This window comes from Gordionus sp. m RMFG-2023, chromosome 1 (genome assembly GCF_954871325.1).
Source record: "Gordionus sp. m RMFG-2023 chromosome 1, tfGorSpeb1-WG-v2, whole genome shotgun sequence".
Taxonomy (NCBI): Eukaryota; Metazoa; Nematomorpha; class Gordioida; order Chordodea; family Parachordodidae; genus Gordionus; species Gordionus sp. m RMFG-2023.
This window is the reverse complement of record NC_088775.1, coordinates 26,868,889-27,013,067: the sequence shown is the minus strand read 5'-3', so window position 1 is coordinate 27,013,067 and position 144,179 is coordinate 26,868,889. Positions and strand designations below refer to the sequence as shown.

The 144,179-nt window shown below is 26.7% G+C and overlaps 4 protein-coding genes and 2 long non-coding RNA genes across 7 annotated transcripts; 3 read left to right on the top strand and 3 right to left on the bottom strand.

The window, feature by feature from the left end:
• The first annotated feature begins 3,568 nt into the window (after positions 1–3,568).
• On the top strand, positions 3,569–9,196 carry LOC135923674 (dopamine beta-hydroxylase-like). Its single transcript, XM_065458554.1, has 11 exons — positions 3,569–3,682; positions 3,754–3,807; positions 3,898–4,047; positions 4,293–4,511; positions 4,615–4,701; positions 4,936–5,115; positions 6,182–6,284; positions 6,966–7,132; positions 7,587–7,769; positions 7,832–7,891; positions 9,071–9,196. Exons 1-11 carry the CDS (start codon positions 3,569–3,571, stop codon positions 9,194–9,196), a joined length of 1,443 nt encoding a protein of 480 aa, XP_065314626.1.
• Positions 9,197–35,648: 26,452 nt separating this feature from the next.
• Positions 35,649–36,584, bottom strand: LOC135922022 (6-phosphogluconolactonase-like). The gene is made up of 5 exons (XM_065456428.1): positions 36,436–36,584; positions 36,193–36,396; positions 36,011–36,147; positions 35,829–35,969; positions 35,649–35,781 (listed from the first exon to the last, which is right to left on the bottom strand). Exons 1-5 carry the CDS (start codon positions 36,560–36,562, stop codon positions 35,665–35,667), a joined length of 726 nt encoding a protein of 241 aa, XP_065312500.1. The 5' UTR covers positions 36,563–36,584; the 3' UTR covers positions 35,649–35,664.
• Positions 36,585–66,054: 29,470 nt separating this feature from the next.
• Positions 66,055–66,818, bottom strand: LOC135931915 (uncharacterized). Its single transcript, XR_010573209.1, has 2 exons — positions 66,621–66,818; positions 66,055–66,270 (listed from the first exon to the last, which is right to left on the bottom strand). It is a non-coding gene; the product is annotated as an uncharacterized LOC135931915 (long non-coding RNA).
• Positions 66,819–66,848: 30 nt separating this feature from the next.
• Positions 66,849–70,464, top strand: LOC135923659 (52 kDa repressor of the inhibitor of the protein kinase-like). The gene is made up of 5 exons (XM_065458530.1): positions 66,849–66,881; positions 68,812–69,020; positions 69,223–69,593; positions 69,650–69,874; positions 69,977–70,464. The coding sequence occupies exons 1-5, from the start codon at positions 66,849–66,851 to the stop codon at positions 70,462–70,464; spliced, it is 1,326 nt and encodes a 441-aa protein (XP_065314602.1).
• Positions 70,465–71,883: 1,419 nt separating this feature from the next.
• On the top strand, positions 71,884–72,945 carry LOC135932078 (uncharacterized). The gene is made up of 3 exons (XR_010573277.1): positions 71,884–72,138; positions 72,177–72,236; positions 72,277–72,945. It is a non-coding gene; the product is annotated as an uncharacterized LOC135932078 (long non-coding RNA).
• Positions 72,946–88,083: 15,138 nt separating this feature from the next.
• LOC135931302 (uncharacterized) lies at positions 88,084–123,576 on the bottom strand. 2 transcript variants are annotated; one of them, XM_065468308.1, is made up of 20 exons: positions 123,494–123,576; positions 119,381–120,078; positions 118,416–118,562; positions 117,176–117,266; positions 115,829–115,924; positions 111,406–111,477; positions 109,694–109,812; positions 109,412–109,483; positions 108,358–108,409; positions 108,019–108,116; positions 106,737–107,756; positions 101,865–101,984; positions 100,049–100,262; positions 99,504–99,678; positions 98,892–98,973; positions 98,529–98,643; positions 98,169–98,252; positions 95,487–95,612; positions 95,230–95,306; positions 88,084–88,336 (listed from the first exon to the last, which is right to left on the bottom strand). In XM_065468308.1, exons 2-20 carry the CDS (start codon positions 120,043–120,045, stop codon positions 88,210–88,212), a joined length of 3,552 nt encoding a protein of 1,183 aa, XP_065324380.1. In that variant the 5' UTR covers positions 120,046–120,078; positions 123,494–123,576; the 3' UTR covers positions 88,084–88,209. The 2 variants fall into 2 exon arrangements, with proteins under 2 accessions (XP_065324380.1, XP_065324381.1); XM_065468309.1 differs by lacking the exon at positions 118,416–118,562.
• Positions 123,577–144,179: the final 20,603 nt, after the last annotated feature.

Here is a 144,179-nt window from a genome sequence, read left to right as displayed (position 1 = left end):
AGAAAAATAGATTTCATCGCGTTTATTCTAGAATGTCCCCGATGTAGTCTTTCCAACACTATATTCTTAAGTTTAATTGGAGTTTCAATCTACCATTCCGTTATACTCTGTCTACTGCTAGTTCTTCTCCCTGGGTAAAGAAAATTACTAGATTCTGTTCTTCCTTCCGATCAAAAACTGTGCAACCTTGTTCAATGTGACGTGCCACTCGTTTTAGTATCCTTATGCGGAATTCCTGCATAGGTTTCTCTCCAAAACCTGCATATCCTTTAAATTGATATTATGAATCGCCAATGCGTGTTTTTTTTATCTCAATTGGGTATAATATCGTGCAATGGAAACCTAGATAAAGAGTCGGCTATAAGATTCCCACGACTCTGTCTGTATTTCATGTTAAGATCGTATGAGTCCATCTTCCAGGCCCAGCGAGTAGGACGATTACTTGATATCTTGAGAAGATTCCTCTTTTCCCTGAACAATCGTTCCAATGTTGTATGGTCTGCCCGAAGTACAAATCTTCGACAGTGAATAAATTATGAAATTTTGCTATTCCGACAGCCGTGCCCTCGCTTCCTTATCAATTGGAGCCTACTGTTTTACAGACTGCAACAACGTCCAAGACGCAAATGCGATATTTTTTTCCTGGTTTAGGGAAACTCGATGAGGTGAGATTGCTCCAAGCCATGTATCTGAAGCATCACACTCCAAAATCAACGGCAATTGAGCATTGTACGGCTTTAACGTTTCTTTTGCTGGTAATAGTGTTTTAATTTTGTCAAAACTGCTGTTCCACTGTTGCCCGACACAATGGTGCTTTTACGCTAGTAATTCTTTGTAACACTGCTACCTCACTATGTAGATTGGGAAATTAACCCTTTATGATATATGACAAGACCAAAAATTAAAAGTAACTAAACATTCTTGAGATTAGGCGAGGATTGGATTGCTTTTACCTTTCCCTCGCTTGGATGTACTCCATTCTGGTCGATACTAACATCTAAAGATGAAACAGAATTCTGTAAAAATTGAACTTTTTCAAATTTGGCTTTGAAACCTGCTTCCTGCTAGATTAACAAGATGTTTGGCGTCATTTTTTCCAGAGATAATTACATTGTTCAGATACATTCCAATCATCGGGCACTATCTCAAAACATTAACGTTGGGAAATAGTTGGTCCGCACTAAAGCTCTAAAGGCATCCTTCGGTATCAAAAATATCCCATGCACCGAGATGACCAAATATTTTTGGGTCTCTGTTTCCATCGCCATTTATACATAAGCGTCCTTTAAATCTATCTGTAAATCAATTTCCCCCCTGAATCTTTACCACTAAGTCATCCAACATTGGAATAATGTGATGATCATATAATAGAATATTTTCCAGTCATCACAATTCTTACATTTATTATCGTAACCTGCCCTTAGGCTTCCTATAATTATTATTTTCTAACACACTCTTGTGAATTAGACATTTTATGTTTGCCATGTTACAACCTGATTACCTATTCATAAGGTCTTTCTTAATTGCCATTTTGTTCTGAGCTCTTTTCGTTGCCATGGCCATATTCAGCACAAACGTAAGGTTTTTTGTTCACATCCAATGCTAATGGATATTTAGCCCTAAAATCAATTTCGAGGCCTTGCAGGTCTATATCTGCAAACAATTGATCTCTTAAAACTTCTGTCGGCGTAAAACAACACGTTTTCGCAGTTACTTTGATTTTAATGGTAAACTCTATAAATGGTTCATTGTTGTTCCTAATTAACCTTCGACTACCAAAAATGGGTTTATTCTGTTTAAAAATTTGTAGTGAAATACTTCTTAGCTTATCAAATTTAGTCGTTAGAATGGTTTCAGGAGATAAATATTTTTCAAGAATGTCAATGCCCTCTGCGCCCAAACTCATCATAAACAGGTCCTTATTCTCCTGCTCGGTCGGCGTCTAGTTTTTCTAATCTCATTGTTGCATCTTATAACTGAAACCAACGCTCTATCGACCAATTTACCAGGAATTTTTTGATCTTATCTATATTTATGACAGTATTGGTTTTGGCTTGAGGCATAATTTTTAACAATTAATAAACTTTGTTTATTAAGAATAATAGAATCCTGTCGACTTCGCCAATAAACTAATCCGTTTATACTAAACTATAATGCACAGGTTTATTCAATCTTTAATATATACATCCACAAGGTTGTTAATCATATGGAATCAATTGAGAAAATTATAATTATAATTGATGCTATGGGTTTTTAGTAGTTAACCTCATCCAATATTATTTTAATCATAAATATTATATATATTCATTATAACCATATCTAATTGACGAATATAATAATACAATATATTCCCAAGTTATTACAATGAAATAAAACTTTTTATGGTTTATCTGTTTAAAAGGTATTAAAAAATTATAGCTGAGATTTTTACCTCCACCCCATTCAAAAAGCAACTTCAATTAAACAGGAGTAAATAATCAAAAAAACATATTGTTAAAATATTAATAAAAGATGTTTGTATTATATATAAATAGAACTATAAAATTTTCATAATTTTGAAGATTGGATTCGATGCAGAGTATGTAAAGGTTGGGCTTATCTGTGCCAAAAAAAGATTGTTATTTTATTTGTTATAATTGTAAATAATATTATATAAATAAAACATATATGAATAAAGAAATTTTTTTGTGTCTCATAGGAAGCCTGATAAACCACTAGATTCGAATAGCTCCATCGATGATCCATCTAATCACTTGTTTAGGGCTACTAGGTTTAAAAAATCACTTTTACTAAACCTTTCTTGGAAAAAATATTATTAAATATTTAAAAAATATAACAGTAAGTGTTTAATTGGTATTTTGCAAGATCTTATTCGATCTTTATTTAAAAATTGTGCCGACTAACCCTAGTCTTTCTTATATCTGGACCGTTTGTCCGGTCATCAATAACTTCGTCCTTATTAAAATTTTTAAGAGCCATAATATCTTATTATTGCGGATATAGCATTTGCAGTTAACATTTGGTGTCTAACTTAACATTTACATTGTAACCATATTTTCTCTGTCAACATGGCACTATATCGCCGATTTCTATAATAACCTCTTTGAAGATCTATTTTAGTTGCATATTATGACTCAGCTTATATGATCAAATTTTATTCCATTCGAGCGTACCTTTTCTTTCATTCCTCGTTCTAAACCTCTATCCATCTGTTTTACGGATATAAAATATTTGTAACCATCTATCGATTGTAGCGACCACTTTAATTTTTAACTATGTCTATATAGTCATTCATCAAATTTATTCCGTTATTTTTAGCGTGATATATCATGTATATAAACAAACTAAAAAAAATTTGTATTAAATTATTGCAGTTTTATATTAATGCGATTTTAACCATAGCACTAAATTTAATTAACAAAATATATATATATAAGCTAGCCAGATGGAATCGGAAAATTTAAAGTATCCCTATTCCCTCATGCTGGATTCAGAAAACAAATTCAAAATTTTTTGGAAGGTAAACTATACTAGCGAGACTATTTACATAATATATCGAGTCAGAAACATGACTGCGAGTGCATCTTGGGTAGCGTTCGGCTTCTCTGATTACGGAAATCTGATAGGATCTGATTTATGCATTTTCACGCCATTTAATCAAATCGAAGACGGCAGAATGAAAGTTTATAATATATAATTATAAAAGATGAAAAATGAATTTAAAGAAATAACGAATATTTAAATTATTTTTAGATTAATAATCAAATATATAGGACAACCGAAGACCAAAAAGGATTTATTGCCATAGTAATTTCGCTATTTTTTTTAATTAATTATATTTTATTATTGAATCGGTTTAAAATAATATATATATATACACACTATAATATATGTTAGGACTCTCATGTGGACTCAAACGGATATCTAAAAGAAGATTTTCATCAAAATTATATTCTAGAAAGAGTTCTCAGCCAAGGTAATGACAGATATTTTATCGTTAGCCGCAAATTCAACACTTGTGATAAGAACTACGATTATACTTTGGATGTATAGAAAATAAACTATATTTTTTTACAATATCAATTCCTTTAAAGTAAACTAATTTTATCGATGAGAATGGAATTCAGTAAAACTCCAATTATAATTCATATGGCGGTATTATAAAATAACATGAGTATAAATTAATATTTAATTAAGCCTGAAAGGGTTGTTGTTCAAAATATCGTAATATTTTGAAGCGCTTTTACTAATATTATTATATTTTTTTCTACAAATACTAAACTAATTTAAAGAGAGGTACAACCCATGTCTTATATATCTCAGAATCCATTCATCCAATTCTATTCGATGCCTCAATACATTCAAACAATTTATTCCCTATGGCAAAAGAGAGTAAAAGTGGTTTCCAATGGGGGTTTAACAGGGCCCAATTACTTAAATCCCAAATAGTTACGGGTAAAGTGACAAGTGAAACTAATGACACACATATTTTCCACATTACATTTGATAAAGTAATAATAAATATTTGTAATTTTTTGATTTTGATATATAAAAAAGAACATTGGCTAACCATATAATGTATATATTAATTATTCCCGTTTCATTTATGGACAGGCTCCAGTACCAGCTAATTCGACAACTTACTGGAAAAAATTGATCAAATTGCCCGAATATTTTTCAAAAAAGCATCATATCATAAAGGTATACATATAATATAAAATAAATTAATACATTTTTTTAACAAATCACTATGTTGAGGGTGACTCTTTAATTTTTTTTTCTACGAAAAATGTTTGTTAAATTTCAATTTGAGTTTTAGTTGGCTTTCCAAAGGCTCTTGAGTTTAGACAATTTGCAATGCAGTGTATATATTTGTACTTTGATTTGATTTGTTCGTTAAAAACAAAAATTTGGAAAAAATATAATACGATGAAGTACCAAAGCAAAATATCAAAAGAAACCGAAAATGTTGTTCACCATCTTATGCTTTTCCATTGTCAAATTCCGAAATTCATTATCCCCGATTTCTATGAGGGTCCAAGTGACACTCCAAATGAGCCAAAATTATATAAAAAATGCAAGAAGGTTATCGTTGCTTGGGCGATGGGGGCTCAAGTAATAATTTTTATTCCGAAATATATACCTATTTATTTTAATATCAACCTCAAACGAATTTCGTTGAGTTATAAAAATACTCATAAAAATATATTTCGTTACATGATATAATTTAAAATCGTTCGCAGAAATGCAATGTGTTAAGTTAGTGGCTAAAAGTTATAAAATACATTTAGCTAAAAAAAATATGACTGAGTTGTAAATAAGTATTAAACAAAATAATTTCTTGATCCAATATTCATACATAGTTAATTATAATGAAAAAAACAAAAAAATTTAAAAACTAAGTAGTCATAAGTTAATTGTAGGATGTAACAAGTCCGACCATACAATTAAATAGATTGTAACTCAATGGTCACCCCCTAATAGATCTCGTCTAAATTTTAATTTGCTTGCTTGTTTTAAATAGGCAACTATGAACTTTATAATAAAATATGTTTATATTCATGGGCTTAATCAAAAAAATTTGTTTTTATAACATCTCAAAAAGAAATTTATTGAAATAATTTAATCTGAAGGGTAGAAATGAGAGTTTTTCAAAATTTCTCATCAAATAAAAAATTAGCTATACTTATAAAATAGGATAATAATGAGAGACAAAATAACAAAACGAATAAAAACATGTTTCATGTTATTATAGATATATAGGTATATATATGATAGCGTCAATATATTTTTTCTGGCAATTTGTTTTTTTTCAACTTAAATCATTTTTTGAGCACGTTTTTTTAAATTTAAGAATTTGATTTTACCGGAAATGTATTATATCATGTTAGGAATACTCTATAGATTTTAGACAAATTCGCTATGAACTTTGAACTTAATATAATTTATATTAGTTTTTTCCATAGATTTTTTATATAAATGACTCAAAGGTTAACGATAAAATTTTCTACAATTCATAATATAGATATTTTAAAAATTCTGGAATACATTTCAAGTAATATCTGATTCTTAAATTTTAAAAAAACGGGCTCAAAAAATGATTTAAAGGAAAAAATAACACATTGCTGGAAAAAACACATTGACGCTATCATATATTTTTTAAAACTTATTTATCAATCAGCCCTTCATTTTTCCGCAAGAAGCCGGGTTAACCCTGGGCGGTTCCGATCAATCCCTGTATGTTGTATTGGAAGCACATTTCAATAATCCAAATAATTATGATGGTATGAATAACAAAGCTTATAATTTATTGGTGATAGATATATTTAACCCAGTAAAATGAGATTTTTAAAGTTAAATAACTCGATTTTTGATTGTTACTTTTAACTTTAAATCTTTTATTGAATTAGAGACCTGTGACAAGGGCGTCACTAGCCTTTACAATCTCAGGGGCTCCAAAAATTTTTAAAATTATTTTCAAAATTACCTCTATTTAGCTAACATTATCTAAAATTGCCTCTTTTTTTTTGGCTAACTTACCTTTTTTTTTTAGTGGTATAAAAAATTAAATTTTTCAGTGGGCTCAACCCCCTTGTACTTCCTCTAGAGACGCTGACAAATGACATTAAATTCATTTTAAAATATTTATTTCGCAATGTATTTCAACTTGTAATTAAGTATCCTTAATGTAAATTTCGAACAATTTAGCCGTTTACTTGGTAATACTCTAAATTCATATTTATTATTATATAAATTTTTGATGTAAACTTTAAAAAAATAGCATAAAAATTCACGGTATGTCTAGAATTCACATTAAGGGTATTCAATACATGCTGGAGTACCAGGTCAAATCAAATATTTTTTTAATTTAAAAATCGCCATGACTAAATTATTTAAGAATGAGAGATTTTTCAATCTATTAAGACATATATTCCAATTGAAAAAATTTAAATTATTCATTATAGGTATTTTAGATTCTTCTGGATTTTCCATCTATTTAACTTCAAAACTAAGAAAATATGACACTGGTTTTTTGGAAATTGGCTACGAATATAGTCCGAAACTAATGATACCACCAGGGCAAGAAAAATTTTTGGTACATGGATATTGCGTTCCAGAGTGTACGAACGGGGTAAAAAAAATAATTTATAACAGCGCTACCTCATCTGACTAATCATCTTTATTACATATTAAATTTATTCTAAATTAAGAACAATTATTTTTTTGCTTGAATATATATTTAAAAATATTTTAATTATATAACTCAGAATATAGGAACCTTTGAAATTAGTCGTTGTAATTATAAAGAGTCAACCACATATATTTATAACATATACTATATTAATACGCATAAATAAACAAAAATAGAATTTATATTAGTGTACATCCAGGATTTTATTTCTAGGGGAGAGAACGGGTTAATATATTCTATACTTTATAAATTAATAAAATTATTAACTTCGTTAAAGGGGGGGGGGATTCCCCATTGTCCTTCACCTCTCCGAAATTGTTTTTGAATAGGAAATTGAAAAAATCCTGCCATATAAATATTGTATGATAAATTTTATAAATGAAATATTTTTAAGGGAATCCCAACATCTGGCATAACAGTCTTTGCTAATCAATTCCACACTCATCTACTTGGCAAGAAGATTATAGCTCGCATAATTAGGAATGGCGTCGAGATAGGCGAATTGAATCGTGACAACCATTATAGCCCTCACGCTCAGGAAATACGACTCTTGCCCAAAATTGTCACCCTATATCCGGTATAAAAAAAATTTCAGTCATTTTATAGATTATTCCATTATTAATAATAATAACAAAAAAGGGAGATCAATTGATAGTTACTTGCTTCTACGATAGCTCAATGAAAAAAATCATAACAAACGTAAGTCAGAAGAAATTAACACATCGCACCTCCTCTTCTGGTTTTAAGCAGAGATGCCACCAATATCTACCCTATAATATTTATATATAAAAATTACTGAAAAGTAGACAATAACCTAATCATATTTTATTTATATTCACCAAATCTGTATATTTTTGAAGGCAAATTTTTTTAAAAAATAAGGATTAATTTTTCAAATTGAATCGAAAATATTCGTCCTTTAAAATTAAATATTGGTTTTTTAAATACCTTATGCTATTATTTTTACCTAAACGGTAAAAAATTATTCGTACAGAGTAAATACTATCCTATTGATTAATTAAAATTGCAAATTTTGGAATATTGGTAAAGTATATTAAATAAATTTATGAAATTTTTTAATTTAAAAAAAAATTTAAAAATTATGAAGTTGAGATAGTGTTGGTAAACGACCCACTTAGAGTCGATAGAACGGCCTGATTAAAATTTTGGCCAAAATAATATTATGTGAGTCGAGATTTGTCAAATAGAGATCCAAACCTTTCTGCCATCTATGAGCAAAAAATCCAAGCATACATAATATTATTTTGGAAATCATAATCGGCCGTTTTTAAAAAAATTGACCACAATAAAAGTTTTCTTTCTTTTTTTTCTTTTATGATTGTGATTATTTTTAGAAAGGAGCCAGCAAAATGGAAAAATATAAAAAATAACCTTAAAATTTTTTATTCTTAGTAGCAGAATAATAAAAGCCTTTAAGAAAGATCAAGATACAACTGAAAAAAAGAAAGCAAGAGAATGGCAACATTTTAAAAATTATTTAATATATAAATAATAAAAATGTTTTTAAAATTAACAATTATAACAGTTAAAATATTATAAAAATATGTTTAATATTTTGCAGGAAAAAGTTTTTTAAGTGCAAAATTGGATCGAAAAGCTATTCAACTAAATCTTTTAATATCAGCACCGTGATATCGGCAAAAATCAAAAATGGTGGGTATCCCTGTATCTTTGGAATCATCCTATAAATTATCAACTTTTATTTTAATCAATGCTTAAAGGCTTAGTAGTTAAATATTTTACATAATATGCCGGTGCTTATATGAACCCCCCCCCCCCATCCCACTCTTTCAAATTTAAGATTATTGAAATTTTTTAATCAGCTTTATTATCATATCATATTAATTAAACTTTTAGGGAGGACTAGCTACAACCGATGAAATGTGCATCACTTACTTGTTTTATTACCCGAGAGTGAATCTTGAAAGATGCAGAAGCTCTATTTCAATCGAAACTTTAAACAAATTCTTTGCATATAAGTAATGGGGAAAATATATTAATAATAATATGCTCTCATTAATATATAATTAACTAACGCATCTAAGAGGCTGCCTTAGATAACTTTTTTTCACGCTAAATTTATAACGCTAATTCTATTTTTTTTATCTTAGACTTAACAGCTGATTTGCTTTTCTAGATTTTGTATCAAAATAAAGAAATTATTAAAATATATATTCTGTTTATTACTTAAAAATATATTAGCATTCAACAACTGATATTAAAAAATTTGTTAACTTTTATCGAAGCTTTAAATAAAACATAAAACATTCCGGCAAATTGGAGAAAATTTCAGTTTTTAGAGGAACGTTGCCTAAAAGAAGTGATATGACGACCTCTAATAGGCATAGGCTATAAATTAATTTTTTATTTAGATCAATAAGTTATATATAATTTTGTACATAATGTTTGTTTATATTTGATAAAAATAAACTTCTTTTGAATTAAAAAAATTTAATTTTCGCTGACGAATTTAAAAATAATTTTATTTTTTGTTCAATTTTTGAATTTAAAAATATATATCTTTTAATTTAAAAATTCTAAACTAGTTTTGATGATCAAGGCCCGGGAATTTATTAATATATTTTTTTTTAAATATTGACTACATTTTGTTTCAAATATTAATATTTACATTTCCAATAAAGCAATAAATATGATTATGAGTATTTAAATGAAACTCTTACGATATATGACAGCCAAATACGGAATCAATATAATAAAAGTAGTTTATGGGAACCACAAAATGTCGAAAAATTGATTTTGCTTAACGATAACTCACCTGTTCATTCCGACTGCTCAAACTCAGATGATAAATCCGTATTGGTAAAATAAAATCCATTTTTTTTTATTTCTCTCCTCCTTCATTTGTTAAGTACGTCTTACAATTTGGAAAATTTAATTTTGCCGAAAATGTATTCTTGTATACATTTTTTTTATATATTTGAAACTATTTGATCATAACTTTTAAATCAATTTAATTTTACATTGGATATACAATGAATTGACTAAGATAATATTTAATGATGGATGCTAATATATTATATATAATGATATACAATATTATATGAATTTATGGTAAGATTATGGTTTATGAGTCATAAATAGCATTGGTTATCATTTATTTATTTATCTATCCTATGATTGGTTGAATTTTATTAATTTTAAGCATATATTTTGATCAACATTCTTTAAAACTAAATAAAAATGAGATGCCAAGGATAAAATTTAAATAAAGGGAAGGGTAAATAGGGTAAAAAATATTTAAGGATTTAAACTTGCAAATTGTAATTCAGAAACCTATTCCAATTGTTTTTCTTACTTAGATTTCATACTTTCATGAATTATAAATTTCATTAACAGAGGATTCTTTCTCAATGGTCACTTATATCATTACTTATAGGCTTCTTTCTAATTACATATTATCTGAGCATACAATTAAATACTCTTTAAACAAAATATAAAATAACAATATATATTCTTTATATTTATGTATAATAACTCACTATTAAAAAATTTTAAAAAAAATATAGCAAAAATTTAAAAAATAAATAATAAAATTACCAATCATAACAGATAAATAAATTAAGGATAACCATTTGTAATTATGGTTCACAAACTATAATCTTACCGATTACATTTATTTAATTTTAAAATTATTATAACACTACGTAATATTAATATGAAATTTAAAAAGGGTCTATGTGAAGGGCATTTTGAATATATTTAATAATATGAAATAATTATATATAGAATTTTGCATTAAATACTTCACTAAAGATAACTTTTGGCAGACCCCTTTTAAGTTCCAAGATTGAAAATTTACCAAAAATAATATTTAAAATTTAATTATGCCTTTAACTCAATTTGCTATTTTATAATCAAATGTATTTGTACCTTGAAATCTCAGACAGTTAATTAATTTATATTTAAAAGTTTCTTAATAATATAAAATGACTGAACCCACTTTAACGGGTACAGTTCAAGTTTTTAAATAAATGTTTAAGTTTAAGCTAGTTTTCATAAATTTTTTTTAAAAAACCCTGATTTAGGTTCGGTTTGCAAGCCTGCCTGAAGATTTTTAAATAATCATTAAAAGAAACTAATAATTTATTTCTTAGATTGACCTTTATGTTTAATGAATAAATAATGGATAATCCTCTACTAATTTATACCTCATCATAAAATGTGGTGTATGTATGTTTTTACATCAGTGGCGTAGCCAGGTTTGATCCATGGGGAAGGTGGGTGGGAGGGGTTTAAATTTTTTTTGGTGGGGGGGGGGGGGGCTTCGCCCTTAAACTGCATTTGAAAAATTTGCCAATATTTTGTGCTTTATTAGTGTCTAACTACTATAGTAGCCAGCATAAATGAAAAAAATATTAATAACAAAATTTTGGCCAAATTTATGATTAATACGTGACTGAAAGCATTATTCTGAAAATTTTATCAATGTTTAGTCGATTGTAAATTTACTAGATCCATTCTGTGTAGAAAGAAGAAAAAAAATCGCCCCCCAAACCTCCCATTTTTTATGATCACTCAATATATCTTATTCTGTTAAAAATAATTATTTTAAAATTTTTGCATATAACAAAATTTTGCAGAGAATTTCATTATAGATTTTATTTTTTATTAAAATACTTTAGTATAAATAACACCCCTTTATTTAACTATGTATTTATTTTAATGATAATACACAATAAAATAAATTTCAAAATGTATAAATTTTATACAGATTATATTAAAAATTTATTCTAAATAACCAGTGGCCCCTACACTTTCTGAGCGAATGAAGCAGAATACCCCCCTGAAAAGTACCCCCCCCCCTCGAAAAAATGATAATTATTTTATGACACCCATAAATTCCAAAAATAATTTTTATTGCATCAATTTTTAATATTTAACAAATAATATTGGTATTATCAAGTAAAAGCTTTAAATTTAATTTGACCAAACCATAGTATTTACACATAGTTTTAATGGATTGAACCTGGATTGAAGGGGGGGGGGGGGTTTAATAAAAATTCGATATTTTTTTCAAATAAGAGGTAACAACTATCATAAAAGTAATAAGAAAATTCTCATTCCCCGTCATTTTTGACGGGCTATCTATTAGTATAATATAAATATGCAAAAAAATATACTTTATAAATATTATTTTTAAATTAATAATTTAGATAAATTAGGGGAAGAGAAAGCGAATTTATAATTTCATCAATATTTAATTGTTTAAATAAATTTTTTATTGATAATAGGGCTTTATTGAGAAATGAATCTTTCATGGTACTACGAAGTCTTGTTTTAATTAATTTAATTTTACTCATGACTCTTTCGGCAGTATATGAGGTTGTAGGAAGTGCAACATATAACACACCTATTTTAAAGTTAAAAAAAATTTCTATATTTAATGATGAAAGTATATATACCTCTCCTTTTTGGAATGTAATGTTTGAAGTCTAGAACTTTCAAAATCAAAAGGTAGATTTCTCTCCTTCATAAAATCTTGTGCCTTTGAAAAAACATCCAAAAATTTATTGTTATTATCTATTAGATTAAAAAATAATTAAGACAATAATTTATATTATACTTCTCAAATTTATCAAGCAATCTTTTGTCAATTGAATTTGATTTATTGCAAACCCTATATCCTTCGAAATGGTTTGCAATTTTGTACAAGCCAAACTTGTTATCAACAATATTTTATCCAAAACACAAAGTGATAAGATAAAATCAAATTTTTCTATTCTAAAGACTATAGCACTAGTCATAGTGGAAGTGGCAGGATCTTCAGAATCCTTTAAATTTGTTAAAGCTGCCCTCAACTCATCTAGTATTCCTAGAACATTTCGAAGTTCTTTAATTGATTGGCATAATTGAACAATGATTAAATTCAATCGATGACAATAACACCAAATAAAAGCTGCCTTTGGCGCCTCTGCTCTAATCAAGGCCTGCACATCATTGATTCTTCCACTCATGTTTGAGGCGCCATCATAACTTTGCCCAACTAGAAATTCAAGGGGTAAATTCATCGAGCCGAGTTTGTATATTATATTATGCTTAATATCGAGACCTGTAGTATTTCCCATACAATATATGTCAATCAGTCTTTCAACAGGCTTCGGCGTCTAACTATTTTCAACATATCTTACTATCAAAGCTATTGCTTCTGATTTCGAATCAACTATGATTGAAAAGCACCTGTTAAATGTAATCTCATTTTGAATTTTTTTTATAACCATATTTTTCATGGTTTAAATGAGAATATTTATGTTATTATATGATAATAGATTTGAATATAATTTCGTTTTTAATCCCTTATTTTTTTATCCCTTTTTCTTTCTTCATTTTGTTGTATATACATTTTTAGTACAGGTTCAGAATCTGCAATAATTTTAATAAGGGCCATCATATTGTCTTCTTGTTGCCTGTTCCCCCAGAAGGCATGGTTACAAGATATTAAATAATCTAAACAACTTATTATAATTCTTATGATAGAACAGTTATTATCTACACATTCTTTCTGGGGTGTAATAAATTTTAATATTGAATTTTTATTGTGAGAAAGCCTTCCATAATCGGCCATCATATGTGCCTGTGATTCATGCAGAATAATATCACGATTAATATTCTGCCATTTATCTAGACCTTCACATGTCCATTTTGAATTTGTGTGTGGACCTCCAAATAAGAGACATGTTAAGCAAAAAACTTTATTCATTTTAATACCCAATTTCAAGCAATTTTGCTATTGTCAATATTAGTTTTTTCATAAAAGCTTTCATTAAAGGATATGTTTCTATTATTATTATCTTTGGGGAATAAATAATGTGTAGGTTGAAGAGCTTCTAATTCTAGATATTTATCAATTATAAAATTGTCAATTCTTTTTCCAACAATATTGATGGGATCATTTGATTCCTAAGAAAAGAGAGGGAGGGAAGATAAGATATTTTAATTAAAATATGAATGCTACTATCTATTCATATTATGCTTAGAAAAAATTAGAAAAATTTCCCTCAATATATATTAAATTAAATATTAAGTTGGGGGGGGGGGGGGTATCTTATTATTACATTTATAAACCAGAAATAACTTGATCATGATGGATGTAACAAAACAATAAAAGAATTAAATAATAAAAAAAATTTTTTTAAAAAAAGTACCTCCACTCAAATTTACTGAAGCAGTTTCTTCGGACCCCCCCCCGTTGTAGGGGCCCCTGTAAATAACTATATTTAAAAAAAATAAAATAACAATAAAATATGAGTAATTCTTGTACGGTATTTAAAAAAATCTAATTTCAAAAGAAGGAAAATCGGGTTCGTGCTGGGTCGGGCCTAATATTTTTATAAAAAATTCCGGCCGGGTTGGGTCGGTACTTGGAATTTTTTTAAATATATCTAAATATATCAATTTTATGTGAAATTTTTTATGTAAAATAAAAATATTTGATTTTATTTATAAAAACTAGACGCCATATAACATATATCTTTTATTTTGAGTAATTATAAAAATTAATTTCTAATTTAAATAAATTCGGGCCAGGGGAACAAAACTTTTTAAAAAAAATTCGGGTTCGCGCCGGCAAAACTTTATTGCAAATGCAATATTTTTATTAAAAATAGTATAATATATAAATATTATAACTAAGAATTCATTATAATTATTTTGAATATAAAAATTTTATGTTATAATAATATAGTAATTTTATGATTTGATTTTATAAAGAGAGGTCTACTTTTCTCTGAGATTTGACTAATTCATCTAGAATCAAATTTTTATCTAGAATAATCTCCTAATAAATATTTAATATTGCCCATTTAAACCGCTTTCACCGGTGCTATTTCTTAAATAGGTTTTTAACCTTTTCAAAGTTGAAAAAGACCTTTCATTAGTGTTGATCTCAAAGAATACTCTATTCTGTCAAAATTTTTATACCAAAATTCGACATCATAAAGTAACTTATCATACGATCCTGATAATTCATCAGAGTAAAACTCTGTTTCTTAATATCCTCTTGCGTTTCAAGTGTATTCAGACTCAACCGGCAAAAGAAAATTAAAGCTGTTTAGAATAAAATTGTGACTAATAAATCTTTCCTATAATTGAAATAAAAATGTATCAATAAGGGGAGTAAAAATTTTTATTTTATAAAAATCCTCAATCGTAGATGCATAAATATTTAAGCGATTGGACTATCTAGAAACTATTCTAGGTTTAAAATTTTTAATCCCAAACATATTAGTTAACACCTTTACTTTCTCATTATATTTATCAAATTAAATGATTATTCTTTTATTTAAAAATTATAAAAAATTAATTAAAATTTTTAAAACTATCTAATTAGTTTAACAATATAAATTTTATTATTAAATTTATAAATTCTATTTTAACTATGCCAGAAAAAAATTTACAATATATTTTTATTGTTATTTAATATTTATTTTACATATAATTTTTAATATTTTAAACCATGTTATCATTTAAAATTGAAAATTCTTATTTGTTTTTTTAAATATATTTCATTTTCATATCATACATAATATTATTTATAAATTGAAACCGTTTTTTAAATAAAATTATTCGCAATAAGAAAAAAAATTTTAAAAAATTTTCGGAGGTTAGGGGAAGGGTTTCAACCCACAACCCCCCCCCCTTGTCTACGCCACTGTTTCACATCAAATAAACAATATGAAATTTGACCAATACTTGTAGAAAAAAGATGAATGTAGTTGATATAAGATTTAAGCCTTAAAATTATAGTGAAATTTTAAAGAATTTATATATTTCTCTACGATGTAGTTGTGATAAAGAGAATGATTTTGATCATGAGATAATAATGTTAACATTAAGTTTATAAAATAAAATTTAATTAGCCCTCTTAAAGTTTTAAAATAAATTATTTAAAATTGAATATAAATTAAATTATCTTTATAAACATATATTATATTATAATTTTAGGTGAAGCAGAGCATGCATACAATTTTAAGAATTCTCTACATTAAAATATATATTAAACAATTTAATCAAATAAGTTTCCAGAGAGGGTCGAGCTACATCCATTGCCCCTTTCTGCGGCCACTCATTTAATACAATATTATATAGTATATTATCAAAATATTAGCTTTTTACTAACGTTGTAGACTGGATTTGAGCCGATTTCTAAAAACGGCTAACTCTATATTTTAGCCAGGTAAATATTGTCTAAGCCTCGAGACTTCGCTAATAGATTTCCAAACCTCTGTGCCATCTATGACCAAAATTTTCAGGCTTGCCTAATAATTTTCTGTATAAAATATTGAGTTAGCCGTTTTTAAAAATCGGCTCAAATCGAGCTATTTAACAGAGCCAATGCGTTATCTACCTAACTCAAACTCACGTTAACAGAAAATCTTCCTGATTTCCATAGGAATCTTACGAGTTATCAAAAACATTTTAGAAATAGAAATATTGTTAAACTTTTGAGATATCACATAAAAGTTGTGCAGCGATTTGTTTTTAAATTTTATTTGAATCCATTTATTGAAGGGCTCATATTTGAATATTTTTTTACTTCTTAGGCTCAGCCTGACAACATCCTTCCTCAAGCTATTCAAAACCCATTTTCTCCCGAATTCGATCATTGTGATAAAGCGTATAATCAAATTTAAATTGAATATTGTTAGAGTTAATCAAATTTTATTTACTATATATTCATATTATTTAAACTTCCATAAAAATAAAGATTAAATACAAAAAAAATTACTTTACACACGATACGCAATAATTAGGAATTATTTCAATACCTAAAAACTAGTTATTTATTTGTAACACATTATGTTTATTATTATGTTGTTATTTATTCAACACTAAAATCGTATCTTCATCTTAGCTATCTTATATACATTAATTACCTCGTCATTTTGTTATACGTTTCCGTTATTTATTTGTTTTTATTTTTTTTATTTTCATCCATATATATACTTGATTGTTAATAAAGTTAGAATAACTCAATATATTTTCTGTTTTATTTAATTATTATATGCGTTTTAAATTATCGAGGATTAGTTTAGGAAGGGAATTATATAATATTCAAAATATTTAATTCTAATTATAAATGGATTATATAATGACAAATTCATAGGTGTAGCCGGGCCAAGATTTTGCTATGGGGTGGGGGAGGGACACTTAGATGGGTTTTCCCTATAAATTTTATTGGAGGCATTTAGGTCCACTCAGGCTCGTATGCAGAGGGGAGGCAGGGGGCATAGTTGAAGGCATTATATTAGAATTTAAGGAATTAGGGCAAATATAGATGAAAAATTTCATAAATTATGTCACTGTTAAGTCAAAAGCAGAGCTCTATGAATTTAATATCTAGCTACCTTGACTCGTAACAAGGCAAGCCCATCGTTTCAATATTTACTTTGGATTTATATATATATATATACACGTATAAATTATTGTGAAAAGAATTATTATATACTTTTTCTTAAATTTAATAAAGCCTCATTTAATTCTGATCTTAATTCCCTACACAGATATTTAATTCTTTCCTGACCCTATTATGGAACATTTTTAAAGAAAATCAACCTCAATGTCCATCAACTCAAATTCAAAAAAAACCTATGAAGGTAAAATTTTCTGACATTCTGATAAAGATAATAAAAAAATTTGATAAAAATCTGAACGAAGATTCTTGTAAGGATGACTAAGATTTTTTGAAAATAAAGTTCTTTAAATATTTTTAATAAATTCCCTTAAATTTTTTATTTATTAAATATAATGCAACCCTTCTATGCTCTGTGCCAGCTGAACGTGTGTTTAATAAAGCAAAATTGAACACCTAGCGCTCTTGTTTACCTATTAAAATTTTGAAAATCAATTCTTGTAAAAAATAAATAAACAATTATTACTAAAAGAACTATCTTATAATATATCATTTTGCATAATTTTATTTTTATTAACTATGGAGGAAAAGTAATTAAAAAGATATATTTAGTATCTTTTAAGTAACGATTAGCGTTTTTGACTATCCAATAATGAGTATTTTTTTTACAAGGTAATGAGTAACAGAAACGCGTTTCTTTTTCCAAACGTAACGAGTTACGCGTTTCTTTTTCGAAGTAATGTTTAGAGCACTAATTATAGTCATTATTTTAAATAATTAACTTTTACTTATTTACTATTCATTTATTGTTAATATGATATATTGTATACATTTTTGAAGTAAGGTGTTTAATTAGGAAAACTTGGCTTCTTAAAATGATATTTACGAGAAGAGACAATCTTTCGATGATTACCCCTGCCCCCCCCCCTTGACTAATAAAACAGAGAAAATGAGAAATATTTTCGTTTGTAAAAATATTTTAGACCATTAGCAAAATCTGGGTAAATTTGTAGGCAGGATATTTTTATCAGTTTAATGATATTTACTATAACAGGCACATTTCCAGGAAAGAGGACGCCCCCCCCTCCTTCATGCGACTATAGACTTATTATATTAGGAATATGTAGTAGGGTTAGATAAGTTAAGACAAGATCAACACTACCAGAACAATTAAAGTGTATGATAGTGAGCCAATAACTTAAATGAGTTATAAAAAATATTTTCACAATAATTTGTAAATTCATAATTAAAATAATTTCTCGAATAATTTTAATTTATTTCGTAAAATACAATAACAAAAATATTACCTGCAAGCTATATTCAATCACCTATCTCTGCATTGAGTGAAAACTAAAATTTAGTTCTATAAGTTCATTTATGAATAAAATAGCTAATATTCAAAATAGAATTATAATCCAAGCTTTCAGTTATTTCTATATTTTCTTGGTACAAATATTATATACAGAAAAGGGTTTTTAGATTTTACCGAATTGTTTTATTTAAGGAAGAACTACCTCCATTAGTTTTTACTTTTAATGCATTTAAATTCATTCTATTTGATCGATAGTTTTGATAATTTATTAATAGAGAATAAAAATAAACGTGTAATTTAGTTTAGATGTGGCCTAATAATGTTGAAATATTATTATATCGATCATGATTTTATTTTGATAGGTTAGGAATATCGGGCTTGTTTAGATATAAATATCTTCAATAAAAACATCCGACTAAGTCATATTGTAATTTTAAAATGTTAATAAAGAAATAAAGGAATATATTACATTTTGAGTCAGATAATATTAATCTTTGATATATATATATGTAGAATAGAGTAAAAGATGTATAATTTGGGGTATTTGACTAAAATTTTGAGTCCCAATCAAATTCCTTTCTACTATTAGAAAGTAAAGAGTCTTGATAAATTGGATCCTAGTCCCCGAATTATATTGCATTCATAATAAATATAGAGTATAAGATATTATATATCGTCATTCATTTATGTTCAAATTTTTTTTTAGGGAACATAAAAAATTCAAATTTTGAAAATAAAAAAATTCAGCCTCCATTTCTATAAGACGTCGCCTCTGCTATGTAACCTGGTTATCATAATAACAATTAAGATAATATTTATATTTATTAAATTAAAAAACGAATTTTAATCAACAGAAATAGTAAATATCATTTTATAATTGAATTATGTTGCATTTTAGGCATCATGGGGGCGTGGGCGTCATAAATTAAGGGGTCTAGATAGCTCAAATATGCGTCAAATTGTTTATCCGTTTGTAGGCATAGATTTTCTGAGAAGTTGATTATTAGGTAAATCTCAAAATCATCTAAAGGCAAGATTTAGGGGGGGGGGGGGGCAAAGTAAAATTACAATTTGTTATTCTATAAAAAAATATTTTCAAGAAAAAATTAAATTTTTTTAAAATGTATTTTAAAATAGTTGGCTAATTCTATATTGACCAAATTCAAACTACTTTTTAATTTGGATATATTTAAAACTTAAGCAGCCTACAACCCTCTTAATTTAAAAATAAATATTTATGGAAAAACGGGAGATCTTTTTAATTTAATGCAAAAAAAAGCATATTAAACTATAATAATAAATATATTTTATCAATATAAATTGATTCATTCATATTGATATTGGCTACATGTATTCCAAATTATTAATTTTTATAATAATTTTTTTTAAAAATCTATAGATTTTGATTAAAAAATTATCGTCAGTGATGATAGGGGGGGGGGAAGCTGGGGGCGGGGCCAATGTGGAAACCCTCAACCAAATTTTAAAAATGAATTGCAACACCTACCTACCATAGAGATTCCGTTCATTTTTATTTAAACTAATAAATCTTTAATTAACTATTATAATATGTAATGACATAATATATATCGATTAAGATCCCGACAATCGTTGAAGAAATCGTTGAAGACCTTTCATCTTCAACCAAACTTTCATCAAATCTAGCTTACGTCAATTTATCTTCTGATACACACAACATATCTAAAACTAATTCACAAAAGTCATAGGCATATCCAGAATTTTCTAGGAAGGGCATTTTGGTGGTTTAACAAAATATATAAGATTTTAGGCCCACATTTTGTAGGCATTCGGTCGAATCACATTTTTTAGAGATGATTTTAGTTTTACACTAGTTTTCCCTTTAAAATACTTTCTTTTTGAAAATTTCAATTATAAGGCAGTGTTCGTTAGAATTTATTTCCGTATAGGCCAGGCCAACAGATTTTGAACTAGATCAACCTATTTTGGTTTGATTTAAGTGCGTACGTTAAATATTTATTATTTGTTATTTATATATTTTAAATAAAGCAAATATCCTCTTCTTTTTAGGCAATTTAGAGTTAGATAGACGACTAAACAGAATACTATTTTGAAATAAGATGAAGTCATTTTTTTATAGTGAAATATTATATTTGTATTTATTTTCTATAAAGAGGTGGGGGGGGGGGGGGCTTGTAAGGAGGATTATAAACTAACAATATTATGAAAACTTTTTCAATAGTCAATAGGGAGGGGGATTTAGCAAACCTTCTTAATTATTCCTATGACTCACTTATTTTTTAAATTTTGAAATTCATTTATGTATACTTAGCTATCTCCGTTTTTTAAATAAGCATATATCCTCATTTAAACAAACTAGATCGATTTTTGATCTCTCACAATTAAATTAATGCACTGCCTTTCTTTCTTTCTTTTCATATATTCATACATAGAAAATTATTTTATTAAAAAAATTTACACAAACTTACCCCTAAAGACTTAATTCGCAATTCTGAATACTTACGTTCACAAATTCATAGCGTTTTTCATTCTAAAGGAAATAATATAAATCTTTGATATAATAATAAAAATTTCTTCATTCAAATGTTGTATTTTTTTTGTAACTAAAACAAAATTTTATAAAAAACGTTAATAACAGATAATATATAATAATTATTATATATAATAATGCTTTATAATATAATATGATTGTAGTAAGTAAATGTAATTTAGAATCATATTATTCAAACTTTAATAGTTTAAGAAGATAAAATAATTGAAGAAAATGCTTTACAATGTGGTTATCCTGCTATCGCTATGAGGCAATGACGGTAAAGGAGGGAAGTCAATGTTATATAGGTGATGAAGCTTTTTGAGTGCCCCTCTCTCCCTGGATTCCCCCATACCGCATCCCAATTCTCCACCTTGAGATATTGAGGACAAAGGGGCTACCTTTCGACTCTCAACGGCGCAACTTAGTCTAATATTGCAAGTATTTTTTTCTTGTATACAAGGATAGTTATCATCATCATGTTTAATGACAATCGGGGACGCAAACGTGATTTTTTTGATAGGCTTATCTTTAATTTCTTTAGGGCCATTGGTATCTTTGGAAGAATCATTCCCATTTTTAAAAATCTTTATAATTTTTCTCGATTCGGAGGATGAGAAAGCCGAATCATGATCGGGGATTTTATGATAGTTATCGTCATTAGGGTCATCCACCGTTGTTTTCGGGAAAAGTTGACACCTAAAGTTAATGAATACATCATCAATTATTATATATTTTTAAAAATTTATTTAAATCTATTACACCATTTATTTGAATGAATAATCATTATAAGAAGGAAGGTTTTTTATACGATGATATATTTATCTTGTCATAAAATTTAAAAAACTATTCAATTCACTTCTCAAATGAGGAGCCTAGCAACGGGTTATAATAATGATTGTAAGCAAGTAGGAACCCCTCATTAAAAAATAAACATTTATCAAATACGACATAATCTATTTATAGTAAATTTCTAACTTTTCGTTTCGATCCTTGACACAGCTGTGACTTCCTTCATTTGCGACTGCGTGATAAAAGCAATCACTTGGAACAATATAAGAAGAGGATGAATGTGAGTTGTTGTGAATGTCGTATACATCGAGGTCCTCCCGGTGCTTATAGGCTGTCACTTTTGGTCTTGGAATTTTATAGGGTTTTAGAGTCCAATAGTATTCCATTGTGCAGAATAATTATAGTTGTCGGATAAATTTTCTTTAGATATAATTAATCACTCACGAAATAATTTTTTTAGCCATTGAGAAAATAAGATTTATATTTTAGTTAAAATCATGATTTTAAAAAAAGAATGCAAATAATATTTATGATATTACATTAGAATAAATTATCTTTTCATAAAAAGAAATTTGATACAAGAATTTTTATTTTTGTAAATAGTATAAATAATTTATATACCTGATAAAAATTATATGCCATCTCATAATCATTTCTTTATAATAATACTTATTTTATATTATATTATATTTGCAATTAAACTTTTAAATAATTTTCTAATAGCATTTTATTTTATTTGAGATAATTATATAAAATAGTTTTGTTCAACTCTACTTTGAAACCTAGATTAGGTTGCGAGAGATGGAAGGAGTAAACGCGTGCGGCAGCACGCTAAAAATAATTTTGGCGCTAATAAAATACATGAGCGAAGCTTTTTTTCATGGCCCCAGGTCATTTAAAGATTTTTATTATTTTTTTAAATCGAGCGCGATTTGAAAAATAATGAAATTAGAATATGAGTTTTATTATTCAATCAAGTCGAGGTGGAAGTCCTTTAGCTAGACTCGGCATGATAGTGGTCAACAAAATAAAATTTTGTATCTATTTTAGTAAAATATGATTTGTTGTAAAATATTTCTATATATTTGTAACAACTTTCACTGTAATTATTATTTTTCTTAAATTTTATTAAAGTGTTATTTTTACAATAAATTACAGCAAGTTAAACAATTTTATAGGAAAATTTTTCACAAAGAACCAAATTATTTAATCATTTTAAATTACATAATATCTCGAGATTAAACATTTTGAAGTGAATGGGTGAAAAAAAAATGGGTATTTAGTAAAATATATTTCTCCCTGAAAATTTATTTTTATGAGAATCAGGGGGTAAAAACTGAATAATAATTATAAGTCTCACCTTTAGATAATTCTTATGTCTGAAGTGGCGCGAAATTATCATCATAATATATCATGTATACAATTATTGCGCAATTTAAACTCTAAAATCCTTTGCTTATTTTAATATGTGTAATGTGTAATGAAATTTAAACTATATATCTATAAATCTACCATCAATCTACCAATAAATTTAACCTTTAGAATATATATTTTTTTAAATTATTTAAATAAAAAATAATATAATTAAAATTAAAAATATATGTAGTAGTATTTGATCCTATTAAACTGTTTCGAAAGGCATAAAATAGATTTTATTTAATATAAATATTATATTAATAATTTATTTTAATCATATTTAACCTTAATTAATAGACACATTTTGTTGTGTTTTTTTATTTGAAAAGCATTTGAATTGATAAATAAATAATTTTAACCTCCCTTTTTGATCGGAATGGAATCCATTATTAGTTACATATAGTATTAGTAATATAGCAAATATACATATTTTTTTTTAATATTTAATTAATTAAAAATTAATTTAAAAAATTAGGCTATTATGTTAATCTTTGAGGCATCAATCAGAAGTAATAACGATGAATATATTAGCTTAAAAAAAATACACTTATTTTTAACTAAATTTAATCGCTAAAGTTCATTCTTATATAGTTTTATAGCAAAATATTTTTTTAAAAAAGGATGTTAACAATTTCACGGTAAATATAATCTTCTTAGACTGGGGTCGATAATGGGCATGGTTATCTATTTTACCCGAATCATGTTTTTACGAGAGCGTATAGGGTAATTTATAATCTTTTAAATATCTAGAAAACTCCTGTTCAGAGTTGTCAAAATACGAATATGTTGTTTCTGTATCTAGATGTACTTTTATAAACTGTATCTGTACCTAGATGCTATTTTAGCGGTATCTATTTCTATTTTTTAACAATTATTACTTATAATTATATACTACAAGCATATTGTTAAAATGTAACAATTATTATTTATAATTTAATAATATATTTTCTATATGTATAAATTTTGTACATAAAATGATATAATTTTTTTTAGCTTACTTCAAAATTTAAATTTTAACAGTAGAATTTTAAATTTGGCATTTCCACACCTTACATAATTATGATAAAAATGTATCTTGCGATAAACTATATCTTAATGCAGATACATTCTAATACGATGTATCTGTATCTAGATCCATTTGAAAATTAACTTTAACACTCCGCTACTGTTATCTTCCAAATGACTAAAAAGTATACAAGAATAATTAAATATCTATAAAATGATATATTGTATTTTTATTACATTCGTTCTATTTATATTTAAAAAAAGATCAGAGAAAGTTTAATGAATTTGAATAGGCTAAGTTTCAATTTTTTTTAGAATTTTGTTATTTAAGAAAAAGATTTAAAAATATTCAACAAACATTTTTTGACTTGAATTAATTATATATTATTAATCTCCCAGGCTTTTAAAACTATTAGCAAACATTCCATTTTAATTTAAATATGGACCCCCATTATTTTCATGTAAAATTTAACGTTTTTATTTTAAATACCTCGTGTTGTTAAAGTAGCGAGTTACAAATATTTTTGCGAAATGTAACTGTAACTAGTTACTCTATAAAAGTTTTTTTAGATTGTAAGGGCAAAAGTGTACTCCTTTCTAAAATATATTTTTATATGATTTCTCAAAATTAAAACTGATGATCAGATCATTTCAAGAATTTCCGGTGACAAAAAATAATAAATAATAAGTGATATCTCAAAAAGTACTAATCAAAATGCCAAATTTCCATAAAAAACATCAAAATAATAAATTTGTATTGTTGTATTTTAAAGGGCATGGAGTCATATAAAATTCCACGAAGGCTTAAAAATGCTGTTATATAAAAGAAACTGCAAATTCAATTTAATTATGAAATTTATATCAGTTACAAGTTATTTTTATAAATGTAACTAGATACCTTTTCAAGGATGTAAAATGTAACGGTAACTACTTATCCTTCAAAATTAACATTTAACATCACCATTTAATACCTAGATAAAATGCGAATATTTAGTTGAAATCATCGATTTTGCACATAACTACACAAGATGTATATGCATTAGTGTAAAGAGATCCCAAAACATTTATATAATATTTATTTGGAGGGGGGGGGGGAGTAATGGTTTGCTGGCGATTGGATTATGTAGGGACTAATCATAAGGAAGTGGGCAAATAATAGTATATTTTTAAAAAATCGATTTTAAACATAATATTTACGAGTAGAAGGAATCTCAATTTTACTAGTTTACAAAAAAAACATACAATTTCATAGAATATCTAAAATTTATTTTTATTTTGAAGAATATTTTTATAAGTTATTTAATATTGAGAGAAGGAAAGAAAACCCCACTTATTCTCATATTACAAAATTTGTTAAAGATAGACAATATGAAATGCATTCAAAATTTATAAATATATTTTTTATCAGTTCTTATATTTGCGATTCAAATATACATACTAAAATAATTATTATAAAAATGTCACCTAATAATGTAAGTGTCCTCTTTTTATTTCTTTTCATTATATTTCATAATTACATATTATCAATTTAATGTTGTTTAAAAGGCCAATTAAAAAAATAATATTTGTATAACATTTTCTTTTTCTTTGCATTGTTAAATAATAATGAATAGGTATTCTTTGCAAGAAAAAAAAATTTCGGAATTCGTCTTTTTGTGTGTAATACAGTAGATATATCTGGGTCATCTAATTACTTTATTTATGTTAGAGGTGTAAAATAAAAATAATGACCAATTTTTTTAGGGGGGAAAATTAGACACATTTGAAATTGAATATAACCTTTTATAATATATTTATTTTTAAATTAAAAATATATATAGAAATAAAATTAATATTAAAATTAACATATCAAATATAAAATAAAATAAAACAATATTATATAAAAACGGAGGTGGGACTACAAGTTCCCAAAAAACACGAGTAATTATATTTTAAAATAGTGATTTGTAGGTTTTGTTTTAAAAAATAGAATTCTTTTGGTTTTGATGTAAGGGCTCGTGTCTTATCCCCTAAATTTTTAAGAACTTTAAAGTTCCGCTTGGCATATGTCCAAGGGAAGAGATAACGATCGGTGTAAAAATATAATTTGTGAATTTGGAATATTTCATTGTTTTTTTTCTCGGCTATATCAACCGGATTAGAAATTAAATTTTTGGGGAAAGAAGATACGCATGTGAAGTCCCAAATTAAGGATTTCCCTAAAGACTAAGGCACGGAAGTTAAGCCATCTGGTTTTAAGCCATCATCTAATGATAAATTTGTAGGCTCCAGGATGTTTGGTATTCGGGCCCATGGTAAGAGAACGGCTAATAGCTAAATTAATTGATGCATGCCTGCCTTGACTATATATACAATTTAGACCATGTCTCCCTTTGGAGTCTACTAATATTTTACATTTGATGCATGTATGTGGTTGAGCAATGTTACATCCAAGTCGATGGCCTATGGCAACACTTAATTGTTCATCTGATAAGAGGTTACCTAGGTTACGACTTGGTAATGCTTCCAACCATTCATAACCACTAGTACAGTCAGCATTCTGTTAGTTGAATATACTCCAAAGGGGGGTTTGATGAGATTATTTAAAAAAATTTTTTTAATTTTAATATTAATATTAATTTTATTTCTAAATATATTTTTAATTTAAAAATAAATGACATTCGTATTTTAAAAAAAAAAAAATTTTTTTTTATAATATAACGATTCGAAATGTTCTGTCTTGTAAAGAGCAAATATAAAAATATATATTGATATACATAGAAATGAAGGTGTATAATTGATGAAAGTTGCTAGAGCTAAATAACCAACCCTAGTTCGTATCAGGCCTTAAGAAATGTCATATTTTTATAAATCAAGAACCTCTTGGCTACCGGTATTTTGTTAGCGGCCAATCTAACCGATACTAACATTCTAACTCAGTTGAATCAATGTTGGCTATCAAAACCTAAAGATGAGTTTAAAGTTGTTAAATAAAAAAAATATATCACTGATCTTAAAAAGGTGAATTAGACATACTTACAACAATAAAGTTAAATATATTATGTGCGATTTCCAGTAGTTAGTGTTCGTGTGAGCCTTTGCTTCCAGAGTTTAATAGTATAAAACCGTAACTAATAACATTGGTTAGCGTCTTCCGTGTCCTAAGCAAGCATTAAAAGCTATGTAATCGATTAGATATGCATATGGTATCTATTCAATTGAAAATTTTATTGATTTTTTCATTATACTAATTTCCATTTAAAAATAGAGTGATGAATCACAAATAATTGGTAACCAGATCCCACTTGTCCATCATATTGTAAACATACCAAGGAAATAAGTTTGATTTATTTAAAACATTAAACCCATTGGCGTACGCAGCGGGGGGGGGGGGAGCAGGGGAACAAACCACCCCCCCCCCCCCCCCAAAGCCAAAATGCAAATGCCGGACATATTTTTCAAAAATATTATTTTTTATATTTTTATATTTTATTATAATTATTCATATCTATTCCTTTTTAAATTTTTATATTATTACCTTTTTCATTTACTAATTTACTTTATCAATTAATTTCATTTTCAAGTTTTCCTTGTGGCATAATATTTATCTATTATTTTTAAATTTCCCGATATTATAATTTTCAAATTTCTAGTCATGGATATTAGACTTTTTTTTAAAAAACGCTGAAGGTGTGAACTGATGATTTCCTCAAAAGAATCAATTCAAAAGGGGGATATGATTCCCATTTCATCAATAATTGATAAAAATAGGGTTAAATTGCAAAAGAAAATAGAGGCAATATAAAACTAACTATTGAGGCTATTTTATATTGTGGCTTGCAAGGCCTAACACTTCGTGGCCACAAGGATTCAGGAAGCTTAAATTTTAATAATAATGATAACGAAGGTAATTTCCGTGGACTTTTAAAATTTAAAGCATTAGGAGATCCTGTATTAATGGAGAGCCTCATTAGTACCAATAAAAATGCTACTTATCTCAGCCCTAGGATACAAAATGAGATATTTTAGAAAAATTGATTGTTGAAATCAATTCTGCCCATGCTTCTCAATTTTGGCAGATGAGACCACGGACATTGCTGGCATTGAGCAGATGTCGTTGTGTGCGCTATATATAGATACTCATAAAAACATTATCAAGGAAATGTTTCTCCAATTTATTCCTGTTTCAAGCATGACTGGGTCTTCTTTAGCTGATGTAATATTTGTGAATCTTAAAAAATTAAAAGTAATAATTAATCTTATTATATAATTATTTTCAAAAATATAGCTAAATATAAATATGATACGTGGGCAAGGGTATTATGGAGCATGTGCAATGAGTGGACAATTCAATGGGCTTCAGGCATTTTAAAAAAAATGCCCAACAGCTATATATGTCTACTGTGCTGCCCATTCACTCAACTTAGCAATATCGGATTCATGTTCTTTACCATTGATATCAAATTGCTTAGGTTTTTAATTATTAAAATTAAATTTTTTATATTTATATCAGGTAAAATATCTAGCATCTATGAGATGTTTAGATACCCCAAGCGTCAAAATATTTTGAACAGAATTATATCTGTAACTCCTTGCCCAACAAGGCCAACAAGATGGAGTCTTCGACATCAAGCAGTAACAGCTTTTATCGAGCTAGAAGAGCCGATTATTAATGCTCTTACAGAAATATCACAATGGTCTGAAAGAGATATTTCTTCAGAAGCAAGCAAGTTACTGGATTCAATACTTATACCAAATTTTTTTTTCGCATTAGAATGTATTAATAAATTATTTAATTATACAACTATTTTATGTAATACTTTTCAAAAACCTGATATTGATTTGATTGAGATGAGAATAGCAGAGACAATTTTATTAGAACTCAAAGAAATTAGAACTAATGCTGATGAGGAATTTCATATTTTATATGTTAATGTTGAATCAAAAGCAGAGCTATACGAGTTCAATATTTGTCTCCCTCGACTTGCAGTAAGGCAATCTTATCGTCCAAATATTAATATAGGGTCAATAGAAGAATATTATAAAATAAATGTCTTTATACCTCTTTTGGATACATTTATAACCCAAGTAAATGAAAGGTTTTTAATTCATCAAGAAGCACTTATCAATCTGCAGATATTACTTCCGGAAAAGCCCTCTGAACCTTTTTCAGATGATGATAGAAAAAAAAATATTTGGAAGATTTTTATCATGAAGACATTAATGTATCTCATGATGCTTTATTAGCTGAATGCCAACTATGGTATAAAATATTAACTATGGTTGATATAGTCCCAAAAAATTCTATGGATGCTTTGCATCATTTCAAACATCTTTTAGATTATTTTCCCAATATATTGAAATTATTATATATATTAGCAACTCTTCCCATTAGTACTGCAACTAATGAGAGAACATTCTCTTCTTTAAGAAGATTAAAAACGTACCTAAGAAGTATAACTTCTGAAAGTAGGTTGAATGGTCTGGCCCTTTTGAATATTCATAGGTATTTGAAGCCAAACACGGATGATATAATTGAAAAATTAGCTCACTCTCAACGAAGATGGGATTTTACATTATAAAAATATAATGTTTCTATAATATTTTTTGTGCTATCATTTTTTAATGTCTTATATATTTTTCTTTTACGTAAAAAATATAATTATTCATATTTCCAACATTTAGATTTTTTATACTTTATATATAAATTTTAAAAGCTCAAAAAAATTTAAATTTCTATCATGGATTATTTATTTTATAGTCATCATATCCTGGTTTTATCCACTTAATATTTTATAATTCAGATTTATTTAAAGTATTTATATGTCGCCGGTTATATCCGTTTAATATTTTTTAAATCAAATTTATTTTTATATATCGGTTTATATATTTAATTTTTTATAATTCATATTAATTTAAATTTGTATATTAGAAATAGTTATTAGTCCTAATAAATTTATGCTTGATATTTTTAAATGACAATAATTTTGTTTAAAAAATTTTAATTATCCCCCCCCCCCTCACACCAAATTCCTGCGTACGCTACTGATTAAACCTTATTTATATATATATAAATTAAATGAGGAATGTTGAAATTATATGTATACATAAGTTTAAAAGTTGGGTTTTCAAGCATTATATATAAAAATAGGATTCCTAAAAAAACGCTATATAGATGAATTTAAAAAACGGAGTAAATAAATTATTTTAAATAAACTAAATAAATGATCAGAAAAGCGACTAAATATATAAATTTAAAAATAAATAAGATCCCTTAAGGGAAGGACTTTGATGCTGAAGAAATTCTATCTGAGATTTCTAGAAGATCCCTTGGAAAAGGTAAAATAGGAATATGGGTTACGGATATAACTTAATATTCTAAGTTTCCAAAATGTATTTTTCAAAATTTAATATAACATTTTACTTCTTTTAAGTTTTGATAAATAATATTTTTTTTTCTTATATTTTTATAATATATTTCTAAATTTATTTATTAAAATTTTTTATCATAATTAAAACATTATAATTTCTATAAAATTAAAACACTCTAAAAATAGAATACAATTCTATAATTGTATTCCCAAAAAGGAACCATAACTATTTCTAAAAACTTTTATTTGAACTTTTTGACGAATATATAAATAAAATTTGGCTTGGTTGGTAAAATGCTGAATTTTATTTCCAATATTTTTTTAAAACTTGTAGATTAATAACGAAAAATGGCCGTTTGTGGAAATGATTATTCGACTAAAAAGGAAGTTGTTGAGATTTTTTAATTTATTTATCTTTTTTGTTTCTGTTTGGTAACGGCTTGATGTTGATGTTTGAGGGGAATGAAGTAATGCATTTGTAATCCCATATTAAAGATTTGTCGAGGCCCAAGGTAGAATTGTCATATCAGCAGTTTTGAACATCTATGTGAGATAAATTTCAAGATGGTGCGGAATGTGGGCGGCTGTTAACTGTTGATTTATTGCGTGATTAATTGCTGATTGGCGTTGGTGTCGCCCTTTGAATCTACTGGTGATCTGCATTTGATACAAGCATGTGGCTGAATGATGTCACTACCAAGACGTAAACCAATGGCAACTCTCAATTTTTCCTCTGATAAGAGATTACCGAAATTACAACTAGGGGGTGTCTAGCCATTTATGACCACCAAGTCTGTTGGCTGATTGAAAGAGTTAAATGCAATCTAGAGATTTTAATATTAAAAGATTAATTTTGAGTGATGATTGATGGTAAATGAGTGTTCAAAGGTATATTAACCTTCCATTTGTTAGTTGCCTCAACTAATAAACGATCGGTGGAGCATTATGAAGCCTGAGATCATTGAGTTTTTTATTAATTTGGATTATAAAAACAAATTTAGAATGTATCTAAGAGAGTGACCAATTGAATTGCATATATACTTTAATAATTTTTAAATCAGAATTCTTTCTTATATGTCAGTGAATGGCATGAAATTAATATTTAATCAAAGAAATATACTATAGTCAGGATTTTTCTATTGGGGGGGGGGCGCTATTATGTGGGGTTTTCCTCTATAAATTGTATTGGAGGTCTTTAGATCACTTTATTGTAAACCTTTGGATGTTATTATTCTTATATAAATGATTTTGGTTTTTCACTCTTTTTATAAAAATGTTTTTTTCCTAAAAATATTTGAATTATAGTCGTTATTTTAAAAGATTATTAAATTTTACTTATTTTTTTTTGATATGATTATCTATAGTAATGATATATTTTATAAATTAGTGGGGGAGGGGGGGGGGGGGTCTTATTAACTTAAAATGATATCGAGAACAGGCAAATTCCTATGAGGTGGGGAATTTACCACTTTTAAACCCTACGCGCCTGTAATGTACCCCAATGTTATTATACTCAGCCCCATTAAGTTTTTTTAAACTTAATTTCAATTTTTAAAAAATATATTTTTAATAAAACAAAAATTAAATTTTAATAATATTTATCAGACCTACAAACCCAGACCAAGGGCTAGCCCACGGGAAGGACGGTAATTTTTTAATTAACCCAGGCTGGGTCTAAAAATTATTTTGTTAAAATACCCGGGTCAATTTGATTTTTAAACGAATTACAAATTATTCATCATTAAAAATTTTTTTTAATGAAATCACATAAGATCAAATTAAAACCTTATATAATATTTTCAAAATATATTTTTTTTAATATGTCGAAACTTTCTAGTATTTTTAATATTATACTATATGGCAAAACTGTAAATGTTCATTGATAATAAATGATTTAATAACGATAAATTTATTTATTTTGCATTAAAATCAAATAATTTTTTATCTACATAAACGGCTCGATTTTTTAAAACGGCTCACCCAATATTTTAGCCAAAAAATATATTGAAAGCCTCAAGACTTCGTTAATTGATGTCCAAATCTTTCTGCCATCTGTGGGCAAATTTTCAGGCTTGCGTAAAATATTTTGGCTAAAATATTGGATTAACCGTTAATCAACAACACTACCGATACAAGACATCCAGTTATTTCACTACCTTTTTTGGTATTAAATGAAAAATAAGAATAATGAAGATAGTTTTAAAAGTTATTATAATAAAATGATTTCATTTTAACTAAACTGTAAAATGTCGAATTGGCATATTTAGTAAAATATAAACCGGAAATTTTTTGGTAAAAGTTTATTCTTTTAAGCCCGGGTCATGAAAAACATATTTTATACATCTGGGCCGGAATTTTTTTCAAAATACCCAGGCCAGGTCTGAAAATATAAAACGCGGGCTGGGCCATTTTTTTGTATAACTGGGCCGTGCAACTAGTACTTCTGCAGGTCTCAGATATTTTATTATAAAAATATTTAATAAATATGTTGATATAAATTGAAATTATTTTAAAACTAAAAAAATTATAATATGCTGTCACTTGTTTAAAAATTAAGATTTGCATCATTTGCTGATATTCATTGCGGCATAGAACTAATTAGTTTTGACATTAATATAGATATGAAATTCTAAGCATTTTTAATTGAGCATATTCCTTTTTTAATTATTTTATGCCCCATGTTTCCCAATAGGGTTCTAATTGCCGCTGTGCATTATCTAAAATAGTAATGTTGTTATCTAATAATCATTTTTGGTTAATTCAGATGTTGACATGAGGTTCTTGAATACAAGGGAAAAGTATTCCTGAACAAAGCTTTACCTAAGATAGATTGATATTCTATATTATTTAAGGCCCCAGGACCTTTACATTTTATACAGTCCTACAATATAACACTTTGTACAAAATTAGCTGTCCATTGAAGATAATGAGAACGAAAAACTTTCATTATTTTGGGAAGTAGGGTTTATTTTTCACGAGTTTATATATAATAAGCACTTAAAATCAAATCATTTTACTTTATAGAAAAAAATTCTCATTGAATGAATTATGTTCAAAAAAGCTAACCGAAATATTTGAACTTATAATTGAATTTCTTTTGAATTGGAATGCCGATGATTCCAAATAAATTTTTTTAAAAAATTCTATTTCTTTTTATTGATGCTGATTTGAACGTCCAAGATTTTTAAACTCTCTGTACTTGCTTTCTGAAGATAAAGTATTATAAGGAAACAGTTAATCTCATTACTCCTTACCATTCGATAATTTTTTTTAAAGGCCATAAAATTTAATCTAGCTATTTGTATTAAAAAACTAAAAGTTGAGAATTTGGTAATGGTTGCTTAAATTTTTGGTTCATAGACTAGGTTCTATAATTTGTTATATTTAAAAAATGATATAGATGATTGAAATCACATGACCCATTCCATCTAATCAAATTCCAATTTGAATTATAATATTTTGTAACTGATGGTAAGTTTAAATTTACAATTTAAAAAAAAAACTAATATAAAAATTTTCTGAAATATTTTCAAGAGTTAAACATGATTCTATATTTATTTTATTAAATTATATAGGGGATTCATAGTTAAGTAAAAAAATGAGTTTTATTTAAAGATATTTAATAATTTATAAATTATTTTTAAAACTAACAATAACATTTTCTGACATCTTAGAAAGCTAAACATGATTCTGTATTTTTTTTAATTAGTATATAATTAACAGGATTTATAGTTTAGTCCAAAAAAAATGTGATTTTTGGATAACAATTTACAAAATTTTTAAAAATGAATATTGACATTTTCGAATCATCTCGAAGAGCTAAACATGATTCTATATTTATTTTTTAAATTAGCACATAATTAGTGAGAATTCATAGTTTAATCAAAAAATGTCTATTTTTTAATATTTTTATAATTTCACAAACATTTTCTAAAACATCTTGACAGGTAAAACATAATTCTATATTTTTAAAATTTGGTCATTGTAATTTAATCAAAAAAGAGTGTTTATTTTTAAAAAAAATTAAAAATAACATTTTCTGAATCATCTCAAAGAGCTAAATATGATTTTTATATTAAGTTTAAATATAATTTCTTAGGAATTTGTAGTTTACATTTACAGAAATTCATATTTTCATCACACTCATGATAATATAACACTAAATTTTTTTAAAAAAGTCATATACTGTGATCTAATGTTATAAAACTTTTAAATCAACTTTAGAATTATTTTAACTCTTTCATTATATAAAATTAATATTATAATTAAAGTTTTAAATTTCAAAAACCATTACCAAGGAGTATTATTTGAAAAAAAATTAATATTATCACATAAATATTGATAATCTTTTATAAAATATATTAATACTTAGATGTAATAATTGATTTATATTACAAAGATTGAATAAAATTTGTATAAAAGAAATAAAATTATTTCAAGAAAACTTGAAATATAACATTTTTTTACTGAAAGAATAAATGGAATATAAAAATATAGTACAAATATAAATAGTCTTTATTATATTTTATTCAAAATTATATAAACAAATTTGTCTAAATAAAATAATCATGTTTTAACAAAATTTGACTAATTTTTTGTAATTAAAATTTAAATTAAATAAATCAAATGTTCTATAAAATTAACAACTACTCATAAGAATGTTAACAAATATTTATATTATTTAATGGAAGAGGCTGCAACTTTATCCAAAAACCAAATATTGCTGGTATTTTTCGATTCAACCATTTCTATTGGATATTTAATAATTTCAGTTTGATCATCACTAAATATCTTCTATAAAATCATTTTTTATATATATTATATGATTGATAAATATAAACTTTAATAATTTCTGCTTTTTTGTCTCCAGTTGTAATCACAAATATATTACATGAATTATTAATCAGTGGAAATGTCATTGTAATTCTTTTGGGTGGTGGCTTAGGTGAATTAATTATTGATGTTACAATTAATTGTTTTTCCTAATAAAGATAAATGTTCAATTAAATTAAAAATATAATACATTGAGTTGAGGATGATTTGGAAATAAAGAACAGGTATGGCCATCTGGACCTATTCCCAACAATAATAGATCAAATTGGAGAGTCTGGCCAGTAACATTTTTAATCTGGTTTGCATACTCTTGAGCACATTCATCAACTATAAAAATATACAAACGTTAAAAAAAGTCGTTTTAACTTATACTTGGAAGGTAAGTATTGATGGGAAATATGTTTAAGCCAATCTTCAATGGAACTTTATCTAATAAATGCAGCTTGTAAAAAGAATAATTATTATCAGGATCATTCTCCGACACATATCGTTCATCGCAAAAAAAAATCTTCCATTTACTCCAGTCAGTTTTAATTAGGGGCAAATAGTCACATAAGATTTTAGATAAACTCCCACCTATATCGAGATACTATAATTTGATTTAAAGCCATATACCAGAAAATCCAATCATGAATTGATCATTTTTAGCAATTGATTTATCACTTATGCATTTTATCTGCTCTGCTAAGCTTTTCCCTAACTCCTGATCATTTTCATATACGCGATATTTATTTTTTGACATTTATCTTATCTTATCTTGCACGTTGGTCATAGACCTGCCCAAAATGAGTGAACGTGAATTATATGAAGTAGAGGTGGGCGCGGGCCTAATTTTTCATTCTCGACCCGCCCGCTCACGGTGTTTATAAAAAAATTTACGCCCATTTACGCTTACCATTAAAAAATTTTCGACCCGACCCGCCCGCTCACGACAAGCAATATTTTGATTCACGTCTACACGCCCGAAAATTCACGGTGTTTTTAAATTTTTCAATACTATTGCTAAAATTTTACACTTTTTTGAATTCGTTCTATTTATTTCTTTAATTTAATATTCCATATCAATAACAAAAAAATTTATATAATCTATAAATCGAAATTTATTTAGAAAAAGAAGAATGTCCATCTTTTTATTTCAATTGTGTACGCCTTTCCTCTAATAAGAGATTGGCTACAGAAAATAACTTTTCACTAGAAGCCGAACTTGCAGCTGACAAAATTTTACTCGATAATTTTCTTAAAAAAGGAAATGAATTTCCAAAACTTCAAAATATTGTCGTTATTTATCCTATATGAATCTTTTAAGTTCATCCTCACAGCTTTCATCGGTGATGTTGATGCTTCATCAGAATCATCTAAAAATTCTCTAATTTTTTTTAGAATATACGGTCTTTTATGAGTGTAGGATGAATTAGGAAGGTGATAATTGGTATTGACCATTTAGAATATACGGTTTTTATGAGTTTAGGATAAGTTAGGAAAGTTATAAATGATAGTTGGCATCGACTTATGCATATCATCTAATTTTATATCTTTTAGCATTTTATGATTGTTTTATATAATTTTCTTCTTTTATTAAAAACCTAAGTCTTTTGAAATTCGGATCTAGAATTAAGCCTACCTTATGTAGTGTGGCTGCATAATAATCTTTTAAAAGAAATCTTGTTCTGCATTTTAAGGTTTTGATTATTATTGTATCACGTTTAGAAGGTTAACAAAATTTTATTAATTTTTGTTTCCATAGAAAAACTTTATTTATTGTGGGACGAGAATCTGCTCTAAGATTATCCGAACATTCTTTTAATATTGATAAAAATTTATCTAACTCACGTATGATACTGATATCAATTGTGGCTAATCTATTTAATTTTTTCTTGCTAAACAAGTACACCTGTATTTCAGAATATGATTTTAAGAAACTCTGTATCATGATATATACAGAGTTCCATCTCGTTATTCTTGCTATTACATCTTGTTTAAGGGTGTGTAGTTTGATATTAGCTGTAGATTGTTTGAAATATTGTACTATTTTTTTACACGATTTATATTTAAGGCTATTTCAGTTAAACAATTGTCAAAAATATAATGCATAATATTATTTAGTATATGGCATATACATGCTAGCGTTTCGTCATCTTTGAATGCACTTATAAGATTTGCTCCGTTATCACTCACAACTATACATTTATTTAAGTAATTTTCTACTTCTGTATATTCTCCTAAAATTGAATTGACTACACTTTTAATTTTGACGTTTTTTTCATCCATTACCCTTGTGGCCCAAACAAATGTTTTTAATTTAAAATCCTTAATGATAATATGTCCTGTAATTAAAAAACTTAGATTTTTATAGTCATCCGTCAAATATCAGTGATTATGGACAAGTAATTATTATTGATCATGCTTTTAATCTTAAATTTTATTTTATGGTATATTTTTGGACCTAAAGTATTCATGAGAGTTTTTTGGTTCACAACTTTTATATTTTGTTATCCATATGTAACACCAACATTTATCTCTTGGCCTAGCTTTAAAATCCTTCACTTTCTGTTGCATTTAAAGATTGGAGATCTTTACAAATAAAATATAACTAACTTTTCTGTAAAAAGTTTAAGCAAAATTTAGCATAAAGTCTCGCCATAAACACCTAAACATAAAAAGAAAATAGAATTAACAAAATGATACCGGATGTTGTTTATAAAATGCGGAATATTTTTAGTCATAAATTATTCTTTTTTAAAAAAGAACGAAATTAAATCAGAAAATATATAATATAAATATAATTAAAAAATTGCAAATTTATATTTATAAAAAAACAATAATAAAAATTAAAATTTCCGTGATTCACGGAAAATTTTGGGAAGGCCCGTCACGCCCAGTCCCGCCTTGGAATTTAAAATCTATTCACACTCACGCCTGCGTAATTTCACAGCCCGCGCCCACCTCTAATATGAAGGCCCAGGCGCGTACGCAGGAATTTGGTCTGGGGGGGGGGGGGATAATGTATTTTTTTAAGAAATATTATTGTTTTTTGAAAATATCAAGCATACATTTATTAGGACTAACAACTATTTCTAATAAACAATTTTAAATTAATGTGAATTTTAAAAAAATTATATGTAAAGAATCATTTAAATAACCCAAAATAGAAATTTGAATTTTTTGAGCCGTTAAAATTTATAAATAAAGTATAAAAAATAAAAATGTTAGAAATATAAATTAATACACAAAAAGTTTCTTAGGAATAATTATACATATTTTATATGTTATATATTTACAATGTAAAATCCAATATTTGTTGGGATTGAGCTAATTTTTCAATTATCTCATCCTTGCTTGTCAAATGCCTATGAATATTCAAAAGATCCAAACCTTTCAATCTACTTTCAGAAGTTGTACTTCTTGGTATGTTTTTCAGAAACCTGCAGGCCCGGCACCCAGGCCGCACCGTATTTTAATTTATTTAAATATATCCGGGCCGGGCCCGAAATTTTTTTAAAAAAACACCCGAGCTGAGCCTGAATTTTTTTTAAATAAACACCCGAGCTGAGCCTAAATTTTTTTAAAAAAACACCCCAGCTGAGCCTAATTTTTTTTTAATAAAAACACCCGATCTGAGCCTGAATTTTTTTAAATAAACACCCAGGCCGGGCTTGAAAATTTTTTTTAAAAAAATATCCGGGCCCGGCTGTATATTTTAAAACAGCCTATATTTGAAATCGTTATTATTAAGTATAAAAAAAATTAATATAATTTATTTTAAAAAAATCCGGGTCTGACCTGAAAATTTTATTTAAAAAAAAGCTGGGCCGGGCCTAAAATTTTTTTAAAAAAAGCCGGGCCGGGCCTGAAAATTTTTTTAAAATAAACCCGAGCTGGGCCGAAAAATTTTTAAAAAAATCCGGGCCGTGAACTGCAAATGGTACCTCTGCAGGGCTTTATTATTCTTCTTAAAAAGAGAATGTTCTCTCTTTAGTTTACTAACGTCTTTTAATACATTGGGAATATAATCTAGAAATAATGCAGAGCATCCATAGCTTTTTTTGGGACTATATCAACCATAGTTAATCTTATAAACATAGCTATTCAGCTAATAATCATAAGATACTTTAATATCTTCATGATAAAAATCCAACAAAGATTTTATTTTCTATCACCATCTGAAAAAGGTTGGGAAGGCTTTTATGGAAGTAATATTTTCAGATTGGTAAGTGCTGCATGATGAATTAAAAACCATTTATTTATTTGGGTTACTATATCTAAGATATTCTCTTCAACTGATCCTATATTAATGTTTTAACTCTGAGCTTGCCTTGCTGCAAATCGAGTGAGACAAATATTAAACACGTATGGCCCTGCTTTTGACTCAACAATAAAATATGAAATTCTTCATCAACATTAGCCCTATATCCTTGAGTTCAGATAAAATTATCTCCGCTATTCTCATCTTCTTAATCAAATCAATGTCATGTTTTTGAAAAGTAATACTTAAAATAGTTGTATATTTAAATAATACATTCTAATGAGAACTAAAATTTGGAATAAGCATTGAATCCAATAATTTTCTTGCTTCTGAGGAAATATTTCTTTCAGGCCATTGTGATATTTCAGTAATAGCAAATAATCGGCTCTTCTAACTCCATAAAAGCTGTTACTGCTTGATGGCGGAGACTTTATCTCGTTGGACAAGGTTGCAATTTCTTTCTCCCTGTTGGACAATTTCAGAATAATTATTATTTGACTAGAAATTTAATAATGGTAGATGCCACTAATAATTTAAAAATAATAAGATGATATTACCCCGAAAAACTTAAATAGAAATTAATTGATAAAATAACTTAGTTGATGAATATGATATTAAATGTAATTAAATATATATTTAATATGAGATAGGAATAAATATTAACAAATATAAATTAATATAAACAATAATATTTTTGAAAAATATATCCGGCATCTGCATTTTTTGGCTTTGGGGGAGGGGGGGATTTGTCTCCCTGCCCCCCCCCCACTGCGTACGCGCCTGTGAAAGCCTATCCTTCATATATTTTTGCCGATTTTTTTCTCAGGATACCTACAAACTTTGTAACTAGATGAAAATAAATATATGAGTGGAACTAAATAAAATTATGAAATATCCAAAAAAACAGATTGATGGTTTAATAACATATGTTTTAAATGAATCTTTACTCATTTCTGAATTCTGAACTAAAAATTGTCCTCTTAGATATTGTTAATTTTAAAAAAGGAATTGAATAAAGGTAACCGGTGTCCTAAATGGTCATTTTTAGGATTAAAAATTGTTTTCAATTGTATTTCCTTTTCTGGGTTAGATCTAAGAAAATTAATTAATATTGTCAATGCATTTCTCGAGGATTATCAATTAGATATATTATAAGGGGTTTTTTTTAGTTATCAAAAAAAAATTGGTTTTCATTTTAATGGAAGTAAAGTCTTGATTGATTTAAATACAATTTATAGAAATAGAATGGTTTTCAATGTATTTTTGTGAATGTAAATATGTTGGACAGAAAATATTTTTGTGTTAGGATAGTAGCGTAGCGACGGACTGTGGGGGGAGGGGATTAGACCTTTCTCCAAAGCTAAAAATGCAAATTATAATTTCAACTTCAATAATAAGCTTCAAAAATTATAAATAACTATATTATAATCCAATGTCCTCACTACGTCATTACGTCATGTCATCGCTACGTATTTATTTATTTATTTGTTAATTTATTTATTTATTATTATTTTTTTCAATATCTATACTAAAAAATGAGCCTATAACTTCAGTTAACCATGCAACTGTAGGATGCCAAAGTAAAACCTTAAATATTCTTTTAATTTATCTTTACAAAATATTACAAATCATTTTAATTTATCTTTACAAAATTTGCATTATATTTTTATTATATCAATATAAAGTTATACATGATGATAATACCACTCTCACTCACTATCAGTGAAAACAATTATTCACCAATTCAATGTAAAATACAATATGATACCAATATTTTTACTATATCAATTATAAAGCTATTCAAAATGATATTACTATTTTTCATTTTTGTCAATGTGTTGTTAGGCAGATTTAGCAACAAGGATGTGCCCTACCCCCATTTTTCAATCTACTAATTAGTAATATGATACATAATTTTCACTATATTAATTATATTACAATATTCAAAATTAATTTTCTTATTTATTTTATTTTTAAATAGATCAATCGTTATTTAAATTAAAAAAAAAATTTTTTAAAAAAGAGCATTTTATAAATTTATAAAATCAAAATATAATAATAACCTTTTATATTCTAATAAATATTTATATATTATTGATGAAGCTATATATCATAAATATCATTTACAACATTGTAAAGGGAGGGAAATTTTAAATACACATTTTATTAAGGGTGGCTATTTTTGTCAAAGTGTTGTTAGGTGGATTTAGCAACAGGGATTTGCCCTACCCCCCCATCTGGGTTTAAATTTCCAAACAGTGGATATTAATCCACCACACTGGATATGCTATCTAAAGGGTATCAATACTAGCTGCCTCCTCTACAGGTTTTATTTTAATAAAAATAATAATAAGTTGTATAATTCTTTCCCCTTTCCCTGTTCCTCTTCTACATTTTTTCTTTACCTTTCAATTTTTATAGGGTTATTAAAATGCTGATTTGAGTCAATTTACAAAAATGACCCTATTATTATTTTAGACAAAATTATATAAGCCTCCAGATTTGGCAAAATATAGGTGCAAACATTTTTACCATCTACGAGCAAAATCTTCAGTCTTTAATATTATTTTGGCTAAAATAATTGGGTTGTTTTTAAAAATCGACCTAAATCATATTTTTAACAATCCTATCTCCCCCCCCCCTTTTATTTTCATTAAAACTTTTTTCTTTCCCTTTTCCTTGCCTTTCCCTTTTTTCCAGATTTTATTTCCTTTCTACTTTCCCATTTTCATTTCCTTCTCATATCTTTTTCTTTCCCTTTACATTTTTTTCCTCCTTTCCCTTTTTCTTTTCCTTGTTCTTTCTTTTCCTTACCCTTTTTCTTTCCTTTTCATTTTTCTTTCACTTTTCCCTTTTAATCTATTTTTTCTTTCACTTTTCCTTTTTTTTTATATTTTTTATTTCACTTCCCCTTTATCTCTATTTTTATTTCACCTTCCATTACCCCGTTTTCCTTCCTATCTTTCTTTTTTCCTTCCCTTCCCCAATTCCTTTCATTTCTCCTGCCTCTTTCTATTTTTCTTTTCTTTCTTCCTATAATTCTTAGAAAAGGTTTAATTCCATCTGATTCTAGATAGCTACTTTCTTTCAAACACCATTAATTTCCCGTTAAAAGTTTGATCAAAAAAGGAAAAGGTTCTATTAAAAAAGTAAAAGATCTAATTAAAAGAGGAAAATTCCAATTCAAAATGGAAAATCGTTACTTTATTAAATATTTTAAAATTATATTCTCTATGATCCTACATTATATATAGAAAGCTTGCCAAAATGGTTCTCCAAACAATATTTATCTTAATTCACATATATACTTATTATTTTGCATATGGTAAATGTACAATTTTTTTCTCATGGTTCCTTCTCAATAAAATTAGCCTATGAAAATATACTCATTTATATTATGGCAATACATAAATTAATAACCTTTTTTTAATATCCATTCTTAACCCCATACCCATATTATATTTTTTTTTAATCTCTGATATCTTCTGATTTGTGATCCTCCACCATTTGTAATTCATAGGAATTTCTGATTTCATGCCATTTATAATTCCCAGGCTGCACTTCCTCCAGCCCTAAGGCCGGGCTATGATAAATTAATTAGAAATTTAACTATCTCCGGGCTTGGGAAAAATTTTTCAAAATTATTATGGGTTTGGCTGGGCTTGGAAAATATTCTTCAAAAATATGGGCTTAGGCCTGTCTTGGGAAAATCGTTTACAGATTATTATGGGCCTGGCTTAAATTTTTTAAAATTATTCTAGGTTGAACCAGGTTTGAGAAATTTCAAAATTAAATACTTTTCAAAATTGTTAAGGTCTTGGACGCTTGGAAATTTTTTAATATATAATTGAGCAAGACCTTGGCTAAAAAATTTTACCAGGTCTGGGCCGGTCCTGATGAAAAAAAGGACCATAAGGATCTCTGATTAATGCATTACGATTTTTTTAAAATTTTGTTTTAGTTCTAACTACCAAAATTATTATGGTCTTGACCCAGGTTTGGAGAAATTTTTCAAAATTATTGTGGGCTTGGACCTGGCTTGGGATTTATATTACATATTCGCCATAGGTAATCAATAATATTTTAACAAATAATTTTGATTTGGGTTGAAAGCTAATCAATAAATAAATAGAATTCACTCTTAGTATTAATGGGTGGACTTGACTTGAAGGAGGAAGAAATTATGGTTTTTAAATAAAAGGGAACATCTTTCGTAAAAGAAGGAAGAAAATTCTCATTCCCCGTCATTTTTGACGGGGTAAATACTAATTAATATTAAGTTTGTTGATAAAAGTTTTCTATTGTTCAGTGTCTACATAGCCGGGGTGGGTAGGATACAAATGTCACCAAAATATATTGACATTTTGGAAATAGGTATAGATTTTGGGGGGTATATTTTTTTGAGGGGATAGACATTTTTTTTGGAGGGGGGGGGGGTAGTTTTTGACTTGAATTATATTCTTTTTAAAATTGATAATTGATAAGATTGATCTGTCTATTAACTAATAATAAAAAACTATGAATTTTTTCTTTTTAAATTAAGCCTTCTTATTAATTTTTTTACCATAATATTTTACAATTTCACACGTAAAATATTATTATTCTTATTTGTTAATTTTCTAAAAGTATAGAGGTTAACATATATAATTAATTTTAATAATAAATTTCAGTAAATCATTTAAAATTTTAGCAAAATATTTTACATATTTTTATTAAAAATAAGATTTATAGGTAAACAAATTTTAACTATATTCTTTATTTAATAATTAGCAAACATCCAAAGTTATTGAAGATTCCCAGGTTATATTTTCTTTAATGAACAATCCAAATGGAGTGGCCCAATACAGCTTTCCAGTTTCAGATTGATTATTAGCAAGAATTAGAATTTTAATTGTTTTTCCAGCCTAAATAGGCCTGAAAGGATGTGAGTAAAATTTTGTTGTGAGATTATAAATGGTAGCTTATAGATTCTTTTTATTAATATCATTCTAGCATCTTGGTTTGGCTATCGCGGCAGAATGCCATAGAAATTTTGGGGAGTAGACGTAGATTTTGTAAGGATGGGGGGAGGGTGGAGTTGCATCCATCAAATTTTCTTCTATGTGGACGCTGTTTAACTTTCATTTTTTATGATTACAAATAACACCAGATCAATTTTTTTTATCTTCAATTGACATAATATCCATTATTATGTAAATAGTTTAGTTGATATATATAGAAAAAGATATTCTAATTTATAAAAAAAAAATATATCCTATAATAATGTTTATTTGATTTGAACAATTCAATTTATACAATTGAATTATAATACAGAACAATTTAAAATTTATATATGAATAATCATTCTTTGTCTTTATCCAGTCGACCTTTCTCATGAAAGTACCCAGATACTTTATGGTAGTCAACAAAGGCTGACTGGCTATAAGACCAAGTGGGCATTTTGCCTATAAGGCCGTAAGAAAATGTTGATTTTTGAGGCCGATCAGATAAAAATATAATATATATTATTTATTTTAGCATATAAGTTATGATTTATCATATTCATATATTTTATATAATCAAAAACATCATATTACCTTAACATTTATAAAATACTATATTTTCTGAGGATTGTCATTTAGACATTGCTATTTTATGGGTTTTCTACGGGTCCGATTAAGTAAAAATCAATGACATTGTTTTATAATTTAAATAGAAATCAATTAGCTTTAAAATAATAAATGCATTAATATCCATGTTACAAAATGTAATTTTGAGATAATACAATTGTTAGGTAAACAAATCTTATAGAGGATTAGAACGCAATGAAATGTTTATCAATTTTGTAATTGATTAAATCATGGGAATTTCCTTGAGATGATACAAATCATATCAAAAAATGATAAAATATTTAGACACCATTTAGAAAGGCTATTTTCAGAAGTAAAAGTAGAAAAGGAAAGCTGAAACTTCCCAATAAATTAAAATAAGGGAAGAATCTCCAATAATTTTACGTCAAAGACAACCATTCAGTTATCAATGCTGTTCTAGGTAAACTTAGGAATTTAATAAGGGAGATTTGTAGCAAACTATTTGTTTGGATAAGACAGCTGATCTTGGAGAAAAAAATAAAAAAAATAGGTGAAGCAAGGTGGGCAGGTGAAAAAGACCCTTGATAGTTATATGACTTACCCCCAATCTCTATAAGGCAAAATACCAACCTTATCAGTATCTAAATCTTTAATTGAGAATCTAAGAAAATTTAAAACATTTAATCCGCTTTGATTTTTTTGAAATAATGGGGCGGCTCTCATTATACCTCTAAAAATTTGAAGATTTATCAGCTTGAAATATGATTAAGATGTCAAACCTTCTGTACCATTTATAACCTTCACACCTTTTCTAAATAAAGCTGCTACAAGATAATATCTGGATAAAAAATGAAATTCTAAAAACTCGAGTAAGTCCAACAAGGGTTGTTTAGTGATGAATGTAAAGATGAATCGAAGATCGGAATAATATCTATATTTTAAAGCATTTCGTCTATTATTGATTAAATAATTTAATTTAACAACCATAAGATCTTCAGTAATAAAGAGCTTGTAAAGAATATGCAACATTTGTATCCGAAATTTTGATGAAATAAATATCTAAGGTATTCCTGGTCTTGAAGAAAGTTTGACAATTAGAAAATATATTCAGTGATAAATTACGACCAACATGAATTGTCTTCATTTACGTATTTACAAAAATTTAATAGTTGGGTTAATAAAAATATTGATGATATAATTAATGAATGATAGTAAGGAGTCTAATAAAAGTTAAAATATTACAAATAAGAATAACTCCAACCAAGTAACCAATGCTCAATATGTATCCATGAGATTCCTTGATGCTATGATATGCACACAACAAGAGTTGTGAATGTTACTTAATGAAGTTAACGGCTATCGTTATGAAATATAACAGCTAAGTTACCATCTCACTTCAAGAAAATTAACGGTTATGTTATCTTTATTATGAACATGCAACAGTTATAAAAAATTTTTCGTTACATAACTAAAAATAAGAATAAATGGAAATGGAAAAATGTGATTAAGAATTTTATTCTTTATTTTTCTGTAAAATCTTTAAAAAAACAGTATAATAAAAAAAACAAATACTATTTAATTAGTATTTTATTGTCTAATAAAAAATCAAAGATTATCAATTTAAACATTCATTCAAAAAAGGACTAATTTTTCAAATAAAACAAATGCATACATTAATCTATTTTTTGCTAACATATTAGTAAATTGTGACATTTTTTAAATTTAATTTTTGTTTAGTTTTAAGATGTCTATTTTTAATTTTTTATTATTTAAAATTATTCTTTTTATAATAAAGAGCTCCACTATAAAAAGGAAACAGATTATAATTGTTTTTTCTTTAATAAAATTTGTTTTGAGGGATTAATATGTGGACAACCAATAGTTTTGTGGCATGACTAAAACACAAGGTTAAAATCTATATTCTTTTAGGTAAATACTGTGGCGCGCCGTGGTTTTAGAAAATAGTAGTGGAAAAATTGTGAACTAGTTTTCTGTCGTGATTGGAAGTAGTAGTAGTAGGTAGTTAATAGTACTGATTGGAAATTGCATATAAAATAGCGAAGGAGTGGTGTATATGTGCTGTTGTGTCATTTCAGTTTTAATTTTATTAATTCTATCATATTGTTTAACATAGCAAGTTGCTAAGATTTTTTTTAGTTTAAAAAAAATATATAAATCGTTTTTCAAATATAATAACTTTAATATGAATATTTTCGATTATTAAAAGTTTGTTAATTATATATATATATTGATGAAGAGTTTTAGAGTGATAAAGTATGTGGAGTTGCAGTATAATGCACTGGGGGTGGTGATTATATTCTTAATATAGTTGTGTAGTTTATATCTTAGGAATATTCGAATCCCAGGGTCCATGTTTCAAATGCCGGCAAGAAGGGCATTATGCAAGGGATTGCGACGAAAAATATCTATATAGTGGCTAGAAAGGAGAATTTGAGTAGAGATATTGGGTACGGAGTTGTGTAAGAAAAAGAAGTGGTGGGAAGGTTATTGCAGGAGGATGTCAATCAGGGAAGATCGAGCACTCTCAGTGTCCAAAGGTGTTATTTAATTTAAATGAGAAAATAGTAAATTTTGTTTGATGGTATGAAGATTTTAGGAGGCCTTGGCCGAATGTAGGAAAGAAATTTGAGTGAGGCAATTTGATGGATCAGAGATGGGTGATGGGATGGGTGTGGAACAGAGGAATGCTGAGCATTCGTGAATGTTTAGAAATGGAATTGAATGTGTACACAGAGATGTCGGAGTTAGCAAAAGAGTATAGGAGATTTTCGGTAGAACTAGGGTGTTTTAAGGATTACAAGGGGGAGATTTGATGAAGAATGAGTGTGCCTCAAAGTTGTGGGCGATGCGGCAAGTACCCATTTAGCAGAGGCAGGAGGTGTAACGCGAGTTTGATTGTTGGATGATAGAGAGCATTTTGTACCCTTTGTAAATCTAGTGGGCAACTGCCGGCGAAAAAGGCAAATGGAAAGTTGTAGTTGTATGTCTATTTTTAGGTGACGTTAAATCCATGTGTGGTTGAGGTGAAATATACTTTTCAGAATTGAGGAGATATTGGGGACTTAAAAGGGGGAATATACTCTTCGAAAGGATTTGTCAGATTTATCATGCAGTTCAATGTGCATAGGTTATGCGAAAGTTGTTGACAATAACCATACTGAAAGGGTTGTTTGCGTTTTGTAGGTTGCCGTTTAAATTGAGTGCTTACCAATTCTTTATAGGACGGTAACAGCAGTGTTTCGGGTTAGAAGAAATGTTTTATTACATGGATGATGTGTTAGTTACCGGAGTCACGCCGGAGCACTATAATCAAGGCTGGGGAGATTTTTAGGAGGATTCTGGATAAAGGATTGCAATAACATGGAGAGAAAAGTATACTTGGAGTAAGGTTATGCATTTTGGGCATGAAATTGATGGATAGTTCATAGGTGAAACCATTGGCGTTGAACACGAATTAGGTGTTAAGGTGAGTCCAGATGGTTAGAAAGGGAATAGGAGGAGGATGGTGCAGGGAAGTTTTCCGTAGAACAGTCGGTATGGGCAAGAGTATATGGTAGAGAAAAGAAGTGTCGGGGGGGGGGGGAGTGATTAATAATATAAGATGGATGCTAAGTAGAGTGCGGCTCAAGATGGGAAAGTGGGAGTAACATAGAGGTTAATGATAGGTATTGCCTTAAGGTAATACCAATCAAATTTGTATTTTGTTTATATGTTATTTAGGCACTACCAAATTTATTTATAATATATATTTGAAAAATCGTGATTAGCGTCTGTGGCCTAGTCGGCAAGAGCGTCGCTTATTAATCCGTTGGTTTTGGGTTCAAATTTTTTAATCCAACTTAGTGGTTCCGTCCTTGGAGGGATGATATATAGGAGGCCGGACTCGACCAGGTGATTCCGTTTTAATATATGTTAAATAATAATAAGTCTTATTATATTTTATTAAATTTTGGTCGGTATTTAGCAAATTATTTGATTTAGTAAATTGCTATACGTTGACTTGGTAGTATCTATCATTAACTAACATAGAGACTAGTTGAGGAGGGGAATGGGCCTGGAGCAACTAAGGTCGGGAGCCGGTGGTCAGTAGAAGAATCGAATAATAGCAAAAATAATGGGGTCGAGGTTAAGACAGATTAACGAGTTTGTTTTCTAGAGTGTGAGAGGCCGGTGGAGTGGGTCTAGCTTGTGTCGCCGGACGTGGGAAAGTGTTACAAGCGTGTGTCGCCGGAAATTGCTATATGTCCGGGGTTTCCAACGGTATCGCTGGAGCCGGTTGTCTTCCCTGATTTTATAGATATAATTGATATTCTTTGTGTAAGCCCAATGCTACCTCTAATTTTTAATAAAATAATATATAATTATTCAAATGATTTATAAGTTCTGTAATTTTTTTTACTAAAAATTACGGTGGGTCTATTTATCGCTCGGCTAACCACATAATAAATCATTTATTACTAAATATCGCTCGATTGGGAAATGTGGCTCGGCTAACCACATAATAAATCATTTATTATTTAAAATACGCTCGGCTAATTACATAATAAATTTTTTATTACTAAATATCGCTCGGCTTATATTTATGTATTAAATTTCCAAACATTTTCCAGTGGGTTTTCACCTTCCTAATATTAATTGAGAATTAATTAGTTTAAAAATAAGATAAAGGTTTGGACAGGTGTAAAAAATTATCTATTAGATATTTTAGCTTCAATACTTTTATAAAATTAAAATTGTTCATAACATTTTTTATTTATTAAAGTAAAAGAAATAATATTCTAACCGCTAGATGGCGTCTTTAAATTTTTTATTATAAAATTTAAAAATAATATTTTTGAATGTGTTTAAGAAATTTCGCCATATTCTATCATGATGACTAAAATATTTATGATTTTTTTTATAGCATTATCTATATTTTGGTAAAAAATTAGTAGTCTTTTTTAAATTTTGCAATTTTTATTAATCAGATAAATTAATAACGATGGTAATTCATTTTATTCATTCATATATAAATCATAATTATTTTTACCAAATTGATATATAATGTTATTATAATATAATTATTGCGTTCATAAAATATAATTTGTTCGGCAGAGAAGATTTAAATATACATTTAGGATAATAAAATTATATATATTGATGAAATAGATTATGAGCAGGGGAAAATTGGGGAAAAATAAGGAATTAAAATTTATAAAAAATATTTTATCGAGTCCTTTCTGCTTTAATTCTACGTCGCTGATGTGGTTTTTTTGAGCCTTTTGGTTTTAAAAGAGAAAAATTTTTATCTAATGAATGTAATATCTTAGCTTTGACTATTAAGTAAATTATTTAATGTATCATGACAATCTATCGATTCGGGTATTAAATAATTGCGATATTCATTATTTAAAAAATATTCTCCTTTTCCTGAGAAGGATCTTTCAAATTCTTTTTCTTGTAACATTGTGATATCCTTAATTTTTTCGATTAATTCTTTTAAAGGACGTTGTTTCCAGTTTATATATGATTTTAAAACATGGTTCATAGATTCGCAGTTGTTATTTGTCCATAAACAATTTATTATTTTATTTTTTAGGGGAATGTAAACATGTTCATAAATTACTTTTTGAAATTTATTTTTTATATATGGCAAAAAAATATTTAAATTTTCATTATTACAATAATTGTATAAATCGTTTAATTTTTCATTATATTTGTTCATTCCGAGAAAATAAAATCCCATTAAAAAAAAAAATATCCTGTATAATTTTTTTAGACATAACAGCATTTACACCTTGTTTTTCCGACAAATATTTTCTTATATTGTCTTTTAAATGACGTGTGCATATTAAATGAGTATTAAATTTAAATATTTCCTGAATAGCTTTTACTATAGCCTTTACTTGGTCACTACCAAATATGATATTTTTAATATTTATTTTATTTTTTAAAAATACAGAATGCAAATGAGAGAAAAAAGTATAAGTGGTCATATCAGAATCTCCATGCAAATATATTGGTCCTAAAAATATAGGGGATTCATCTGTTTTATATCTCTTAACTGCTATATGTTTAAATACTATAGCAGTTAGGTATAGATCACCCAAATTAAATGTTTTATCAACGCCTAATATACAGAAGTCAGATTGGTTTGACAAAAACTTAATAGTTTTAATAATAAAATGAGTATAACAAATTATCGATGGTGTTTTCTCTTTGATGTGAATTATTGATTGGATAAATGGCGAAATATGTAGATCATTAGTAATTTGTAAAATATTATCCGCAAAATTTAGAGGTACTTTTGTATCTTTTTTTATAATTTAAGTTATAAATTTGTTTTAAATTTTTTGGTTTAATTGAGTCTTTTTGAAATATATAATTATTATAAATATTGCGACATGTTTGATTGTCCTTTATTTGATTTCTAATGTTTGATAATAACTGATTTGAAGTCCGTACATAAGGATTTACAATCTTTTTGGAATTCCCATGGCAAGCGGGACCTGGCCATTGTCCTATATATTCAACTAAATATATATCTTTGAAATCGTAATTAGGCTTTTCAATAAAATTAATTTTTAAAATTCGGCGTTTATACTCTTTACTTCTCTTTAAAATACTATAGTATTTATAAAGAACAATTATATTTTTGGTTAAAGGTTGAGGTTCTATTTTCTAAAAAATTCTAGAACCACCTAGATGAGTGTCCTGCCTAAATAGGCCATCTTTAAAAATATACGGACCTTGAACAATATCATTATATATATTATAATATAATTTTCTTGAGCTTAATTTTGAGCCTGTCCATGGCCCACAATCATCTATATATAAATTTTTATTCTTATAATTTGTAAAATAATTATTAGAAATTAAAAAATACATATTATATTTTATACCTAAAGGTATTTCGTGCAATATATTATTGGGAGAAAGCAAATTTTTTATGGATTTTACAATGTTTAAAAAAAACCCATAGTTTGGATGACCTCCTTCGGCTATAATATTGTTTAAAAAAAAGGTAAAGATTTTAATCGGATATCTTCGCTACATGGTTTTTTTAGAATATTTATCGAAAATGATAAATCTTTTATGATATTGTTGGACAGTTGGGGTTTTTTTGTTAATGTATTAATATAATTATTTGGTATGAGAGATACAAAGTGATTGATTCTAATATTAAATATATCATTTGGACATATGGTAGATGTCCACATGATTAAAATATGAGGCTTTAAACTCTGGCTTACACCCCTGCCATAAAGGATATCGGTAAAAGCCTTTAATGAATTTGATGGGCAAAATACGTGAATTGGTTTGCCAAGAGCAGCACTTAATGCGCATATATGAATTTGCTCAGCCCAAACATTTATATTTAGAGCCGAATCGAGTATCTCATAATACTCACTCACCCATATATTTGGATTAATTTTATAGTTTTGGAAAAAATCAGGATGGTTTTTATCATAATATTGAGGATTCATAATTATTTCTATTGCCGTTATCAGTCTTAAAAAAATATGATGTGTTTGTGTTTTATATAACGACATTGAAACCGCCCGGTAAAAGCAATTACCATCAGATTCAATTTCCTGCGGAATATAATTTTCTAAGATTGGAGATTGCGCCATTTGTATAATTTTTTCACTTATAGAATCTTTTGATATTTTCTTTAACGTTATTGGTTGTGACTCTCTTAATTTATTTTTTTCTATTAAGGCCATAGCTGGATCTCTTTTTAATCTGCAAAAAAAGAAAAAATTAATTTTTTTTCAAGTGATGAATCTTGAGTAAATAAAAAGAACAAAGATAACCCTAAATCAAATAAGATTTTTATAAAATGTAACCATATCAAGGTTTTATTAAAATTGACTAAATAAAATTTCTTGATATCAAATAAAATTGCCAAAATCTTTGATTTCCAATTTGGATGTATGAAAATGTGAGTGCTCTGTCTGAACCCTTGTGCGAATATTCAGAGTCGGCACACAACATTGGGTAAAATTAATATTTATATTAATATTTTTTAAAACAATTCTAAAACTACCCTACCAGTCTAATTTCCTAATAAAAAGAGCGATTTGTCAAATTTTATTAAATTATGGCCCTAGAATGATATTATATAGTTCCATATTGTTTTTTTAAATGATGGTCACCAGAACTTCAAATGATAAATATTTTTACGGTGAATTCTTAAACTAAATATAAGATTAATTTTAATAAAAAATTTGTATCTGTTATTTTAACTAAATTAAGTTTTTTCTGGGCACCGAACCTGAATCCCAACCTGGTTCAGATATTTTTTGCAAATAAACTCGAACCCTTTTTTAATAGGGTCACAGCATGTAACAACCTATGTATCTTTATTTGAATAAAAAGTAAAAACCATAATAAAATAATTGACTATATTTTGTGAATCATTTCATAGGTAAAGAAAATATGAAGAGTAAATGAATATTAACCTTAATATAGCATCCTCCATTGTGAATATGAATTCGAAATAAAATTGATGATATGTAATAAATAAATGATTATATTTTGAAGTGAATTGTGATTGTGAATATGAATTTGAAAAAAAAAATTATGATGTGTAATAAATGATTATTTTGAAGTGAATTGTGATTGATATTATGTTATTTTAATTTATAACTATTAATACTTTTTGAATCCTTTTGCCGCCTGGCTGGCATCTTAAAATTTGAGTTTTATTTTTTTTAATATTAATAACTTCCGTTTTTTACATATTTTTTTTTCTCATAATAGCATAACTTTCAATTGTATTTCCCTCCCTTTCCTTTTTTTCCCCAAAAGAAATTAAATAATAAAAATATTATTTGTTTCCATCTTTTTTTTCAAAAGTTGAAATCATAATTTTCATATTTCTATAAAAATCCATCATGTTTTCTTTCCAAGATGTCACAAATCTATACTTTTTATGCTATCTACTAAATTATAAAGTATCAAAGCTACCAACCGATTTATCAATTCTCATATTTTGAGATTGCCCTATATCGCTTAGAATTAAAATAAAAATAATGCCAAAAAAAATCCTCAAACGTCGAGAATAAATACTCAACTTTCAGAAAATACTGAATATAATTTTTTAGAAATATTTCCGTTATTTTAGCGGCAGGGTTATTTTTGAAAATTTAAACAAAAATTATTTGGAAATTTTTTTCCGGTTTTTTTCAAGGATTTATTTTCCCCTATATTTAATTTAAAACTTAAAAAATGGGTGTATTTGCATCTAGATCTATTAAAAAAGTGTATTTTAACAACTCTGGGGATCATATATATAAAATAATAGTTTGTATAATTCTTTATAAATTTGATAATATATAAAATATTTTTAAATATAGAATCGGCTCAAACGGCTTAATGAGCCGCACTAGTCTGAGCCGTTATTTACGACTACGGCTCGAGTTCAGGGTCAATAAAACTCGACTATTTAACTATACTACCCTGAACCGGATTCAGAGATTTTCCACTGAACTCTCACCCGAACCCATTTTTTTAGAAGGGGGGTTTACAACTCTGATATATATTGATGAAATATATTCGATATTCTAGAAATATTGGATAATTATCATTATCCTATATAATTTCTTAATACAATAAGGCAAAATTTATTAAACGCATTCAAAAATATTATTTTTATATTTTATAATAAAAAAATTAAAAATATTTAATAGAATATGGCGAAATTTATTAAACACATTCAAAAATAATATTTTTATATTTTATAATAAAAAAATTAAAAATATTTAATAGAATATGGCGAAATTTATTAAACACATTCAAAAATATTATTTTTAAATTTTATAATAAAAAATTTAAAGACGCCATCTAGCGGATAGAATATTATTTCTTTTACTTTAATAAATAAAAAATGTTAGGATCATTTTAATTTTATAAAAGTATTGAAGCTAAAATATCTAATAGATAATTTTTTACACCTGTCCAAACCTTTATCTTATTTATAAACTAATTAATTCTTAATTAATATTAGGAAAGTGAAAACCCACTGGAAAATGTTTGGAAATTTAATACATAAATATAAACCGAGCGATATTTAGTAATAAAAAATTTATTATGTAATTATCCGAGCGTAATTTAAATAATAAATGATTTATTATGTGGTTAACCCAGCGATATTTTCTAGCCGAGCGATATTTATTAATAAATGATTTATTATGTGGTTAGCCGAGCGATATTTTCAGCCGAGCTATAAATAGACCCACCCTAAAAATTGCTTAAAATTTAAATTTTCACCCTATAGTAGCTATTGAAAGTAAGCAGCACCTTGAGTATCGCGATACTTTTCTCAGAAACACAATTAATGAACATCGCCATTTTGGAGGGAATAATAATTAAAATCTGCAATGAATTTAGGATATTTTCCAGAATTATACATTTGCTCAAAATAGAAAAATCTTCAAAGGTCATAAAATTAAAGATAATATATTTTTTATATATTGAGCAAGATTTAGATCTTTGAAGATTTTTTATTTAAAAATATTTTTGTTCACGATCTTCGAAGATCTTCATATTATAAAATTCTATAGTAAATTATTAATTTTATGATCATTTTTTTGAAGTAAATGGCTTAATAAGCATGTTAAATTAAAATTAAAATTCAATGATGTAAACATAAACAATTGACAATTGTCAAAATCGTTATTTTTAAACATTTTTTGACACATAAAAAAGTTAAATTAAAATTTCAAAGAAGATTTAATGTAACAAAAGTGACAATTAATAATCGTTATTATTTAACTTTTTTGAATTTTTTTGACGATAATAGGTTAAAATATATATTATTAAGATGTAAAATTAAAATTCCATTAAAGATGTACCATAGAAAAGTGACAATTGTCATAATCGTTATTATTAACCTTTTTTTTGACGCAAATGGGTTAAATTTATATTATTCACATGTAAATTTAAAATTTCAATGAAGATGTACCATAGAAAAATGACAATTGTCGTTATCGTTATTATTAAACCTTTTAAAAAAATTTTGATGCAAATGGGTTATATTATTAACATGTAAAATTAAAATTTCAATGAAAAGTTACAATTGTCATAATCCTTATTTTAAATTATTTTGAAATATTTTAGATATAACATAGAAAACTGATAATTGTTATATATAATATTTTTTTAACTTTTGTAAAATTTAAACAAGTATATAAATTAAAAATTTTGACAATTATTGATTATTTCAAAATTACTGGAAATATATATTGTTAACCAGGTTTGCTGTCAGAATGGAGCTCCCTTCATTGAATAGGTGAAACTATGCAACCCCAGTCATTTTAAAAACTTTATTACTTTAAATTCTTTCGATATTTTTGCCTGAATCTTTTAGGAGATTAACATTTTTAGGTTGTGTGCAAAATTAATTTAGATTTTTTCAGTAGTTCAAGAGTTATGCATTTTTTACTTGGGAATATATAGACCCTAACCTGTCAGAATTTTTTTTTAAAAATCAAAATATAACACATTAAACTCATCTCAATCCTACTAGATTTTTAAAATTTCCGATGTATACCATAAAAACTAACACAAAATCTCCCTACCATAAAAACTAACACAAAATCTCCCACATTCTATTTTTTTTAAAAAAATTATGTTAACCCATCACATAAGTGAAGAAAAATTATGCGAGAGACTAGATGGGGTACCCTCATACCCCAATTTAGAAACACTTTATATTAAAATCAAATTTAAGTCTTTCATTTATTAAAAATATATTAAATGAATTATAAGTTATTGATTTTAATTACTATTTTAATCATTTTATATTATTTTATCATTTTATGACAACTTTTGTCAAGAAAATATTCTTAAAACTGGCACAAATTATTAAATATCATATAAAATAATATCAAGAAATAAAATATTGATTAAATTTCTCCAAAAAAAACAACTATGTTTTTTAACTTCTACGATTTATTATCCATAGCCATTTGTTATTTTCAATAATGTGTAGCCTCTTTTCCCCGTCGGGTTAGAGAAATCTTAATTTATTTTATCTTTGTTTTGAGTGGATTGAGGGGTTAAGGGGGGGGGGATTGTAAATATGTATTCGAAATAATCAAAATTAAAAAAAAGGGATATAGGTATTTTGATACCATTGATTGAGTATTAAATATAAGAATCATCCTTTTAAGATTCTACTGATGTTGCAGCCCCCCCCCACCGCTCATAAATTACCACCTCGAATCATCATTAAATAATAATAAAAAAATATTTCGGTTTAAAAACATCCATTTTATTCCTGTGATCATATTCATTTGGCTTGTATTGGCCATGAAACGATATTCTTCTAAAACAAGTGTGTGGGGGGGGGGGGGGGGGGGTCAAAATTTAAATTTTTTTTAATCTAAACATTTGGCAGATATTAATACCTAACTTTTTTAAAATTAAAAGCATACAGGCTTATAATCTTGAAGATTCTAAATAGTGGAGTCACTAGCCTTTACAATCTCAGGGGGCTTACCTTTAAAAAAATTACTTTCCTTTTTAAGGTATTTTCTAAAAAAAATTAAAATTTCAGAGGCTTCTTTAAATTTTTTTAGGAAACTTTATATCTAGAGATGCTACATCTTTTATATCTCTTTAAATCTCACGAATAAAGGGAATATATATCTAAAAAATTTAAAAAAAGATCAGATCGAATATTCCTTATTATTTTGTTTAAATAGTAACCTTTCGCATGGTATTCACTTAAAAATAAACAAACCTTAATTTTACAGCATTATATAATCGTCGTATAAAAGCTATGTTAGTTGCCAAAAAGCATAGAAATTTATGATATATAGAATTTATTGATTTTATTATTATCCCCCCTCCGTGATAACAAACACCCTCTATATTTTTATATATAGTTCAACTAAATAATACTTGCAAACAGATATGTAGTAGATCTGAATTGCATTGTTCAATCCATTATATATTTCTCAAACACACGTCTCACTGCGGTTTAATTTTTATAGTCCATGTAGTAACTGGCACTATGTTGGCTTAACGACGTTTAATATATACAAAATATTACATATTTTAAGCCAATAATACAACGAACCTTTTGGGATAGGGTGTTGCATTCAATTTTTCTCTTTCTCAAGTAAACTCTGTAGGCATTTGAATAAGAAATCTTATAAATATCCAATATATAAATCGAGCACTTTTACCCACGTACCCATGTCTAACGATCTTTGTATATTGGACTTATCTTTATAAGTGTTAAGAGTAGGGGCATCACTAGCCTTTACAATCTCAGAGGGCTCAACTAAAAAAAAATATATATGGGGCTAAGCACCCCACCCTATTTTTTACTTTTTAAATTGAAATTTGCAAACTAACAATTATTCTGAATTTCATATTTTGTCATTTATTATGCATACAAATAATGAAAGCAAAACAATACAAGACATTTCTATAGATAATATTTTTTTAATAAAAAAAAATATTTATTCATTTATTATAATACTAAGTATTTTCTATTATGAATATAAAAAATTTTACTTCTCAAGAATTGTAAGTGATAAAAAAAAGGTTAATTAATTCAGACATTGCCTCAATTGATAATGTTAAAAACCACACAAGGCAATATAATCCTTAGCATAAAACTAATATAATGTTGTGTTACCATTTTAGACAATGTTTTATAAAATGGACTAATAAGAAAAAATTTGTAGGCCTAATTAAATAAATAATTATTGAAGGATAATATAAAAGACTAATCTAAATAATATAACAATAACTATATGGTAGTTAGAGCTTCCTCTTTGATGTCATTATGGAAGCTAGATAAGCAATCGAGTAAATTATTGTGAGATATTAAATTTCTAAAAGATTATCTTCCATATATAAACGACTAGACAGTTGAACATCATTACTCATCTAAATTATGCAATTAAAAGCTCTTAGCAGCAGGAGTAATAATCTTAAGTTATAAGAATCATACAAATAATAGATGCTGGTTAATTTGCAGTCATAGCCATGACACTCACGATGTAAATTCATATCAGAATTTATTATATTAGATAAATTGCTAAAACAAAAGCATTAAAAATCTTTAGAAGAAATAATTATGTAAATATATTGAAGCCTTATAAATTTTTAGAAGAAATAATTATGTAAATATATTGAAGCCTTGAATTATACACGGTAAAGATGCCATATTATAACTGAATCATTTATTAACTATAAAATATGGACCAGTGTGATATGATGAAAGTAACTAAGATTTTACATATTATTGTCACACCACCTCTAGTTGGTATATTATGTCTTAAAATAATAGTAGTTTGTTTTGTAATAATTTCAAAATATTAGCGTATTAAAAACTTAATTCTAAAGAAAAAAATAGCTTTTCTAAAAGCACGTAAAAGAGAGAAGGAAAAAATGATGTCTAATAGGGATTACATCCATTGTGGGATGAATAAGAAGATATTTAAAAACTTAGGAACAATAAATCCCCAGGTCCGGATAACATCTTAGGAGAACATCTGAAAGCTGCCCCCTCAGAGGTTTCTCAGCTCTTGCTGGGGTTGTTTAATAGGATTTGGCTTACGGGGAAGATGCTAGCAGACTGGAATATGACAATTTTCTATAACTTCCCCAAAACCCCGAATCCTGTTAAATTTAAGGATTATAGAGCTATTGCTCTCACATCCATCGTGTCTAAGGTTTTCATGATTCTTCTAAAAAACCGCATTCTTTCGACCACGCCTAATCTTCTGTCCAAGTATATATGCCTACTGCCCAAACAGGAATATCAATGAACCTATATTGGCATTAAAGATATTAATACAGAAGTGTGACAAATATAAATTACCATTTTACCTTATCTTCGTTGATTTTAAGCGCGCTTTTGACAGTGTTATTCATGATTATTTGTGGGCAATCCTAGAAGGATGTGGCATTGACGGAAATATTATTAAGATTCTTAAGACACATTATAGTAATCTCTTCGTCTCGTTTAAAATCAGTAATAAAGTTTCTCCCCCCTTTAGAACTAAAAAAGAAGTAAAACAATGGTGTGCCGTCTCCCCGCTGTTGTTCAATGTAGTTATGAATAAAATAATCATCGATTCGCTGGGAGCCCCAAATCTTCTAGAACTTGGATTTAATCAGCCATGGTTTTTGGAAAATAGGGTGATTTGTTATGCAGACGACTTGGTGATGATCGCCAAGAGCTTAGAGGAGGCCCATAATTTAGTCTTGATACTTAATTCCTTCAGCTTAAAGGTTGGATTGGATATTAACTTCGATAAGACAGTAATTATGCCATCATCTCATGCGCCCCCTTTGGTTGATTGGATGGTTGGAGGAAAATTGGTCAGGGTGGTGTCCTCCTATAAATATCTTGGGGTAAACATAGATAATAGGGGTAGCTGCCACGAAGAACTAAAAATCAGAATTCATAATGCAAGGGCTGCTTTTTACAAATATTTCAAACTGTGGAATTCCAGGGAAATATCGGTTTACACTAGATTACGTATTTTCAATTCCACCATCATCCCAATTCTCCTTTACGGCGGTGATATATGGAAGATTACGAAGACAGAGATCAGGAGATTACAGGTGTTCGTCAACAAATGTTTTAGGATAATAAATGGCATTTTTTACCCCAACATTATCTCTAATGTTAACCTTTGGCAGATGTCACGTCTCACTCTAGTGCAAGTGACTTTGAAAAAGAAACATCTTACCTTTTTTGCACACATTCTGAGGAATCACACAAACAATAGCCTGGTCCTAAATTGGTTATACTCTTTCAATGGCAAAATCTATGGGAAATATAAAACTTTATGGTTTTATAGGGCAGTAAAGGATATCATGGATTTAAACAGTTTTTAAGGTTGAATAAAGATAAGAAATCAACAAGTAAACTGTTGAAGATCAAATCAAATTATTTGAATCTTTCATAAACTCCTTCTTGACACAGGCTATTTTTACTTTTGTTTTATCTTCCTTTATTTTACTTTTTACTGCCTTTTCTCTCCCCTCATTCTATATCGAACTTTTCCTTTCATCTATTATTTGCTATCAATTTTCTCATCTTAAAGTTAGCTCCTCCTTTGCCTTTAAAATCTATTATGTATATAAGCATCTTATGGGTGTGGGCTGTGATTATTTTTGTCCATTCCTCATCAGCCCATAGACGTTTAAGTAATAGTCCTTGGACTATTACTCGTACAAGTACGTGCGGCTTGCCCACAAACGTGTGAAGGGCTCCTCATTTTTATCCCCATTTTAATTTGTCCAGTCAAATGGATTATGAGGAAAACCTAACGTAGCTCTGTTGTATCCACAACTAGAGGGCGAAAACGTTCTATATCACGTATCACGTAATTTTTGGTAATATAATTTTATTAAAAATAAATAGATGGCACTAAAGAATTGAATTCAAATGGTTACTTATGTTATCAAAAGCATTGATTTTGCTTCGGGGGGTTATTTAAATTATTTTGTGGGCTCGAGCCCCTGCCCCTCTCCCCTTGACTCTACTGGTTTAAAGCGCTTCGCCCAAACTGAGGATCCCAAAGAGATGTAGTAGCGTTACTAGGAGGGAGCACACAGGGGCGTCTCCAAAAATTTTTAAAATGTTAGCAAAAAAAAGTAATTTTGAAAATAATTTTTTAAAAAAAAATTTGAACTATGCGATTGTAAAGGCTATTGACGGCCCTAAAGAGGGGTTCAACACAATGATTCAAAGGTTGTCAATTCACAAGTAATTCATTTGTTTCACGGACTTTTGTCCTGATCCACAGTTTATATCGCATCACTTTTTTTCAACGATTGACGTTCGAAATGAATTAGTTTAGGCTGCATTCATAGTGGAGACGGATCCGTTTTTTACACCTGCCGTCAAAAGTCAAACTTATTAAAAATGATATATATGTTCAAAGTGCGTCCGTTCCGATACCTTCCGATTTAAAATCGGATTCGGCAAATTTTGAAGTCAAAACAATTTGACTTTTTGATCCGGCAAATATTATAGAGCATTATAACGTTACTTAGATATAAATATATATCATTTTATTGATACTATTAAAGATTCAAGATTTATTTACGAAAAAACAGATGAAAATTACAAAGATGTACATAAAAAAACCGAATATTGGAAAAATATAGGATTGCAATTTGGTCAATCAGGTAAATCTTAATTTTTTAATTAAACTAACATTTGCAATAATTATTAGATAAATATTTAATCTATTATATATTTTTTAGGTGACGATTTAAAAGCTAAAATAATTTAAGAGACTATCAGAATAGGGAATACAAAAAACAATAGATAGTCCAAGTGGTTCAGCTGGGCCACCATATAAATCAACATGGCCTTATTATGAAACATTATCATTTTTAAACAAAACATTAACACCACGCATACAACAATCAAATTTAACTATATCTAAAGTCAAATGAATATTATACAAATGCTTTTTTTATATAAAAGTCAAATAAAAAAAGAATATATTTTTATCTCCAAATAGGTAAAATTTATAATTATCTTTAAAAGCTTATATTTTATCAAGGTTGTTTCTACTATCATTGAAAGGAGGGCTCGATGAGCATAGTATACATAGCCAGTATATTTTTAAATCTGAGGTTATGAAACTCATGTATTCCCTTAGCATAAATAATTTTATACCAATGGTATCACGTTGTCCACATGCAACTATTAATTTACTACAAATTTTCTTTATTTAACCAATAAAAAATATTATAATTTTTAAAACGAAAAAAAATTAACTGTGAAAAAAAAATTAATTAAAAAAAATGAATTCAAAAATAAAATGAATTGATAATTTACTATTTCGATTCTATTTTATAGGGAAGCAATAATCATCACAAATAAATAATTAAAATTTAACAATCTAAAAATAGTTTCTTTTACAATTATAGAGCACCTAATCATGCCTCAAATTATAATTATGAGATAAAAATACATTTTTAGAAATTATAAATTATCCCATCATAATGACTTTACAATAATTAAATCTAAAAATTAAATGTTAACGAGATTAAAACATAAAATTATAAAAATAACAATGACTCACCAATTTAACTAAAACATAAAATTATAAAAATAAAAATGACTCATCAAATTTTACAAATCAAAGTCTCCCAATTATGACGAATCCCGGAAAATAATTCCCCGGAAAAAAAAATCCCGGAAAAAAATTCCTGGAAAATAAATCCCCGGAAATTAATTCCCCGGAAAAAAATCCCCAGGAAAATAATTCCCCGGAAAAAAATTCCCCAGAAAATAATTCCCAGGTAAATAATTCTCGGAAAAAAAATCCCCGGAATAAAATTCCCCTGGAAAATAATTCCCCGGAAAAAATTTCCCCACTATACATTGAATTGCTAATGCATTGCTAAACTGCATTGCTAAAAGGCAATCAATCATTATCAATTATAAATCAATCAAAAATTTATTACGTATAATTTTTTAATGATAATTTTTTAAACTTTTTTTAAAATATATTTAAATCATTTTTTTATTATAAATGAAGAATACTGATTAAATGATATAGTATATAATTTTATTTTTATTTAATATTATTAATAAGAAATTTATTTTTCTAGCTTATTAAAACAAATATACATTTTATTCAATTTTAAAAATTAACAAATATATATCCGTAAGAGGGCGTTATATGTTTTAAGAATGTATCATTTTAGGAAACCGGAATGATGATTGGATAGCACTTTTTTTATATTTGGGTATATATATACATATGAAAAACCTAAAAATTAAAAATTTTTTTAGGTTTCTTTGATGTTTAATGAGTAGGTTTAGAATAGTAAAACAATGGAAATTTTTTAAAGTAAATATTGCTGGCGTTATTTATCAAAATCTCTTCATTTTTGTTTTATACGTGTATATTTACGTGCTAAGCATTATTCTAAAAAATATTTTGAAAATACATTGTTTTACTATTCTAAACCTACTCATTAAACATCAAAGAAACCTAAAAAAAAATTTTAATTTTTAGGTTTTTCATATGTATATATATACCCAAATATAAAAAAAGTGCTATCCAATCATCATTCCGGTTTCCTAAAATGATACATATTAAACATATAACGCCCTCTTACGGATATATATTTGTTAATTTTTAAAATTGAATAAAATGTACTTTTGTTTTAATAAGCTAGAAAAATAAATTTCTTACTAATAATATTAAATAAAAATAAAATTATATACTATATCATTTAATCTATTCTTCATTTATAATAAAAAAAATGATTTAAATATATTTTAAAAAAAGTTTAAAAAATTATCATTAAAAAAATATGCGTAATAAATTTTTGATTGATTTATAATTAATTATGATTGATTGCTTTTTAGCAATGCAGTTTAGCAATGCATTAGCAATTCAATGTATAGTGGGGAAATTTTTTCCGGGGAATTATTTTCCAGGGGAATTTTATTCCGGGGATTTTTTTTCCGGAGAATCATTTACCTGGGAATTATTTTCTGGGGAATTTTTTTCCGGGGAATTATTTTCCTGGGGATTTTTTTCCAGGGAATTAATTTCCGGGGATTTTTTTCCGGGATTTTTTTTCCGGGGAATTATTATCTGCTTACCAATTATGACAAATGGAACAAATAGTGGAAAATGATGACACTGCCATTAAAATATTTAAAAGCATCATTGAATAAATTATTTATATATATATATATATATTATTTATAAATAATATGATTTTATTGTATTCTTATTTCTCAATAAAATTAATTATAATATCCAAATTTTTTATTAGATATCTTTTAGTATTTAAAATAAATATTCATAAAGTTTTTATTTATTAAAATAGTGTCCTAATTTATTAAAAAAGAATGAAAAATTAGATTTATTAATATATACACACTTAATTCGAATAAAAATAATATATATAGAAATTATAATATCATTAATAAATTTTTTTGTATAATAAATTTTGAGATTTTAAATTATAAGGTGATCAGAATAAAGATTTAAAAATTTAATCAACAATTCTATTTTATTTATAACTTTATTTATTAGGTAATATTCTAAATAATAACAATAATCAATTTTATATTTGATACAATTCAATATTTATAACAATGATATATAAAAAAATAAAAGACTTTAAAAAATTTTTAAATTTGTCTCTTAAAATTCTTGATTCAATTGTTTTGTCTGTCTCTGCCAATAGAGAATGGTCTAGTGATCAGATTGGGCCTTGTATCTTTTACATATAAAGAAAATTAGATTTATTAAAAAATATATACTTTCTAATACAAAGTGCTTTTAATAATATAGAAATTATAATATCATTAATAAATTACTCATTAACTATTCATTTTTTTATTAAATTTTTTGTCAAATAAATTCTGGAATTTAAGATTTAAAAATTTAAACACAATTATATTTTATTATATAAATATATTTATTAGGTAATATTCTAAATAATAACAAAATCAATTACATATTTGATATAATTAACAATAATATATAAAAAAATAATTAAGAGTTTAAAAATTTTTTAAATTTGTCTCTTAAAATTCTAGATTCAATTGTTGAAGAATTGTTTTGTCTGTCTTTGCTGATGGGGAATGGTCTGTCAGATTAGGCATTATATCTTTTAAATATAATGAAAATAAAATATTATAATATTTGTTGTACCACCAAGTATTTAATTTGATTACAATAGCAGACAATATTTATTTATATGTATAATTTTATTTTAAGAATTTCAGGCAAAAGCTTTTCTTATACAAACTAATTTTTAAAAAATGACACATTAAAAAATCAGAGTATCAATTTCTAATTAATCTTATTATTACCCATTCACCAAGTATTTAATTTGAATACAATAGCAGACAATATTTATTTATAATCAAAAACATGGTTAATTGGTACCAATTAATGATTTTATAAACAAGTTCTTGGATGACTAATGATATTTTTTTATTAAAATAAAATATATACCAATAAGGTATAGAGGAATTCAAAACATATAAATTTTATAATACAAAATACTGAATAAATAAATATTAGTTTAAAAAATTATTTTGCCATGGCAAAATATCAATATTATTAAAATAATTAATTATATTTTTGAGATCATAAATATATAATTTTAAAGAATATTGGTTCATTTAAAAAAAAATATAATGTCTAATCTGTTTTAAGTCGAAACGTTAAAAAAAAATCACTATGAAAGCCTTGTCGGACGCCGGCAATTTAGATGTTTTGACATGAAATCGAATCCATCTCCACTATGAAAGCCTTAGTAACACATTTGAAAAAATTTCAGAACATATGTTTATTTTTATTTTTGGTCTTTCCATAATTATCTTAATTATATTTTACTATTTGATATTTATTTAAAGATGGTCAAGCTTCTTCTCTAAATTACTATAATTTAATTTAATAAATTGTGATTTTAGTTTTTAATTTTAATTAATTCTTAATTGTATCTTAATTATACTTAAATAGGGTTTTCCATTAAGTAATAATATCATTTTATATTTTTTATTTTTGTCAAAATTTATATTGGTTATAATTTTATATTCTTATAATAATTTAAATTTTATTATATGATAAATTACATTTTTATTTTCCAAGCTCAATTACATTTTTTTTTATCTCTTTATATATCTTTTTTTTTAAACAATAATAATAACTAATACAAATTGATGTATAAAAAAATGTTAATATAAAATTTTCACCGATTAAATTTAAATACAAATTGATATAATATAAAATAAATCAATTGCCAAAATAAATAAAATAACATCGATCAACATATTCAACAATATTTGATTCTTATTTAAAGATGATCAAGTTTCTTCTTTAATATATTATAGTTTAAATTTAATTAATTGTGATTTTAGTTTTTATTTTAATCAAATTCTAATTGTTTTAAGTAATAAATTAAATTTAAGTAATCGTAATATGCTCTTAAAGATCAGAAGACTCTTTTTTGGTTATCGGTAAAATGATAATGGCTTTCCTTTCCTTATCTCCTTTATTGTAATAAATTATATCTTAAAGTAATAATTAGACGGTTGTATTTGGAAGACTTTGGACAGTTTCCTATATCTATTCTATTCTCCTTACAGTGGCGTAGACAAGGAGGGGGTTTGAAACCCCCCTCATCACCCCTCAAAAAAAAATTTTTTTTTTAATTTTATTTTATTTTATTTAAAAAACTGTTTCAATTTAGAAATAAAATAACGATATTAAAATGAAATATATTTTTATGAACTAATAAAATATTAAATAACAATTAAATATATATTGTAAATATATTTTTATTGTTTAATTATATATTTTAAATTTAATAATAAAATTTAAATTGTTAAACTAAATTTAGATAGTTTTTAAAATTTTTATTTAATTCCCACATGGATATAATAAAATTTTTACTAAATAAAGGTATATTTAAATTGAATTAGAAAATTTATGTAATTTGATTTAGGAATAACAAAATCCTCAAATGACGATGGTAATGGTATTCACTTTTATAATATCTTTATTTTAATCTTGCAATTAGAAATACAACCAATATACTCAGGGAAGACAAATGAGTTAGCTAAAATAAAATCATCAAATGATAATGGTATAATTCTAAATTATCATTTATAAGTTCTCTTAATTTTTTATAATTAGAAAAATTATGTATTATTAAAGAATCTTAGCTCTCAGTTGATTTGGCTAGAAAATCATCAAATGATGGTATGGTATTTTATAATATAATTGAGTTCTATTTTTTTATTTGTAAATTATATTTCCATTTGAGTTATTAAAATTTTGCAATGTGCTTTATTTAGTTATAACCCTTTTTTATATGAAAAGCTCATCATTTTGATTATTGTAAATTCCCAAATAATCTTTAGATATTATAACATCACAAGCAGAGTTGGGCAGTATTGTGAAAACTTGTATCTTAGATAAAAACAAATAATTTCCTTCTATGTCTTACCCTGTATTTTAAATTTGTAATAGATAACTTGAATCTTTATTTAAGATATATTTTTAATAAACTATATTCTTTTCTTGTTGTGCTCAGGTCTGAACTCTACAATTCACATTGAAATATATATTTTAAAATTTAAAAAAAAATATAGAAAATCAATGTCCTCAAAAAGATATTTCATTATACTTAAAATTTCAGTTTAAAAATGATAATGAAAAATTGTTGGCTGTGGAAAATATTTTGGCCCCTGACAAATGCTATAAATTTCCATTGTCTCTGGATAAAAGAAATTTAACATTTCAAACATCGTGGCTTAACAAATATAAGTGGCTTGCTTATTCAGCTAAGGAAAAGGGAGCTTTTTGTAAAGTGTGCGTCATTTTTTCACCAAGATATGCTGGACCCGGGTTACAAAAACTCAAAACATTGGTAAGTCAAGTATATACAAGATGGAAAGATGCTCTTGAAAATTTTAATTATCATCAACAAAATAAATATCATCTCAATTCTTGTGAGATATCTGATGCTTTAAAAGCCATCTTATGAATCAAAAGATATCAATATCTAATGTATTGAATAAAAAAAAATTGATATTGTTACAACCAACAGAGCCAGAATAATTATAATAATTGATGCAATCATTTGGCTAGGGAGGCAGGGCTTAGCATTAAGATCTCATAGAGTATCAGCTGGCCCCTTAACACTTTCATCTTCTCATAATGAAGGGAATTTTAAGGAATTGCTGAAACTTTTATGCAACAATAATGATAAGCTTTTTGAAAGCTCAGCTAAAAATGCCACCTACCATAGTCCATGCATTCAAAATGAAATTATATCCATATGCAATAAGTTTATATTGAAAGAAATTTCTACAAAAGTGAAAGCATCACCATTTTTTAGTGTTCTGGCTGATGAGAGATCGGATGTTGGTAACATAGAGCAATTATCCATAGCAATAAGGTTTATTGATATGGAATCAGGTCATTATTGAAGGAACTCTTTGTTCAATTTATTGATTAACATGACACTAAATCAGAGACGATAGCCAAAGAAATTTTAGCATCCCTTCAAGATCTAGATTTAAATCTAATGAGAGGCCAGGGATATGATGGAGCTCCCTCAATGAGTGGTCATGTTAAGGGAGTGCAGTCAAGAATTAGAGAGCTTTATAGCACCGCTTTATATGTTCACTGCAGCTCACATTGCCTAAATTTGATGATATCCGAGGCATGTGAAATTCGAGACATCCGGAACAGTTTACGTAAATTTTTTTTAATTTAATTGGAATTTAATTGGAATTTATTAGATTTTATTATGTATTATAGATATCTTTTTATAATTTAATATATTTTTCAAAATTTAGACACAATATCGTCGGTTTGTGACTTTTTCACACCACCCAAAAAGAGACAGTTATTTATCCGAACATTTGATGATATTGATTCAAATAATCCAAAAAAAAAACTAAAACGATTTTGCCCAACTAGGTTTATCGAAAGACAACAATCGGTGAGACTCTTCATAGAATTATATGAAGTTATTTTTGCAGCACTCGAATCCTACGTATCTAGCAAAGAAAAGGATTCCTCAGATGCTGAAAATTTTTTACAGGCGATTACGAAGCCACAATTTTTAATATCAATTCAATGTTTATTTAATTATACTTATGATTTTAGCAAAATACTTCAAAAAATTAATTTGGATTTAAGAGAGGTTATGAATAGGGCAAAGGATATTGTTGAAATATTAACAAATATCAGAGAAAATGTGGATGAAAAATTTCATGATATTTACAAGAAAGTAAAGGAGATCGCTAATTTGTTTAGGATTGAAATTTTTAAACCTAGCTAGACAGTCAAATCGCTTAAATATTGATGCCTCTTCGATTGAGGATTTTTATAAAATAAATATTTTTATTCCCCTTATTGACACATTTTTATTTCAATTAAAAGAAAGATTAATTAGTCATAATTTTATTTTAAAAAGTTTTTATTTTCTTCTGCCGGTTGAGTCTAGATTGTTAATTACACATGAAGAGAGGATATTAAGAAAATCTCAGAGTTTTATTCTGATGATTTATCAGGATCGTATGATAAGTTACTTTGTGATGTCGAATTTTGGTATAAAAATCTCGACAGAATAGAGTACTCTTTGAGACCTACAAATGTTTTGCAGGCTCTTTCCATGTGTAATTGCACTTTAGATTCCCTGCCAAATATCAAAACATTACATTTTATTTTAGCTACTTTACCGATTAGTACCTGCACCAATGAAAGGTCTTTTTCAACTTTGAAAAGGTTAAAAACCTATTTAAGAAATAGCACCAGTGAAAACCGTTTAAATGGATTAGCCCTTTTAAATATTTATAAGGAGATTATTCTAGGTAAAAATTTGATTCTAGATGAATTAGCCAAATCTCAGAGAAAAGTAGACCTCTCTTTATAAATTCAATTCTATGATTATCATATTTTCTTAGTCATCAAATTTTTATATGCAAAACTCAATTATAATGAATTCTTAGTCATAATATTTATGTATTTTTAATAAAAGTATTGCTCTTGCAATAAGAAATATTTATAGATTATTTTGTATTAATTATAATTGTTAAATTATATTTTTTAAAATACCGTACAAGAATTACTTATATTTTATTGAATTATATATTTTTTAAATATAGTTATTTACAATAAATTTTTAATATAATAATCTACATAAAAATTGCTAAATTTTGAAATTTATTTTATTGTATATTATCATTAAAATAAATGCATAGTTAAATAAAGAGATTTTATTTATGCTAAAGTATTTTAATAATAAATAAAATCTATATCTAAAATTTAAAAAAGAATTATTTTTAACACTCAATCAGGTATATTGAGTGATCTTAAAAAATGTAAGGTTCGGGGAGCAAATTTTTTTTTTCTAAATTATATGGATTAATTTACAATTGACTAAACATAGATTAAATTTTTAGAATAATGTTTTCAGTGTTTAGTCGCTTATTAATCATAAATTTAGCCAAAATTGTTACTAATATTTTTTTTATTCATGCTTGTTACTATCTATAATATTGCCAATATTTAAAAGTAGAGTTTGGGGGCTTCGCCTCCCAAAAAAATTTTAACTCCCCCCCCCCCCCCTATGGATAAATCCTGGCTACGCCACTGTCTCCTTATAATATAATTTCTACCTCCTGCTATATCTGATTATTCACTTCATTGGAAGGGGCTAGTTCCACTCATAAATCAGTTTCCTGGGTACAAGGTTTATCGGTATCCTGAGAAAAAAACCGGTATAAATTATACGAAGGATAGGCCTTCATATAATTCACGTTCGCTCCTCTTGGGCAGGTCTATGACCAACGTGCAAGATAAGATAAGAAGATAAGATAAGATATAAATACATTAAATGATACCTATTTTCCCAAAATTTACTCCTGAATTTATTTTTCCATCTATAGAAAGAAATAATTATTTAAAAGATGATAAGGCAATAAATGTCGCAGCTAATAATTATTTAGAAAAGGTTTGCTATTGTAAATATATTCATTTATTTTTAACTAGATTAAAATGATGGTGAATCCTACAATGAAAGATTATCAAAATAATTTACCAGAGAAACCAGTAAATTTATTTATATAAATAAAATTTGATTAAAAAATAGAATCATGTAAATATTGAAGATTCCTTATCTAATGCTTCTGATGATATTGATAATTTTACAAGCAATCAAGCACAAAATAATTTCTCAGCCCAACTTATTACCACAAATGAGCAAAATTCTGTTAATAATAATTAACAATAACGAAGATGGGGAATAATGCAAATTTTTTTACAATAAATCTTTAGATATAAAATATATTATATTCTTAACATTTTATTATTAGATATACCAACCCACTATATATATTTGTTTAAATTAAAATATAGCTTTCTATATTATTAGTTCACAAATAAGCTAAGAGCATCATTTTTTAAAAACTAACCTACAATTCAAGCTGCTAGCCATCAGCATGAAACTCCATAATTTTTTCCCCAATAAACAGAGAACTATCACAAATAACCCACACTTATTTTTTGATATTATTAATAAGTAATTTATTTAATTTTTTTTATTTTAGAATTGAATTTAAAAATAACTATCAATAAAAATATCTTATGTTGATAATGCTAAAGTGGGTTTGTAAAATAAGAGTGTTTTTACAGGTAGCATAATCCACACTACTTAATGCTGATTAGATAATTTATATAAAAAGGCTATGCATTTATTTTATTTTAAAAATAATTCAATGAAATGTTCTAATGAATTTAGTTCTTTTAATAGACAATATTGTTTTTTTAGGTTATTACATATAATTTTTCTGATTTTATTAAAATATCTTACTTTTCAACAGTTCAATAAAAAAAAAAGTGAATTTTATCCCCTTGATTTTTTTTGTCCACTTTTATAGGCCTTTTGCTATTTGAAAATTTCATCAAACTTTTATTTCTTAAATAAAATTTTTAATAATTAATTATTTCAAAAGATTTTTTGTCTATAGATGTTAAACATATTATGATAAAATTTTAACCTTCTGGTCTATTTAATTTTAAAATGAGATTAAATGGTTTGCCAAGCCCCAGGGTTTACCTAACCTCAGTTTCCCCAACTTTAAATTTCATATCAAATTTTACCTGTAATTTAAACGATTATAAAAATATAAATATATATTTAAAATTAAAACAAACACTGAATAAAAATTATATTAAAAAAACAATTAAGATATCCATTTACTTGAATTCATATATGAACCATGAATTTTAATAAAAAATTTATTTTAAACCATCATGCTTTTCCAACACAATTAATAATATATTAACTTAATTGGTCCAGTATTAGGACAACTTAGTTAAAGTGAGGATTCAGAGGAGTGATAAAGACATAATGCTTCCATTAGTAGAATTCATTAATATTTTGAGAAAGCATCTTAATCCCTAATCAAACTATTTAACTGAAAGAGTTATAAAATCAAATCCTGAGGACCCTTTCATTAAACACAAAATGCGCTTTATATTAAGCTACAATTTTAGATTATTTAAAGATTTGTGGCTGTCACCAGAGGAAGATGACTATTTTTAACCTCATTTTTTATATGGATTTTAAATTCTATTTCTAAATATATTATCTTTTACATAGTTTACATATTTTATTTTAATTATAAATCGATTATTAAATTAATAAAACTATATAATTTACGCAATAGTAAGGGGGGGGGGTAAGAAAATCTAAAAAAAATTAACAATTACCAATACTTAAATAATCTGTGAATTTATCCAATACAAATTTAAATATAATTCTATACACCATAACACTGTTATAAATGATTAAATATATGTAACCAACTGTCATTTAACCCTAAGGCTAAATTTTTTAAGGGCTAAAAATTTCGGTCTTGCCTTTTTGGAATAGATGAATCTAAAATGAACATATTACTATTTATTATGAATTACTATAAAATAAATGGCGTGTCATTACTACATCGCGAATGCATATTTCCTAGAAAAGTTATTTCCACGAATACATTACTGCGAATAGGTGTTTTCGTAAATATATTAAAGCAATGTATTACCGCCAAAGTTTATAGAGAATTCATTTCCGCAAATATATTACCGCTATGCATTCATAGTGGAGACGGATCCGTTCCGTCAAAAGTCAAACTCATTAAAAATGATATAAATGTTCATAGACTATAAAAAAATTGTAAGTAACGTTATAACGCTCTATAAGATTTGCCGGATCAAAAAGTCAAAATGTTTTGACTTCAAAATTTGCCGGATCCGTAATTAAGACGGAAGGTATCGGAACATACGCACTATGAACATATATAACATTTTTAATGAGATTGACTTTTGACGGAACGGATGTAAAAATCGGATCCGTCTCCACTATGAATGCAGCCTTTTCGAGAATATATTACCATGAATTTATAATCGCCTGGGAAAATATTATCATGAATATCGCAAATGTATTATCTCAACTGTAATATCGCTAAAGCATTTTCTAACAAATGAATTACTGCAATTGCATTTTATAAATGATTGGAAAAGATTACCTTACTTTATTTATCGAAATTTATGGAGTCGAGGGTTACTTAAAATTTCCTTAAATCTAGGTTTGTGCTTTTCATTTTTCTTTGACATTTACTATAATACGCAGAATATCCATAAAAGATTTTAAAATTATATGTATTATAGTAATAATAAATATTAAAACATTAATTAGTACGGCTCTAGAACTTTGGAAAAAGTTTGAACTTGCTAAATGGGTTAGTATATAGCAGTAGAGAGTTCAGCCAAAAAGAGATAAGGCGAAATAAAATTATGGGCCCCGCACTCCCATAGGGTAATAAAATTATAATTTCTGAAATATTTTAAAATTCCTTATTATAAAATAGAGGTAGAAACTTAATTTTAATATTTTATATTATTTATATCAACCATTTGTCAAATATAAATAGATATATAAATAAAACACTATTGCATTCGATGTATTGCATTCACAATAATTCTTTCTTTATAATGCAGTCGCGGTATTAAATTCGCATAATGTATTAGCGATATTGTTATCGCGGCAATATGTTTGCTGTTTAATACATTGGCAGTAATGTTTTCGCTGTAATATATTCTCTTTAATGCAATCGCAATAATATTTTAACGGTTATACATTTGCTCTAATTAACGATAATGTTTCGTGGTAATGCATTCGCTAATACATTCAAGATATTGTAGAGGTAAAACCACCGGCCGGGATGCATTAGCAGAAATTTCATTAAACGTCATTCACGTTTATGCATTCAGCTATAATACATTTCGCGAAAAATATTTCGTGGTATTGACTTGATATAAAAAATAAATATGTGCTAAAAATAAAATATAAATTTTTTGGGCTATTAAAATGTAAATAAATACAAAGAATTAATTATTAGAAAAAAGTCCAATTCCTAATATATAAATTCTATTAAAAATTTAAATGTTGTAAATTAATAACAAGAATATTTCAAGAAACATTAGGTGATATTAAAATTTCGGTGTCCTCTTATAAAAAAATATTAAATATTATTTCCCCGTGATTTTTATATTATCTCCTTTAAAGTTGGCTGATTCTAAAATATGCCAATATTTGTGCTTCATTAGTGTTTCACTTTAACCAGTATAGTTGACATTATAAAGGAAAAAATTGTTAGTCACAGAATTTTGACCAACTTCACGATTAGAGCAACTGAAAACGTTATTCTGAAAATTTTATCAATTTTTAGTGCTTAATTGTAAATTAAGTTAATCCATTTAGGTTATTTATTATTCTTTATTCAATTTCACCAGCCATAAAAACGTAACAGAATTATGATCCAAATATAAAACTATGATATTACGCCTTATACGCGTAAAGTCAGCCAGAGTCTGATATTTACCACAATAATTATTACAATTAGATATTTTTTTAGAGCTTCCCATTTGATAAATAATTTAAAGATAAACATTGCCAAAATAAATAAAAAATGCCATAATTGACTTCACGCTAATAGGAAGAATATGTAATTGATTAGTACTTACTAATTTATCAAGTTTTTTTTCAATCAATAAATAAACACCATTTCTAAGCGAAACCTTAAGCTGAGTTCTAAATATCGAATTTTAAATTAAGATTCAAAAATCAATTAAGTCTAGGTACAATGATGTTTTTTTTTCAACGATTCAAAATATTTTTGAATCTAATAGAAGTAAAAAAGTTTAAATCTCATTAAATTTTTAATCTAGTTATATTTTCAAAAATAGTATATAAATTATGATATTAAGACGCTATGCTAAGCATGAATTTTGCCAAACCTTTCAAATCACTAATTAATTTCAAAACTTAAGTTAATATGTAAAGCTTATGGAGTTGTTTAGTTAAATGATATTAATACTAATAGAAAGGTCAAACGCCCATCCTATAACGAATCACGGAGTCTTTGGGGAGCGTGCCATTTTTCCAATATTTTTTGTGACTGATATTGTTAATTCGTAAATTTTAAGATTTTTCACGCACTTTTTTAAATAGAATATCATTTATATAAAAGCTAATTTTCATCATATCAATATTTATTAGCAAATTATAATTATTATTACTAATAAGGAATAATGGATCTTAACCTCCTGAGTACACATGGGGTTTACACAAACAATAGAGTTTTTTAAATTTTATCACTGAAAATTATGTTATTAGGTTTGGATTTTTCAGTAGCTTGATAAATAATAATTTTGGCTTAAAATGTGACAATATTTATTTTATTTTTGACCAACTCCATAATAACTTAACAATCTTATAGATAGATTAAAATCTCGATAGATGATTGTTTTCAAAATATATATTATATAAAATATGGTGCAAAATAATTTAATAAAGGTAAGTTTAAATTTGGGCCCACACTTAACCAGGGTTGCCATGTCTCCCCCCATCAGCGGGAGACTCCCGCAATTTTTTAGTTTACACGCAGTCATCTCTCTCCTGCAACCAGAGTTGTTAAAAGATCGAATCAAAAGATCGACGATCCTGGATTCTATCGCAAATTTGTCAATTTTACGAGATTTATGATTCTGACTTAAATTGAGGATCGAGATCGAGATCATTTTGTTTAAAATTCGATCCCGATCTTTTTAAAAATTAATTTTTTACTTAAAAAGCAATAAATAAAATAAAAATTTTGAAAATTAAATTAAAATATTATTTTTTAAAAAAATATCTATCTTCATATTTTATCAACTTCCATTCCACCATTTATTTTATAGATATATTTATTCATTTCCTAAATTTTACGAGATTTAGAGCTCTTACAAGTTATTTAATATAAATTTATAATAATATATTAATATTTATTTTAATAGGTAAATGTAAATGTCCATTATAGATTTAGAATATTCTATTGCTTCTACTATTGATGTAACAGCAGATATAAGTGAGAATGAGAATCTTACCATTTTTGAAATTACGTAAGTATTTTACTTTATGTGAAATGGATGAAAGCAACTCTTATAATATGATCAGCACCACCTGAGTTGAGCAGGTCCTACAGAAATAGAATCTAGATACAGATTCTTTATAAAAAAATATTTTTTTATGCAATTATTTTATATTATCAGATATCTGCAAATTATATTAAAAAATTGCAAAGATCTGGCAAATTTAGTAAAATATTTTTAACAGGCCAGTTCTACTAAACCTCTGATATCTAGTAAAATATTAATGGGCCTTTAAGGACATTAAAAATTTATTAGATTATTTGAATTTTAAGCTAATATTTTGATTAATATTCATTGTAAATAAATTACAATGTTAATTTCTTTGTATATTAAGTATTAAGTATTAATTTACATTTAATCAATATTTATGATATGACCCAAATATAAATAAATACCATACAGATGATGTGCCAGACTTGACTGTAAAATTTAAAAGGGTTAAGTTTTGCAGATACTTGATTTGATTTATATAATGAACACTTATTTAATAATAAATTAATTAACATTTCATAATATAGATTTCCTTCACTGTATGAAGACAGTAACATTTTGGCAGCCATGATTCACCCTAAATTTAAACTTAATTGGCCTTATATTAATCTGCCATAAAATATCATGGTAAAAGAAAGATTAGTTGCCCATTTGGAAAATATGCAGGAACAACCATATGCGGATACCTCAAATGAATGTATGGATGACATTGATGCTTTTTTTGGGAAAAATACTGTACAAAATGCTTGTTCTGTTAAAAAAATTTTTTATTCAAATGATGATTCCATGAATATTTTTAATACTTATATTAATTTAAAAAAAATATTTATTGGATATAATACACCTTTGCCATCAAGCGCTCCTGTGGAGCGCTTGTTTAGTAAAGCTAAACATGTTCTAAATGAAAGACGCTGATGTTTAAATGATGATAATTTAGAAAAAATTTTATTATTAAAAGCTAATTTTAATTATAAATAAATATATTATAATTGTTATATTTATTATTCAATTACAATAAATTTCTACCATATTTAATTTATTTTTATATTAGTTAATTTTGCATCGGTTATATTATATTATTATTCAATTACAATAAATTTATAACATTTATTAGTTAATTTTGCATCGGTCAGAAATTTCCTTCAGAAATTTAAATAGAAAAAAAGATCGTGATCGCGATCTTTTTTTAAAAAAAAGGTCGATCCTGGATTTCGATCCTCTTTTTTTGAAAAGATCGTGATCGGGATTCGATCGTTTTAAAAAGATCGGTTAACAAGCCTGCCTGCAACACTACCGCAATTGGAAATCTCCCGCAAAAATCTACCGCTATTTTTAATTTTTCCTGCAATTTTTTTTTTTAGAATTTTAACATTTTTAATATATATAAATAATAATTTTGAGAGACATCAATTGATTATTTTTATATTTTTAAAATAATTTTAAATATTTATTCGAAAAACATGTCTATTGTAAACTTCTTTCTATCCTGTTTTATTTTTATCCAATAATAAATCAACATCATTTCATTCCTATAAGTCAGTACAGGGGAGTATATCAACATCGATTGCAATACAAAAATATTCTCAAATAATAAATAATACAGATGCAACTACATTTGCGGAAATCGTATACATCTATCATGTAGTTCAATATTCACAGAGCTATATCATCACAATGTGGGTTGAATCTTTTTCTCATGATATTTAACGATTCTAATGTAAGTGCAAACCTTACTTGTGGCAGAACAAAAATGAGCAAGACTATCACAAGTTTAGTACCTGAATCCTAGAGGTCAATTCTAGACGATTTGAAAGATGGGCATTCATATGCAATTCTAATTTAAACATTTCCCTCGATCCTTCGCTATTTCAACAAGAAAGAAAATTTCAATAAAACTGTTAAAAAATTTTCCTCGGATAGTGAAAAATTCAACGATGTAGCTAGCCACATATTGGTAAATATAGCTGATTCAGGGTTATCAATGATCTGCATGTCAGCTTTCTGCGCTGATAATGCCTCTGTAAATTTTGGCAAAAACCAAAGTTACTGAATTGAGGCAGCACAATAATGAATTAATACCAATTGGCTGTATATGACATATACTACATAATTCATGCAAGAAGGCAATAAATGTACTTTCTATGGATGTCGGAATAATTGTGATGAAATGTTTTAACTAATTTAGTCATCAACTAAAAGAGTTAATGAATTAAAAGAGTTGGTGAAGTGGTCTGACTATGGTATGAGTTGTTCGATATAAACCTATCAGGTGGTTATCATTAATACCTGCCATCGATAGAATTTTAAAATTTTACAAACCCTTAAAAAAATACTTCTTAAAAGATTTTAAAAGCTGTCCTAAAATTTTGAAAAATTTTTTCGAGTATGAAATGGCAGAAGCATATTTGGGCTTCGTTTCACATGTAGGAAATCTACTTCATCAGTTGCAATCAGAATATTCTTTATAAATAAGATTCACAAAATCATGCTACAGCTCTGTTCATCTCTACAGTTAAAAACTGATAATAAATTTTATGGCGCTATTGCTAAAAATATTATATTAAAATGTTCAAATAATATTCTAATTAATACATTTTTAAATGAAGCAGATAATTTTATTAAGATAATTTTAGAATATTTACAATCAAAATTTAATTTTAATAACTCTATTTACAAATTAAATATTATGACCTTGGAATAGAAACCATCAATTGATGGTTTTTATAATTTAATAAATATACTAAAAATACCGAAAGATATTGATTTCTTGTTTGAGGAGATTGTAATTCTCTCTATTTTTTATGATTTGCCAAAATACTTGTTACAAGTCCGAACTTAACTCAGGTGTTAATGCAGTATTGGGAGAGCTAATTAGGAATCAAGGATGTATTAAATCTATATGAATAAAATAAAGGATTAATATTAATAATAATTTAATTAATGAACACTTGTATTCTATAAACACCCAACAAATTCCAATTGTTATAAATCCGAACTAGCTCAGGGTTTTAATGTTATTTGGGAAAGCGTAACAGGAATCGAGATAAATCAAATACTTGGATTCTATAATCACAAATTAATTTTTCTCTTTTTTTTTAATATAATTCCACACTAACTTTATTCAAAATTTTATCATATATTATATACATAAGTATTTGAATATTAACGATAATAATTTTTAGAAAAAACACCTAAATTAAAATCCATCATTTAAATTAATTTTATTCCATAAACTATAAAAAAATGTAAAATTTATTTTTGCATATAACAAATATAAGTACAACTATCTTTTAACTAAATTTGCATAATCCAACAATACTTAAAGTTAGATGGTCAAAAAGCAGAGGAGAAATGAGTAGAATTTTTTCGTAATAACGATAAATCCCCATGCTTGGAAAAAATATGCGAGTATGTCTTCTCCTTACCTCATTCTAATGCCTCATCCGAGCGCATTTTTAGCCTGACGAGGACTGCCGGGAAAAAGGAGAGAAATCGCATTGCTTTAACATTAGAGGCCGAGCTAATGGTTACACAAATATATAATATTTCATGCCAGGAATTTTATAAATATCTCAATAACGACAGTAAACATTTAATTCTATTATTTAAATCTCAAATAAAATATAATTAAATTTTAGCAATGGCACCATAATATTTATTGTCAATTTTTAACTGTAAAGATGAACACATCTGCAGCATAATTTTGTAAATCTTTGTTAAGATTCTTCTGATTGCCACTACACATTAACAGCATGTAGTAGATTTCCTACATGTGAAATCCTTCCTAAATATACCTCTGCCATTCATTATTGAAAAAAAATTTCAAAATATTAGGGCAGTTTTTATAATCTTTATTTAAGAAATATTTTTTTAAAGGTTTATAAAATTTTAAAATTCTATCGATGGCGGGTATTAGGAACATATCGCAACCAACATTGTGCTGACTCAATTCTGTAAATACACTGTTTTTACCAAATTCACTGAGGCATTATCAGATCAGAAAGCTGACATGCAATTTATTGATAATCTCGAATCTGCTATATTTACCATTATATGGTTAGGTAGGTTAGCTATGTCTTTGGATTTTTCACAATTTGAGGAGAAAAAATTTAATAGTTTTATTGAAACGACCTTAATTTGATAAAATAGTGGAGGATCAAGGGAAATATTTAAATATTTCCCTTTTTAGATGCATCTGTTAGAATTGCATATGTATGCCCATTTTTTAAATTTTCAAGAATTGACCTCCTGGATTTAGGTCCTAAAACATTGATGATAGCCTTGCTCATTTTTGTTCTACAAGTATAGTTTTCATTTATATTAGAGTCGTTAAATATTATGGGGAAAAGATTCTACCAACATTATGATGATAAGTATCACTGTGAATGTTGTACTACAAGATAAGTGATTACAATTGCCGCAACTGTAGTTTCATCTGTATTTTCTTATTTTTGGAGTACCTTATTATGTATTTAAACGTGATACGTGATAATTAAGCGCCTATCCCTATAATGTTACACACACACACGGTAGATTTCCAAATGCGGTTGTTTTGCGAGACATTCGCATAAAATATATTTTTAATTGTAAAATTAAAATCGTTTTTTTTATAAAATTTTATCTTGTTTACATTCTTTTATATTTAAAAAAGATCGTTGGCTTTTTTTATAAATTTATATATTTTAATAAATCAAGATGTTATTTTATTTTGAAAAATAGTTAGACTTTGTATTTATATAAACTAAATAAAAAATAATAGGCGGATAATTAAGTCAATTCAAAGCAAAAAATTTTTTTTTAACAATTTTTATATTTCTACCGCATAATACCAAATTTCTACCGCAATTTAAAAATTTTGACCTGGCAACCCTGCACTTAACACACAATTTTTTTCGCGTTGTTTTTTATCTAGTTATTTGCTTGGAAATTTGATAGCGATTTTTATTTCTGGATTCTTAAGGTATAATACTTTTTTTTATAAGCGTAGCTAAAATTTTGTTAGATGGAGAGGGGGGGGGTAGTAGTTAAATTGGGTATTGGAGGTCTTTGTGTAATAAAATTTTAGGGGTATGAAATTTTAATCAGACCTGCCCATGGTAGCATTATAAAATTTTTATAGGATAAGGCTAGGTCCATCTTTCCCAAGCCCGTGCCCATTAAAAATTAATTTATTGTATGAAAATAAACATTTTAGCGTATTTAGGCAATCATTTTGTTTGCAATACTGAAATTTATTATTATTAAAAGAAAAAATTGCAATATTTTTTTAAAGTTAGTATCTGTTTTAAATATTAAATTTAAATAAAAGAATTTTGGCCTTAAAAAAATATTTTAAAAAACCCAGGTTCACTAGAAAATATAATATTAAGTATATACCCGGCCCATGGGCCTTGGGCCGGTCCAGCCCATGAAGGCCTCTGCTTTGGGTCCACTTATTGCGGCATTAATGTTACATTTTTAATATTTGGCTTTCAAATTTTTACGAAATGGGGAGAGGGATATCATAGATGATTTATTCTTAAAATTTATAACAAGCTCGATCCCTAAAGCCTTAAATTCACTCAAATATTATATATGGGTGCCAGCTGCAGTTTACTGAAATGATGTGGGAAATTGTTATCACTAAATAAAGTTTTTTACCGGGTTTTAATGTTGATAAATTTTCTTAATTAGTTTATTTAAATTTTGGAGGTTTATTTTAAAATAGGCTCTATACAATTTAATATATTTGACTATATAAAATAGAATTTTTATAAAACATTAATACAACATGAAAGTTATTTTCTTATCAATATAATGGATTCTTTATCTAATTCTCTTATAAGGTGGAGTCCTGGTTGTCCTATGAGTTCCTGTAGTTCTAATTGGTTTAGTTCTGTAAGTTGTAGTTCTAATTGGTGTAGTTCGAGTTGTATAATCATCGTCAGTTGTGGTAAGAGGGTAAGTGGTTGTATCTCGTGTAGTTTTAGTTGTTCTGTAAGTTGGTGTAGTTCTAGTTGTCCTGTAAGTTGGTGTAGTTCTAGTTGTCCTGTAAGTTGGTGTAGTTCGAGTTGTATAATCATCGTCAGTTGTGGTAAGAGGGTAAGTGGTTGTATCTCGTGTAGTTTTAGTTGTTCTGTAAGTTGGTGTAGTTCTAGTTGTCCTGTAAGTTGGTGTAGTTCGAGTTGTATAATCATCGTCAGTTGTGGTAAGAGGGTAACTGGTTGTATCTCGTGTAGTTTTAGTTGTTCTGTAAGTTGGTGTAGTTCTAGTTGTCCTGTAAGTTGGTGTAGTTCTAGTTGTCCTGTAAGTTGGTGTAGTTTTAGTCGTCCTGTGAGTTGGTGTAGTTCTAGTCGTCCTGTTAGTTGGTGTAGTTCGAGTTGTGTCATCATAGTCAGTAGTGGTAAAAGGATAAGTAGTTGGGGTGGTTCTAGTTGTTCTAGTTTTGAAAGTTGGCGTAGTTCTAGTCAACTTAGTATTATAATAAGTTGGTGATGTATGGCCTACAGATGGTGGGAATAGTGAATAAAATACATATTATATAAGAATTTGTGTAATAAAAATCTGTAAAATAATTTAAGAAACTATTATTAAAATTTAAAAAATTTGAAAATTTAAAAGTTTACTACCTATGGAGGAATAAAACACTATAAGAATGAGGGAGATAAAAGTTAAGTGCTTCATGATTTTAAATTTTGGATTGAATGTTAAATAAATTTATGAAAAAAAACTTTCAAATAAACTATAATTTATAGGTTAATTTATTTGCGTTTCATATATGGTAATTAATTGTAAATGGTCATTTTTGTATCAAATGTGACTATATATGGTCATAGCTAGTGGCTTAATATTAGAGAAATAAACAATTAATGACTTTTAACATTCTGTTTAATTTCTATAAATTGATATACTTTTTAAATTCCTAAATTTATTTTAATTTATTTTTATATGGTTTAGGGCAAGTATTTTGTTTTTATATGAAAGAAAAACTCGAATAAAAAATAAAGGAAAAGAGGAATAAAAGTTTATTATACCTTGTTAAAATACAAAAACGATGCTTTTAGCTTTTCAATCTATAAAACAGAGTTTGAAGACAAATAATTTTCATATATTATATAATCGAAATATTATCAATATTGGCATTGTTATCAATATCCTCATTTGGTTTATATGTGTTTATGCATAGATAAGTGCAGGGGTGTGGTAGAAGTTTATAATCAATTATTAGGGAAACCCGGCCTGGCCCCCGGGCCGTATTTTAATTTTTAAATTTACCCGGACCGGGCCGGGCCTGAAATTTTTTTAAAAAAGATATCCGTACCGGGCCGGGCCGTATATTTTAAAACCAAATATTTGAAATCGCCATTTTTAGCTGTAAAAATCAAAAATAAATAAAATATATTTTAAAAAAATCCAGGCCGGGCCGTAGAAATGGTACCTATGCAGGTCTCTGATGAATATATCAATATTAATTACTAGTGGTTAATAATGGGTTTTAACCCTCGATTACATTCCTGGGGTTCATATGAATCAGAGTTTTAAATACTTATAATTCTGTAAATATGACGGTCTGAATTCTTTTACCCGCATAATAATAATAATTTTGGCAATATGCAAAGTGTATTATACTTTTGATGATTCTTTTGAGTTATCAATGATTTTTAATCATTTTTTATCAACCCAAAATAAATTTTTCTAATTTTAATATAAATAGGTATTTTATTTTGCATATTTTGCACCAAAAGATAGTTTTTATTTTATATTCAAAAAATTTTCTTATTGTAATTTTTTAATATTGAATTTTAAAAAAAAATTTTAGTGGATATATGATAAAATATTAGCTATTTAATAACCTTCTTAATTTAAAATGATTTTCAAAAAAAATTTTTGACCAACTCTATAACAACTTATTTATTATTACTGGATAAGAATTATCTAGATGAACTTTTTAAACTACATGTCATAGGATCATCAGGTGAGGTTCATAGGGTTAGACATTCTATCAGTAAGCTCTTATTCATGCTAAACAATACACTATAAGAGCAGGTTTTTAATTGAATTTATGTTTTAAAAAACATCTTTTACCAGGGTATTTTTGTTCTGTGTTTTTTGTTGAAGGTATTTTTGTCAGGTGTCTTCTTGTTGAGGGTATTTTTGTCTGATGTCTATTTGTTTTGGGTCTTTTTGCCGGGAGTTTTTTGTCCGAGTCTTTTTATCCAAGACATTTATGTCCTGAATTCATCATTTTTATTATAATTAGATATAATCAAAAAAAAATTGTATTTTTTAGTTTTAGGAACAAAAATAGGATCTATTAGACCCATGCTTAGTAACAAGATTATTTTTCCATTTCTTTTTTAATATTTTTAACAAAATTTTATTAAGGGCGATTCTGATTAATTTTCTATTAGTAAATCGAGATTTATGAATTTAACAAAGGGAGGATTATTTTAGTTAAAAAATAGAATATTTCCCCTATAAACACTGCCTAATGAAATAGGCAAAGAATGACCGTTATAGTCAAGATATAAATCATATTACACAAGGTCAGGGTTGCCAGACCACATTGATTAGTATACTACCACAATTTTTTTTAAATCGAAATCTTCCTTACTCAACTCCACTATCACTTTTTGAAAATCTCCCAAATAAATCACAAAACTCCCAATAAATCTCCAACATTATAAATTTTTTTCCAAAATCTTGTTTTCGATTTGTAAGAATATTTTAAGACTATTTGAATGATATCTATAACCTTTACGAATCACTGACATAAATGTGCTAGACAAAAAGGCCGGACAAAAATATCCACAAACAAGAAGTCATCGGACAAAAATTTAGATGCAGAAGAAATTTTTTAAAACCTCTTTTAAGCAATTAAAATATTTCTAAAATCGAGGTATTTTTGTATTATGTCTTTTTGTCCGTGAATATTTATGTCCATTATTTTTTTGCTAAGGGTATTCGGGTTTTTTTGCCCAGAAATATATTTCAGTGATTCTATATTTATCCATTAGCTTCAAATATGTTTAAAAAAATGATTATGATAATTGTCACTCTTCTTTGGTACATCTTCATGGAAATTTTAATTTGCCATGTTTACAGTTTATAATTTAACCCATTTGCTACAAAATAATTCAAAAAATAAAAAAAATTACGATCATGATCATTGATACTAATTTTATGGTATGTACATTTTCACTAAAATCTTATTTTAACATGTTTGTAATATATATTTTATTTTAGCCCATTTATTTCTAAAAAATTTTAAAATAACGAATAACAATTGTCACTTTACCATGGTCCATCTTCTCTTTGAAATCTTAATTTAATGTGTTAACAATTTATATTCACCAAATTGCCTAAAATATTTTTAAAAAGTTTAAAAATAACGAATATGAAAATTGCCATGCTCATCAGTCTCCCAAACACTATTTTAATTTTATTTAATTTAAACCCAATTCAAAATAAATAAAAATATATTCCATTTATAAACTTAATTAGAAATATAACATTTATAACATCATCGAATCCAAATTTAGTTGGAGGAAAACTGAGAGTATGCACATAAAATATAAATTAAGATATTTTCCTCTAAACCATAGGCTTAATAAGTCCATTTGCTTAATAAGATAAAAATAGATGAGTTCATTGTGGTTCGGTTAATTAGCCAAAATTCATTTATTCGAAATCTTCTAAATCATATTTGTGTGGTGATTGAACCGCCCTTTGGAATAATACAAACAAGGGAAATCAGATCTATCTTTAAGGTCAGACACGCTTACTATATGAAGTTGTATATGAAATATTTTAGAAACTCTATCATTTAAAAATCAAATATATATTCTAACATATTCTGATTATACTAGCAATTTTCAACCCAGATACTTAGTAATTCTATACGTTCCTATTATTCCAAATTTAACAATATTTTCTTATTTAGCCACTTCTTCCTTTATATTTATTATATCTACCAAACGGATAAAATTAAAATAAACTAAATATTAAGATTTCTAATAAATTTAAATATTATAGATCTTAGTGCTTCCAATAGACCCTAATTAAAATTAAACATAAACGAGATAAATTCCCACTCCCCTCTCCCATCCTTCCCCATGGAAAATTCATGGCTTGAGCTCATCCTTCAAATGAATAGGCAACTTTTTATAAAATTTATTTATTTTAACTTTTAATATTTAATAAATCTATCATAACAATTTTGTATATAATATAATAAAACTAAATTAAAAAAATTTGAAATGTTATAAATATAATAATCTAAAAAACAAAAAACAATTTTGTAACAGGACAAGAAAGATTTATGAAAATAGTCGCGTGGGTTAATTAATAACATTAAAATATTTTGTATAAAAAATTAATTTTTTAAATATAATTTCATTTTGATTATATATCAGATCGGTATATGATATTTATATAATTATATTTATTCTTAGGCTATTAAAGATTTTATTATGATATTTACATTTTATAGAAATCGTTAATCAAAAAAAACGAAATATTAATTTATTTTATAAACAAGATTATGGAATATGATTTTGAAAATAAATAAATTAAAACTATAAAAATAATGTCAATTATTATAACAAGACGATGAGCATTTTTTATGCTTGCCTTCCTCGCCTCTTTTAAAATGCTCCAATGCCAAGGCCGATATTTGCGGCGTCTTTATCATCAAATCTTCGTTGCTGCATAGCAATCTGTAGGATCACATGTTACAATATTAAGGAACATATATAATTTATTTATGACATTATAAATAATTTCATCACAAATTTTCTTTCTTTTATTTATGAGCTGTGCAAAGTATAAAATTTGCTTAAAACCAACCCTAATAATAAATAATTGGAGAGTAGGTGGATCTTTAACGTTAAGCGACTACTTGACACGGTATGTCTCATGAGTTATGCGGGTGTAATGGGTTATTCGAAATCCTGGCGTGAAGATGCGAGATTTCGAAACATATTGATTTTAGTGGAATCTGCAAAAAAAACCTATTATGAGACGCGTATTTTAGAGCCATAATATTTTTTACGAAAATTTTTTTTTGAAATTTTAATTAAGTTTTTTTTATAATGAGATTAAATAAATCTTATGGTTGAGTCATTTTAGAATATCGTCGCTTGAGAATTAGATTATTTTATCTCCACTTTGTGTAATTTTACAGGAGAGCAACTTCAAAATTATCTTTCCATATTTTCAATATGATGGCATAACCTTATATTGGCAATAATTTAATTGATATATTTCTGATTTCTTTATGTAAATAGAATAGTATAATTATAAAAAAATATTTTAAAAAAAGTCTTTTTTTTTACAAGAAGTAGATATCGAATACCTAATTCTCAGGTGATAATATTTAAAAAAATGATCAAACTCCTTTATAAATAAAAAGTTAATTAGAATATATGAAGTTTAGTTAATTAATTAAAAGTTTATTTTTTGGGAATTTACTCTTAATTTATTATCTGCCCAGTGAATAATTTAGCCATCATCTTCATTTAAAAAAAGATAAATCATTTGTTACATATCATTTTTGCACTAAAAAACGATTTGAATATTGTTGCAAAATATATTTATAAAATGTTATTTTAATAATATTTTTTCTATCTTTTCTTAAATATTTATATATAAGTTATAAAATTTAATTTTTTTAACAAGAATTTATATATTGGCCTCTTCTGGTATTAATATAAAGTAAAAATTGAAAATTATTTGGCCAATTCTTTCTTTCCTTCTCTAGTAGTCAATTAACTTTGAAAATAAAGGCAATTGGGTATAGGATTAATTATTATTCAAATATATTTGTTAATTGTGTTTTATGATTAATTGATGTATTTATATTAACTTGTAAAAGATTTTAATTCAATGTCGCAGTCTCAAATATAAAAATTCAGTATAAAGAAATGCGAGATAGAAGTGTATAAGTTTTACAATTGCCAAAATAGAGGACCAAAAATCGTTTTTATTAGCAAATATTGGATCAGAAGTTTATTCAAAATTATTTACTTTGTGTTTACCGAAGACATTCGCTGAAACATCATACGATGATATAATTAAACTTTTAAAAAATTATTACACGAAGAAAATTAATTTTATGTTAGAGAGATATTATTTTTTCAAAGAGGTGTCCCAGAAAAGGAGCAAGAAAGTTTTGAGGATTGGAATTCTCCGAGTCGTGGAAAAAATTTGAGGTAAAATTATTGATAGATAAATATATATTAATTTTTTAATTGACACAGGATCGCTGTTTCTATTTTGAATATAGCAGACGTTTACCGTTTAAAAATACTAGTAACAAGAACGTATATTATTTTAAAATAATAATTTAATGAACGATACTAGAGGTAAATATACAGTGTTGTGCAGATTTAAATTTCCATATTTTAAATAAAATTATTTAACTTATAAAAATTGATAAGAATATATAAATTAGAGATCTGCAAAAGTAGACCCGGCGGGCCCTAATATTTTTAATAAAATTGGGCCGGGTCGGATCGGGCCTTAAAAATTTCTTATATATTTAAATTTATCAATTTTATGTTGTTTTTATGTAAAATAAAAATATGTGATTTTATTTATAGAAAGTAGACGCCATATAACATATATCGTTTATTTTGTGTAATTATAAAAATTAATTTCTATATTTAAATAAATTCGGCCGGCAAAATTTTATAAAAAAAATTTCGGGCAGGGCCGGGCTTGAAAAATTAGGCCCGATGCAGATCACTAATATAAATATGCTACTTAAGTCAAATAATTTTATTTTAAAATAAATCAAAAAATATGGAAATGTTTTCCATCAACAGTGTATAACCCATTAATTATAAAAATAAAATTACATATCATGAATTTATAATTGTAAACAATGGTATGTAGAATTTAATAATAATAAATCAATATAATACAGTTAATGAGGTTTGGGGGGATAATATTGAACAAAGTTTCCATCATTATTTAAACAAATTAGATCTACTGAAGGATTTAAATGCATATTTATCGGTAAAACCCAACCCCAACTTTCAATATTTAAAAGCAAACCGATACCATATGCGTGGAAGACAAAATTAGAAGCTAAATTATAACGACTGGAATCCATGGGCTGAAATATTAGAATATCACTTCTCCGATCATGCTTGTACTAAAAAAGAGGATCGAATTTATGGTGACTTCCGACAGATAGTTAATGCAAATATTTTGATTTATCAATATACTATATACAGAATTATTGATTTATTAGCCACACTAGGTAGATTTATCAGAAGCGTATTTTCAACTAGCACTAGATGGGGAGATGAAAAAGCTGTTAGTGATCAACACGCTAAATGAATTGTATCGTTTCACACGACTTCCGTTTGGGGTAGCTTCAACGCCAAACCTTTTTCAACATGCAATGGATTTATTATTAAAAAAGGACTACTATTCGGACAATATAATAATTACTGGGGAATCAATTGAGATTCATAAAAAATATTTGATAAAGTATCTAAGATGTTAGAAATAAATGGTATGAAATTAAATCTAAAAAAAGATTCAATTCTTAGGTCATACCATTTGCAAAGGGGGGATCTCAACACCAAATAAGAAATGCGATTTTAGACGCACCATTACCTAAAAAAGTTACAGAATTACAAGCTTTTATCGGTATAATTAATTATTATCAAATATTTATGAACGATTTTTAGACTATTGTCGCTTCCTTATATGTGCTTTTAAGGGAAATGTGATTGGAAATGACAGTTAATGAAACAAAATTAATTAATAAATTTAAAAAATTAGTATCAGAAGCACCAATATTAACGCAAAGCCGATAATTCTAGCTGCTGATACGTCGCAACATGGAAGAGGATTAGTTCTATCTCATATCATTAACAACGAGGAAAAGTCGGTTGAATTTGATTTTCGAACATTAAATGCCGCCGAACGAAATTAAAGTCAGTCAGAGCGTGATGCTTTAGCAATCATATTTGGATTAATTAAATTTAAATAATATTTAATTGGTAATTATTTTACTATAATCACTGATCATAAACCACTATATCGTTATTTAACCCACATAAAAGAATAAAAGATATGTCGTCAAAATTAGTAAGATGGTCATTACTACTAGAAAATTATGATTATGAATTGCAACTTCGAGGAACTAAAAAAAAATAGCAATGCGGATATGTTTTCCTATTTCCCAATTGATGGTAGACCATGCTTGGGAAGAGTTAGATATTAATTTAATAGTAGATGTTCTACAATTTATTTCAACGTTAGATATAAAGTCACACACAAAAAATGACCTGGTACTATCAAAAGTTTCACCAAAAATAATAGTGGAAATTTAAAACCTTTTTTCCAGGGCCGAAATGAACTCACGATGGAGGTAGGATGTAAATTATGAGGATTAAGAACGATAATTACAAATATTATTACAAGAACATATTTTATCTTTTTTAGATATAGGGCCCCAGGGTTATACTAAAACAAAATTATTGGCCCAATAGAACGTTTGATGGCCTAAAATTAACGAAGACATCGAATTACACAGTAAGATTGTGAATTATGTCAAGCAAATAACCCTGGCTATAAATCGATCATAGGGAAATGGCTCTCCGCAAATAAACCATGGGGAAGAATTCATTTAAATTTTGCCGGACCAATTAACGGAGATATATATCTAGTAATAATAGATAGTTTTAGTAAATGGACTGAAATACAAAAACTTTCGACAAATAATTTTACTGAAGTAAGAAAAATATTTTTAAGACTTTTTGTTATTTCGGTTTTTACGGATAATGGGCTCACCATTTCAAAGTAAAGATTCAGTATATTTTGCAAACAATTAGCAATTATAGATGTATATAATGCCCCTACCACCCAAGAACCAACAGAGAAGAGGAGAGGTTAGTACAAACTTTTAGAGTTTTTTAAAAAAACATAATGATCATAAAATACAAGATTTTCTTTTTAAGTATCGAAATACTCCACAAATAACTACAAAACTATCACCAGGTTATGCTTAAATTTTAACCCGGACACTTACAATTATTAAAACCAATGTATCCTCATACATACATACCTTAGTTACTAGGTTCTTTTAATATAAATGAGAAAATATATGCAAACGATTTAAAAAAGATATATGCCAGATACATTTTTAAAAGAACAGGACCAATAATGTTTTTAGTTGAGACTAAATTAGGTTTATGTAGAACACATATTAATCATTTAAAACATAAGTTCGACGATTTCAATTTTAAAAATAGAGAGGAAGGAAGAGAAACATTGCAAACTATACAACGTATGGATGAAATTGATTCTATACAAAACTCGATAGTCAAAAACATTGATCCTATAAAAAAACTCGGTCAAAAACATTGATCCTATAAAAAAAACTCGATAACTAAAGACACCATCATAAATGATATGATTGACATTGATAATACGAATTAACCCGCAGTAGGAAACGAAAGTACAACTAGCCGTTATTTAAAACGGATAAGAAAACGATTTATACCGTTTCAAATCGAGATTCCAAAAAGGAGAGAATAGATTTAATAGAATCAATTAACTTTGAAAATAAAGGTAATTGGTATAGGATTAATTGTTATTCAAATATATTTGTTAATTGTGTATTATGATTAATTGATGTATTACTATTGATTTGTAAAAGATATATAAACTGATGAAATTAATTACAAAGATATAATAAAATTATTCATTGTTTTCATGATAGATCACTTTCTTTTATTCATTATTTCTTTATAAATTTTTTATAATTAAAAAAATCAAATGGGATTTGATATATCTCCCTTCAAGTCTTACTCAAACATTCAGGTTGAATTAAATGATAATTTAATTAAAATCCAGCGAAAAGAGAATTATTGCTTTATACTCGGAACTAGGGAATCATTAAAAAGACAAATAAAAGCAGGACATAATTTGGAAAAATTTGAGTTTAAAATTTAAAAAAAAATTACGGGCCTAAGAATATTTTTTTTTACAAAACCTACACTTATTTTAAAAATTTTTAAAATTAGTGAAACCTGCACCGTTGAGACAAATATTTTGATCCAACTTAGACAGGCATTTAATACATACTAATTAATAGGAATTTAATTGGGACTCAAAATTTTGGCCAAAGTAAGTTTTCCAAATTATAGAGAGCCTAAATTAGACAAGTTTAACTGTAAAGGAATATTTATCTACCCAGGTTTTCAATTTCTCTTATTTAAAAAATAAAAAACCAAAATTATTCAAAATAAGTTAAAGGAATTTTAAAAATTCCAGACATGGTCATAAAATGATTTTAAAAAAGTAAAAAAAATTGAGCTAGTCTTAAAATTATGAATTCTCAAGAGTGGAGACAAAAATAATTTTTTTCGAACCGGACTTGTTGCCGTTTTGATCTCTGCAGGGGTATCGAATTAATAAAATGAATCAATTATACAGTATATTCCAAGAAAACGCAATTTTTGCATTAAAACATTTCTTTTGTTGGAATTGTATAAAATCCATGACAATTTGTAGAACTTTTTAAAATTATTTTTCAAAACATGAATATCTTATTCAAACATGTTTGCTTACATTTGTAGATCAAATTTTTATTAAAAGTAACCACATATTTCCTTTCTAGAAGTTCTCATGCTAGTTAAATTAATATTTTTATACAGGGTGCTAGCTGTGAATTGGGTGATTATCAAAAGGTTCTATAGAACCGGTTCCTCGACCTTTGTAGTGTTTCAGTTGACAAAATTTTTAACGACTCAAGTGGGTTTGAGTTCTTTAGGTAATGATGGTTAATATTAGTTCATTGTTAGGTTCAGGTTAGATTTGGAATAACAGGGTTGAGATTGTCTTGTTTGTTTGGCTTAATAATAGTTTGTAATTTTATATCTAATGTATAATAATATTTAAACCAATTTTATATGTAAATTTTAAATTAGTTAGCCAAATCAAATCGGTTTAGCTAAAATAGAGGGCATGGGGACATTCTCCCCCTCTATAAATTTGCAAATTTTTGTAAACACCAAAGGTCAATAATAACACCCCCGTTCTTAACATTTAATTGTGAAAATTAAATGAAAATAATAATTATTATAAATGATTATTTTAAAAAATAAAATTAGAAAAAAATAGTGATAAGAATATTTTAAAAGATGTAACACTACCAAAGACCTATAATAAAACGGGCCCTCCAATCAAAAATATTAGAAAAAAACCATAAAATAATGTTAATTTTCATAGCAAAATTGAAGCTACGCCATTAATAAAAGCCAAATATCTGCAGACGGATTTGTAAGGCCCTAGTTATTTTTATTTTAAAAATAACTACCTAAAAAACCATTAAAAAAAAGGCAAATAATAATTAAAAACTACTTGAATTTTTCTTATTAATTAAAGATTTTTCAAAAATTATGAAGTTGATTTCGAATCCACACGTTAGTATTTCGGATAACTCATTATACCCGGAGTGCTTACGACATATTATTACTAAATCTTTCTTTCTTTCTTTTTTGAAAACCTTGAAAATAAAATTTGCATTAAGCAGGAGGAATTAGTTTTAAAAAACTCATATTAATTTATTATAATTTTTTTTAAAAACCTCGATATATCTCTAAAAGCTTGTTCAACGTTTAATCCGGTTTTCGAGCTTACATCGAAATGTAGGGCATCAATATCCTAAATCATCAAAGAAATTTGTTAAAATCAATTCTATTTAAAAAAAAACTTTTCATTATGTTTAATAGATTCAAAAAGCATAAGGGGTGGGATGGGTTAGTGAATGCCATATTAACAAATCAGGAAAATAAATGAATATTGTAAATTTGATGATTATAGAATATATATATTTTTTTTTACATTTGCTAGATTTTGACTCTGGTTAAGCAAATGTAATTCCTTTGAAGTGATGGTTAAATGAGATAAATCAATGAGATCCATTTTATTGGCTAATATCACGAACACCGGTTTATGTATGTTTTGCTTCTATATAAAACATAAATATTAAGGTGCAATAGGGTATATTTGTTTTAAACAATTTTTTTGAAATGTATTTATCTTAAAAGGGCTCTAATTATGTTTTAAATTGTAACTAGTATAACGTTTTAAAAAAAAAACATGAAAAAATTTTAATTACTGAGAAATTTTATTTTATATATTTTCTTAACTCCCATTTTCTGTGTATAAAAAAGATTTTCTATATTTTTATAACTCATGTAAGAAATCCTAAATATATCAGCCCAATATTTTAATAGGTTTACATGTTATATGTACCAGGTATTATATGGTACTTTATCCATTATGCATATCAAAATCATCAATAATTTATAATTGTTATTTCAATTACGAAATTTTATAAGATTTTATTTATTAGTAATCTTTAAAAATCATTACGCGAATTGAATTACAATATTAGGATTTATAAAAAATATACAAAATTATTTGGTACATATTTTTTGTATAAATTTTTTTATCCTATTATACATTGTCAAACGTTAATTTTAAAAAAAAATTAGTATCATTTTATACATGCTTATTTTTATAAAAAAATCCATAAATAGATACAATATTTTATATGAATTTTAAAGCAAAAAAAGTAAATAAAAAGGGAAGACCGGGGATAGTGTTATCTCGGAGCAAGGAATTTCTTTTCAAATAATTTTTAAACTAAAAAACTTTGATTTTGATTTTTAAAATTTAAATCATAAATATATTTTAGATGCTTCAATGGTTCTAAAAATGTGATAATTTTTAAATTCAAATTTCAAAATAATTTTTTTAATTTTTTACATTTTAATTAATTAATTTTTTTATTAATGTTACTCAGACTAAATATCAATGCTAAATGATAAAGTAATGCCATTTTTATCATGTATAATAATAATGACAATATTTATGAAAATTTAATATCTTGAAATAAATTTTAATTTTGATGGGGTGTGTATTAGCCATTTTTAAGTAGAGATTATTTTAAATAAAAAAAGCCTAACTAAATTAAGAACATTAAAAGCCACTAGTTTGTCTAGGGTCAAGAATGACAATATGAATATGATTAACTTATTTTTTGTAAATTATTTGACAGTTTTAAGGGACAATAATATATTTCATGTGATATATATATAATATGGATAAACCTGGTACATTTAACATATTTGACAATGTATTTTCATTTATTTACTAAAACTTTAATAAATTTTTACAATATAAATATAATATATAAAGATATGTAAAAAAAATTTTTTTGAATCAAAATATTTTCAATTCTGCTAAAAAACCATAAAATATTGGCCCAATTATTCAAAGATAACTCCTTTCCCCTATTCTTCAAATGTTTTTAAAATGATAAATAATATGTTCAGCATTTATGTTAGATTCATCGGAGTAAATAATAATTTCATTAATTATTTTAAAATATGTTTTTCTGTATCTTTTATGGCACATGGCCAACCTTAAATTTTCTCCTGAAACAAAATAAACGTTAGCTATTAAATTTTATTAGGCGAGCTTTCAGATATAACATTTAACAAAGCTCTCTTTCTATAATTTTCTTTTTGAACATTTACAAATTTTTTCTCTTTCAACAAATTTTATACAGTTAAGATTATTTAATTAATATTGAATCATAAGTTGGTGAATTTATACTACATTAATTTTTGAAAAATGTTTATATTTATAAGTAAACTTACTGAAAGAAGTTTAAATAATATTTCTATTTTTAAAAACGACTAACCCAATATGTCAAAAATTGTTATGGATGCCTCAAGATTTCGTTTATATATCCAAACCTTTCCGCCTTTTAAGCAAAACATCTCAACTCTGCATAATATTTTTGGCTAAAATATTGGGCTAGCCGTTTTTAAAAAATCGAACCATTTAACAACACTAAAAATTAGTTACCCAAATATCTTAAAAAATAAACATTTTTCATTGTTGAAAATAATGCATAACTACTATAAAATTATGAATAAATAGATACCATCAAAATAATTTTAAAAGCTTTAACTAAAATTTATGTTCTATTTTACAAATTAGCGTTATATGATGCTGAATATATTACAGTAAAACATGTCTAATTTGGGCTCTTGATAAACTAGCCCAACTCTCTAATTTGATCTAAAATTTAGAGACCCAATCAAATTCTATTAACTACAATTAGAAAGTAAAGAGTTTTGAGGAATTAGGGAACTGTCTAAGTTGGGCAAAATTTTTAACCCCAACGAAAGTAGACAGGTTTTTTAAAATTTTATATACAATTTTTAAATATTAACTAAACTATTGCATATATCTTTTCATGCATTTGCCGCATATCAAAATCAATATCATGCATTTATAAAAATATAATTGTAAATTACATTCAGTAAGTCGCATATTCTAGAAAGAAAATAAAATGAACATTCAATGTTCCATCGTTGGAAACTTAAAATAAAGTCCCGAATACCCGAACAGGCCATATAAAGTAATAAAATTAATTTTTCCAAAAAATAATTATAAATATTTGTTTGTCTTTTATCATGTATCCTATAAAAATTCCCTTCACCTTACCATAATCATGCTTTCAAGATCATCATACGGGCGGTACAGTAATGTGCAACAATTTGGTTCAAGCGAAATGCATTTTAAATGTTTCTTAATCATGTTTTTTTTAAACATAAAGAAAAAAATATATATTTTGCAAAAATAAAACATTATATATAATACTAAATACCGAGCTGCCAAGAGTTGCTATTCTTTGGTGGAAATAAATTTAAAATGTAAACTATCTGGTATATTATAAAGGAGATTATTTCTTAATTAACATCTACGAAGATGGTAATGCTGAGAGTATAAAATAATAATATATTTTCCAAGAAAAATCCGAGTTATTAGATTAGCATAATAAATATATATATTATAGTAAAATACTCTTATTTCATTTATCCATCCTTTAAGGTTAGCCAGGGACTTTTGTTGATTAATATCATACATTAGTAATATAGCGTCGGCCTTTCTATAATAATGTCTGGTAAGTGTTTTAAACCTTATATCACAAAATATGATGTAAAAAACAAAAGGTTAATAATTGGAATTAATATTATTATCAGAGGCTCTCGAAGGTATCTAAATATTTGAAAGCCCGGCCAGAATTTTATTTTGCCACCCAATTACTATTCCGAGCCGAATTTTTAATATTTTAATTATTTTAAGCCGGGCTCGGGTTTACGTATTATAATATTACTTAAGCCTCGATATTTACATTATCTTTGTTAGTTTTTCTTTATTTTGTACCTCTCTTGACCAGCTGTATCCCAAATTTGCAAGGCTATTGATTGACCATCCATATCTAAAGATTTAACTTGAAAGTCCATCCCTAAATCAATATGAGAAATTCGTATATTAAATAAGTAATATAATAAATAAAAATTAATAGCTTTCCTTCAACTTAAATTGCAGAGTATATCTAGATTATAAAAATATTTGGATATTTTATTCTATAAAATAAAGTTTTTTTGTAAAATAGTGTCACTTCTGCCTGTGTCTTACCCACCTCCCTCCCTCACTTCTGGTAAAAGACAGTGAGTGCAAAAGTTATACCTTACTTTGATGATTATTAACAATGAAACCTACAATTAGAAAAATTGTTTGATTTATATATTTCTATATTAATTATCTATAATTTTTATTGGGACTGAAATTTAAACTGAAAATGGCCCTTCATGATCATGCCCATAAAAAACAAATCTATATAATAATTATTTTTTCAATAAAAATCTAATTCTATATAATCCTTTTGATTTGATTGGTAAGATTATTATTTTATTGTTAATTATATATTTTTTTAAATATAAAATGTGATCATTTGAAAAGGAAAAATTCATTCTTGGCAATAAATTAATTTACCTAAAGTTGGGAGGAAATTGTCACAAAATTGTTTGTGACATGCCATGTGGATAAAAGTACTTTTCCCGACTCCCATATCACCGATTATTATGACCTTAAACACTCTTTTTGGGTCCCTCAAAGCAGTTTTTCGCACTAAAAGTTTAGTGCCATAATCCTTTTGAGAGTTGGAACTCTAAAATATAGATAAATATGGTTATAAATTATTTTATACAAGGATTGAGTATGTGGTAGAAAGGAGAGTAATTTTTCCCCACTTAATATCTGAAAAAATCTTAAGGAATTCCAAGATTTATTAAAGGAAAAACATTTAAGAAGTTGATTTAATCATTACAAATTTGTTATATTCAAAATAAATTTCCTATGAAATGTCTTTTTCATATTTGAAGAGATTCCATCACTAATATATTGTATGTTTTTTAATTTGTACGATATAATTTTCTAATGGTTGCAGCATTCCCTATTAATAGTCAATTAGCCAATGTTATTAATAGAGGGCTTCAAATAACTTTTCAAGTAAATAGTTTAGATATTATCATAATCACCGAAGATTTAGAGGTACTATTCTTTGTAAAAAGAAATTCGTCAGAACTATCTTCTTTCTTGAGGGTGGAACCGCAATAGGAATCGCTAGTGCTGCTGAGTCCGACAGGGCTACATCTTAGATAGGGGTGATTAATCACGTGATTCGGTAATTTGAGAGGATCCATTAGTTCCGAAATCCTGGAATATGAACGAGCATGATTCTTATTTTCGATTCTTTTTAACAAAAAAGTATATATTAAACTCTACCTTTATTAAAAAATAATAAGGTAATCAATAAAATATATATTATATATTTATATTACGGGTTTTCATCAAGATAAGAGAAATTCGGTATATTAAGCAATTAAATTTAATGTTAGTCTTATTATGCTTTCTAGTTAAATTTTGTAACAAGGCACAATTTAAACCAAAATCATCATTTGGCAAATAAAGCCTTTTTTAGATTAGAATTTTATAGGTTAATTGCGGCAAGAATATCTAAAATAAGATATAGTTTACCACTAGAGATCTTGGCTCTAGTTAGACCACTTTCACACTTTATATGTTAAGGGTTGGTAAACGTCTAAGATAGGCGAATCGGCGTAGCAGAAACTAGAGTTTTTCAATTGAAAAATTGAGTCAGACTTAGGAACACTCTAAGAGTCGCCTGAGAATCAGACGAGTAGCTCTCTGCGACTCAAGAACCAGATTCCTGAGCCGACTCGTAAGACAGGCTCGTGAGTTCGAGTTATGAATTAGCTCGTTTGACTTTAAGGGGTATAGTGAAGGGAATACGCCCAGGGGCACGTGATGCCCTTTAAAATGGGAGGGAGAATTAGCGTGTCCTTTGAATACAATGTTATTTTAACATATTAATTAACATTAAATTGTAATATTACTATGATATAAAAATTCAAATGTAAATATTTTATAAAAAGGAATGTAAAAATACGAATGAATTCATAAATTTATAGCGAAAAATGGCCATTGCTTAAAAATTAGGGCCAGATCTTAATATGTTATGGTTTATGTGGCAAAAAAAATATAAGGGTTACAGTTCAGTAACAAGGTTCAAACGTTTTTCAAAATGATACAAAGATTATATAGTTTTAAGTTTTCCCCGAAATTTAGAAAAAATATTAGAGTTTAAAATATGTAATTTATTTAAAACATATAACTCTTAGTAATAAAAATAAAGTTTATAAATTTTAAGAAATTTGTCTCTTACAATTAAAATATTTAAAGGAAAAAGGTTTTTAAGTTTAAATTACAAAAGTTTTGATTCGCTCCTTTTAGAAATTTGGCTTAAAAAGTCCTTCTACAATAAATTACAAAGGTTCTTTCAATTCTGCTTTTGTTAAATTCAAAGATCAAATCTCTGGAAATCACTTTTAAAAAAATTGCCTATTTTTGACCATTGGCCATTTTTTAGAGAAATAGCAAGCCTTTTCTGCCAATTTTAGGGCTACATCACTGGCTTCTTCATATGTGTATATTTAATTAATCTATAAATTATTTACCATTCAATTTGGCTCGACTCAAACTCATTCCATTCAGCAAAATCTAACTTGACGGTCTGATTCTCCCAGCAAATTGCAAATTTAAGAAAATATATTAAATACCCGTATAAAGAACTTTACTAAAAGGGACAATTTACATAAAAAATATGTTTAGAATGTATTTAGTTTATCTCTTTAGTAGTTCCAAAATAAACCTGGAATTTTATATTTCAAAAAGAAATCCATTTTTACAAATACCGCCCTTTGATGAATTGTGATACAATATGTTTTCTAATATTATAATGTGGTCAAATCTAGTCGCTATGTTATTTTAAACCTGGCTTTGAAGAATTTTTCCAATATTTCGAAATTTTCCATATCTCCACTCGTGATTTCGGATTTCGAAATGTCCGAGCCTGAAACAACTCGCCTTAAAGTCCTCGAACGCTTCAACAATCTAAGCGATGTAATAGTTATACAATAATAAATGGGGGGGGGGGGGAATAGTTTGTTATGAGCCGAAGAATAATTAGTATATAATATAAATTCATACGAACCTCTAATTAAGTTAACGAGAATTCGCGGGAAATTATACAAAATGCGCTGTATTTTTGTTTTCCCCGCGAATTTGAGCTAACTGCTAATGAGATGTTACCCTGCATCCACAGTTATCACGAATTCGAGGTGAAGTATATAAAATATGCTGTATTTTTGAATATTTTATATACTCCGCCGCGAATTTGCGCTAACTCTGAATGCATGAAATATTAATATATTCAGAAATATACAATTTAGTTTATATTTCATACTTAAATCCGTAAGCATTGTAAAAAAAAAATTACGTATAAAAAATAAGAAACTTATTTAGATAAATTTATATGAAAGAGAGATTTGTTATTATTAATGTAAGTTCCAGGGCCATATCCAGGAATTTTCAGTTAGGGGAGCCAGCTGCTTACTTAGGGGGGCCACTATTTTTTTTAAATAAAACAAATAATTAAGCATTCATAGAAATTTTTTGCTATTTTTATTAAAAAATTATTAATGTTATATGAATACACAATACTATAATATGAACAAACAAAATAATACTATTACGACGATTTTTATCTTTAAATTTTAACATAAATGAATTAAAGGATAAATTTTGGGTTAATTTTTTTCATAAGCCATCAATACTAAATTTTGCTTACTTTGATCTTTCATTGACCCTCTAGTGCTCGATAACTTTCTTTATTATAGAGAAAGAAACCACACAAGAAACCATTAGTACCCCAATGATGATGGCTGCTGAGTAGCATTTGTACAATTCTCTAAATGCATGATGATATTTTTTTATACATAATATTTAGGATATTTTCAAAATTATGTATTTCTTTAACTTCTGCAGCTAATAATCCTTTAACTATTTTCATTTCATGATGTAAAGTTTCCATATTTAAGTTTAATAATTATTCTAATCGGGCCATTTTGTCCGATATAAAATAATCACTATCAAAGGGGGACAATGCATTAAAACTTGATAGAAGATTATAATCATCTTGTGTAAATCTATCTAAAAAATTATCAACAGAGTAATCAATAATTTCATAATAACTCCATTTTAAAGAACTCCAATTGGAGTCTTTTTCTCAAATCAAATTGTTATTTGGTTTCGACTAAAAAATCTTGGAAATTTATAGGCGTTTTACGTACGCTTGATGATTTGTGGGGAGTGAGATTAAATTTTGCTAAAAGTTTTTCATCCTTTATTCTAATCAAATCAATAGAATTATTGCTTCTTATATTTTTTAAATATATTTGTTACATTTGAATATTTATTATTGTAAGATATATTTTAAAAGGTCACGTTATATATTTTAAAAGGACGTTATTTGTATATTATATTATAACTTTCCGACATGTAATATTATATTATCGAGGTTAATCAAATTGCATATTATTAGAAGTTAAATTGGATAATTATATAATGTATACATATACAAAAGAATTACAAATAAAATTCATTATCGTTTTTTAAACTTTAATCGATTTAATATTTGGCGACGAGGTATAAGGTCGCGCGGTTTTCGGTCTTCGGACAAGTTAAATGTTGTATAGAATTATAATTTTTTTATCCTGTTATAAAAAAAATAAATAAAATAATAATAGATTTGTTTAGAAATTATGGATAAAAGATGAATGAGATAAATGGGCTATTGACGACTATAGACACATAAAAATCCTCAAAATTTTCTATTGACGACTTAGAGGAGGAATTGATTTCATTCGATTAAGTCGTGGCCCTACTGAATTCATAATAAAGAACTAAGAATTCGCGATCAATTAATCACCGGAGAACTATGTTTACTACCCAGATACTAAAGACGAAGACCAATCGTTAAAACTTAAACAAAATTATAGAATTTATAATAATGATAAAGGACACTATCAAAATGATTGATGCAGCCTATTTAGATTTCCATGGATTATAGAATTTATGATAATGATAAAGGGCATTATCAAAATGATTGATGCAGCCTATTTAGATTCCATGGATTATAGAATTTATATGATAAAGGGCACAATCAAAATGATTGATGCAGCCTATTTAGATTTCCATATGATCACTATCAAAATGATTGATGCAGCCTATTTAGATTTCCATATGATAAAGGGCACTTTCAAAATGATTGATACAGCCTATTTGGATTTCTTATAGAGTAACCTGGAGTACTCCACATAAAACTTCAGGTGAACTACGATTGAGAATAATTCTACCAACGAATCGCAAAAATCGCTATAGATCTACAGATAAATGATGATAAAATAACAAGCGAAAATAAAACAGTGATGGTGGAAACAATTGGTCGAAAAACTAGAATCGCCATCACCCTGGAAAAGGGAAGAAAAAAATAAACGTACAAAACCGTATTAAAACATCCCGACCAACTACGAATAAGGGAAGAACCAGACGTAAGCAAATCAATAATAACAATTGAACCAAAAAGGAAGGCAAACGGGTTATTCAACAAGGGAACTAAAGCCAACAAAAAGATTAATAGATGAACTTGAACTTGGTAAATAAAAAGATTGGTAGACGATCTTAACTTGGTGGGAAAGAAGATATGTTACATTTGAATATTTATTATTGTAAGATATATTTTAAAAGGACGTTATTTGTATATTATATTATAACTTTAAGACATGTAATATTATATTATCGTGGTTAATCAAATTGCATATTATTAGAAGTAAATTGGATAATTATATAAATGTATATATACAAAAGAATTACAAATAATATTCATTATCGTTTTTTTAAACTATAATCAATTTAATAATATTGATCGTGGAATCAATACAATTTTTAGCATCCACTTGATAAGTACTGACTGTAAATTTATATAGTGGATCTATTATTATTAATATCTCATAAATTATAATGGCTAATATAACGTAATTTATATTAACGTATTGAGATAAAAGACCAGAGGCTTCGACAGATTAATGAGTGGAAACCTCTGAATTAAGAGTTCCATTAGAAAAGTAAACTAATACTTCACCAATAGCCTCAAAATTAACATAAATGATGTGAGGTGTTTCTAAATGATCAGTCCACCTCGGGACTAAAAGTCTCTTAAGATAATGGCCTGCATATTTACAGGATAAGTTAAACCGCCTAAAAAATTATGCAATGCATTGAATAAATTAAAAAAATTAGAAATGATAACAATATAATTATACCAATTTTGAGCCACAAGATGCAACATGTGGTTGTAGCAATGTATAAAAGAAACTTTTATTAATTTTTTTTGAAGTAGGGTTTGCAATCCGCTCGGCCAGACATAACGTTTACCATCATATGCCTGGTTTATTATATTCGTTGAATTAATATTTAACTCATTAAGTTGCTTTAAAATGCAATTAATAATGCTTTCAGCAGAAAAACACTGTAAATATAAATAATTATCAGTTTTCACAACCTGATGTTGTCACATCAGCCTTAAGACAAAAAAGGGCATCTCACTTTTGCCATATTTATCTGAAATATAATCAAGCACCATATCTACCATAATAGATATTACTTCGTTTTGAATCTGGGTGATGTATATAGCGTATTTTTGTATTTAAATTTCGTAATTTTATTTAATTCTGGATCTTTTTGAATGGTGTAGGAAAACCTTGCTATAAATAGTCCAGAAAGAATAAATTATGTTTCCTACATTTGCAGCACCTGTAAATTTTTTTGAACCAGTCTCACGGAAAGTTAGCTCCTGTATGTTAAGAAATATCATGAAATCTTGATTTAAGATCGTAAAGATTACGGTTAATTTATTGGTTTACCAAAATTGTTGTTATCTCACTATTTTCTTTATAATGCTAAAATACTCACCGCTGTTTTAAATAACTTATCGGGCTTAGATAATATTATTTTGTCTAAGATCTTAATAGGATCATCTTTAAAAATCGGCCCTAATCGAGCTGTTTAGCAACACTGCACAATAATTACCAAATTTTATAAAAATTTAATAAGAACCTTTTTTATTTTAATAAATATTTACGAATCGGTATCAATCTGTTTCCTTAGATTTGATATATATATATATATATTTATTTTAAGCCTCGAGTAACCACTTGAATAGCTGAAAATCCCGGTTTTTTATGATTTGCACCCAGATCTATATCAGAGACCTTCAAAAGATAATAATATTTTGATTGAACCATAATAAATAAAATAATTATCATTAAAATAAATACAATTTAAATGATAATTAAGCGATTATATAATGTTATACACAAACACACATGAAAATGATAAAATATGAATGAATGATGAATTATTATTGGATAAAAATAAAACAGGATAGGAAGAAATTTACAAATAAGACATGTTTTTTGAATAAATATTTAAAATTTATTTTAAAAATATAAAAATAATCAATTACAAAAAAATTTTTTAAATTTGGGGGGCCGGAAAAATTTATAGGGGCTATTTTTGGGGGCCAAAGATTTTTTCTGGGAGCCAGGTTTGGGGGCCAAAAAAAATTTGGGGGGGAGTTGCCCCTTTCTTCGCCTCCACCCCTCTCCCCGTGGCTACGGCTCTGGTAAGTTTTGTAGGACAATCGATTCGATTGTTGAGAACTCCACATCAATACGTAAAATTGATCTAATTCAACCAATTAATAACTCAATAATCTACAAAAAAATGATTTTTTAAATGGCTTACGGATAGTTAGAGTTTATTGTTGAATCCAGTGTAATGATTTGACTATACGTTCGCTTCAATGAGGACGTTGGACGCTTGAGACTTTGAAGATGGTTAAAAACTTGACACTTGTATAGATCTAACATAAAAATGGGCTGAGTTTTAAAGCGATATTTTTTGTTCGACGTGGACTTTGGGGTAATAATTGCCTCCTTGAGATCGGCCAATATATCGTCGCGACTCTTGAATTGATGTTGGTAATAACTTTTAACGCGCTTTTCATCATTGATTATATCATTTTTCTTACTCTGTTCACTTTTATAGAGATGATCGTTATTCGAAGAAGCTGGGAGAGAAGGAGTGTTTGAGTGCTTTCCAATAAGATTATAATATGAATCATAAATAAAGGAATCTAAGAGACGATTTTGTAAGTTGGGCGAGAGATTATGTGGAAGCCTGGGTGAGTACAGAGTTGGATAGGAGACTGTGGAAATAAAGGCGGCATCGTTGTTGGTGAGGTACCCACGTCGTTGGCTCTGAGAAGCAATAATGTCCCATGCGCTGCGAACTATGCCCACCTCACTACCCGGATTCAGTAAGGCTAAAGAACTAGGGTTAAGTATGCCTGAGTTAGGATTGCTTTTAAAATAGCGGGCGGTGGCAAAAATGTCTGAAATGGATCTTATTTCTGATCCCGAATCTTTGCGGTAGCCGGATTTTGGAGGATCTCTAAGGTATGAGTTGTTGGTATGTTCATTTATAGGACAACCCGTCGTAAAACGATACAAGTTATGAGTTGATTGCTGTTGTGGATTTGAGGATAAAGGTTTTTGGTCTTTTATTTTGTTGTTATGATAGCACCTGGAAGGCAATAAATCCTGACTGAATAATGTGGGAATGGTGGGTGATAATCTAGTAGCCGGTTTTAGCGTTTGCTTGCTGTAATCTAAGTTTTGATTTACGGAATAATGGAATTGAAGAGGCACAATATCGGTGTTTGATTCGTTCAAGATATTACGACTATCGGTAAATGGAAGCTCGCTTTACGAAATATATTTAAATATGTATAGTTCATAATATTTTATATGGTAATTATAGTTAATATGTTTCTGTAATCATTTATAGCTTTTCTTCTAGCCACATTGTGTCTTCTTAATACGAATAGGGTCATTTACATTGTATTACTCATCGAAAGAAAGATGACAATGAATTTGAAAAACAGCCCTATATGAGTTTAAAATAAACTACAATTGTGAGAAGAAAAGTTTGGAAATTAGGTTTATGCAATATTCTGCTAATTTACCTCTTGCTGTCATTTCCGAAATAATCTGCCATTATTGAGCCATGTTTTTTCAAAGGAAATTTTTGATTTGTTGTCGCAGAAGAAGACCTGTAACTTAACTGTAAATTTTTTAGAAATGTAATATTTTATAATATTACATTTTGTTATTTAGTTTATTTGGTATTTTTTAAACACATGTAATTTTTTTTAGATCAAATGAAAAAAGACATGTGTTATAAAAAAAGATAACCCCCTATCGGGCTAAAAAGTTAATACAATATATTTGAAAAGAATCTAGTTATTATAAGGTAATATATTTATTCTATATATGGAAAATAATAAAAATATAAATTGACTGACATCTCGCGCTTCCATTTCATCCTTATCATCCATCAGCTTCCTATTGTATTCCCTGTAATTTACAATATTTTTTAATGGTTATTTGATCAATATAATATATTATTTACTAATATGAGCATATAAGTCGCGGGGTATACTGGAATTTTTAACATTTAAGTTTATTTACACCCCATTTTTTTTAAAAAAAACTTGATTTTGTCAGGAAAGTTTGAATCAATTATAAATTAAAATCAATTTCTTATCGATTTTAACACAAGATGGATTATAATTTCAGCTCTTAAATCAAGTCTTTAAAAAATTGAAGAATGTGCGCTATAAGTGATTTAAACTTGAAAAATTCCAGCAAACCTTGAATTCCAAATAGTACCTAAGAAACCTTAATAAAAAAAGGTCATCATGGGGGGGGGGGGATATGCAGGTGAGGAGTTTATTGGTGTATTTTCATAGTGTTTAGATGGATAAGGGGGTCAATGAAAAAAAGGATCATTTTCATTTTTGGAAGAATTTTAGAATTTTTATAAAAGAAAATCCTATTGTAAAATTAGTAACAAGAAATTTATATTAAAAATAATAATAAGGGGAAATTGGGGGGGGGGGGGTATAGTTAAGTATAATATTGGTAGGAAATTTATCATCTTTTGTGAGGCTAGAGTTCCTTGCCCAAAAATAATAAAGCCCGAACAATTTTACCACGAGTTGTGTGGGTATATATTTTGAATACATATGCAATTCAACTTTTTCACCCGTCTTATTGTAACATAACAGTTATAACGTAAACACTCAATTGATGGGCCATAAGGAGCTGGTATGATGCTATCGCCATTATAATAAAAGGGTATGGGGTATAGTGTGCAAATTTTGATTTGAATTTGCATCTAATTTAAATTTAAATTTTCTTATTTTTATTTATGTAGGGGATAATATCGTCACTAGCCTGAGGGGGGATAAAAAAGGGTAAGCCAACGATCTCAACTGCAGTAACAATAAATCATAGGTGGTGCTAATAATTTGCAGAGATTGATAAAATTGTAGAAAATTATAAAATTATAGGTACTTGAGAAGTTCCAATTGCTTAGATAGTTCTTGTTTCTCGGCTTTCATATTTTCCATTATCAGATCATCGGTGCTATAATATCCGAATTAGGTTATAAATAAAGGGTGTCATATATTATACTTTGAATAAAAAAATTTATTGATAAAATCAAAATTTTAGGCGTTGTTCAAGCGCAATAAACTATAGCGAAGTTAATTTCTACGATTAAAAATCGTATCATTTATTAATTCAAAAAAATCTGGTAAAATTTGATTTAAAAAAAAGTATCTAATAAATGCTCACATCTGCGATTGGTTTTGCTGATTATTTGATAGCCTTTGATGCAATTTTTTGAGGTCTTTGTTCAGTGCTTCTTGGTTGTTTCGACTCTCTTCCAACTGCTTTAATACGCTACTTTTCTCCTTTATATAACAATAGCATATTTTAAATCCTGGAAAAAACCCCCCAGCGGAAAATAAACTCCCAGGTAAAAACCTCCTGAATAAAACACCCAGGAAAAAAACCCCGGAAAATCCCCGGAATTTATTTTCATATTCATTAAATTTCTTAAGACCTAATAATATAGGTAAATTTTTATTTGGATTATAATGGATATACTCATATTTATAAGGTATAGACAAATTAGTATTTTAGAAAAAAATATTATAAAAATATAATATATTAATAAACTTAATTTTTTAGGCCCTTATTTGTTATTTAAAGATTACTCATATACCCTCCATAAAAAATGCTTAAACAAGATAAAATGCTGTTCAAATTGGTACTAGGAAAAAAATACCCCAAAATAACCCATGTATTTCTTATTTTCGTAAAAATTATTGGCTATTACAATATCCATCCTTAATTACGATATTAAGTAAACTAAATTTGATAAAATTTTGTAATAAAATATATTTATTTTATTGGTAAATCATGATTATGTATATCAAATTTAAAAATTTAGAATTATAATTATATGGGTTGACATCGAATATTGAAGGAAATCGCTCTTATAAAATCTGGAAGAGTTTCTTTAACCGAATCTGGGTATTGATTTTGTTTTCGGTGTCCAACTATCTACACGCCATCGTTCAAGTTTGGTTTCATCGGTAGTCACCTCGAATTTCATTTTTTTTATCAATACCCAGATTGATGGGTGTTTATTCCCAACCAAACGATGATTCCAACCTTCGCATAGATTATTTGTGCGTTCTTCGTCGGATAGAGTGTTCTGATTCACGTTCCAAGTTTATGGAGGAAATCGAGGCTCAATTCGACGTGTTTGGAATTGAGAATTCTGACCTTTGATACTCCATTAATATAATTTTTTATTATTTATCAATATAATATATTGCAATAGGCACTGGCTTATAAATTTTTTTATTAAATTATTGCTAGGTTATACTAAAATATAAGAGTGTATAAAAACAATCCTCCACTTATAAGGAATATAAATTCAAATTTGTAAAAAAATAAAATTCCAAATAAAAATTAGGAAAAAAGTAAAAATCATAACAACATTTACTTTACTTTATCCAACCTTCATATATTATTATGATAAAGCATCCCTAATAATTCCCCACCACTCTCCGATTTTTGATTTGAAGAAGATCTCATAGAAGAAATCCGATGTTATATGTGAAAATTTCATAAATGTTTTTATAAGCGTCAAATTTGATAAAAAGATTACTATTTTAATTTGAAATTTTTAAGATTTTATTTCCGGGGGTTTTCCATGAGGTTTTTTCCAAGGTATTTTTTCATGGGGTTTTTTTCCAGGGTTTTTTTTCCTTATTACCCATATTTTTAATTAATCACGTCTATACTATTAAAATATTATCGCTTAGTAAGGTCTAAAATCTGTTTTGGACATTTGACATAAGGTAAAGAGTATCTATTTTTGACATAAGGTAATAAGTATTTATTTTTTATCATATATATATAAAGAATTTGAGTGAGGTTGATAAGATTGAAACATTTAAATATAGTATTGTATGTAAGATTGATATTTATACATCTTGTAATTTCCGATTTATCCTGGTTCTTTCGGAGTCTATCATTTCCATGCAGGTAATCTTTTCTTCCAGCTATTCGTATAATAATTTTTAATATTATTGATTTATAAATATAAATTTTAACAATTCACCAAATTTTACCAGTATATGGTGAAACATGGCCCAACGAAAGCGTGAAGCCAATTAGATAACGAATGAATATCTCTGATAAGATAGACAGGGAGAAAGAGAAAAGATTGAGATAAAAGTGATGTTGTAAAAGTCAACCCCCTCCCCCCTATAGTTTTGAACAGGGTGGTGCATTGACAGGCCAAATACGATTCGGTCAATCAAATATGGTTAAATTATAATAAATGTTTTTTATGTCAGTATTAACTTTGTTATGTATATATAATATTATAATGAATCTATGTAATATTAAATTTCATAATATTTTTTCAATTCGTTCCATAGTTAATATGTCGCCCTCTGTGGTAGAGCCCTGTTCTGATTCATATTCAATATCATTATTTTCTTTAATATTTTTAATCAATCTTAAGTTATGATATACTCTTACCAATTTTCCTGTTGTAGAAATTTCTCGATTTCTGTTTTTCGTATGAATATTGTCCCAAACCGATCAATTTCTTTCTGAAGAAGAAGTCGAAAGGAAATGTTAGTAGAGTATTAGTCACTTCTCTTAATGGAAAAGGTGGACAAAGCGCATTTCACCAACTTGAGGCCAAAATCTGATTGTTTCTTATGGAAGTTACCACTTTCAACATATTTTGGCTATTTAATATGCTTTACATTCAAAATTTATTGTATCACTTAAAATATATTAATTATCACCTCCTTGTAAAATACCTAATTCTTGTATTATATCACATACTTAAAATAATGCTCCCCATAATATTTGGGACCAATAAATTAGCAGCATTGTAAGTACATGTGTTTAGATCATTTTTCTCTTTTCAAACAAAACTTTAATTTTTTTTTTCTTCAGATGAAGAAAATATAGAATCATGGCATGATTGTATTATGTGTTTTTCCAAATTAAGCCTCTCGTTTTTACGTGAGCCAAAGTACATTTATTCCCTAGCACTTTCAACAATTAGATAGCCAAAGGTTGCAGTTTACCAAAATTTAAAATTTTTAGTCAAAAATATTTCTTCATTTAAGATATTATTGATAATTTCTATTTGACAAATATCACATTTCTTCAACAAATAATGCTATTTGCTCCATACATTTTATTGAAGATGCCCATCTTGTTGGCTAATTGTATTTAATGTAGATGGTATACTATGTTGATTCTTATTATGGGAAAATACTGCAGCTGGTATGTGTTTATTCTTGAAAAATTTAACAATATTTTAATTGTTGATATATGATAACTGAAGGCGTTTAATCTTTAAAATCGTGGAAGAATAGCTGCAATGTATGTGCGGACCATAACATTGTATATGATTATAAATAAATTCAGATTTTAGATTTCCAGGTTGCTTTTATGTTAATGGCATTATCGATAACGAAAGAATATCGTATTCAATATATGAATTACATTTTTAAATATCTGGCAATATAATCTGCCGTATGGCGATTTTCTTCAGTATTTAAAAAATTATGGAATACTGGAACAGGCGTCATCACCATAAAATTAATAATACTCTCGTTTCTGATATTGCTCCAGCCATCTGACACAATTGATAAGTGAGGAGTTTTATCTATTATATCTGCAACTCTCGCCTCCATATCCCCTGACGCTTTGTTCTAATAGATATCCAGCCAACTGTCTTCGCCTGGGTAAAGTGTAAATAGGACGTATTTTCTTATCTTGGATATAAGGATTTTTAGTGATGTGGAAAGGTAAATTGCTAGCATATGCAGCCTTTGCAAACAATTCATCAATCTCATTTTTTTCTTTGGGATTCAATCTATCTATGAAACCTGTTATACAAGGGATTTACATTTAATCGCCCTGCTTGTAGATGATCAGAGATAATGGAATCAAATTCTCCTGACTCACAAGGCAAAATATTGTCAATTTGATAATTATTCTTACTAATTTCACTAAATTCTTCATCAGAGCTAAAAGTATTACAAATTACATTTGTGACTTTGTCGAGGTTGATATTTTGGAATTTGAATAAAAAAATTTCCTAATTATGAAAGAGCACATAGTACAGCCGATTAAATTAATGCTTGACCATGGGTAATATAGGACATATTGCAAATCTTGCATACCGCTTTAACTGACTTATCATCACGTGCTTCTTGAAAATGTTTCTAAACTTGATGCTTTGGTTTGACCATTACTTATTTTATCATTATCGACCAATTGTTTCATATTGGCTTAATATTAAATATAATATAATACACAATATATAATACACAATATATAATATATAGTATATAATACACAATATATAATATATAGTATATAATACACAATATATAATATATAAATTTTTACCAGAATTGAATAAATTATTTTATAAATCTGACCAGAACAACTAAAAAGAAAATTAATTTACGTGATACGTGATATAATAGCGCTTTTGCCCTCTAGCGTTGATGGTTCAACAGAGCTACGCTAGGTTTTCCTCATTTCCATCTAATTGGAACTAATTTAATTTGGATATAAAAGTAAAAATATGAGTAGCCCTCCACAGGTTTGTGGGCAAGCCGCACGTACTTGTAGACGCAACATTTCGAAAAATGTTACTTAAACCTCTATAGGCTTATTAAAAAAGGAGTGGGGCAGAAAAAGAGCCTATACCCGAGAACTACAGTATAATTTAATTACTGTAAGGGTGGGTGGTGGCTGATTTTAAGTTTATATATAAATTCAAATGTAGCAAGTGGAAGTAAAAAAAATGAGAATTAATATAATTTATACTCGGCTAAAAATTAAATAAATAAATTTATTAAAAAATAAACCATGACTTAGCTAAATTATTATATCAATTTATTTTAGTTTACTATAAAAAAAATTCTTTTGTTTTTATATTATAAAATGAAAGTTTAATATTTTAATATGAAATTCTTAAATTTTAATATAAAATTATAATTAAAACGATTCCTTCATGATACAAATATATTTTTAAATAAATTGTAACATAATAAGATTGATAAACATGATTTTAATTAATTATATTAAAATATTTATTCGCAAATAATATTTTAGAGTATTGGGACCGTCATGCCAACCCTGATTTGAATGTATAGCAGCAAATTACTTCTACTCCATCCTCCTACCTACCCATTTATATATATTTTTTTAGACATGTAGGGGAGACTGGGGTTAGCTAAACCCCGGGGCTTGGCAAACCACTTAATCTTATTTTAAAATCAAATACACCAGGAGGTTAAAATTTATCGTAATATAGTTTTTATTACTTTACCTATATAGTCAAAGTATCTTTTGAAATAATTATTTATTAAAAGTGTTAAGAAATAAAATTTTTATGAATTTTTCAAAAGGTTTTAACATAACAGAATTTTAATTTTTATTAAAATATATAAACATTTATATGTAAATTAAATTTTATAGCAAAGTTTAAACATTCTTCTATAATGGGAAAGTTTTATGAGTATTTATTATATCTAAATATTATTTCAATCATGATTTGTCAATTTAGAGCTAGCGGGGCTTTCTAAACTATACACGTCGATGGCAGTTAATTATGAAAAAAAATTTTAAATCTTGAAAAGGCAATTTCATGGCTGTTTATGATTGGTATTTAGGATTTATGCTAAGAAATCATAATCTCTCCTTAAGATCCTTATTTTTTTATGTCCAAAATGTTTAATAAATTGCAAAATTAAGTTTCAATTTTTATATATAATTAGCTTCAATTTATAAGTATTATGATATTTTGAGCAATGAAATAATAAAATTTTTCTATGCGTATCATTATTAATAAATAAAAATGCATTTCAATTTATTATGGCCTAAAAAAATCAATGGTTAAGGAAGCCCCTTGAAGTGGTTTGCCCATCCCTCAATTGGGGCTTGTTGGACAAAATTTTACTTTTACGAAAAATAGAATTTAAAAAAATGATTATATTCTTAAAATATTTTATAAGGCACCTTAATAGAGTATAGTTTTAGGTATCTTATCATATATTATTTTTTCTAAAAAACCAGGAGCTATAGCCAATTTTGTAAAAATTTGTTTGGCTAACCCCAGTCTCCGCTACATGCTTGAAACTGAAAAAAAGAATGTCAAATAAAAAAATAGATAAAGGTCGTAAAGCACAAAAAAAGAGTTTTACTAATAACGATGCGTACGCTAGGAAAGTGGATAATTGACTATACAAAAGAAGAATGTTTAAAAATTTTTTTTTAATAGCCATATAATGTTTACCTTTACCCATTCAAATTACATGTTTTTTCCCCTTTTATCAATTTCTTTAAAAAATAAACAGTTGCAATTACCTCTAGCGACTTTTGAAGAAGAGCATCAATTTCTTCTTGCTTAAATTTGATCATTTTTTGAAGTTCGCCGTTACTATTAGACTCCTTTTTCTCAAACTTTTTTTTTAAAAAAAAAATTTAATTTATAAAATTCTATTATTTTTAAAAAAGCAATCAAAATACTTAATCGTAATATTAGGTCGTTATATATGACTAATAATAAAGGGGCCAGAGTAGTGTTATGAAAAATTACGATTTCACCATTTTGAAAAACGGCTAAATAAGATTTTTGCAAAATAATTATTACCTAGGCCTCGAAATTTGGTCAGAAGAAGGCCAAACCTATTTGCCATCTTTTGACTAAAATTTTGATTTAGCCTAAATTAAGGTTTTTAACAAAACTAGGTAGTTGTAAATTTCTGATTTTGCTAATTGACTATTTTATCTATTTAAATTAATTAGGATTATTCAAATAAATATTTCGTATCAAATATTATTCATTATTCGATTCGTTCATACGAATATTAATTTGAACGAATAATATTCCAATATTTTTTTAAATCTCATTGCAAAAAAAAATTATGATTGCTATAATGCTAAGTTTTGAACCATTACTAGAATGAACATAATATATTCGAACAAAAATATTTAATTATTCTAAAAATAATGGCAAAAATATTTTACACGCATAAAGATAGGTGTGAAAATTTACACCCAAGTAATAATATTACGGGCGGACAGGCTGGTTAAAATATTTTTAAAAGTGTTTTAAATATTTCACGGGCATTTTTATTAAAAATTCGCTCTTTATTCCATACTAATGCTCATATAAATAAGTTAAAAAATATATTAAAATAATTATAGATGTAAGCCAAATCCCAAAAAATTTTCAAAAATCAGATTGGAAAATGATACCGCATTTTGAATTAAATGGGTGGGAGGGACAAGATTCCCCCCAAAACCATGGGCGAGAAAGTGGGTTATAAATTTTAATACAAGAAAATACAACAATAATGATTATAATAAATATAGTAATTTAGCTGATATCCACAAAAATATATGGCTTTATAAAATTTCATATAAAAATATTAAATTTTAGTATTCCAATACATTTTATTTTACTGTTCGAATAATATTTGTGAATGTTAAAATAAAACTATTTGAATACGAATAATAAGGATTGAATTAATTCAAATTATTTATTAAAAATTCGGTTTTTATTCGAATATCGAATATTTATTAGGAACACTAGACAAGAGTTAAAGAGGTGCATCGCCTATACTATTATAAATAATCATCATTTTTTTAATCTATTTGTGAGTGGTTTTGATAGAAAGCCAAAGTATCAAGGCGCTTTTATGATTTTACTTCTTCGAGAAGTTTCATCCTTTCAAGATGGACTTGTCGTTCTGTGTCTTCGTATATTTGCCACAATTGCTTATCGAAATTTTCGATTTTCCTGAAATAATCATATTAAATGATTTAATTTAGCTTCTTATAATTTAATTATTACTATCGATATTAAAAAATAAATCTTTAAAAATATTAGAACATTTTAAAAAACTAAATAAAATTTTCGTCACTAGTAGTCCTTAGCGATGGGGTTAAAAAAAATTCTAACATGGTGGGTGAGTTGAAATATTTGTATAGAACAAAGGGTAGAAATATTGTTTATTTTTCTTGATGTAAAATGAGCAGAAGAAATAGATTAAAATGAAATATATAAAAAGTGAAAATCAACCAAAATCAAATAATTTTTAGCATTGGGGAGAGGGCAAATTTTTAAATAGCAGGTGAAATTTCGTCGATGGACATTGTTTAGCAATGCCGAACGCCTTCTAAAATAAATGCAATCAATGAACCCTGTATAAACTCCTTTTTTTGTATTATAAAGAAAGCACGTAATTTTACAAAAAAAAAATCTAAAAAAATGAGCTTAAACAAGGAACATATAAAAAAAATAAGTTAATTTATTTTATTTTATGTTGGATTATAAAAAAAATTTAATTTTTATATTAGTATACTATTATCATTTCATAATAATAATGATAGTAGCTTATCTATAAAACATCAAACTATCATCTACTTTTTTTTATAAAAACTAAAGCCGACAGGAAATATAACAAGGGTTGGGGAAATAAAATTGGATATTAAATGACTTAAGAAATGACATTATTTATTTGAAAAAAAATAAGAAAGATTTATTTTGCTTCATATATTTTTCCTGCCTAAAAGGTTAAATCCTACACAATGTTAATATAATAGGAACTAGAACTATAATATTCTAAAAAAAAATACATTTCCCATTTTCTATCAAAGTTTTGAACGGAAACCAGACCCTTGGAATGGGGTCAATTCTTAGAATCGGAAAACAGAACAACAATTTTAGGAACCGAGAAACACAACAACATTTTTAAGAACCGGGAAACAGAACAACATTTTTAGGAACCGGAAATAGGACTCGCCTTAAATTTATAATTTTCATCTTATTTTTAGAAAACGTTCCGAAACTGTTCCGGGAACGTTCTCCGAATCGTCCTTTCCTATTCCGATAGCTTTTTATAATAGTATAGATTTTATAGAATAATTTTAAAAAAATTTAATTTACTCTTCCATAACCCTCTCAAGATATTTTTTTTCACTCATTTTCTTGGCCAAAATATCCATGAACTGAATGAAAAAGAAATTTATCCTCTCGGAAATGTCGGGCATTTCTTCGCTCATACGTTCCATCAGCTGCTCAAATTCGCTAACGCTAATTTGTTTTATTTATATATTTTAAAAAATATGATTTGATCGCCCTTTCTTACACATTAGAAAGAGTCGTAAAAACTGTAAATTTTTGAAACTGGACAAATAATTTAAAAAAATATAATTTAATCTTATTAAATAATATGATATTTTAATATAACATATCTAAAACAAATTTTCGAATTTATAAAATATTCGATTCGAAAATAGGGATAATATTAATATATTCTAAAATATTTGTATAAAATTGTTTTATAATGTTCATAAAAGATGAGAAATTTGATTTAAAAATTATTCATAAAAATTTTAGATTATTTCTATTTAAATATTCCTAGTGGAAGAAGAAAAAATTTTACCAAAATTTAATAATCTGTTTTTTATTCAATTTTCTAATGGGGAAATAAAATTTTCTAATTGATGATTTCATTATTAATGCGACTATGCATACAATTACTTGATTTTAATTTTTGAATTGAATGAATACGAATATTCAATCAATTTATTTGATTCCTATTTTTTAGGGATACTTTGTAATAACTTTAAAAAAATATTCGTTATTAATGATTAGGTAATAAATATGATTGATTCAAGAAATATAGAACATTATAAAGTTTTAAATTCGAATTTATGATGTTTCTTTAGATTGAGATTTCTAAAAAAAAATATCTTAAAAAATTTATAAAACTTAATATCATGTCTCTGACTGTTTTTGAAAAAAATCACTTTGAGTTTGAAAAATGATATTATGTGAGGAAAACGAGTTCTTGCTATACACAATGGCTGAATTTTTTAAAAAAAACACATATACATTGGATATTATACTTTATATTCTGTAGCAGGGTATCCCGGAGCTCGCTCGTGAGAGATTGTTGGGAATCGAATGAGCTCATATGAGGTGCTGCGAGACTTAGATTATTGGAATGTTGAGCCATGTGATGACCATGTTCTTCTTCCGATGGCGACAAAATATTCGAGAAAGAGGAACACAGGTCGTAATCCTGGCCGTCGATATAACTAAGGGACAAATTTTCGTGGGCGTCTCTTTCGACGAGGGAAGAATAATCAAAGGACAGCTCCAAGAGGGAAGAAGCTCGCGGGGTGTATACATCGTTGCTAAGAGCGGAATTTGTAGTATCAATTTTTTGGCCATTACCGCTAACTATTTTCTCAGCAGTGGTAATGGGAGCAGGAATAAACTTTTTACGCGATTGGTGAGGATCGTCAATATTCATGTAATTTAATTTACAGGGTATGACTATAACGTTCTCCATTCCATTTTGGGTTGCTTTATTAGTGGGGCTTACTGGAATATCCGAAACTTTAGAAGAAACAAGACTCGAAGGTAGAGGGTTGTAAAGAGTTTTTCGGTGTAACTTGCTGATACCCGATTCTCTCATTCCATCGATATTGTATACGTTAATATTAGAGTAAGTTTTATCTTTGAAGGATGCTTTGCGAGAATCATTGATGGATGATCTAAGCATCATTCATTGGATTTATGATAAGAGACGCATACATAGCTTTTAGGGAGAAAAAAAATTATATTTACTAAACACGATATTTATATATGTGGTAAGTTAATTTTGAATAAAGATTAACCACTCATTCACAGTTAGATCGAAATTCGCAGTGAAGTATACAAAATATCTTCACCGCGAATACTGTGATTGAGGGATAAATACGGAATCCTCTCATGGGGATTGGTAATCTCTCGATTTTAACCATTAACTGTGGGGCGATTTTTTAATTTTGAAACATCTAATTTTTCAGGAAAATAATTCATCATATTGAGTATGCCTACCCTGCAAATATCGGAAACTTTGACCTGAATTTATGAACTAATCATAATTTATATTTAAGAATTTTACATATGAATTTTTAAAAAATGCTGAAAAATGGCACTCTTAAACTAATAGTAGTATTCCATGTATGCTAGAATTTTTTTCCAGAAAATCTGATTTCTGCGAATTAAAAATGGCCCTCAGGTTTAAGATATTTTGAGGGGTTGGGGGGGGGGGTCTTTATATATGCCTAATAAGAAAAAGTCAAATACCATTCATTAATTTTTATAGTTATAAGTTTTCTTAAATTACCTTTAGAAGACTTTTTCGCTTCTTTTATGAGATTATTTATAATTTCTTTTTTTTTGTTACAATTTATAAGAAAATATAACATAACACGAAGAATCATTTTATTATTATCTAATTAATGTAAACTTTAAGCCGAATTATATTACCCCAAGTTAATTATATTCTATCTTGTATACATGTAAAAAAATTGTATAATAACTTAAAGAATTACATTTGTTTTCATCTCTATTTTTCCCACATACTCACTTAAAAACTTATTCAAATAATAATAAATTTTAATAACCTTTATAATCCTCTCTAAGGAAAGGATGAACCCGATCTTTCTCTCCAGAATCTGATAATACAGATAAAATTTTATTTTTTCGGGAATGAAATTTTAAAACACTTAAAATTATTTCATTATTATATATGACTATATATATTTATAATTCCTGATTTAAGCATTTTATAAAATGAAACAATTCTTGCATTCAAAATATTTTTGATAATAAGTAGGAAGCTACAAGATCCTTATAATAAATAATTACTTAATTTTTATTCCACTTTAATCTAATCGCCACTAAAAAAGAGAAATATCACCTGCCTATACATGAAAATGTGAAGTGGTATATTGAAAAGATAACGATGGTGGTTAAGATAATAAATGTATATTATAAAAAAACAAATATTCGTTGTTCAAATCGGATTCGAATATTATTAGTTTGATTAAATAATATTCGAATACGAATAACTTATTTATTATATTGCATATCACTGGCGTATCCAGGATTTTGCTATGGGGTGGGGGGGGGCACTATTATGTGAATTTTTTCCCCGTAAATGTTGGAGATTTAGGACCACTTATTATAGGTCTTTGGCTATATTAGTTTATAAAAAAATAATTTTGAGTATTCACTTTTTTAAAAAATGCTTTTTTTCTAAAATTTTTGAATTATAGACGTTATTTAAAAAAATTATTAATTTTTCTTTCAAATTCTTACATATAATGATATACTGTATGCATTTTTTGAGGAGAGGGGGGGTAGGGGAGAGGGGGTGTGAAGAGTGGAAATTTCTGTTAGCTTAAAATGATATTTATGAAAACAGGGAAATTTGCGATGGGAGGGGGAGGGGAAATACTCCCTTTCCACCCCCCCCCCCACTCCCTACTAATAGGTTTTACGCGTCTGATGTATGTCTGAAGGGGAAAAAAAATTAAATTTATACTTTCTAAATTTTAATAAATATTAATTGATTTGGGGTTAGTAAATTAAAAAGTTTTAGAAAGGATTATATCTCTTCTAAGAAATATTTTTTTGAATTATATTTCATTCTTCTGATTAGCGTCTTTCTGGAACAAAAAGAAAAAAATCGCAAATCACAAGAAAAGAATGGCAACTTATTTTATATACCACTTAATAGTCATTGATTTTAATGTAAAACGCTCTAACCCTATATTTTATATTGCATGCAACATGAAATTTAAAATTGATTGTCCAGACTTCAATTGCAAATGCCTAAGTAAACTGCAAAATCTGCAGGGTCATTGAAATTTTAAAACATGAGAAAGTTTTAAAAATTTTCGAATTTAAAAAAAAATGAATATGGAAATCGCCTAATGAGAGAATAATACAATAAAATTCGCGAGAAAAATGGAACAGAGAAAAATGGAACAGACACAAATCACGGTTCCGGGTGTTTAAACCCTATAGTTTATAAAAATAATATCATTAATTTTTTTTTTTTAAAGTTATTGATTAACCCTTTTTTAAACACCATTTTGCTATCTGGTTAAAGATATTTAAATTGAATAGCCTTAGTCTTTATAATGATAGTGCATGATAAAATTTAGAAAAATAAAATAAATTTTTTTTTTTTTATAATACACTCCTCCATTTTATTCTTGTGGTACCTTATCTATCTATAATTATTCATGTTATAATGAAATCAGCCTTTACCTAAAAAAAAATATTTATTGTATCTCTAATATTTTATATCTATAATATAAAAATATAATATGCAAATGTACAATGGAGTTAATGAGTTAAACCAAAATATAAAATAAAAATTCATGACTTAAAATTAACAATATATAAATTTAAGTAAATTTAATGGTGTATATGTGTGTAGTAAAGTAAGTATATTATATAAAAATTTAATGTAATAAAAATAAGTTTATTATATACATTACACTTTATACCTATGCATTTTACTATATTATACAACATATAAATATATAAAATTGCTAATTTAATAAATAATTAAAGGTTAATTGAATTTTGCAAAAATAAAGATATAGGTGTTATACCCAGGCTTTCTGACAATATATATATATTTATTTATTTGAATATAATTTTATAATTCTACCAAAAGAAGGAAAACAATATACTTATAAATAATAATAAAAAATTTTAATTTGGGGAAAGCTTTTTAAATTTCATTATTAATTCTACTTAAAGGAATGTGGAGTTCAAGTTTATTTTGAGCAGTATAAAAAAGGAAGTGTATTTAAAAAAAGGTTTAAAAAAATAGAAATTATATATACGGGTTTATTACAATGATGTTATCTTATCACTACCATTGGTAAAGAGGTAGAAGGAGCCTGGCTTTCCTAAATACCTTTATGACCCCACCCTCTAGAGCTAGCTAAGAGAGAAGAAAGAAATATTTGAAGAAATTAAATATCTTCTGGGAGGAGATGCATTACTATATCATAATTATAGGAAAAATAATGATGTCAGGTTACCTGATGTTCATTAAAATCATATCGAAGGGTGCGTTCGTTTTTAGAAAGAAATATTTAAATTAATTAGCTATACAATACCAAATAAATCATTTTGAATAAAATGATAAAGTATCAATAAACCTCTATAACCGCCATTAACATAGTCGTAGTCATGATCTTGCAAAAATGGTGTGGGTTTTCTCACATAAATTTTTTGAAAGGCTTTAGGCCCGTATTCCATTTTTTCATTGGCTTACATTTTTTTTTAAAAATTCATGGTTATGCAACTTTTTAAAAAAATTTTCAATTATACCATTATTTTATAGAAATTATTAATTTAACTTGTTTTTGTTTAAAAAATTATCGTTTATGATATTGCATTTATTTTTCGGAAAGAAAGTGGTAAAGGCGTGTTAGGTAGGGACATTATTTTCATTACCATAAAATGATATTTCTGAAAACTTGCAAATTGCCTAAGGGAAAGCTCCGTCTCATGGGTACACCTAAGTGACAAAATAACATGAATAAAGAACAATAAATTAATAGATCCTTCATAAGGTATGTTATTTTAAAATCTTTTACATAGTTTTATATTATGGGCAGAAAAAGCTGAAACTTTGTCTAAGGCTGGTCTAGATCCTATTTTTCCAATAAAACGATTTTTTTTTATTGTATACTACCAACGTTTTTGCTTATTATTTTCTCATCTTTTTTTTAAATTTAAATTTTAGAATAATGATGAAAAGATTTTGAACTAAATATTATGTGTTCCAATTGTAATTGGTGTGAGTCTATTATGGCTAGATGGGTGGCGCATACCAACCTCCAAAAAAATGTCTTTGGCCTTCTCCATCTTTAAAAACAGGGTATTTAGATTAAATTTATCATTTCAAAAAATGGTTATGATGATGATGATGATAATATTATATATTTTATTTTCTATATCAATATGAGACAATTTTAATTATTCATTTTTATATTAAAGATAATATAAAAATTTTAAAAATATAAAATTTTTTAAATAATCACATAGAGGATGATGTTTTTGTTCGTGGCAGTTAAAGATTACTTTTAATCAAATAAATTTAATATAAATATGTAGTCCAAACATTAGGGGCGTAGTTAGGAATTTTCTACGGAGGAGTGGGGGGAATTTTTTTTTTGATTTTTTTTGAAGCATTAAATTTATTAGAACTAATCATCATATAAAATTTATTTGAATAAACATATTTAAAAATATGATAATTTCGAACACAAATAATAAAATATTGGAAATACAAAATATTAAGAGCGAATATAATACGGTTAAAAAAAATACAGTTATATAAACCGGTATGTCACAATAAAATAAAAAATTAAGCATTTTATGATGATTTAAAAAGTTGGTCAAAATATCATTCATAAATGAAAATTTAATCTTATTTGCGATTGCGCCAATTTTTTAATAATTGGTTGTGTTGGGATTTAGATCTCGATGAATAAAGCTAGTCTATTCAATCAATTTTAAGTTTCATACTTTTGATATAGGTTTTTATTCTTTGAAATGAAGAAATGGTTCTCTCATTTGTGCTTGTACTAATTGGTATTATAATATATAGTAATTTTAATATATTTGATAAATTTATGAAATAAATTTTAAAGTCTGGAGAATTATCTACAAAAATGATCTTTCATACCATTTAAACTCTGAAATTAATTGGCCTTCAGATACATTTATATCATCTGAATAAAATTTAGCTATATATTTAATTTTGCAATAGCAAGATTTGTATATCCTCAGATCAAAGGGAGTTATGAGGTATAGTATTTGTAAATTGGATGGAGCCATTGGTAAATCATTCATTGATTCGAGTCAAAATTAAATCCAAAAGTTGAATAAAAATGGTTATTTTTAAATTATCCTCAATGGACTTCACGTTAATATTGGAATGATTTGTTTGTCGGTATAGCCGAGGCTTGTGTATCTCAAAATCATATAATTCACTATCAACTCAACAATCACATAAATCTCGAGAAATTCCTGGTCGATATTATCTCTAGGTCTTCTAAGTTGTAATATAATAATATTCACGCTTCTCATAACTTCAGAAAAACCATTTTATGAAAAATATTGAATATAATTGTTATGTAATAAATAATTTTTAATACATTCCAATGAAAAAAATTAGCAGTCATATTAAATCTAATAATGGATCAGTGTCAGGTGTAATATGTGTTTTAGATGATTCTGTTATTTCTCCGAGGACAAATAAAATGGCTCTTCTAGATTCAAAAAATGATGTAACAGCTTGATGTCGAAGGCTCCATCTTGTCTCACAGGCTTCTGCAGTTTCATTTTTCCTGTAGTCCAGGAAGAGAAATAATATATTCCGTTAATTCTGTCTAATTGGATATCTGAACATTTAAATTTTCTAATCATAGTTATTAGTTGGCCTATATTAAATTTAATTTTTTTGGTTGATATAATTTTCTTATATTCATCAGTGTTTAAGGTTTATAAAATTTTAGTAAACTTTAAATTTTATTGAGATAAAATATTAATATACAAGAAATAAATATCTAAATTAATTTTAACTTTTTGCTAATATTTAAAATAGAATATAACCTATTTGAAGTAGAATCCTTAAAAATTAGAAGGGCTAAGTGGCCAGTCAACCCCCCATAACTACTTATCTATGATTTTATATTGAGCTAATTTATCCTAAAAAATATTTTTTTATTTCATCAATTATTATTTGGAAAAATGAGATTAAAAAAAAGTTAAAATTTGACAAAAAAATAATCCTTCAGAAGTTTTTTTTTCGAAAACAGGCTAGATGAGTTCTCGCTGTGTTAGAATATAGCAGGGCCCTCACCTTGTTTTCAAAAATTTTACAAGTCTATGAAGGATTTTATTTTATAAAAATAGGTCGATTTGTTGGATGTTTGTACGAATTTGAAAGAAAAATTCATGAATGCAGTAGTTCTTAATTTCGCAAGAAAATAATAATTAAGAATTTGATTAGTGAAGATGTAGATATTGTTAAATAATCTATATAACAATTTATATGATTTAATTGTATTTAAATATAGAATTCAAAGAATATATATTTTATCCTAATTTAATAGTGGATTTAGATTATGGGCCCCGTTTAAGGAATATATTTCCTATATCTCGAAGTCGGTATGAAACTTGTTAAACTGCACAATTATTCCATTTTTTCCAAGAGAAACCCTATAAATTTCTCATAATTTTATAAGATATTTACAGATGACTAAGACAATAGGCGTATTGACATATTATGCTTGACTGAAACACTAGCATTTAATATATTCTTGAAAATGATTATATTTGTTTTTTTTAAACATTAACAACATTAGTATTAGAATTATAAGAATAAAAGATAAGGCTGGTATCATGGGCTTTTGTAGCGTAGCCAAGGGTAAAAATCGGGATTAATTCTAATCGTAAATATTCATTTCAAGCTAATAAAAATTATACCTATACACCCCTCCCCCTATCCTCCTCCGCAAATGAATACAATATCTCATTAAAATATATATAATTATTTTCGAAAATATAAAGTATGAGTTAATTACGTACGTGAAACGTGATATATAACGCTTTTGCCCTCAAGCGTTGAAAGTTCAACAGAGCTACGCTAGGTTTTCCTCATTTCCATCTAATTGGAACTAATTTAATTTGGGTGTAAAAGTAAAAATATGAGGAGCTCTCCACACGTTTGAGCAAGCCGCACGTACTTGTACGCATCCGAGAACTATTGTTAAAATGTCTATGAGCTAATAACAAAGAGTTGAGCAAAACAAAAGCCTATACCCGAGAATTACAATATAATTTGATTATTTTAAGTGGGTGGTGACTGATTTTAAGTTTAAATTCTTTAGTGTAAGTTTTAATGTGATTACTATCGTTATTGAGATTTAATGTCCATACCATGCAATTAATTTTACTTTTAATTTATTCTGAGAGCCTAGAAATAACATTTTTATAAAATAACATATTAGTACAAAAACAGTACAATCACTTATCAATAATACTATACTTTATATCCAACATTGAAGATAAACCTCCATCCTACCGGAAAAATCGAACCCCATAATTATTTTCGGCTTAGGAAGTAAAATCTATAAAATGTGAGCTAAGAGAATATTCTAAGTGAATGATTGAGCATTTCAGAATGAGTTAATTATTTTTTAAAATAATGACAATAATTTTTTTTTAAATTCGGTAAAAGGGCTATTTATAGAAGAAAAAAAAGTAAAATAAATTTAAGCTACCCTAATAAATGAAATGGAAACCAAAAGACGTCTATGGCTCATACCAAACCCTGTTTCATGCCATTTCCAGTCCCCCAACCTTTGGAAATATATATTTCCAATCCAATATCATTTAACCAACGATCATCTTTTGTTAATAAATAAAATTTGCTTACGATTTGATTTTTTTTTTTTAATTTAATTTACAAATTTATCAAATTCATTATTTTCCTTTCCTTTTTTTTTCCTTTCCTTTCCAATCCTTTCTTTTATTTTTAATAAAATATTTTAAAAAAATGAGTGTGATAAATTTTTAAAGATATATATTAGATAAAACATAAAATTGACAAATACAGTAAAATGGTAGTTACATTAATGATTTTAAGATAATGATTAGCAAAAAATAGAGTTCTTTAAAATAGATTTAAAAGAAAATCATTATATAATTTTCGTGCGATATGAGATATCATTTAAAAATATATTGAAAGGAAAAGTAAGTATTTTTATCTATGGAATACTGAATTATATATCAAAAAAGAAAGATAAAAAAAAAATTTTTGTTTGGTAAAAAAAAAATACATAAAACATTTTATCGCAAGTTAATAATTATAATATAGGTAGTATCATTTTATAGGTAATATTTTTTTTTGTCAATGTTAAAATTTGCTTTTCTTTAGGGACGCAAGATATAATATATATTTCAATATTTGTTATATTCCTAAATATAATGTGTGCTATAAAAGGAATTCCAAATAATATTGGTTTTGTTAAAAGCATGGTTTATGGTATGCTTAGTTTACTACTTTGTATACTTACATGGATGGATGAAATAAAACGAAGGTTGGTGTCGGTGTAATATTATACTATTGCGTTATGGATATTTTTAAAAAAATATTTACATGGTTATTAAAATGGACCTATATTTTATTATTATTCTTTCTTATATTATACTTCTATTATTATGTAATTTATATTCAATGTGTAACAATAAAAATTGTAATTCGTGCCAGATCACAGTGATTAAATATAATATATATTGCACCTTTTATAAAATTTATATAAGAAAAAAATTAACATTTAGGGAAGCAATTGGAATAGCATGCGTTCTCCTAATTTGTTTAGCCTGGAAAATATTTATCTATTACACGATGTTTGGCCTTAATTTAAATAAAATATATATAATAGTTCGAAGTTTGATTTAAATCCATTAGATAAATATCTTTTATTTTTGGACATATTCATTAAATGAGTTCCATTTTTAAAAGGATTTTTTTACTGTGATGTTTATTAGATTATTATATACAAAATTTAATAGTTGTTGCAAATAAAATATAATTATAAAGCGCTAAATATTTTCTTGCACAGCATCTAAATAAGAACATATAGATACCATTTATTATACTCATTAGATATTATGATTATACAAAAAGTGACTTGCAATTTTTAACATTTATGTGTCTATAAATTTTATTTATATATTTTAGCAACTTATTATATTCATAGGTATATAGTTTTTTTTTATAAATCAATTCATCTGACTAATATTATAATTTATTAAAAGTAAATGAAATTTTTTCCAAGAAAAATCTTGCTCATTCTATTTTTTATAAAAATATAGTGAAAATAATTTTATTTGATGTGATCAATGCAATATTTAACAAGGTATCAAGCCCAAATAGTCTTGTAATATACAGCTGATCACACTACTTCAGATGTCATAGTTGAGATGGAAGGGGTCTGAAATAGTTCAATTTATTCACGGTTTGGTCTTTCACCCTCGCTATCGTAATCGTTTTCCTTCTTTCAAAGGGCTTTTTGAAATTTGAATGTTCTCCTCTATGTTTAACCACAATCTAACCATATTTTATGAATATTTATCATCAAACTTTGCCTGGAAAAGGTTTTTGAACTATAATTATGATCATACCTAATAATCAATGTGAATCATTGAAAGGTATATTCAATCTGGTTGATTGCTTTTAACTTTATAAATTGATCCACAATCTTTTAACTAGTATTTGAGCATTCCTATTTTCTCTATTTTAGTATGCAAAATATCTAAATAACCAATTTTTGATTTAGTTGCATTTATTTAATTAAACTAAATAATCATCAGTTTTTATGTGTTGGGAATCAAAAAAAAAATGAATATCCAGAATTATATAAACTTGCTCTTATAGTACTTGTGGTTCCCGCAACACAAGTTTCTCTTGAAAGGGCCTTATCGGGGCTAAAATTTGTGTTAATCGCCACAACGAACAAATATAAATCCACTTATATTAGAAAATATATTAACTCATACGTTCAAATAATATAATTAAAAATGAGTTATGATTCTTTATATATTTTTTTATAAAAATAAATTAATTTCATATCTATTTTATAAATAAACAATATATTAAAATCTATTTTATAAATAAACAATATATTAACTTAAGTGATAGCAAAAATTTTATATTCATAATAAAATCATTATACAATGGTGTTGCTTCAATAAAAATAATTTTAAAAAAATTTCTAACCGTGATAAACCTTTATATACCTTTACAATTAGAACCGAAACTTTATAAATTTTTTCTTAAGAACCGTAACCGAATCATAATTATTATAATTTCTAACATATTGAACCGTGACCAAATCGAATCGTTATATAGTTCAAGTCACTGATTTTTGAATGTTGTTTCAAGTGTGGATATTTGTTACCGAACTCGGCGGGAAATAAGCCCATACTGGGAAGTTATTTAAATAATTTGGTTCAAATAAAAATCCACATATGAAGCAAACCTCTTTACACTTTGGATGGAGGGGGGTTACAAAACATTAAAAACTCATGGGGGATCTCGGTAGGGGGTACACTTTTTTCTAGTAAGCAACATATACACATATTGTCTTAGTTGTGTCAGAAGGCTCTGGAGTCATATGGGTGAATGAAATTTTTCCCAAAAACATCATGCTAACTTTTACAATTTTTGAATTCATTTGGAAATTTTATTATTTACCTCGCAGATTTATAACCCAAAACGCACTTAAGGTGAAGTTAGATCTTAAATAAAAGTTTTTCTAAACTAAATTGCGACTGAGATAATTTTTCAATTATGGCGCTATTTACAGTCTGACTGAGTGTACTGTAACTAGATAAGAGTCTAACCTAAGTATATAGAGTTATTTCTCCAAATTTCTGCTATTTAAAATAAAAAATAGGTTCATTTTTATTTTTATCCATTCACATAAATATATAGCATATATCATCGGCAAGTTCATGAAAAAATAGTTCTGAAATTAATAGGATAGGTATTTATATATATAACCATTTTAATACATTGGGAATATAATCTAAAATGTGTTTGAAATTATGCAAGGCATCCAGTGGCCCCTACAACGGAGTGAGTCCGAAGCAACTGCTTCAGTAAATTTGAGTGGGGGACTTTTTTTAAAAAAAAAAATTTTTTTTTTAATTTTTTTTTAAAACTTTTTTTTAAAATTTTCTTTATTATTTAATTCTTTTACTGTTTTGTTACATCCATCATGATCAAGTTATTTCTTGTTTATAAATGTAATAATAAGACACCCCCCCCCCCACAACTTAATATTTAATTTAATATATATTGACGGAAATTTTTCTAATTTTTTTTAAGCATAGTATGAATAGATAGTAGTATTCATATTTTAATTTAAATATCTTATCTTCTCTCCCTCCCTTTTCTTAGGAATCAAATTATCCCATCAATATTGTTGGATAATTGATAATATCTAGAATTAGGAGCTCTTCAACCTACACATTATTTATTCCCCAAAGATAATAATAATAGAAACAGATCCTATAATGAAAGGTTTTATGAAAAAACTAATATTGACAATAGCAAAATTGCTAGAAATTGAATTACTTATAGTATTAAAATGAATAAAGTTTTTTGCTTAACATGTCTCTTATTTGGAGGTCCACACACAAATTCAAAATGGGCATGTGAAGGTCTAGATAAATGGCAGAATATTAATCGTGATATTATTCTGCATGAATCTTCACAGGCACATATGATGGCCGATTAATTCGATATTAAAATTTATAACACCCCAGAAAGAATGTGTAGATAATAACCGTTTTATCATAAGAATTATAGTAAGATGTTTAGATTATTTAATATCTCGTAACCAAGCCTTCTGGGGGAACAGGCAACAAGAAGACAATATGATGGCCCTTATTAAGCTTATTGCAGATTCTGACCTGTACTAAAAATGTATATACAACAAAATAAAGAAAGAAAAAGGGATTAAAAACGAAATTATATTCAAATCTATTATCATATAATAACATAAATATTCTCATTGAAACCATGAAAAATATGGTTATAAAAAAAATTCAAAATGAGATTACATTTAACAGGTGCTTTTCAATCATAGTTGATTCGAAATCAGAAGCAATAGCTTTGATAGTAAGATATGTTGAAAATAGTGAGACGCCGAAGCCTGTTGAAAGATTGATTGACATATATTGTACGGGAAATACCACAGGCTCGATATTAAGCATAATATAACTTCCAAACTCGGCTCGATGAATTTACCCCTTTAATTTCTAGTTGGGCAAAGTTATGATGGCGCCTCAAACATGAGTGGAAGAATCAATGGTGTGCAGGCCTTGATTAGAGCAGAGGCGCCAAAGGCAGCTTTTATTTGGTGTTTTTGTCATCGATTAAATTTAATCACTGTTCAATTATGCTAATCAATTAAAGAACTTCGAAATGTTCTAGAAATACTAGATGAGTTAAGGGCAGCTTTAACAAATTTAAAGGATTCTATGGCTAGTGCTATAGTCTTTATAATAGAAAAATTTGATTTTATCTTATCACTTTGTGTTTTGGATAAAATATTGATGATAACAAGTTTGGCTTGTACAAAATTGCAAACCATTTCGAAGGATATAGGGTTTGCAATAAATCAAATTCAATTGGCAAAAGATTGCTTGATTAATTTGAGAAGTATAATATAAATTATTGTCTTAATTATTTTTTATAATAACACTGAATTTTTGGATGTTTTTTCAAAGGCACAAGATTTTATGAAGAAGAGAAATCTACCTTTTGATTTTGAAAGTTCTAGACTTCAAACATTACATTCCAAAAAGGAGAGGTATATATACTTTCATCATTAAATATAGAAATTTTTCTTAGCTTTAAAATAGGTGTTTTATGCTGCACTTCCTACAACCTCTTGTACTGCCGAAAGAGTCATGAGTAAAATTAAATTAACTAAAACAAGACTTCGTAGTACCATGAAAGATTCATTTCTCAATAATTTAACCATATTATCAATGGAAAAAAATTTATTTAAACAATTAAATATTGATGAAATTATAAACTCGCTTTCTCTTCCCCTAATTTATCTAAATTATTAATTTAAAAATTATATTTATAAAGTATATTTTTTTTACATATTTATATTATATATGCATTTAAAATTTATGGGTGTCATAAAATAATTATCATTTTTTCGAGGGGGGTGGGTACTTTTCAGGGGGGTATTCTGCTTCATTCGCTCAGAAAGTGTAGGGGCCACTGAAGGCATCCATAGCATTTTTTGGGCCTATATCATAGTTAATCTTTTAAACATTGTTATTCAGCTAATAAGGCAACAAACAAATATGTTTTTTTTTCTACTACCATCTGAAAAAGGTTGAGAAGGCTTTTGTGGAAGTAATATCTGCAGATTGGCGTACTGCATGATGAATTAAAAACCATTCATTTATTTGGGTTATAAATGTATCTAAGAGAGGGGACATTCGTTTTAAAATAATTTTCTACTGATCTTATACTAATGTCTTGACGACGAGCTTGCCTTGCTGCAAGTCGGTCGAGGGAGACAAATATTAAAAACGTATAGCTCTCTTTTTGACTCAACAATAACTTATAAAATTGAAATTATCATTAATATTAGCCCTAATTTCCTTGAGTTCTAATAAAATGCTCTCCGCTATTATCATCTTCTTAAAAGTCAATGTCATGTTTTTGAAAAATATTATATAAAATAGTTGTATAATTAAATAATACATTCTGATGAGGAAAAAAATTTGGAATAAGTATTGAATCCAATAATTTTCTTGCTTCTGAGGAAGTATTTCTTTCAGGCCATTGTAATATTTCAGTAATATCATTAATAATCGGCTCTGACTCCATAAAAGCTGTTACTGCTTGATGGCGGAGACTCCATCTAGTTGGACAAACTTGCAATTTCTTTCTCCCTGTTGGACAAGGAGTTTCAGAAATAATTATTATTTGACTAGAAATATGAAAATGGTAGATAAATATTACGCTACTAGAAATTTGAAAATAATAAGTAAATATTACGCCAAGGAAAGCGTGAAATATAAATTAATTGATAAAATAACTTATGTGATAAATAAATGTAATTAAATATATATTTAATATGAGATAGGGATAAATATTAACAAATATAAATTAATATAAACAAAAATATTTTTGAAAAATATATCCGGCATCTGCATTTTTTGGCTTGGGGGGGATTTGCCCCCCTCCTGCCTCCTCCTCGCTGCGTACGCGCCTGTTTGTACACGTAGAACTTTAAAATCATTTATTTAACATATTTCTTTTTAAATTTGATCTCTTTTTGCCGGCCGGAAATATATTCCAGATGTGTAAAAATACTTACCTAAAAATTTCAGACAATTTTTTAAGATATTTACATTCAAACATATTGCCCGAATACACGTGTATTGCCGGTAATATAAATATAAATAATTCATTTTGAAATTACTAATTTTTCTGAAGGGTATTTATAAATTTTTTTTAAAACGATGAAAATAAAGAATATTATTACTAAAATTTATACTATTTTACAAAAAAGAGTGATAGAAGTTCAAAAGTCCAATATTATTTCCATCATATAAACAATAAATTATGATATATACAACACATCATAAATGAGAGTACAGTATCACAAATAATTTGTAGGTATACGTGAGATGAATTGTTTCACAATATATATATGAACAAGGGTTAATTGTAATTAAGATAATACAAAAAAAATTTTTCATTAAATAAATATGTAATTAGTATTATAAATTATACCTACAAAAGAATATTATTTTTTTCAATTTGAATATAATCTATTTTATAAAATATGTATATAATTAACTTTTTATAATATAAAAAAATTACAAATCTTGGAGCTTAAGCTTTATGGGTAGGCAGTCGACTAAAAAGTAAGATAAAAAAATCAAAATGAACGAAAAAACATATACAAAAAAGAGGAGGAAAAATAAATAAAAAACAATACCACCGATCACTTAAATAAAACAGACCAACATAGGGTGTCCTAGTTCAAAAATTGCTCTACAAATTATTTAAAATCCAAAAAAATATATAATTTTACTATATAACCTGGTTTAAATTACAAACTAAATAACACTAAATTTGCATAATAAATTTCTTTTCTTATTATATTTTGGAAACTTTGGGCAAATTTTAGACAATTAACTCTTAAATGACAATTCTTAAACTTGCATATTGGTAAAAAAAAATAATTTTTACATACTTATTTGTAAATTGTGACGATATTTAGTCTTAACAGAAGGCAAAAATTTGAGAACTATTTTTTTTGGCATAACTCTTATGACATGACCTAAATTCTTTAGACCAATATTTATATACACAAAGAAAATATTTCTGGAATGAAAATATCATTTTAATTCCAATAATTGGCATTTAACTTTATTTTTAAAATATTTGATCAACTGTTCTATTTCCTAAAAAAATGAAAGTAAGACAATATAGCTCACTATAATAATGATAATAATATAAAGAGATAAATAAATATGATACAGTAAACATCTTTTTGTTCTTATAAACTAGAAATAAACTAAGCTAAAATGTCTTCCATTAGTGTTAATAAGTCACCTGACTTTAGCCAACTCCTTTATGCTTAGCCAATATTTTGTCCCAAACTAAACTTAAAAATGGCGACAAATTTTTTATGATAAAATATTTTCTAACCGGTTCACAATTCCCGTGAATGATTAATTTAAAATTTATATTACAATACTTTTGAATTTTTCTTTTAGTATAATAGAAAATCTTTCATATTGATAATTTTTTAGAGATTATAATTCAATGATATCCACGAGACTAAAAATTGTAAAATGATCAACCCGTAATGGGCCAAATCATTATAATACTAATTAACCAATTGAAGTGACTTGATGGATCATTTAATATAGATATACTTCCTTATTAAAAGCTTCTTTTTTCAAAAAAAAAAGGACACCGGGCCACAATGATCAAAATTTAAATTTTTTTGACCAGGTCGTCCGATTAAAAGAAATCCCTGTCTCGGCTAAAAAAAAAGGAGAAAAAAGCATTAAAATCTGGACACCAGACATAAAAATTTGAGCTATGCTGGTTTCTGGTCATTAAAAAAGTATTGTATATGTCGTAATGATAGAATCCATGGGAATTTGAAATCTATAAATTTTATATCCTTCACTGAGGGAGATTTCTAAATTTCAAAAATGTGATTTGACCGGAAATGCATTCTAGCTTGTTAAGAATACCTACTATCTACATTCCAGAACAATTTTCGCCATAAACCTTATATATTTTTAAATTAATATTAACAAATCTATATAAAAAGGTTGATATAAATTTAAAAAAATATGGTTCAAATTAGATTTTTGAAATTTAGAAATTTCCTTCAGTAAATAGTTTAAAATTGAGAAATTCCATATCCCAATACGACATATATATATATACATCACATTAAATATAAAAAAAAATAAGTCACTAATATTTACCCTGTTTTTAAAATGTCATCGAAAAGAATGTTGTAAGGATCTGGGATAAGTGCGAAAAAATATGTCTCCAAAAATGGAAATGATAGACAAAATTGAAAATGGTTTATTCAAAACCAAAACAATTTTTCTTTCTTTTTTTAAACATAGGTATGAATTTTATATTTTATTTTGTACTTGATTTGTTATATGATAAATATCTAGAAGGGTTTTTATTTTTTTTTAAATTTAAAAAAATTTATATTATTACCATTTTACTTACTTTATACATTATATCTCATTAAATATGCAATTTATGAAATAGGTTTTAAAAAATATAATGAAAATAGAAATGTGACCAAAAATTATATCCTTTCCTTTCATTTATTTCTTTTTCTTCTCTACCAAATAAATGGTTCGATTTTTCGAAGTTAATTTTTTTTTAAAAATTGAACAACTTGCATAATATTACTATTTATTTTATAATTGTAAAAGTTCAGGTAATAAATTATTTGAACATATCAAGGTTATAGAAAAAAACAAAACATTAACGCCTATCCCTATTGCTTAAACAATGGTAAAAGAGAAATTTAGAAAAAAAATATTGTCACATTATCTGTCGGTGAAATATATTAGAATTCACAGCAACCGGCAGGCTCGGCCTGGATTCCGGTCTCATATATTATTTTAAGAAAAAACCCGGGCAAATCCAGATTGGGGTTAAAAGGGAAGAATTTCAATACAGACTGAACCGGGCCTAAAAATTTGATCTATATATGTTTTGGTTAATAACAAATATATCCTTATAATCATAGCTCTAATTATTCGATTCATGTTGAGAATTAAATACGATATCATTTTCTAAAAGGTTCCTATTTAATCGTTCAAAATTAAAGCTGAAATATTCAGGTAAAAATATCCCTGAACGCTTAGAATAGATACTTGATGCTCAGATATAAAACTTAATTGCCCAGAAAAATTATTAATTATCCAAGTATAAAACTGTAACGCTCAGATTAAAAAATGAATCTCTCAGAAAAATATATGAAACGCTCAGAAAATCTTCAAAGATTTTAAGAAAAATTTCTATTTAGTAAAAAAAATATTTATTTTTAAGCAAATAAGGAATAAAATTCTAAGAGTTTCAGCGTTTATCCTGAGCGAAATAATATTGGTCTTTCTTGGAGAGTTTATTATTGTTTTCTGTTTTGGTATAACTTAGCATCGTTTTCGTAGTATATATATATATTCTTTTTGATTTAAAGGCTTTAACAAATTTACTCTCCTACTATTTATTATTCAGGTCTTAAAAGTAGCAACTTTGATTTTAAATTAAATTTTTTTTGATAATTTATTAGTGTTGTTAAATTATCTAACTTTGACCAATCTCTATTGTGGATTATAGTCAAGCTTTTAGCCTAAAAAAATGAATTAAGCCTCTAAGTTGAGTCTCAACTTGAAGGTTGATTCGAATATTTTTGGAAAAAAATATGGCTACCCCTGTTTTGTAGTGTACTGAAGTTAGGTAATTTAACAACACTATAATTTATTATTCCTTATTCATGTCTAAATAGGCCTAGTCAATATCCATTTTATAATGGAATTCTTTAGGGTTTTGTTTTAACCTTATCCTAACCTTAAAAATAACTTATTTTATCAACAGATTAGCGAAATTTCCTAAAAAAAATGGCATGTGTTTTTAGTACGCTCAATTAGTTTCTATTACTAGCCAGAAAAACCAAAAATTCGGAGGACAGATAAGGGCTGGAGATTAGGCAGCATATGAGACCAGATCTTGACAAAAATGCTCATTATTAGCAATAATTTATATTTTGACTTTCACCCATCAGCCGATTATACGGATTTTAGGAATCAACACGAATCCAATCTGAGTTATTTTTAATTGGGCCGCTAAAAAACTTTATATTTCAACGAAATCGGAAAAATTTCTATAAATTAATTTTTTTTTTATTCTTGAAAAAAGTAAATTTAAAAAACAATTAGACCAAGTCCGATAGAATGTCTGCCTTATTCATTCCAAAATCTTTGACCCGATAATTTTCTAATTAATCTTTAGGAATAAGAAATTTTAGGATATTTTGAAGAACCTTGTAAGAATATGCCAAATTGGCCCACAAAAAAAAAATTTGGCAAAATTTTCTTTTAAACCTAAAAATAAATCATATTTGACTCCAAAAAAGTTAGATTATACTAAATAGGGTTTAAACTAAAAAAAATGAAGCCTTCCTTTTAATATAATAATTTTTACTGCGTGGGTGATTAATTAATTTATTTAATTTTTAAAATTAATGTAGCAAATTGATTGGTTTTTAAATAAATATTTAAGAACTTAAATTTAAATGGTATTCTATTATATTCAGAGATCACGAACAAAAACATTTTTTTGTTTTCGTTCTTCGTTCCATTCACACCTTCGGAACGCCTCCTCGAGAAAATATAGAATTTTATTTCTGTTTTATATACAATTTTTGTTCATTAATATTTTTTTATAACTTGTGTTTCTTTCTTTTCTTTCTTTCTAAATCTTTTTCTTTCTTTCTTTCCTAAGTTTCTCACATCCATTTTAATAAACTCCAAATATCATATTCAATATTTTAAAAGAAAATAAATTCGATAATTAATTAATTAAAAATTCATTTTATTTTCCTTTCAATTTTTGATAATGAAATTATTTTGAAAAACGAATTTTATTTTATATCTAGGTGAATTGGTGATTGAATATTTTTTAAAAATAAAGATTATTGTTATAAATTTTATTAAAATATTATATTTTATATTAATAATAATTATTTAGAAATCTTGATTTAATTTTTCATAACGTTTTTTTTGTTTTGTTTGTTAAGGTGTTTCATTTCGTTATAATTTTTTTTCTTTTTTTAGAGTGTTTCAAGAAAATGAAAATTAAAGTTAATTAAAGAAATATATATTTCTTTTTATATTTTTCTGTCATATAAAAACATTATTTCTTGGGAGAGACGAACGACGACGAGCTTAATTTTCAAAATTAAAAAGAATTAACAGTAGATTTAGAGATCAGGAATTGCGGGTAAAGCCCAGCCTATTGGCATGATCGGATATTAAAATAATAAATGAACTCTGGGTTTGACTCATCAGGCATTGATATTTCGATTTTTCCTTAGAACTTGGACCAATCTTTTAAAAATTTTGGTGGCCAGACAGACGTCGGCTAATTATCTACCTATCATGCGAACTAAGTAAATTTTAATTTTTCTATGGGTATAGGCTGGATATGTAATTATAAAATTTTGGTCTATGCATGGGCTTTTTTAGTGTAGGTCGGACAAAAAAAATATAAAGGGTTTGGTTTAATATAATAATATAGTTATGACAATTATATATATTTTATAAGAAAACGAAAGTTGGAATACAAAAAATCTATTTCAAATTTATTTATAATATAATTAAAAGGGTTGGTAGAAAGTAATAAGAATACAATGAGGCGCAAAAATAGCTTAATAGCCCCAATTATGATTTGTCCTAAAATGGGTGCCAAATATATTATTTCCTTATATTTCGTGGTTTATAATTGGATATTATGTATATTTTTAAGAAAAAATAAACATATATCAAGAAAGGGTTCGGGTTAGGAACACCCTGGCTGACGGTTTATAGGTCCGGGAACTATTAAAATTAAACAAATATTTTAAACGCTAAATATAAAATAACATACTTATCATATCAGACAAGGTTATAAAGATAAATTTTTTTTAAAGCAGTTTATCTCTTGAAAATAAAATTATAATATCAAATTCAAAATTCAAAATTAGTCCATTTCCGCAAAAAAAATTTATTTTTATTTTTTAGCAAACGAACAGTCAATTCAATTTAAAAAATTAATTGAAAAAATAGGTTTACAGTAAACGTAGAGCTGGGCGGCCAGGAGCTAATATACTGACCTGAAAAATAGGAAAAAAATTGAATTTCTTGGATAATGAGGCCAAGCAATTAGTGATATGCATTAAATTTGACTTGATAAAAATGTTCTTAAAAATAATATTTTTCACTATGAAATTATATGGCCAAAAAATCGAATTTTGCAGGATTTAAATTTATCAGTGCCCAAAATTATTTAAGATATCATCGAATTCTTTGTTTTCACTGGCGTATGATCCAATAGATATAGGGGAATTTGGGATAGGGAGTGACAAAATTATAATATTCTAAGCTAAATAATAATTTTTGAAAAAAAAACATATATCATTAACGGGTAGGGCAAATAATATCTTTATAATTTGTTTTTAAAAAATTTTTTATTATACCTTTGTTGAGATTGAAATATTATGAAAGAATTATTATTTAATCATTAGAAGATAAATCCTAGAATAAACTTTATAAAATATATATTTATGAATAATATAAGATAGTTTAATTAAACTTTATAAAATTATTCCAAATTTTTTTTTACTTTTATATTTATTTAAATTTTTTTTAGAAACAAATCGAAACATTAAGATAAAATATTATTTTCTTTATTAAAACTAATATATTTATTTACCTTTGAATTTTTATTTCACACCTTAGAAAATAAATAAATAAATTGTATATGAAAGATAATGTTGTATTTTTAAATTAAAAACTGTTTTAATAATTATAAAAAGCTAAGTAATGTGAAATTAACTATAACTTTTATTTAATCTGAAAATATAATGAAGAGATGTCAAGATATTATTATTTTAATAAAAAAAAATTATTATTAATAATTTATGTCTTAAGAAATCATATATATTAATGAATAGATAATAATAATGATGAGAGATTAGATTCAATGAAATGAAAAGATTAATACATACATATAGTGAATGAATAGATTAGATTAATGTAAACATTTCACTAAACCAAAAATATTAACTTTTTAAAAAAAAACATAAACACAAATTAATATAACACTTTGTGAAAGATTGAATAATTTCACTGCGAGACTGCGAATAGCAAAGTTTAAAATAAATCATTTTAAAAATGTCAGAAGTTCCTTGGAAATTACTAAAATCCCCACCTATGTTAATTTTAATCGGTGATATCATCTCATCTACAATGGTTTTCTCGAAGACCTTTTTTCAGGAAGTGAATTTATACATATTTCTTTTTTGAGTAAGACAAAAAAAAAGTTTTAGAGGGAGGTTAATTGAAGTGTCCTAGTTGATATTTTTTTCAATAGCATTCATCTTTCGAACTTTAACACCGAATATAAGTTATTTAAAAAAATAATAAATTTAAACCATGATCAATAATTAATTGTATATAACATTGTCAGAAAAAAATGTCAAAATGAAGTTTAAGAGTTCCAAGGGCGTGGACATAAGACCAAATGGGCATTTTTCCCACTAGCGAGAATATGTCGATTTTTGTGGCTGATCAGTAAAAAAAATGAAAAAAAGGGGCTAATCTGAAATAAATATATATAATTTCTTTTTATCATATAAGTTATGACTTTTCTCTTATCGTATTCATATTTCCTTTTTTAGCATTTAGAATATCATATTAATACATTTTTTGAGGATTATCATTTAGATATTGCAATTTTATGGTTTTTTTTCAAAAAATAAAATGCGTGCCGTTTAAATGAAAGTCAAGTTTTGATTGATTTATATTTTTATACATTATTTAAATAGAATTCAATTAGCTTTATAATAAATTCAATAATATCCATATATAAATCGTACAAAGGATCATACCATAATGAAACCACCTATCAATTTTGAAACAGAAAATTATAAAACACGGGAATTTCCTGAGATGATGCATAATATCAAAAAATTAACAAGTACTTAGACACCATTTAGAAAAGAAATTTCCTGATAAATCAAAGTCCAAAAGTAGAAGTTCTCTAATTAATTTAGGTCAAAGACAACCGTTAATAATTGATGCTATTCTAGTTAAAATTAGGAATTTAATATTAAAAAATGGGAGATAGGTAGCAAAATACTATGAGACAGCAGCTGATCCTGGCATAAATAACTTATCTGACTAAATGAGGCTTCTAAGTCTTGAAAAAAATAGGCGAAACAAGGTGGTGGCCACATGATAAAGACCTTAGAGTTATATGGTAAAGAGATCTTATTCCCGATCTCTAAAGCAAAAACCAATCTCAATCAGTCAAAATCTTTAATTGATAATCTGACCAAATTTAAAACGTTAAATAGGCTTTGATTTTTTTGAAATAATGATCCCATAATATCTTCTAACTAAAAATTTGAAGATTTATCAGCTTGGAAAATGATTGAAGATACCAAGTCATCTCTATCTTTTATATCCTTCACCTCCATTCACAATAAAGCTACAAAAATGGCTACAAATTTAAGTAAAAATTATCCTGATTTAAATTTGCCAGATAACATCTGGATACAAAATAAAATACTAAACTCCAATAAGTCTAACAAGGAGGATGTAAAGTGATGAACGCTCAAATAACCGGTTGAAGATCCGATTAATCTATATTTTTAAAGTATTTCGTCCTACAATTGATCAAATTATAATAAGTAGTTTAATTTAACAACCTTAATATTTTCAGCCAATAAAGTGATTATAACCAATGTGCAATATTTGTATCCCAGGAATTTTGATGAAATACATATATGGTATTTCTGGTCTTGAAGAAAGTTTCATTAAAAAAATATTCAGTGACAAATTACTACATATAATGTCTTCATTTGAAAATTCATACCAATAATACTATCATCGTCCTCCTATGTTGAAATAATTACTTTTCAATGGCTATCAATAGTTTAAGAAAATAAAAAGAATATATAACTAAATCCCACAATAAAAATTTTCGAAATTGGAGAAATATATTTGCAGTTATATTGGATTCCCTTGCTTTCTGTTAACCAATATAATCAGACATTCCATTTTAACGTTTAAATATATATTTATTAAAAACATATTTTTACATTAAAATTATTATTTTTGTTTAAAAAATTTACTTTAAGTTACACAAACAAACATAATGTTTACAGAATTTCTTCGCTATATTCTTAAAAACAAGCCATTGAAAGGGTCCCGTTAAGGCCGGTGAAAGCGTGTATGGGGGGGGCGTAGCCTCCATAATGAGGCCGCTAGAAAACAATTGCCCACTAGGCCGTAGCATCGCCAGTTCGCCCCTGAAGAGTAACAATCAATTTCTTTACGAAACACTTGAAAGGTTAATAAAAATTATAATAATAAATAAATTTTTCAATTAACTCTTTCTCTAGATATCGGTAAAACCTACTAATTTTCTTAAAATATATTTATTAACTTACTCGGAAATATCTCGACAATTATATCTTAGAAATTATAATTTTATTTACATCATCTCACATAGAGCTACTATTAATGCATAAAACAATCGGACCTGGCCGAGCTCAGGGCGAAAAAAAATAATTATTTGACTTTGTGCAACTATAATTCTACAAAAATTTAATTCGTATAATTTTTCAAATTGATTTTAACTTCTCATACAAAGGGCAACGACGAATTTTATGCTTAAGGCAAAAAAAACTTTATTATATTTGATTTATACAAGAAACTCGATATTTGTAAGTTTGTTTTGGGTAACATATTTTACATTATTCAAAAATAGAGGGGAGAAGAAGGAAGGTGAAGATTAGAAAGGTTGGGGGATAGCGACATCACCCTTATCTAGGGGAGGCTATAATACTTATTTTATTTATTAAATCAGAAAAATTATGTTTTTAAATGCTTAAATTGGTATTTAGGTGCTAATGAATGTTTTAGAAATTTGAAATTCATCGGAATATTTTTAAAAATTAACCC

Coding starts and splice junctions, on each gene's coding strand:
- LOC135923674 (XM_065458554.1), top strand. CDS start 3,569: ATGACTGCGAGTGCATCTTGGGTAGCGTTCGGCTTCTCTGATTACGGA. Junction 3,683..3,753: donor TCGAAGACGGCAGAATGAAA/GTTTATAATATA, acceptor AATTATTTTTAG/ATTAATAATCAAATATATAG. Junction 7,133..7,586: donor TTCCAGAGTGTACGAACGGG/GTAAAAAAAATA, acceptor AATATTTTTAAG/GGAATCCCAACATCTGGCAT.
- LOC135922022 (XM_065456428.1), bottom strand. CDS start 36,562: ATGTCAAAAAATAAATATCGCGTATATGAAAATGATCAGGAGTTAGGG. Junction 36,148..36,192: donor CATCAATACTTACCTTCCAA/GTATAAGTTAAA, acceptor ATATTTTTATAG/TTGATGAATGTGCTCAAGAG. Junction 35,970..36,010: donor CAAATCATCCTCAACTCAAT/GTATTATATTTT, acceptor TATCTTTATTAG/GAAAAACAATTAATTGTAAC.
- LOC135923659 (XM_065458530.1), top strand. CDS start 66,849: ATGAAAGCCTTGTCGGACGCCGGCAATTTAGAT. Junction 66,882..68,811: donor CGGACGCCGGCAATTTAGAT/GTTTTGACATGA, acceptor TTAAAATTTCAG/TTTAAAAATGATAATGAAAA. Junction 69,875..69,976: donor AGACATCCGGAACAGTTTAC/GTAAATTTTTTT, acceptor TTCAAAATTTAG/ACACAATATCGTCGGTTTGT.
- LOC135931302 (XM_065468308.1), bottom strand. CDS start 120,045: ATGATGCTTAGATCATCCATCAATGATTCTCGCAAAGCATCCTTCAAA. Junction 100,263..101,864: donor GAAAAATTCTTCAAAGCCAG/GTTTAAAATAAC, acceptor TTTGTTAAAAAG/AATCGAAAATAAGAATCATG. Junction 98,253..98,528: donor GATGGATAAATGAAATAAGA/GTATTTTACTAT, acceptor AACATGATTAAG/AAACATTTAAAATGCATTTC.